Raw genomic sequence first — 131,591 nt, forward strand, 5'->3', positions numbered from 1 at the left:
TAATGCTACTCTCATTTCATACAAACAGTATTTAATTATATGTTGCATAACAAAGCTTTTTTTAAAACAAAAATATCTTGATAAAGATCTTAAAAATCAGATATAACGTCCCATAATAATCGTCTTTAATATCCAAGTTATCACTTTTTCTTGCTCTGGTTTCTATAGTTATAGTTATCTCATATTTTATAAATAAAATGTTTATTGCGTCGATATTATGAATATAGCTGTGAAGATTTGATTGTCACCCTACAAAAACCGCACCAAACCAATTTCAAGTATTAAATTGTTAGTTTCTCCATTTATTTTCTTCTATTGAATAAAAATTGACAATATAAAAAAGTTTGTGTAATGTCTTTGATATCTTTTATTAATTGGCAGAAAGTAGATACATGTTTATGGCTTAAAAGTAGGATTTAATATTTAGCCTCGGTTACCATGGCAACAGTAACCCACAGCATCCAATTTTAGTATCTTTTTGCGTTATAAGCCGAGTTGTATCCATTTTTGAAATATGAAAAAAAAACTAGTGACTATGCGTGGCTAGATCCTTATTCAAATCCTTGTTTCTGATTTTGCAATTGCATCCAGAAATATCCTGGCCTGTTAAACATTTGTCCTAAGCGAACAAAGACTGTTTTTTACTTTCTGAATTTCATTATCTTTACAGCATTGATTCAAAACAATTATATTACTTTCATTTTACTTTAATACATTCCAAACAGCAATACATAGGAAATCTGATTTGTTTTGTTTCATACATGTATCGAGTTCTGTTTTTTGTGTGAAAATATCACAGGGTAATTTGAAGAATGGATTTAAGACTACCTTGATGGACATAGCTATCTTTTATAATACCTGCATTAGGTGTTTTATTAAGTTCGTCTGGTTTCTTCAACGTCTCCTTCATCTTTACTAATTCCTTTGCCTGAATAAAACAAGATTTTCTTAAATTGCAATGTGTTATTAAAAAAAATAATTGGCAACACCCTTCGTTGTTGATTTTTTTATTGCCTTTCATTATAACTGAAAAGTGAGCCCCAAATCAAAAAGAGAAAAATCTTCTTTCCATCTATGTGTGTAAAAAATTAATAAAGAGGTGTATCGTCTTTTCCCGACAATAATTGTATATAGAACCCTTTTGAAACAATTGATATTCTGAACCGTGATAACTTTCAACAATGTGCAATTATTGCAATAGAGTAAAGTGAAGAGATCTGTTTATATTGGATGTGCTTAGACTTATGTGCTTAAAGAGGCTAGGTAGTTAACAAATTAACAATCAGATCTGCCTTAAAATTTTACACATGATAAATTCGGCCATAAACTGTTAATCAGTAAAGAAAAATCCAAATAAATGAATTTTATAAAAAAAGATTGAATATTTCTCTTCATCTTTGTAGAGGTCTTCATCTAAAGAAGATTAATATAGCCTAAAATTGGCCTTCTTAAACAAGATGCTTTTAAAAAAAAATATTTTGCGGTCGTTAGACCGTTTCCAGCAAGTCGATTTTTTTCTCCTCACTTAAAGCATGACAATAATATTAATTACATTAAAAAAATGTGAGCCGCAATTTTCATTTTGAAATTGTTTTGTAGAAAAGGTGTTTTTCTTCTAAAATGTAATAATAAAATCATGGTTTTAAATTTCTGTAAGCTGTGTTTTTGGGAGGAAAGCCATTAAAAAGTCTTTATTGGAGCAAAATTATCTAACGATTTTACGTTATGTAATGTTGAATTATACGTACGGCACATGACGACTTTGTATTGTCGCTTAGCAACCAGCGAAGATTGTCACGTGACCCACAGAGGGTATATAAACGAGCGCATCGCAGTCGCAGCGTTCTCTTCCCTAGCAGAGTTCCAACGGAGAGGAACTGCGGGAATAAAGTTCGATTTGGAAGGTGGGTTGCCTTGAGAAAGAGGCTTACCACATTGATAATTTTAGGACCAATCGTGCTTGGAGGAAATTGCTCTAACTGAAGTAATTGTAAATCTGCCGAAATTACCAAAATCCTCTCCAAATTTTGCAAAGCTAAAGAATGAGGACATTTCTTCAGATACAAGAAACAGTTGTAAGTTGCACTCATTTGGATGAATGCTTACATTTATTTCATTCACTATAATTACAGTAATTTTCTTGAACGTACACGTAGAATCGCCTTTTTTAAGGGTATGAGTGGGCGGATGACAGCTTCATTTAATTAAAAAATCTTTAGAAGCAAAAAGAAAAAAAATCATAAAAATTTTAATCCTTCATCTCTTTAGCAGTTCAATGGTTTCTTTTTTTTTTTCACTTCCATTTATTACATGCTACAAATCCCAAGGGGATATTGGGGGGGGGGGGGGGGGGGGAGGGACTCCATGTTCTTTTAATATGATAAGCAAATATTTTTTAAGCGTAAATAAAAAAATTATTTTTTTTTAAAAGTGGAGGTAGCAAAATCTATGATAAGTCAATTTCTATGTGTAAATTGAAAAAAAATTAAATATTATGTTGTTTTTTTTTTACATGGGGGGGGGGGAGCTCTATGATGAGTCAATTTTTATATGTAAGTTTAAGAAATGTCCACTGGAAAAAAAGGGAATGAACTGACGTTACAATCACTCTAAAAAAGGAAATACAGTGCAATGAACAGTTATGTCAAAATCTTTATTATTGAACAACATTGTATCTGAAATCAAACTATTGTTCTACTTATAAATAAATGAAAATAATTATAACAAATGTAATAAACTATGAATAATGAAAATTTACTGAAAAATAGGTATGTTTTATTTTATTTTACAATCAAATTCATTTACGTTGTTAATTTTATTTTTATTGATTTATCATAATTCATTGTTTGATCACATGTTGTGCTCGCCCCAACGGTCGCACCATAAAACATATTAGTGTTTACCTCGTGGTATCAATAACATTTCAATCCCGGCCGATCATATTCATTTGTAATTTTACTCTGAGTAAGGGAAGGCCATTCTGTAAATATTTGTAGGCCAATTGTAATCACAAATCAATTTTTGTCGTCCTGTACAAAAATTAATTTGCTATATGTTCCTTTTCAGAGAAATCTTTCTTCTGACAAAATGATAATGGATTTTTAAAACTTTATTTACCATTAAAGTTTAAGTCACATGCAAACTTATCATAGCATGTTTCTGCAGCAAAATAAAATTCTAGTAAATATAGCTCCTATTGGCTGGGTGTTCGTTAAATAAAATAATTGTATATTTCTCAAAACTAAAACAACGTTAAACTACACTAATACCATGTAAACCTACCCTACAATACCCGTAGAATATGCTTTCCTATATATCCCTTACAAAACCCCAGGATTTTGAAGACTATCCTTTGATATTCTTCGTTAAAATTGGCTATACAACACAAATTATAAGGACCGGTAAAAGGGGCCTGGACACTATTTAAGAGCAAAGTGGTACGTACAGAATGGTTTACGTGTTAATACCGATAATGTGTTATTTAATGTTAGAAGACCATACAAGCGCGATAAAGAGATAAGAATCAATTGTATTGTAAACAAAGCTTGTGTCTTCTATCTGTTTACAAACAATTTAAAATAAAAAAATTACCATTCATTTGACAAAATGACTCATGGGGCACAAGGTAAACTAAGTCAATATTTTCATAAATAATATTTTCAACAATAAAAAGCAACATCTAATTGAATTTTTTTTTACAATGCAATACATGTAAACAATAAAGACTCGAGCTTTGTTTACAAAACAAAGGATTTCAAATTTTCTATCTCGCTTTTAGCTCGGTAATTGATTTTCAAATTTTTATAAAGCATTAAAAATACCCATATTAACCTTTCTAGACATTCAAAACAGAATAACAAAAACTGGAAAATGTTTAGTTCAAATCAAATTGAGGAAACATTTCCCACAAGATATCTAAGCATCTACACATGCATCCAAAAAGAGAGAAATATTTTAGTCTTTGAAATTAAAAACGTCATGAATTGCTTAAATAGCAAGTACTTTCTATTAAATCACAAAAAATTAATCTACAAGAGTTATTTTAAAATCAATGCCACACAATATGCATCATGTATCTTATAAGAGCTGTACAAGTGAAAAATGAGGTGTCCTTTTTTGCATTATCATAATTTTGATTAAACTTAAACATGTTATCAAAATTATAACGATATAATGTTTAAAACGCAATTTATATATATATATATATATATATATATATATATATATATATATATATATATATATATATATATATATATATATATATATATATATGACATCGTCGCGTCATTAATCAACATTAAGTTTGGCCCCTTAAAAGAGAAATCGACAATTGCGAATTTGAAAAATAAAGTTTCAATTTATACAATATTTTAAAGAGAGATAAACAGATTATTGCTTTAAAAAAAAACCATAAAAATAAAAAAAGCTTGACATGCGAAAATCATGTAATGCATTTTGTTTTGATCGACAGAAACACCAAAGAGGGAATTAAAATTTACTGTATACATTAAATTGTGTGAAAATGAACGGGTGGTTTAGATGCTGAAAACTAGGTGCGTTCAGAGTTGTACCGTTGGTGAAATTGAGATCTACCGCTTGCAGCATTAGGGTGCCATCAGTGAACTTTTTTAGTCAATAGTCACCAAATACTGCCATTTGTAGCAATTTTTATAGATAGAACCGTGAACGATTTTTTGTCAAATTGAAACAAATGGTAGCTTTTGGTTACTTTGGTTACTAGTTATAACCATCTGAACATATAATACAGTGGAAAACTAAACAAAAAACTTCTCCTCTATGACTGTAGACTGATTCCCTCTGAAACATTTACAAAAATAAATTCTTTTATGTTTTATTTTACTCAAAAAAGTAATTACAATGCAAAACTTTGATGTTGACAATGTATTACCAATTATATCAGGAAATCATTAATACTATATACGCCTATCAATCTATCATATATGCAAAGACCGTTAAAAGCTTGTAAAACTTATAAAGTATAAATTGACCATATTATTAAGAGGTTGGACTTCGGTATTTGTGCTAAACAACAATGTGACGTAGACATGCGTGTCTATGTTATTGCTGGCTCTTTGAAATCAACAAGATTTTTTTGGCTTTTATACTAAGACACACGACTTAGGTATATTTTACTCAAAACCAGCGTCATTTTAACTTGTTTGGATACATGAAATAGCAAGTTACGTTCTACGGAGAGTCTACGGTCTTGTTAAAATACTAATAGTCCTCCATTCTTATGTTTCTGGGTTCAGATGAGGGCTTTAGAAACCCTCAGATTGTCTACAAAATACTCATCATTAGTATCTATGGGTGTCTGTTAGCCCGTCATGTTGAATTAGCATAATGACGTCATCTACTAAACTTGCCTTGGCTCTAGGCTGCTGGCATCTTTGCTAGCCAAGTGTTTCTGATACACATCGCTCCTCATAATGGAATATTGTGCTCTCAAAAGTCTGGATTCGTTTTCGTCACGTGATTTCCCAGCCCATTTATAAATCAGCCAAATGATAAAAGATGACATACTTTTATCGTTACTTGTGCAGTAATGACATCCTCTATAGATATTGATATTTACAAGTTGAAAGAACGTTTTATTCCTCAGTGTATTCAATAAATAAGATTGTTTAATGTTGCATATAGATCGAATTCATTCGAAGGGTGTAAGATTGGGAGCGGTACATCGTTCATCTATGAGTGCATGCCTCTTTGATACACAATCAGGAAGTACGTGTTATCGCACCATTGCATGCTACATGTATCATGAAGGCTCAGAAAAAAGACTTAAAGAGTTATGATGATTTAAAGAAGCAAGTCTAGATATTGCCTTAAACTTCCAAAATTGTACGATTTATCACGCATAGCTGTCACAGTGTTACCCTTTTACCTTAGCATTTAAATTGTTTATACTTCTAGCATAGTTGTGAATTACATGTATACTAGAGAATATTACATAAACAATATTAGGCATTTGACGAATTTTACCATCCTTAAACATTTATTAGTTGACGAGATAATGGCGCTTCTGATCGTTTTTTGCAGTTAAACTTTTATATGCTTGAGATCAACGATCAACATTTACGGCGAGGCTGGCTGTTCCAATTCCAGGAATAATTATAACGAACATATAGGCCTATACACTTTCACGGTTATACTGGTGTTCCAATTTGCTAACAACAAGTTTAAAATCAACACGCGTACATGATCGGACATCTGAATCAAGCGTCGTAAAGCAAAGCTATGGGTAGTGCATCAACTCCTGTTCCAAGCGGCAGACATAAGTACCCCACTGGCTATCTAGTTACCACAACATTTGCAAAAGTCGCACATACATACTATTCTTAATCGACATTTCAACAATTTTCTTCCGCCATCGCGTCTCTTTGCATCATGGCTATGTCCAGTTGCATATTCCAGCGATCCAGCTCACTTTAAAACCATTTTTAATGAATTTTGCTGCACAGTAGATAATATCAATTGTCATCGCATGTATTTTACTCTCGTTTTCAATTCAGCCGGTTCAGATTTCAAATTCCAATTCATGTTTAATCTAGACTATTAAATTCAGTTCAATAGCTCTGCAACAATTGAAGGCACATCAGTTTTAAATATTGTTACTTTTATTGTTGTGTATTCGAAGGTGCCACTTCAGTTACTTTATTTACATTTACATGATGAATGACACTTCATATTTTACGATTTGAAAATGTTTTATTAAATGATTAAAAATGAATTTATTAAATTTATTTCATAAATCTGCGCACAACTCACGACTCGCTCGAATTTGTTAACAATGCAGTGACAGATTCGTGTAAAATAATTTCGTATCATATTGCATTTCCCTTAGGATTTAAACTTTGATACAGTCGCATACTTATTCAATCATGTAAACAGTCCTATACTGGTAATTATTGCTGATATTTCATGCCGATCATGTTTTAAGGGAAATTCTTTGTTTACCGACAACTTTATAATCTCACTGGCTTTTAAATGCTTTTGGCATGGAATTCCGATCTTGATACATAACAAGAGGCCCATGGGCCACATCGCTCACCTGAGGAACAATAGGTATGATAAAATCAGCTCAATGGAGTCATAATACAAACTATCTGGACAATGTACAATAATTCATGTAAATCCTGTATAAATAAAATCCATTTTCCCCTGGATATTCTTATGTTTTTATCATTAGTCCCTTTTCTAACAGGATGATTTTATAGTCATATCATATGTTGAGTATTGCAGTTCTAAAAAAGATCCCTAAGAATAGTTTATATATGGGATAAAAACGTACATCAAACTCTAAACCTTCTCGTGAGGCCAAAGAATTGTCCTGGGGCCAAAGTCTTAACAATTATAAAGAATCATTTGGCTGATTAGTTTCTGAGAAGATTTTTAAAGATTTACCCTATATATTCCTTTGTTAAACTTTGACCCCCCCCCCCCCATTGTGGCCCCACCCTACCCCTGGGGATCATTATTTTCACAACTTTGAATCTACACTACCTGAGGATGCTTCCACACAAGTTTTAGCTTTCCTGGCTAATTAGTTTCTGAGAAGAAGATTTTTAAAGATTAACTGTATATAATCATATGTTAAACTTCAATCCCCCATTGTGGCCCCAACCTACCCCCAGGGGTCATGATTTTTACAACTTTGAATCTTCACTACCTGAGGATGCTTCCACACAAGTTCCAGCTTTGCCGGCGAATTGGTTACTGAGAAGAAGATTTTTAAAGATTTACTGTATATATTCCTATGTTAAACTTCGATCCCCCATTGTGGCCCAACCCTACCCCCGGGGGTCATAATTTTCACAAATTTGAATTTACACTACCTGAGGATGCATCCACACAAGTGTCAGCTTTCCTGGCTGATTAGTTTCTGAGAAGAAGATTTTTAAAGATTAACTGTGTATATTCCTATGTAAAACGTCGATCTCCCATTGTGGCCCCACCCTACCCCCGAGGGTCATGATTTTCACAAATTTGAATCTTCACTACATAAGGATGCATCCACACAAGTGTCAGCTTTTCTGGCCAATTAGTTTCTGAGAAGAAGATTTTTAAAGATTTACTTTTTATATTCATATGTTAAACTTCGACCCTCCATTGTGGCCCCACCCTACCCCCAGTGGTCATGATTTTCACATCTTTGAATCTACACTACCTGAGGATGCTTCCACACAAGTTTCAGCTTTCCTGGCCGATTAGTCTCTGAGAAGAGGATTTCTAAAGATTTACTCTATATATTCATTTGTTAAACTTCGACCCCCCCCCCCATTGTGGCCCCATCCTCAGGTGAGCTAAAAAGGTTAAGTTTACAATTCAATAAGTTGGTTTCTGGAAGAACAGATTTTGAAAATTTTCGTAATAAATATTGACAATTTTTTTTTACTTTTTAAAGCGCTAAGCATAGCTCAGCGCTTTATTGTCGTTAGACTTCAACTTCGAATAACCGCCCCCTATAAGCAAAAGTATACATCATTTAAACTGGTTAGGGAACCAGTTTCAGGGGTTTATGCACATAACTGCACGGGCTATTGTGAATCTAATTTACGGGCTATTGTGAAATTAATGTACGGGGCTTACATACATCATTGCAGGGACTGTCATGCAGTGATGAGGAAATATAGTGCGTATACAGAAGCTGAAATGCTAATATACATATATTTGTTATATACATACAGAAGCTGGGTTAGCGCTTTTCAATACTATCAGTACTTTGATTTAATCTTTAGCTTTTAAGATCTGTGTACAAACATAGAATTGTGAGCAAATCTCTGTATCTTGCTTATAATTCGAAGCTTAACACTCAAATATGGTTAGTAAATAGAAATTGTAAACAATTAAACACAAGAAACATGCACTACATGTATAACAAATAAAGAACACAATTTATTTTTTCGAAATGAATCATATATATACATGTAGATACCTACATATTTCCGTAAGCGATATCAAACTCTTTTTAAACTGAATAAACTAGAGAAAATGTCGAGCATCTCAACAAAAACCTATTGCATTAATCTACCATTACGCAAAAGATAATGCCGAATTACCGATAGAATGAATTGTATTTCAGTACTCCTACATCAGATTTTGCTTAATTTGCGCAGGTAAACAGTTAACGTAGCTGTTTGATTTACCGAAGTCTCTGTTTGATTTGATACGTAAAAATCACGAAATACAGACGACAGTTTCCAGGTTACAAAGCATAAATAATGAAAACGAAACGAAAATCAGAACAAGCTAACATCAACGTCATGTGTGAAAACTGTCAACGCATTGAAATATTTAGCCTCAATTTACTTCACAAAATAGGCACCAATATATTTTTCATGTTTCAAAAAATTCCCTTCATACGCGAACTGTTGCACAACAAGCAAATTCATCATAGTCAGATCGACCCTTTTTCGTATAATGTCATGGCTGCTTTAAACAAAGAACCTCGTTTTAGAAGTATGGAATACGAGTCTTGGTAAAATGGGTACGCAAACCCGGGCCGTGGCAAAATAAAAGCCGGGGCAGATCGGCAATCGTCAATTCCAAATACGCATTATTTTGCAGCAATATTTACAGCAAATACAAATATACTGGTCCATCAAATATCCTGAAATTTTAATGAGATTGGCAGATTAATAACTGCCAATCTTTTGTTTTGCCCAGGCCAAGTCTTGTCTACCCATTTTACCGGATGCCGAATCCGAAGCTATTAAACTGATTGAAACACGCCTTTCCTTTATTATTATTTTCGTAATAACTCAGATTTGAAACAGAATTAGACCTTAATTTTTGCAATTTATATTTTCCTTCCCATAAGGATAATTTATGCTAAACTACGTTGAATTGGAATCAGTAGTTCTTGAGAAGAAGATTTTTTAAAATGCACCCCCCTTTTTCTACAGTTTCAAGGTTTTCTCCGCTTTGAATACAGATCGGACTTTTATTTCTGCAATTTATATTCGCCCTCCCATAAGGATGCTTTGTGCCAAATTTGGTTGAAATTGGATAAGCGGTTTTAGAGAAGAAGTTCAAAATGTAAAAAGTTTACAGACGGACAGACAGACGGACAGACGGACGGACAGACGGACGGACGGACGGACGACGGACAAAAAGTGATCAGAATAGCTCACTTGAGCTTTCAGCTCAGGTGAGCTAAAAATTGTTATCTAGTTCTCTGGCCTACCCATGATCCTGCACAGAAACTAGGCTAGCTCATGCGCAAGCTGAGCTTTCCTGATCGCATCCAGTTTCACCTCGATTATATATTTTTTCCATTAACGTCATGGTTTACACAATAATTCATAGTACAAACTTTCGCTTTATGCCGAGTTTTCATGACATCTTTTTCGGATAAACCCTCATATTCGTACAAAATTCCACCGTATTTCGATTTTGTGTTTGTTTTCTACATTTATGCCATAGATAATTCAGGAAGAATTTAAATGTCATTAAAAATCAGAAGCAATGAATTAAAGACTTTCCTGTACTGATAATTTATTTATTCTAAAAAGAAGCTAATAAACAATTTTCTGATAGGATGTTTTACTTCCTCATTTTTGGTATGAATATTTTTACAAGATATGAATACTTATGTAAATTTTTATCATTTTGAGTCATATCAAAAAATTAAAAAAAATCTATAATTTTAATTCACGTATCCAAGTACATGAATGAATGTCATCGTAAAAATTTTATGAAAATAACATCTTAACGGTTCTTGTAAGCAATAAAATATTCGCGAAAGTAACGCGTATAATAATTGATATTTTTATTAATTTTTTTACCTTCGAATATGAGCCTTGCGTAATTTTTATGATTATTATTTCTACTTTACTACTTTATCATTCTTTAAATTGAATTTAAAAATCGTTATGTACTTTAAAATGGTCTTCCACATCTCTTTTTCTCAAATCATCAATCATATTATTTTGTTACAAAACAGTCTTGTACATTTGTTACATGTACTAAAAACGTAATTTAATTAAACTTGCCATTGGATTTGCCATACTTCTCACACCGTGATTTCCTTCTTTATGTATCTGAAATATTAGAAAAAACATGATATATATATATATATATATATATATATATATATATATATATATATATATATATATATATATATATATATATATATATATATATATATATATATATATATATAAAGCACTAAAAATGGCTAACGACACGAACAATATATAAATAGTGCCTGTTTGGGAGGGTAACAGTTGAAATTGACACCCCGAGAAAACCATTGTCAACCGACGCGAAGCGGAGGTTGACAATGGTTTTCGAGGGGTGTCAATTTCAACTGTTATCCTCCCAAACAGGCACTATTTATTTTGTTATACTGAATGTCTTTTTTAAAATTTTTAAGAAAATTTTACTGCTTTTATATAGGAATAACGTGAATTCTACAGCGAACCGTACGCGCATAATTTTCGCGCATGTAACATTTTTTAATGTTACCCGTTGCCAAGTGCGTTGCTAACGCTGAGGGTAATAGTAAATATTATTAACTGCGTCTTAACCAATCAGATTTCAGTATTTAACATGAAAGTATAACAATAGAAATTGTCAAATTTTCGGGACAACCCGTCCCTTCTTCAGGACCAAGAAATAAATTACATGAGTAAAAAACAAAGAAAACAAAATCTAAAGCTACTACTTAACTACTTAAGAAACTATGAAAAAGAACAGCTACATTATACACATCATTTGATCACATTCTTAAAGGTGTTGATACTGTCGCCGATCGCTAAATTTGACAATTTCTATTGTTCGTGTCGTTAGCCATTTTTAGTGCTCTATATATTCAGTTTACTGGCTTAGTATCTATATATTAGATCCGACACCTTAAAGATGCCTAGTGTTGTTGATTCTATTCAGTGCTTTATATATATATATATATATATATATATATATATATATATATATTTATATATATATATATATATATATATATATATATATATATATATATATATATATATATATAGAACATGCTGGTCATTATATTAAAAAAAAGCTAGTCATTATATTAAAAAACAATATTCTTGCTTTTGTATAGTTATAATCTATAAAAGATGAAAGAAAAAATTATCAAAAATATGTACTTTCTCTCGTTTTGTGTTAAAATAAAAAGTTACTAAGTTACTTTGTTAGTAACTGCCGTTACATTGAGTATTCAAATGTGTAAAAAATTATATCAGAAGCATGAGATATAAACAATACATGTATATAAGAGAAAGTCGGCAAAGAAATTTTAATTTGAGTTTAATGGAATATGTCAGTGTGGTAGAATAATACGATAACTTTTTGTGGTAGTATGTTCAAGATATGGTAGTTGTCACTTAATTGAGCAGTAGATCTTTATGTGTCTTCTATGGTGATGGTAAGATAATGACCTACAAATGACATTGATTCGAAAGTAAGGTGGTCAAATTAAATTTATATTTTGTCATCGCTTGCGATTGGTAATATTGTAATGTTAGTTTTATAAATATTTCTTTACAATAATGATGACAAGACTCATTCCGTAAATGTTAATTCAAATCATCACAACAGTTTATATCATAAACCTTGATGATGTAAAAAATAATCGTTGCTGGGTCATTTTGTGTGCTAGTTTTTATCCATATCATTAGTATTTACCAAAGATTACTTTGAATATACATTGATGTTTTGATAACATGATGTTACAGAATAATACTGAACAAAAACAGGCAGAGTTGACGTTCCGTCAAGCCAAGTAATAATTTTAGCCAGTGGCCGGTTGTAAACAGTCGTTGAATAGTCCGTCGAGCAACCATTGGTCATCGTCCGACCATTTGCAGACAAACTTTTTGTATGTCGTCGGTCTGTCGACATTGACATATTCCTGGCATTTGTCACTTAAGAAATGAATGTGAGGCTGATTGATTATCAGGTGTAAAATACACTATTTTAATTACATAACATATGTTTGTGTATTATTCTTTGTTTTTATTTCGATAAATGATACAATTACAAGAAACATTCTTTAGCGCTCACCAAATTCCGTTCAGCAAATTTGACTATTATCTCATCATCACCGAATTAGATTTAGTTTAATAAATATTCAGCAATTGCAATATTGTGTACGTAATAAGCCAGTCGTAAAAATCAAACTATGACTCAACATTCGATGATCTAGCGACGATTTTGTCGACTTATTCAGGGTCCACGCAGAAAATATATAAGCAAGGTTAAACCGGATGCTATGGGGAAAATTCAGCCTGCGCATGAGCTAGACTGGTTCTTGTGCGTAAAGGGTAGCTCAGGAAACCAGGCAATCACACGTTTATCTGAATCGGGATCGGGATTACATGCCATATGCACACATGTATAAGTTCAAAGGCGCTGTAATTGTAAAATAAAGTTGTTGGTAAACAGCACAGAAACAAAGTATTCCTTTCAAAGAAATGATCGGCTTGTGATTTGAACTGTCAGTATTATAAAATAAGATAATGTTATGCCGAAACTACAACATGCAATGCAGCATCAAATAGCATATTTGCAATGTTTTATTGTTTTCAGAATACACATGTAACTTAACTTTACTTTTATAGTAGGCGAGGCTAGAGTACTTCCCGATTAAATTTTCTAAGCATTTAAGTATAATTGCATAATTATGTCATTGTATAAAAGTTTAAATCTAAAAAAAAAATGCATCAAAATATGAAATTACCTTACACAAAGTTGTCACTCCATAGTTAAAAAAGTAGTAAAAATCGTAATGTGTGTGCAAATACTGTAAACCTACTATTATTTGCGACGACTTTATTTCGCTATATACTTCTGATAAATTGGTTTGCTACGACTAATGTTAACGACCAAGCCTTCTCTATACCAGTGTTACTATAACAACCATACGACAACGAATGCTTCGCTGCGAGAAATATTTGCGACAACGAGGCCCTCGCGAAAATTTTTCGCAAGCGAATAAAAGTTGGTTTACAGTAGTAGAATTCGCCGAATGCCTCATTCTATACATGCAAACTTCATTAATAGATATATCATAATTATCTTAGAAGTATGAACCCTTTATATTCTGAGATAAAATGTCAGGGCTCTACATAATACGTAATACAACGTACAAATTGAGTGGTTAAAAGCAGGGGGCTATAGTGGGTGGAATCTCTAATAATCTTAAGGCTTTCACGTTTTCGTTGGAAACACATGCAAATGGTCCACGTATTGTAGTCATTTTTTAAAGGACAGCAACTTGTTAATATTCAAACCAAACTTTTGAAGATAGCAGTGTTCCTAGAAAATTATGTAACTGCTCTGCGTCTTTTGATACCAGCGTCGGACAATCATAATTTGTCGGCCGAAAATTTAGCAGAAACTGTTACAGGTATTAATTAACGTCTGTCATTCACCAATCAACAAATCATAACCAGAAAATTAAGTTGTGTGAATGTAATAATCTTTTATTTAATATCCTTAATATATTTAAATACAACAGTAACTGTAAAAGCTGATATGAATTTATAAATACGATTATTTTGCCTATATCTCCAACTTCCGCCATATAAGTTGTCGATTTCTACTGTTCTGCTCATCACTACACACCCCTAAATAAAGCCAATAGCACTATTCATGCTTCACCGCGTTCAAGTATTTCACCCAAACACGTTACAGTGGACGAAAAGACTTTTAGGAACTCAAAAATATCAATAATTGTAGAATTTTACCCTGTGTATGTTATAACATTGCACATGCGCAAACCACTCACTATGTCAGATCAAACAATTTAATGACGCATGAGTTTTAGAAAGGTTTTTTTTTTGTAGAAACCGATTGAAACAATGATGTGTTTTTACTCTATTCGATTTAGTATCATTTATATACTGTGTTGGAGGTAGTGTTATCAATTTGTACAGATTGCCACAGATACCGTACAAGATCTAGCAAATAATTCTAAGGAATAAATAATCATGTAACACCATGTGCTAACTTTTTGCCATCAGACTACAAAGAAATACAACAAACGTGTGCTATTTAGCTACAATTTTACATCTTATGACAACTTTTATAAAAAACCAAAATTGAGTACTTAAAATATTGTAACATTTAATACCAAAAACAATTACAGAACACAAACTAGTCAGATATATATTAAACAAATCCCCTCCATTCTGCTACAAATGTGTCTTTAGCTACAGTGATGGTACTAAACTCAAAAATTCTTATGCCCTGATTATGCCTCGTTATGCCTTTTCTTCGACATTGTTACCGTTTTCCTTGGAAGAGGGTATAAAGAGTTAAAAATAATTTACAGTCTCCGGGCTGTGCATTGCCTCTCCTTTGTGATTGGTAGAAAATACATGATGTGAAAATTTACATTTATTTCATTGGTTGATATACTGTTCGGCAGAAGGGAGATAATTTTCTGATGATCGATTTTACGTACGACTTAACAATTTTCGTAGATTTCAAATCTTAACAAGTGAGAAAACGAATGAACAATAAAAATGGCTCTTAGTGAAATTCAGGCTTTTATTTTTCTGTTAACTACAGCAAAACTCGGTTATAACGAAGTCACTGGGACCTAAGAAATTACTTCGTTATATACGTAATTCGTTATAACCGTATAAGAAATTCATTAAATTTACATAGCTGGGGATCCAAGATGACTTTGCTATATCCGTGAATTCGCAATATCCGTGTTCGTACGAGTTTTACTGTAGTTGAAAGCAATATTCTGTAACATGTCTTGAAAAAAATTGTTCTTTCCTTTTTGTTTTGATTATATAAATACCAATGAAATTCGATACGGTATGGCTAATATCAGTAAACAAGTTTGTATACTGTGGTTTCATCAATATTCGTTGAATACCAATTTTCGTGGATTTCGTTGTTAAGTTGATCCACGAAATTAGATATTCATTGAAGTTCAATTTCAACTAACATTTTGTATTGATAGGATAATTGGCCACGAAATTACGTATCCTCGAAACTGTGGTTTTTAGAAAATCCACGAAAATTGATACCCACGAAAATTAATGAAACCACAGTATTAGATACGGTGAAACTAATATAAGTAAAAATGAATGATACTGAAAACAGTCATATTAACTTTGATTTTACTACAGTGATATAACCCTTCCTAAGATCTCTTTTTACCTACTACAGTCGATTTCAAATAAATAACACGCTTTAAATAATTTTTAATTTTAAGCACGCACGCTGAAAAGGCACATATTTTAAAAAAAGGTTCGGCACGCTATTGCATGGAGAAGAAGGCGACATTTATATAAAAAAAATAATTAAATTGTCTTTGATATCTTATTGCTGTTAAGAGTTTGCTCTAAAGACGGTAAGCTTTTTTAAGAAAGCTAAACTTGTTTATATTAGTTTCTGCACCGGATATCGTCTGCGTATGAGAACCAAATACGGCTCCTTAAATAAATCATACCCCATAAAATTTACACCCTGGATACTATACCCCGAATATGGCTAGTTACGCTTTTTCTTCGACATTGTTTACATAAATTTCTGCACCGGATATCGTCTGCGTATTGGAACCAGACACGGTTCCTTAAATAAATCATACCTCATATAATTTACATCCCGGATATATACATAAACCAAACCACTGCACTTAATCATAGTTTAGTAATTAGTTTATTTTTTTAGCAGGAATATTTTAATATAGTTCTTTAGTTAACCGACCGTAACTTTCTTGACCGGTATATATACCCCAGTGGCAGCTGAGGAGCGATAAAAAATAACATGGCGACCAAACAAATGTTTTAATTTATGAGTTTAATTCAGCTTTAAAGCTTTGTGCGTTTTATTTCTATACCAAATACCTTTGATCGTGAAAATAAAATAGTTATAAATTATATTGTATATAATCATGTCGATTGATTACTTAATTAAGTCCTGTGTTCGGGCGAATAAATGGGAAAACCCACAACTTGTTTTTCTTCCTTAAAACACCGGATAAATTTGCACTGAAGGAAGTTATTTATCTCCGAAGTTGGATGTTTGCACGGTTTTTAAAAAGTGATATCTTTGTGTTTTTCATTAAAATTTTTCGTTTTGAAAGGTAAATTGCATTACAATTTTACTTTTTTCGTATTCTTTTACAATTTATAATCACCAAACATACAAATTGATCAGTGCAAAAACGTAAATAGTTTCGATTGCTAAAAAATCGATGATTAAAAAAGTCTTATTGGATTGATTGTTGAAAGTCCTCGAAAATTGAACAAATAGTCACTTTAAATACAATTACTCGTTAAATTAATCAGATAATTATTATCAAAACAATTAATCGCTTGCGGCGTTACCAGGATAAAGAAATCATGTTAAATACATAATTTTTCAAATGTTTGAATAGACTAATACTGTTTAGGCTGAAAAATATTAAAATTAGATTATACTTAAACATATCGATGATAAGTAAACATACTCAAGAGTTTAAATAATTCTAATTCTAAACAGGTATATAGATGTACACGATCAAACTTATGGGTGATTTTTTTATTTTAAAAATCAATCTTAAGTTACCTAGTGTTATATTTGTCAATATATATCTACACTTAAGCTTACCAAAAGGTCGGCGGCAGATGGCCCAGGTCTTCAGTCCCAAGAAACACGTCTGTACGGCCCCAGGACAAGGGTATGAAGGCGCTGATGAGTGTTCACTGTAATTGAGCTGTATTGATAAGTAGCACCAAGCTCGACGTAAATATCACATTCCCCCAATCATGTAGGAAAAATTAATATGTATAATACGAATAAATTATGGTATGAGGTATCAAAAATGAACTCTTCACAAAAGGATAAGATTTTAAAAAAAAACCCAATTGTCGTCTGTACACGTGGATTGCATCGATCGTCAACTTTCGACCAAAAGTAAGTAAGAAAAACATTATATACAATTAAGCTTTATAAATAAATTATATGTATGTACACTGTAATGCACAGTGCCAAAAAGATGTGTAAGCATCTCGAACAGACACGGCCATTTTTTTATATGACAATGACATCTATAGACAAATAAAACCATAGATGTAAATACATAAAAATTCAAAAATCGTATGAACGGCATAAAAATGATACTAAGATGTGTAAACATCATAGTATTTAGGAGGCATAAAATCAAGAGGCATAAAACATACAGGTAAATAAATATTCTGTACTTTATACAATGTAAACTTCCCTAGCATTTTTGTAGCATATTTTTGATAAGAATGGTTGGCGGAATGTTCAAAATCTTCGATACTTGTGTAGCCAAAGATGAAATAACCAAAGGCCCATGGGCAGATAAATTTGGACTATCTGATTCCAAAAGAAGTTTGTTTAAGGGAATATTCTTCAAAGTATTAGCAGTTAAATGTTTAGAAGTAATGCCAAACTTGACATTTGGCAATTTATCAATCCATAGAGTCAGTTCTTCAATGGTTCCTGAAAAACAGTGGCGATGAATTTCTAGTTGAAGAGCATCAGAATCTTCAAAAACATTCAAAGCAATATTGGCCGCCTCCCCATTCCCTGAATCACGACAGTGTATTACTAAAGGTTTTTGAACATTTTTTGAAAGTAGAACACACTCCTGAAAAAACTGTATGACTACACAAGAATTAAAGAATACAAGATGAATCAGTTCGTTCCAGAAGCGACCCCAACTTCTGTCGACAAGATGAGGATTAATCCCAAACGTAACAAAAATTCTAGGATTCAAGTTAACTTGTTGTCGCCACAACTTCCAAGAAAAGGGAAATACATAGTTTGCTAAAACAAAATCTAAAACATGAATGCTTTTGTGAAAATAATCAGCCAAAACAGTCCACTATTACATCTGTAATAGATACGCTGGAGGGAATTTCTCTGAACTCTTTCCCAGATATTTCGGTCATTGAGTTTACTAATAAAAGTTTTGATTGCTGATCTTTGCTGAACAATTTTAGATTATTGCTTATGAACTTCCAGTGTAATAAGGAAATAATGTGGTTCGGAGGGTTAACAGTAAAAGCAGTTGGGACATCTTGATAACCTACTGTTTTGCAAAATTCTTGGAAGAGACAAATTTCAACATTGGTGAAAGATGCAGTTCTTTCTTTCGCTGTACCAAGGAGAGTAATCTGCCAAATGGAACCTCAAGGAATTTAGAAATTGTGTCAGAAACCCCAGTATAAGGAAACACCATTTCAGTGTCGGCGTGTTGTTCTGATGGGGCAAAAGAAATTTGTCTATGATAATATGCCTTGCTACTACCATACACTGCCTGCTGATTTGCAATAGAGGCTTTAATCAGGTCTAAAGCTTCATGAATATTTTTTGTATTTTTTTCCATTACTGACCTAGCTGCTTCTTTATCTCTACAATCCCTCAAAAAACTTTCTGCAGAAGTCTGATCTATTGCTTTTTTACCCGATTCACTATATCCATCTATTGTGATAAAATGAACCCTCTGGGCAAACTCTTGTAACATTTCACCCTCATGTTTTCTGATAAACTGAAGTTTCCTTCTGGCAGAAATCGGATTGTCTTTGGTGTTGAATCTTCTGCTCATTTCTTTCTTGATGTCTCTATACTTGTCTATCTTACGTTTACACACATATTCTAATGCCAAACCCTCTAAACAACTCAATAATTTGTCCGATTTTTTCCATTTCTGCTTTCATGCCTCTCAGCCAATCTTTCAAATTGTGTGATAAAAGTGTCCCACTAAATGTACTCATTTTTGATGTTGGGCTGCGACTCTTGTGTTTGCGTCTTCTGTGTTCATGTGAGTCTCTGTCTTGATGAAGACCTTGAAGATTATTGATCTGAATCTGAAGAACTATAATATCTTGTGTGTCTATGTATTTTTCTTCTTCTTGTATATGCATGATCAATTTGTTGTTTTGATGTAAGTTTGTCTTTGAATGTGCCTAATCTTGGGGTTTAAATTCCATCTGATGGAATTGCATCGAACAGTTTCTTCTTCTAACTCGTGCTCTGCTTTCAATCTCTCTCTCTTCTCTCTCTCTCTCTCTCTCTCTCTCTCTCTCTCTCTCTCTCTCTCTCTCTCTCTCTCTAGCTGAAGTTCTGCCCCTTGTCTCTCTAATTTCACATTCAGTGCTTTCTCACACCTTTCAATCTGACTATCTGACTATCTGAAACTAATAAGTTCCCTGGCCCAAAAGAAACTAATCCATTTCTCTTCCACTCTCACCATTTCCTTTTTGGGATGTTTGTGTATATACCTAGTACATTAGGTTCAACAGTTGGAAATTTTTTCTAACCTAATGATGTCGACAACATCATGGTGAGTTATCGGTAATTTAGATACTTTTAATTCTGAAACAGTTTGAAGATTTATTGTGCCCATTGTTAAAGAACACAGAATTTTGAAAACATGAAAGAGGGAAAAACAAATGAAGGGACGAAAAAGAAAAATGAAATGATTAGTTTAACTTGTTGTGTAAACAACCGTCAAACTATATTTAATCAACAACAAAAAAATTCTAATAAAGAACGAAAAAAAAGTTCTTTGTGTTGTATTTTTGAATTTAGCGCCAAAATGAAAAAGTACGGAAAAAACATAACTTAAGTTAATATTGTAAATTTCAGTGATCTAATTTTAACCCTCGTCGCCAATGTTATATTTGTCAATATATATCTACACTTAAGCTTACCAAAAAGTCAGCGGTAGAAGGCCCAGATCCTCAGTCCCAAGGCGCTGATCGGTGTTCACTTTAATTGAGCTGTATTGATAAGTGGCACCGAGCCCAGAGTAAATACAACACCTAGTACAAGTAAACAGTTAAGAACATATACCATAAATATAACACATAAACCTTCAGAAATGTTTTTTAAACTTTATACTTAATTTTTGGCGTATTTTTGACTGATTTAAGAGAGTTTTATAGAACTAATGGACATAACTTACTCTTTGTTTACATTAAAACCCCCAAATTTAACCGCAATGCATGATGGAGCCAAAAACTCCGTTTTCGGTTATTATGATCGGCTTCGGCCGATGACAGCTGTGTTCATATGAGGCAATTGGCAAATTTAGCTATTTGTGCACGCATTGCGCCTTGCACTGCATTGACAGCTTCATGTAAATCTTCATAATTGCATGGAATTAATGAACAGTATTCTAATGTGTTTGCCTTGATAGTAAAACATGTACACACATAATTATCAAAATAATGTTTTTAGCTCATGTGAGCTGAAAGCTCAAGTGAAAATTTCTAATCACATTTTGTCGTCCGTCTGTCCATCCGTCTGTCTGTAAACTTTTCACATTTTCGACATCTTCTCCAGAACCAGTGGACCAATTTCAACCACACTTGACACAAAGCATCCTGAGGCAAAGGGAATTCAAAGTTGTAAAATTTAAGGATCACGCCTTTCTTCAAGGGGAGATAATAAGGAATTTTTTACTAGCAAATTTTTGAAAATTTCTCAAATTTTTTCTCAAGAACCATTAGGCCAGGAAAGCTGAAACTTTTTTTTGGGGGGGGGGGGGGGGGGTCGTCGAAATTTAACATAGGAATATATAGAGTTAACCTTTAAAAATCTTCCTCCAAGACACTAACCAGCTGGGGAAACTGAAACTTGAGTTAAAACATCCCCAGGTAGTGTAAATTCAAAACTGTGAAAACCACGACCCCCGGGTTTAAGTTGGGGCCACAATGGAGGTCGAATTTTTACATTGGAACATATAGAGTAAAATTTTAAAAATCTTATTCTAAGAAACTTATCACCCAGGAAATCTAAAACTTGTGTGGAAGCATACTTACATAATTTGGATATAAATTTATGACAATCACGACCCCCACATTAGGGTGGGCCACAATGGGGGGGGGGGGTATGCAAATTTTTAAAATACATGTAGGAATACATAGTGTAAATATTTAAAAATCTATATATCAGTGACTAATCAGCCAGGAAAGCTGAAACTTGTGAGGAAGCATCACCATGTATTGTAGATTCAATGTTGTGAAAATAATGCCCCCCCCCCCCCAGGTCAGGGTGGGGACAAAATGGGAGGGGGAGGTGTCGAACATTTACAAAGAATTATATAGTGGAAATCTTTTTTTTAAAATGTTCTTCAAGATACTAATTAGCCAGGGAAGCTGAAACTTGTGTGAAAGCATCCTCAGGTAGGATAGATTCAAGTTTGTTCAAATCATGATCCCCAGTGGGGTAGGGTGGGCCACAATGGGGGGGGGTCGAAGTTTTATAAAGGAATATATGAAGAAGTACTTAAAAATCTTCTCAGAACTAATCAGTCAGCAAAGCTGAAACGTGTGTGAAGCATCCTCAGGAAGACTTTGTTTAAACCATGACCCCTGGGGGTAGGATGAGGATCAAAGTGTTGGGGGGGGGGGGGCAAAAATTTACATATGTACTTAAGAATTCATATAGAGAAAAATCTTATAAAACCTTTTTTAAAAACCATTTGCTTAGAAAAGCTGTATTTTTACTGAAAGCAACCTCAGATAATGTAGATTCAAATTCTTTCTTTGAAATCAAACTTTTGGGGAGTAGAGTATTGCGGATCTTATTTTACAAAGAAAAAATGTTTCATTATTTCAAAAATCTGAAATGTTATAATAGTATAAGTTACATGATTTGTAGCTATATAACGTTATATTTTTTTTTAACCTATTATGCTTTATACATGGTCAGTTATTTCAAGAGTTATGAAATTAACTGACCATATATAAACCAAATTTCGTCCTGACTAACTTACTATGTCTGGAATATATGTAATCTACACATGATGTTAACCAATGGTCTCCTTACAATTTAGCAGGAGGTAAGATATTTATATATTGAGGAATAGGGTAGGCCACTTTAGGGATCCAATTTTACATTAAAAAAAACCATTTTAATTCACAAAAACTCAAATGTTATAAAATGTGGTTTTATTTATTTGTAAGCATTTTAGCATATTACTGATTCTTTAAAATTGTTTAGACTTACGCCCCTGAACTATTCTTGGGACTCACACTTTGGTGAAATAATGCCCTTCGACCTGACTCACACGGTAACCTGACCTGATTTCTGCCTTTGGACTCGGTCGGGTCAGGTCAGGTCATCTCATGACCAGGTCTCGAGTCATTTTGTTATAATTGTTACCTCAAAAATACAATTAACTGTAAATTAGGCTTGGTGTTATTAAACTGTCAACAGATATATTTCAAGCTGTGAAAGTTCATTGAAAACGAGGCGAGCAAAGCCTTAATTCCGGAGACAATCAATATTGTCCAATGGCGTTACGATAATAAAACAAGAAATAAAGAAGAAACCAGCTCTATTAGTATAAGCATCAATTTTCTTTCATGAAAAACATGTAAAACAAGAGCCCAATGGGCCACATCGCTCACCTGAAATACAGTTCCTTGTATCATATTTTATTAGTTTTTAAAACATTTCTAAACATTTTACCAATATACTTCTACGCTAAAGGGGCATGGTCACGATTTTGGTCAACAATTATTTTTTTGAATTTGATGTTTACAATGCTTCAGTAGGGCATTTTTAATAGGCAACCGAAATTTGATTGTCATTTGTTGAGTTATAACCGAGTTAGAGAGCTTACAATTCTTCGCGTTGTATACAAAGCCTTTGTTTACATTTTGAATGTTGAAGTGAAAATTCCAGTTTGAGACCTCAAATGAATGTGTTATTCGTTAGTAACAGTTTATTTATGCTAAAAAGGAATAAGAAGAAAGAAAAATCAGCTTGAAAAAGATTTTTACTAGCATATTGAACCTATGTAAACAAAAACAGGGCACGAGCCTTGTTAACAAGACGAAGAATTGTGAGCCCTGTATCTTGCTTAAAACTCGTCGACTGGCACCCAAATTTCATTTGATTATTAGAAATGCATTCCTAAAGCATGTACATAATAAAAACAGAAAAATAAAAATTGACCAAAATCGTGACCATGCCCCTTTAAACTTTAAACATCTCATGGAGCCCCGGCATTAGTCCAGGGCCACAATTTTAACAATTTAGAATCTACATCATCTTATGATGCTTGCATTGTAATTTTTATTTTTACAAATTAAAGCATTGTAGTTCTTGAGAAAAAGATTTTTTAAACATTTTACCCATGTTCAAACTTGCACACCTCTTTGGGCCCTAGTATTGGTCCGGTCGACACGATTTTTTCCAATTTATAATCTACATTATCTGAGGATGCTTGCATAGTAAAATCACAAATTAGAGCATGGTAGTCCTTTAGAAGAAGATTATTAAACATCTTTCCTATATCTTTCTATGTTAAACTTGAACCCCTCTAGGGCCTCAATATTAATCCGGAGGTAACAATTTTAACTATTAAGAATCTCATTATTTGAGGATACCTGCATTATAAGTAATGTCACAGATTGTAGCAGTGTAGTTCTAGAAATTGAAAAAAATGGATAGTTTTTCTATTTTTCTATGTTAAAAATTAAACCCCTCTAGGGGCCCCAGTATTGGTCTAGCCATCACGATTATCGCAATTGATAATCTACATTGTATGAGGATGCTTGCATAGTTATATCACAAGTTGAAGCATTGTAGTTCTTTAGAAGACGATTATTAAACATCTCTACATATTTCTATGTCAAACTCTAATATCCTCTAGGGTCCCAGTATTGGCCATGGGGTATTAATTTTAACAATTTAGAATCGTCACTATATATACAAGCTTTAGTGTAAATATTGGCATTTTTGGTACAGTGGTTCTTAAGAAAAAGAATTTTTTTATGAATTTATTTATTTCCTACAAGAACAACATGTATAATGACAAAACATGAAAGTGTTAGATAAATGACATAAATTGAAAAACTTATCTGGAGAGAGAGAGAGAGAGAGAGCGAGAGAGAGAGAGAGAGAGGGGGGTATGTAAACAAATCTTTCCCATGTGTTATTAAATTCATTCATTTTGTTTTTCACACCTGCAGTGTATTTTGTTGCCTTAATATATGATTCTATCTCATGTAGTACTCCAAGGACTGATAAGTTATTTTTTAAACATCTGCTTCTGTATATGCATCGCTTAATTAATATAAATATAACATTGCTTTGTATTATATTTTCTCTAGTTTTGTATTCTCCAAACGTGAAAGTCAAACATAAAAGTATCTCGATTCAGTTTAATTTCTATATTTTTTGTTTTTATAAAGTAAATAGAAAGCTGCTATACAGTTGGGTTCAGCTCACCATAACACGCAATATGCATATCCTAATATGAAAACAAGCATTACAACAAAATAAAACCTGAGAGCAATAAAGACTTTTAAATGAGAAAAATATATATTAAATGTATGGTGTGGCAACACCTTTAATTTCTAGTAGAAACGTATTTATGCATAAACAAAATTATTTACATGTATAAATTTATAAAAATATATTCATAAAATATCAATTAATATCTACTATTGATGTGATTTTCCGTTTGCATTAATTTTATATTACTTTAAAAAATATTTCTCTCCCAATGTACATACCTTCTCCTTGTATTACCAGTACAAGAATGACACGGAGATTTATTTCGCACACCATCCATGCATAAAAATAAAAATGGAATTTACTGTTTATAAATAGTTCCCTTTAAATAAATCCTTGTAATAGCGAAACCTTATGATTATTGCTCATAAATGTTTTTATTCTATTTTTGGTAATGTAAAGGCGGATGTAAATAAATGGTATTGAGTATACATAGCTTATAAAATTTAATTCTCCTCTCCAATTAAACAAATTCCTGGTTCTTTCTCTAAATACCAGAAAGGTTTAACTAATAATGATAAGAATATAGCGTATAAAATGGTGTTCCAGACATTGCTATACATTATTGTATTCATGTATGTTTAATGGTGATCAATTTTTGGACTGAGTTGAAATCAACAGAATGTATAGTTATGTGCTAATATATTGTCGATATCGACACAAAATGTAAATGTGTGCAATGTTTCTAAATCAATATTGATAGGATATTGTCTATATACACGTAAATGAAGACACATTAAATGTAGAATGTCCTAAAAACAATATTTTTTTTTCCAAAAATTAAAAGTTGACATTCGCAAATCGATATCGATACGATGTCATTGATATTAAAACCAATGTAGGACAACCCTGTATCTTAATTATTGGTGTTTAAGGATTGTGAAGTGATATTCATACGATAGCGTAAATATCATTGATATCAATACAACATCGTGTCTTGGACATAATACAATATATTATAGCAATGAATTTTCAAGATATTTACTACTAATAATACTTGCGTAGCACTTTCATAATATCATCGTTAACCACGTTGAATAGAGTGGATTGAGTCTACGAACAAACGGAAAATATATTGTACTAGACATTAAGGAACAGAAGGAAAAAGGATGTAAGGTAGTTGCGTTATTTTATGTTTTTGTTCTTTGTTTTGGATGTAAAATTCAGCCGAAGATATACGAAGAAATGAAATGTTAACTATATCAATATCTTTCACTGTTTTCCAGTTTTAATTTCAACATATTCCAGTTTTGATGATAAATCCTGCTGTCATTTTGAGAATCAATTTAACACTACGTTAGATTACCAAAACTGCTGCTTCGGATATATATTATTTTTACATTCATTTTGTTTTAAAGCTGTTAAAAATATTTTATTGTGCACTTAATACTACAAGGCATGACACTGCAAGAACTTGGTTCTTTCCTTCTGAGTTGTATATTTACATTCTTGTTTTCTCATGTTGTACAGTTACCTTTTTCATTTAAATTCTCTTGTTTATACATATTGTAAAAACACTTGTTCATACATATTGTAATAAGCAAATTAACACTTCTTCATTTTTATATCATAAGAATCGGTTAAAACGAATTGTTTATTGCATATTTTGCTTAATGTACAAAGATTTATATTCCTTGAAATATAGAAAAGAAAGCATTTACTGTAATCCAAGTATGATACTGACTCTTTTATACATTATTCATAATTGATGCACTTCCATTTTTTCCCTTTCATCTACATACTCACATGTACAAATAACTTATAACTATTCATTGAATATCAAAAATCTTAGTCAGAAGCGTTATAGATAAAGAACCCAATATTTTTCATTTTAGCTAATAAAAACAATAATTACACAAAAAGAGAACAAAAACACTCATAGTATTATGGCATACAATATTGATTACAAATATCAACTATAATGTTAGCAATTTATTGAAAAGTAACAGTTTCCAAAATTGCGCTTATATCGCAAGAATGTTATTTCAAGTTCGCTTGAATGATTTTCTCTATTTTTTTCCGACACACCGGACATTCAATGTGGTTAGGTGCACACTCTGAGCAGCAGACGAAGTGTCCACAAGGAGTAAATACTGAGGTTACATAGTGTATTATACAGGTTTTGCACATCAAATGATCGTAGCGCTTTTCTAACTCCTCCCTTCGGTGAGTGGTACCTAAAAGGCAAAAACATTATTCATTTGTAATTTAATATATGATATTCTAGCATAAAGCCATTGAATAGTTATGCTACGCGACCCTCTGCATCTAAAAAATAAAATACTATTTATGAACCCTTCCTAAAACCTCAAATTATATGATTACCAGATTTGAAATTATTTTATTAAATTATACGAGTTCTGGTCAAAATATAGCGTAACACAAAATATAAGAACCTTGTTTATCTTCAGGAACGAATAAAAACATTACACTGGTCATAATTGGTGTAAAGAATATGCATTTAAATTAAATGATGTACTTACCAGTATATACGATGGTATTAAACCCCATGTTCATGATAATTATTGTCCGAGACTCAGAATTGAAATAACCTTAGGTTTCTTTATGATCTAAATATAAATGAAAGAACCCATATCTAAAAATAAACACGGGGTTTTCCATTATTTAATAGAGTAAATTTATAATGTACTTTGTGAAAAAAAATGTTTTTTTTATGCAATATGTACATTTATTTGGAGCTACAGATAAAAAATAAATCTTAAACACGCTTGGTTGACACATCGACCACTTAAATTAAAACCAAGGCAGTCCTTATATATACTACCATTTTTATTATTATCACGGTAATTCTTTTACCATAAATCAATAATTGAAAGAGAACACGTGCATGGTTGGGTAATTATTATTGAACTGGCTTGAAAATTACAAGTGAATGTTGATCAAACTAAAATTATAATTTTTGGTTAAAGTAGACAAACTTCAAATGTATCATTTCAATACAATGGTAACGAAATAGAAATCGTCAAGGAAGTTAAATATTTAGGAGTTAAATTTTCAAGAACAGGCTCTTCCTACAGTACTAGGAAATATGTAGTGACGAGAGCTACCAGAGCTATGTATGCAATAATTAAAAAGTCAAGAGAATTAAATCTATCGATTGATTGTTAACTTGGTATGTTCGATAAAATGATTGTTCCAATTTTACTGTATGGTTCTGAATTGTGGGGTTTTGAATATTTATGTATCATTGAAAAATTGCATCTTAAATTTTGTAAATTTGTTCTTAGTCTTAAGACGTCCACACCAAATTTTATGATCTACGGTGAACTTGCTAGATACGCATCGTATGTGAAAGTAAAAATTAGAATGTTGAGTTCTTGGATAAGAGTCTTGAAAGGTAAAAAATCAAAATTGTCATATGTATTGTATAATTTTTTACATAGCCTAACACAACACAACAATTATAATTTCAAATGGGTTGAATGTATACAGAATATTTTACATGAATGTGGTCAAAGCTATGTCTGGTTGATGCAAAATGTAGAAAATGAAAACTGGATTTTAAATGTTGTTAAGCAAACTTTAATTGACCAATTTCAACAAAAATGGGTCTCAGATTGTAACGCATCTATACTCTGTCCCGAGTTTTTGCTTCCACCACTTTTTGCTTGACATTTCAATAATAGTAAATACCTTTGTGCTCAAACTACGTTCATCCACTAATATGAAAAATTTCCAGATTGTCTGTTTTGAAACGCCCCCTCTACCGCTTCAGGTTTCAATACACATCCAAAAATTGAAAGTCTACGGAGATTTTGCATTGCATCAGCCATTATTAAGCCCGGATGATAATGTTAAAAAATTGCGCGATGTTTTCCGAGTGTATTCCGAATGGAGAAAAGATGTAAATATTTCCCATTACAAATCTCCGTAAGAAACTTATTTTCGTTCCTGTGAAATTTTATGAGTGAAAAGGGATAATTGTTCAATGAAGATATCTTGGATATATGCCCTTTCATCGATTTCAATTGTATTTCTTTCACAGGTATGTGTATTTTTATTGAAAATCATCAACAATTGATGGAAGCAATAACTTGGGACAGACTATGGTAAAGGATTGATCTATAATTTGTTTACCAATATTATTTTTGTACTTAGAAATTTCAAAAACTCTGGTGCTTATATGAATAACTTTACTACCTTACTTAGATTAAGAACAAACAATTATAAACTACCAATTGAGACAGGCAGATGTACCTAGAAATCAACAATTTTGTAATCTAGCTATGTAAAAATGGCAACGAATATCACTATATTATGAGATGTCCAGATTTAATAAATCTTCAGGTTGTACTATTTAAAGGGAGGGTGCAGAGCGTCCCCAAATAGCAAGCTTTCGTTGCCCAACGTTGGCTTATGGTTGTAAGGTTGGCTACATATCGCTGTTGGTAGAACAACGTTGGACCAACATTGTATTTATCACTGTTGGTGCATTGGCATCGTTCCAATATTGGACCAACGTTGGTACATGGGCATTGTATCAATGTTGGGCCAATATCAAATTGATATCGGTTGGCGCGAATACACAGTACAGATATCGGGCCGATGGACTAAAATGGGTGTTATGAATAAGTAATTAAGTGGTTATTTTAGAGATGAACAAAGAATATAAAAATATGATTTTAAAATTGGCGTGTCTTTAAAAAAATATGAATTAATTAGAAGTCTTTATGGTTTACAAATCCATCAGAGTAACTCTAGATCTATCTGATGTTATCGTCATGGCTGCCTGCAGGAATAATGTAAGTATGCAGATGTTCCTTTACAGATTTTTATTATATACTAGTATGGGTGATAATTATAAAATAATATCTTAAAACTTTTATATGAAAATTTGAAAGCAAATTAAAGGCAGTTTTCTTGTACAGACACTCCCCTGCTGATGTTCAAACTCGAGCACGTCTGACAGTCTCCTAGGCCTATATTATTTTCATTAGTTCTTTTTTGTCAAATAGTAAATAAAATTAAAATATTTGAGATGTTTTGGATAGCTATCATTTGTGGACAACAACTTTTGGGACACTTGATTCAACCCCCCCCCCCCCATCTATTAATTTTGTTTTATATCCGACATCAATCCTTTGATATCCTGTCATACAGCAATTCAAGTTGTTGAATTTGTATGCATTTCAAGATAATTCAACAATCATGCTCATCTTATCGTATTATTGTAGGTTAGCTCAAGCATGTAGCCATATTGGTGGGTTGCTTTTTGCAATATGCAATGGTGTCTTTACACCATCCCAAGGAAATGATCAGAGCTGTACATCAACATTATGTGCATGGAAGATGCCAAGGTCAGTCAATCAAAAACCAACACAACTTAGCAACCTAAACCTATCAAAGCCTCATTTAGAAAAAATATTGAAGGATAATGTTACAGCAACTTCCCCTCTTCCACATGGATCTTCAATGGCCAATTTCGATCCTCGTCATTCAGAAGATAGGAAAATGACATTGACTGGTCCTTGCAAGAGCTTGCAGAATTGAATGCCATTTCCCCTCAAACAGGTATTGAGACACAACTTTTCTTGTATTTAAATAAGCATACTTATAATGTTCTTAGCCTTTTCATTTAAATATTGCAAGTTTATGTTTATTAAAATCAATATGAATTGCAATCATATTACTGATCAAATTCAATAATTTCATAATTTATGTAGACATATGGCCATATTGGGATGAACATATATAACATGAGACATAAAACTTTAAAGTGATCTTAACAGGTTAAAAAATGATTAAATTTTGACCTTGGTGAAAAATGCAAAAACAACAATTATCATGAAAAGTGTTTTAAATAATTAGGTATGGCACATCTATGGAATGTTCCTGACTTAGGAGCACCAACTACTGTGGACAATGAAATGGAGGTAGAATCTTCTGTCAATCCACTTCACCTGAATATGGAAAAAATGGTATTCTCTAAAAGCAATGGTACATGTAAGATATAAACACTACAATATAATTTGTGTGTATTTTAAAAAAACCGCATTTAATGCATGAATTCAAGTAGCCTGATAAGGACATTTTTGTGTAATTTGTCAGTGCTGCCACCATATGATAGATCAGTTATTGAGCTATATAGAGAAACACACAAGAGCACCGAGACTTAGTGACCTCTGGAAAAGGCTTCATCTCGGACGGATTACTAGTTCCATATTTGGTGATGTTCTTCGATCGGGAGACAAACCCACATCCCTTATCCAACAGATTTTATACGGATCGAATCTAGAAAAATAATTAAATTTTCCTCTCTGTCCAAGTAGCACAATGCATCCCAATACTGACATTATCTATTTCAAAAATAGAACAAAAACACTTAGTGAATGTTGATATTAGAAACTAATTTGTATAATTTTAATTAGGTACTCTAAGCTAACTCTGGCATTCCAATGGGGAGTTGACCAGAGATGGATGCTAAGGAAGACTATCTACAGATCAGGAGATTCAAATGAAAACTGATGTACAAGAGTATGGTCTTACTTAATGTTCAACACATTCTTTTCTATATAGGGGCTTTCAGTGATGGGAGAGTGGTTGATAATGAAAGCACTGGACTGCTAAAAATTAAATGTTCCTTCTCCATCTCGGGACAAAATGTAACATTGTTGGGATTATCAGATATTATGTCAATGAACTCAAAACAGTTTTGTCTCGTTGTTGGTGAATTGGGCCCTACATTGAAAAAATCGCATAAGTACTATGTACAGGTTCAAGGTGAGATGGCCATCATCGGACTCCCCTCAATTTACTTCTCTGAACAATATGTAACAAATATGCTACCAAAATATTAGCTGAATTTGACATGAGGCATATTTATCCACTATTGTGAAAATTATAGAAAGTATATACAGATGTTGGATTGAAAACTAAATTTAATAAACACAAAAATGTATTGCATTTTTAAAAATCGTAATATATTGAGGATTTTTTCTGTATTATTATTTTTATAATATAAAATAAATGCAATTCTATATTCATTTTTTTTTTCATTTATGATTATTTTTTAATTTACAGCAGCTGTTTGCAAAAACGGTCTTTGAAGTTATCAACGAGGTCAGAACTAAACTGAAACAGAAGATGGTGACCAATCGCATTTATAGTGATTCGTTATTCATCTGATTGGGAAAGTGGATGGACATTTGAAAATTTGATATAATCAATTAAAAGTGCGTTTTAAGAAAAAGTCATAAAGAGATGGAGGGGGTCTGAAAATTCTACAAATTAAAATTACCAAAAAGAAAGGCCTCATGCCCCCTACTCGGAAAACAAAACTATTCCTCAGAACCCCCTTGTAAAAAATTTCAGCATATAAATGTATTTTTATAAAGACTGATTGGCGTTTGCCGCGTTCGTAAAAAATGCGCGTAAAATGATATGTCTTTTGGCCTTCATACAGGACTTAGCCGCAGAAAATGCAGAAAATTAAACTATTGATTACTTTTCAAGTATATAGTATAGTACTTTTAATAAACATGTTTTCTTTCTTTTCGTCAATCGGCTTTGCAAAGATGAACAAAAATTAGTACAATGCTGTGATAGGAAAATTGCCGGGGGGGGGGGGGGGGGGAGGGGTCCAGAACTTAGACAACAGATGTATTATAGGAAAAAGAAATAACAACACTAATCAAGTGATGCTTCTTTGGAAATGCTACCAATATGTTTACACATTCAATACGATGAACATGTTTAATTAATATAGGAAATCAACATGCCCGTATATCCGCCGAATCACACCAGGTCAATATAAAAATTTACAAATCTCGTTTACAGGTCCTACAGCTAGAAATTATTGCATTCGACATACTTTAATAAACTAACACTTAAAGAAATATATTATAATAACTTTGTCTAAAGCATGCATAAGACATGCAATTGTTCATTAAACATGTAAACCCATAAATGAAACTAAACTTCTTCTATATCATTTTTTTTTCCATTTTATTAAATTCAAAATGAAATATTACAACAAATTTAAGATTCTACCCAACGGGGCGAGAGAGGACGCAGTTATATAAGTGCATTATTATACAGTTCATGTGGTACCAGAGAATCCAGCGGTTACCGTTTCCGGAGTAATGAGGAAATGCATAGTCTCAACATCTTTGATATTTTTTCACAATTATCATCTGACCCACGAGTTTAGATTGCAAAGGTCTCTGAATTTTTATTTATAATCCGTTAAATGTATGGGAAGAGAGAGATATAAACCCTATCTATTACACTGTGCCGGATAATTATGCCAGTGCCAACGTGACTTTTTTGCACCCGCTTAAGATGTAGTTTCGAAAAATCCATATATATACCAAATGATAAACCATTGTCTAGAGAGTATAAAACCACTTTTGTTTTAAGTGCATTTCACCTGACAGGTGAGGAATTTGCCTTTAACAATTGATATCCCATCGGAAAATGATAATTCCCATAAGAGAATTGAATCTCCTACAGGAAATATTGACAATCCTATAGGAAATATATTTCCTATAGGAGAATGGTATTTCCTGTAGGAATTTGATTCAGACATGTATTTTTCCTATATAGGATATTAAGTTTTCTTATCGGATTTTATCAAATCCTATCGGAATTGAAATTCCTGTAGGAATTTATTTTTGAAAGATATATATCTCACCTGACAGGTGAGATACAATGATAACAAAGGTAGTTGTTAACTCTTTAAGCAATGGTCTATCATATGGCATATTTGAATTTTTCGATATACACAGCTTAAACGGGTGCAAAAATGCCACCTTCGCATGATTATCTGGCACAGTGTTCTATATCTTAAATTATATATATGAATGACTGTGTATTAATATATAGATAGGGTATATATCTCTCTTCCAATACATATACATGTAACGGCTTATATCGATAGAAATTCAAAGGTTTTAAATGGTTAAAAGTGACTGTATCCATAAAAACAAGTGTTGATGTACCAATATAACACACTTAAATTTGAAACAAGAGGCCCATGGGCAACATTGCTCATCTGAGCAGATGGACATCATAAAATCAGCTTTCCGGAGAAATATAACAAAAAATATGGATAATGTAGTCTAACAGATCCAGACCTGTATTTAAAAAAATCAATTTTTTCTCTGGATATTCTGTTTATTATTGATCGTTTTTTGTTACAGTATACTCATTTCACATTTTGAGCATTACAGTTCTCAAGAAGATCTAAATCAAACGGGATATAAACCTACGTCAAACTTGTGAAGCCCAAGAATTGTCCTGAGGCCAAAGTCTAAACAATTTTAAAGAATCAAAAATATGTCAAAATGCTTGCATATAAGTAAAACCATATCTTATAACATTTGAAAATTATGACCTTTGTAAAATTGGAACCCACCCTCCCCATGTGGCTTCATCATACTCCTGAAAAATATGATTTTGACGAATTTGAATCTACACTATCTAAGGTTGCCTTCACTAATGATCACTTTTTCTTATGAAATGTTTTTTAAGAATTTTTTTTTCTCAATATATTTCTTTGTAAATATTTAACCGGTCCCCATTGTGCCCTACCCTACCCCCGGGGATCATAATTTGACCAAACTTGAATCTACTCTACTTGATGATACTTCACACAAGTTACAGCTTTTCTGGCCAGTCGTGTTCTGAGTTGAAGATTTGAAATAAAATTTCTCTCTATATAATATAAAAATTCGACCCCCCATTGTGGCCCCACCTTACCCCCAGGGAACATGATTTGAGCAAACTTAAATCTGCACTATTTGAGGATGCTTCCACGCAAGTTTCAGCTTTTCTGGCCTAACGGTTTTTGAGTATAGAAGATTAACTCAATATATTTCTATGTAAAAATTCGACCCCCCCCCCATTGTGGCCCCACCTTACCCCCAGGGACCATGATTTGAACAAACTTAAATCTACACTATCTGAAGATGCTTCCACATAAGTTTCAGCTTTTCTGGCCAAATGATTTTTGAAAAGTTAATTTTAAAAGTTTAACTCTATATACTCCGATGTAAAATTTAGACCCCCCCCCCATTGGCAGATTTCTATAGATTAACTATATATACCTCTATGTAAAACTTCGACCCCCATTGTGGACCAACCTTACCCCCGCAGACCATGAATGAACAAACTTGAATTTACACTACCTGAGGATGCTTCCACACAAGTTTCAGCTTTTCTGGCCAAATGGTTTTTGAGAGAAAGATTTTTGAAAATACCAACAATTAAATTTTCAATATTTTTTAATTATCTCCTCTTGAAAGAGGGCGTGGCCCTTTATTCTAACAAACTTGAATCTACTTTACATAAGGTTTAATTTTGCCAACTTTGGTTGAAAACGCCCCAGTGGTTCTGGAGAAGAAGTCGAAAATGTAAAAAGTTTAGGGACAGACAGACAGACGCCGGACAGAAAGTGATCAGAAAAGCTGACGAGCGTTAAGCTCAGGTTGGTTAATTAAAAAGCATTTCTATGAGTAAACATTGATGTTCTTGATTCAATCATGAGAATATCACAGATATGTTCAACCTTTATTATAGTATAAAGTATATAGTATATCATAAAACTTTGTTTTTGGTTTGAGTTCTTTTAATCATGCATTTGTATTGTTTATTAAATGTAGTCAGGTCTCCTGTAAAAAAAATACCCCTACCTAAATATATAACGACCTGTTTTCATACACCTGTGTTTTTTCTACAATGTCGCTTCCTTCATACCATAAACAACCAAAGAAAGCAATCTAATGCTCAAATAATGAGATATAAATTGATGTATTAAATTTGTTATAATTTAATTCTGGTTGAAACGCGGCATTTGATTGCAATGGATAAAAAAAATTTAATAATTTGTATAACCTGGTTTGCACGTCAAGTAATCTACACAATACACTACAAAGCGCAGTTATATACTATACATGTATTTTTTTATTTTTATTACATAAATTAATCTGATTGACATTATTTTACATGACTATTGACTGAACACAGGTAGAAGAACAAATATGAAGTATGATGGGGAGGATTCAACACAGCAGAAAAACAGGACACAGGTAACAGTAAGTCATAAACAGAACACAGGTAACAGTAAGTTATCAACAGAACACAGGTAACAGTAAGTTATCAACAGGACACAACTACAGGATCTATCAATCTAATAACAACATTAGCGAATTTCTTTTAAAAATATTCATAAATTTTACAGGGAGCATTTTATTAAAAATTTAAAGTAAGATAAGTACATCTTTACACTGGTCCTGGGGTTCAGTCGTTACAAAAAGATAGATGAAGTTTAAGAATGACAGAACAGTAATTCAGAAACCAAATACCAATGGTGGGTAAATTAACATATTAAAACAGACTCTCTCTCTCTCTCTCTCTCTCTCTCTCTCATAATAATAATAATATACGCATACTTGCATTTGAGAGTAGGACAATAAATCTAGGATCACAAATTTACAATAATCACTGTAAAAAATTACATCTACCAGTACCTAATTATCATCTATTCAACATTCAACATTGCAATGATGTGATTTACATGACTGTGCAGCAATATATGAACCTTGTATGCAACTACACACTGTAACCATGGAAAGTACTGAATGATTTCAGTAACCAATACTTGAATAAATCCAACCTGTAAAATACATTAGCATAATTTAAGAGTTTTTTTGTACATAGATAACTTATTTTGTAATATCTATAATGCAATGTCATTTTTATAGATAAAAATGGAATGGTATTAAATATAGATATATATATACATGTATATATATACAGCATATTCATCATATATACATAATTAGATATTTATACATAATAACTGATTCAGATTTTCCTTCAGTCACCACCAGAGGCATACTGAACCATCAAGTGTTTTGGTAAACAATCAAATCAATCAGACGAGACATAATTCTGACCTCACAGTTAAGAAGCCTGACAAAGGTGATGAGAGACAAAAGTTTTCATTGGACAATAGAATTAATTGTTTTAATTTGGCATTGCATGAGTAATTAATTTGGTCCATCAAAACATGACATGTTATATTTATCTGTGCACCAATGGAAATAAATGTAACATTTTTATAATTTCTATTATGTATGAAGTTGGCCAATAAGATGGTTGTAAGTAACAAATCATACAAATGTAATAACATGTAATAACATTGAATGCAACAAATGTATAACAAATAAAGGATTTCTTGTTTCTTATCCTACAAAGCCCATGTTTTCTTAAGCGAGTTGCACCTGTTTGCAGTTACTCCATTAGTTCATTTTCCAGCACTGTGACAATAAAAAATTCCTGCCCCTTTATTGCTTAACATATCTGCATGAGAGTCCTTTTTATGGCTTCGTTTTCATATACAGAAACTACTTTTAAAAAAGATTTTTTGATTTAAACAACAATTGAAATACATCCCAGAGCAAAAGGATGTTATTCCACAACTGGAAAATTGCAAAAAATTGAACTGCAGTGAAATTATGAGATAAATTTACATGAAGACAATAAATAAATTTTGGAAAATGTAATAAAATGCTTAATATTTCTTAATTATTATTTCCTATTCAAAGATAGGAAAATATTCAATATATAGTCTCACAGTCTTTTTACACAGCAAATATTCTTAATATTCTACAATCACAAAATGACATGATATAATGCAATTAGACTCCTTGTGTGCTGTTCAAACAAATAACGGTAAGTGTAGCTCTGAAATACCAATGCTAGAATAAAAAGCTCCAAAGTAATCATGCAGTACTTTGAGACAATCAATATACAATCTTACAACTCCCTCTTCCCCTACTCACCCCCCCCCCCAAGAAAAAATAAAAAAATAAATAAAAGACAATCAAACCCCCAAACAAAAACCCATAATGCTGATTCAAACACCATCTTACAATGTATCAAGATTTTAAGACAACCAGCCTCTGAAGCTTTAACTAATGCTCAATAGTCTCTCGTTTGCATTAATTAATTAATTAGTTGCATGTACTTACATAGGTCCAGAGATATACGAGGGTCAATCAAAAAATACGAAGACTTTTGTCATAGCTATGTTACTTAGCGTCATATCATTACTAAATTTGGTAGACATAATTAAGCGGTAGTTTCAAACAATTTGCAAGAAAAAAGTTAATAAATTCTTTTATTTCTAAGAATTATTTATAATCTTATCCTGCAAAAATGAGGTCACGGCGCACGGTCAAAATTTGTTTTATGTCAACAATAAACCATATAATGTTGAAAATAATATCTCTATAATTTGGGCTTAAAACCAAATAATATTGAAACCTCAAATTAGGTATAGTCATGGTATTCTATGTTCCAAATAATGACGGGATATATTGGTTTGTTGAACAGATATTAGTAACTAAAGACAGATAGTCCTCTTTAGAATTGACTAAAACATCGACGTCGCCGGACGTCACGGCGCAACGAGAAGTACAAACAAAATGGATTTTACTCAGGAAAAAGCCGATATAAGCTGTGAAAATGTTCAATGGTGCAAAAAATAAGTCAACAATTATTTGCAAGTTTGTATTTAACTGTAATAAATTTTGTGGGGTTGGTGATAATTGTATTTTGAATATAAAACAGTCCACAAGAGAGTCGAATATCTGTAAATATTTGGTCAAAAAATAAGTAACGTCAACCGACAATCAGGGTTATCCTAACTGTAAACTAAGAGACACACGGTTAGAAAATGAAAACTTTGAAAAACTAACTTATGATTCTCGAACAAATGTGTGCAAAGAATATGTTAAGTGGTTCAGTTCCATTTTAAATTGTAAGGTTAAAGACACAAGAGACTAATCGTGATATAAAGATGGGGTATATCTATAAACTGTACGCGTTTAATATTGACGTCATGTTTTGAACGTTACCGAACGCCGTGGTGACAAAACATGTTGTTTTTAAAAAGTGGTAACAAAAATACCGTTTCATAAAATGGACTAAAACTTTGCATATCAATAACATAAGTGTTGGTGCATAGATTAATTTGTTAAATATGACTTTCATAAAAAAGATATGATAGACAGCCACATTGTCTTCGTATTTTTTGATTGACCCTCGTACATGTAAATTGAATATATCAATTTTATACATGACAAAATTCATCAGATTTACTGTTCAAACACATGCATGCCAATATCTCATGTTCATTTACCCCAGCGATTCATTCACTGTTAGATTATAACATAATTTTTTCAAAATAAAACTGTTTTCACAATAAATAATTAAACATCTATGCATAATATTTCGTTCTGAATTCCTATAATCATCGCTTCATTGCATAATTGTAAATTATGTTTAAAAACCATGCTGGACCAAATAATAATTATTTGCCGTTAAAAGTTGTTTTCGACTAAATCGGACTAGACTATTAAGGGAAAGGGGGTAAGGAGATATTCGCCCATTAAGAACTTACCCATATTTTTCTTGTCCATGTCTGTACGTTTCTGTTGCTATATTCAGATTAAAATTATAGTTCTATAATTAGAATCGAGTCATTCTAAATATCAAATTCATGTTTTTCCAGATTTAAACAAGTAGGAAACTAACATGCCGTATATCCGCTGAATCACGTGTTCAACAGAGCGAGCGATCGCTCGCCAAAATTTGTGTTGCGGGTATTGGGAATTTTGGCGAGCGCTTGCTCTGTTGAACTCGCCTCATGTAAATTTTAATTTTACAAATGTCGTTATCTGGTCATAACTCTAGAAATTATTGCATTCGACTTTATTAAACTAAGATTTAAAGAAATGTAATATAACTCTGTCTGAATCATCAGGAAATTTCATCTTAAGCCTTTAACCCATTATTGAAACTAAACTCCCCCCCCCCAACCATGCATGCAATTATTTTTGGAAGGGGGTGTTTATCCTAATTTTTTTTCTAAGTTCCTAAGTTTCTTTTAACTGTTTTATAATAATTTATTTTTGTTTTAATTCAAAATAAAATTATTACAACAAATTTATATAGATTCTATTCAACGGGGGCGAGAGAGTATGCACTCTATATAAGTGCATTATTATACAGTTCATGGTTTACGAAAGGATACAGTTGTTACCGTTTGGGAATAAGGTAGGAAAAAACCATCGTCGGATACCCACGGGTAAAAGACGCGATCACCCGTGGGTATCCGACGATGGAAAAAAACTGAACTTTATTTATTTTACAACGATTGATAAGCAAGTTCTACAACTTATATCAATATCTTTCGTTGGCACGGTTGTTAGCGAGAGGGGATTGAAAAATAAGTGCGTTATAACCAGTTTAACAAAAGCTTGGACTTTGGGTAGTTGTGTCAAACAGCAATAAAAAGTAGGCCTGTCTATTTCAATGTTGACAATGTTGGCCACTCAGCCTGACTCTTTGAAATCAAAAAGTTATGTCTGGCTTTTGAGCAAAGACCTCGCAATATGTGTATATTTCAATTGAAACCAGCGTCATTTTAACTTGTTTTGAAGCAAGAAATAGATAGTTACGTCCTATCGAAATTAAGTCAAAGGTATTGTTATTTTTTTGAAAGTGTAACCATAATAACAAGTGTTGATGTACCTACATAACACACTTTAAAAAAAAGAGAGAAATTCAAAGTGCGCTAAATTTGGATTCAATTCAAACAGTTCCTATGTTTATTTATGTGCGTTCAATATTTCTCAAAATTTTACACCTACGGGCTTTATTGGATTTGATCACGCCCCGACCGAAATTATCACCTCATAATACTAAACGAATGATTCCTTATTCCTTAAAGAAATTGTAATTTAAATCTATTTCTAAATTGACAAGCAAAAAATCTTGAGATCTGTTCGCGTATATATACTAGAGTATGGTGAACTGATTTTTAAAACTTCTAAAACTGCTGTTTATAAATCTAATTAACCGTCAGCTTTAATTCATATAGCTTTCAAAATAAATTAACATCGTTCATTGATGTCTTCTTTGTACTTGTGCTGTTGACTGTTGTGTGGATTATCCTTGATCGGTCAAAACTAAAGCTAAACACCACGGACTTGCACCAACTGATCAAATATTCCCACGTACATGTGGTTACCTTTGTAACCATCGTATTTTCTTTAGGAGTGTCCAGTATATATTGAATACCGTAAACAAATCTAAAAAAAAAACCCACCTCTAAGAGAAACCATCGATGTTCAAATTCTATTCCTATTCCTACAATTTTTCAATAATGAGAATATCACAGATGTGTTCAACCTTTATTAGAGTATAAAATTTGTATTTTGTTTATGAGTTTGGTTCATTTAATCATTTTCATTGTTTATGTATGTACTAGGGTCTCCAGTAAAAAAAACCCTCTACCTAAATACATAACTACCACCCCTTCCACAAGCACCTGTGTTTTTTTTCTACAATGTCGCTACCTTCATTCCCGCATTAACAACCAAAGAAAACAATCTAGTGCGTGAATAATGATCTATCAATTTATGCCATTTGTTGAAATCAACACAATACACTCAAAAGTATACTATACATGTATTTTTTTATTTTATATAAATTAATCTGATTGACATTATTTTACATGACTTGACTGAACACAGGTAGAAGAACAAATATGAAGTATGATGGGGAGGAATCTACACAGCAAAAAACAGGACACGGGTAACAGTAAGTTATAAACAGGACACAGGTAACAGTAAGTTATAAACAGGACACAGGTAACAGTAAGATAGAACCAGGACACAGGTAACAGTAAGTTAAAAACAGGACACAGGTAACAGTAAGTTCAAATGACAAAACTACAGGATCTATCAATCTAGGATCAAATAACAACATCAGAAAATTTCTTTTGAAAATATTCATAAATTTTTAAGGGTGCATTTTATTACAAATTTAAAGAAAGATATGATAAATATAATACATCTTTACACTGGTCCTGGGGTTCAGTCGTTAAAAAAGATAGATGAAGTTTAAGAATGACAGAACAGTAATTCAGAAACCAAATACCAATGGTGGGTAAATTAACAGGTTAAAACAGACTCTCTCTCTCTCTCTCTCTCTCTCACTCTCTCTCTCTTTTAATAATAATAATATATGCATACTTGCATTTGAGAGTAGAACAATAAATCTAGATTGATCACAAATTCACAATAATCACTGTAAAAAAATTATTTACTAGTAAAAAAATTACATCTACCAGTACCTAATTATCATCTAATCAACATTCAACATTGCAATGATGTGACTTATATGTGAAGCAATATATGTACCTTGTATGTAATTACACACTGTAACCATGGAAAGTACTGAATGATTTCAGTAACCAATACTTGAATAAATTCAATCTGTAAAATACATTAGCATAATTTAAGAGTTTTTTTTTGTACATAGATAACTTATTTTGTAATATCTATAATGCAATGTCATTTTTATAGATAAAAATGGAATGGTATTAAATATAGATATATATATATATATACAGCATATTCATCATATATACATAATTAGATATTTATACATAACAATTGTTACAGATTTTCCTTCAGTCACCACAAGAGGTCAGTTAAATCTCTACACATGTACTGACATACTGAACCATCAAGTGTTTTGGTAAACAATCAATCAATCAGACGAGACATAATTCTGACCTCACAGTTAAGAAGCCTGACAAAGGTGATGAGAGACAAAAATTTTCATTGGACGATATAATTAATCGTTTTAATTTGGCATTGCATGAGTTATTAATTTGGTCCATCAAAACATGACATGTTACGTTTATCTGTGCACCAATGGAAATAAATGTAACATTTTTATAATTTTTATTATGGATGAAGTCGGCCAATAAAGATGGTTGTAAGTAACAGATCATACAAATGTAATAACATTGAATGCAACAAACGTATAACAAATAAAGGATTTCTTGTTTCTCATCCTACAAAGCCCATATAAATATATGAAAATGACAAATAAATTTTGGAAAATGTACGGTACTAAAATGCTTAATATTTCTTAATTATTATTTTCTATTAAAAAGAGGAAAATATTCAATTTATAGTCTCACAGTCTTTTTCACAGCAAAAAAACTGTCTTAGGATATTCTACAATCACAATATGACAAGATAAAATGAAATTAGACTCCTGATGTACTGTTCAAACAAATAACGGTAAGTGTAGCTCTGAAATACCAAGGCTAGAATAAAAAGCTCCAAAGTCATCATGCAGTACTTTGAGACAATCAACATACAATGTTACACCTCCCTGCCCCCTAACTCCTCTCTGTCACCCCCCCCCCCCCCCAAAAAAAACCCCACCAAAATAATAAAATAAAAAAAATAAACAGACAATCAAATCCCTAAAACAAAAACCAATAATGCTGATTCAAACACCGTCTTACAATGTATCAAGACTTTAAGACAATCAGCCTCTGCAGCTTTAACAAATGCTCAGTAGTCTTGTTTGCATTAATTAATTAATTAGTTGCATGTACTTACATAGGTCCAGAGATATACATGTAAATTGAATATATGAATTTTATATGTGACAAAACTCATCAGATTTACAGTTCAAACACATGCATGCCAATATCTCATGTTCATTTACCCCAGCAATTCATTCACTGTTAGATTATAACATAATTTTTTAAAAATAAAACTGTTTTCACAATAAATAATTAAACATCTATGCATAATATATCGTTCTGAATTCCTATAATCATTGCTTCATTGTAAATCCAATATGTTGTGCTGATATCTCCAAATACAATGTACAAGCCATTTATATCATCCAAGCAGACTCATGAACAGATAAGTCCTTGAATACCATACACAGACATGTCCACACACAGACATGTCCATACACACTTGTGTCCTTAAACATGCACATGTCCACTTATGCCTCAGACATCATACACAGACATGTCCAAATCCACACACAGACATGTCCAAAGCCATACACAAACATGTCCAAAGCCATACACAAACATGTCCAAACTCTAATCACAGACAGGCTTATTTCTCTTTTTTCTCGATGACTGTGTTGGCCCCTTGTATTGGTAAAGGATGGGCCTCAGTGTTAAAAACCCACTTATCTAGCGGAATAAGAGAGTCGTCGGAGAAAGTCAGGTACAGATACTTCAGGGCCTCGGCCAGGAAGAAGCTCTGCTGTACGTCGTCCTGGGAGGGACTGGATTGGTACACATCCCGAACACCAGTGTACCCCCCATCCACTCGACAGTGCTTCTCCAGAGCCTGCAATGTAAAAGTCACAAATGTTAGCTCTGGTGGAACCTCTGTCATCAAATCATTGGTTGTTTTGGAAAATCTTTGTCTTCAAGATCTAGAGCACTTTTTGTATTAAATCATTTTGACAAGATTTTGTTTTATTCAGTAAATACATAACTGACATAATATAGCACTATCATTATGTGTTGATGTACAGTAACTTAAGAGTCTGTAACATTAACTCCACAGTCTGTAACATTAACTCCACAGTCTGTAACATTATCTGTACACGGTTAAATTACATGTACAGTATGGTTGTTAATACTACCTTTACATTCTGTTTCATTATCCATGCATTCTTTGTATAGTCTGTGACATTATCTGTATAATCTATTATATTACCTATACTATATATGATATTACTAATATAGTGTGTAACATTACCTGAATAATATATTAAATTACCTGTGCACTATGTTACATTACTTTTACACTATATTACATCACATGTACAATATATTAATTACATATACACTACATTATATGTACACCATATTACATTACATGTACACACAACATTACATTACACATATAACATTACATGTACACCATATTACATTACATGTACACATATAACATTACATGTACACATATAACATTACATGTACACTACATATTACATTACCTGTACTGCCTCCCAGTTCCAGTCCCTGTACTTGTCTTCCTTGGTCAGTCTCCACATGTAGAAGTGGGTCTCCACCACCTCCGGACGCAGGATGTAGTACTTCTCATTCTGACGGATAGATTTGGCTTCTGTGTTGCCATCAAACCTAAATGCCTCCGGTCCTAACTTGGTTTCTGAAATTTGTTACAGTTATAAAAATGACACCTAATAGACTATTATTAACAAAGAAATTTACAAAATTTTCTCTTTCTAAAATCTTTAATATCAATAGGCATAGATGAGTGCAACCATTTAAATGCTTGTATGACTGATATTTCAGTTTTCATTGTGATATAATACAGAATGATAAAAATTATCACAGAAAAAAATGGTATGACCATATGAACTTTTTTACTTAAACCATTTAACCTTAAAAATTATTTTACCCTCAATCATCTTATATTTCAATAGTTTTGCAGAGAAATTAACAAAAAATATCTAGAAAACAGATTTTATTAGATACCTGATCTAACATATGACTCATGACATGTGTTGGAAATCCCAGCACCTAGATTTAGATATTTCTCTTCATTATCAGAATATTTGGCTCCTAATGCAAACATTCCACCTTTAATATAAATAAATGGTATCCAGAAATTAAAACAGAAGGAAAATTCATGAAATCACATTGGCACAATAAGAAGTATGAAATGGTTAATAAACCCGTTTTTGATGTTGATTAATTAACATACCAGCAAAACATCCTAGATGGTCCATCTTGTTTTCCAGACGGCCAGACTTGTACTCTGCGACGTACGTCAAGCCTCCCGGAGAAACTTTTACCAACTTATCCACTATGGCCTGGAAATTGACATATCAGTTGTTAAATATTGCAAACTTTATTTCTATCAAAGTGTCAGAGTTGACCATGACCCATTTTGTTGAATACTCTGTACTTTCCCTTATTTTATACATTATCCACAGGAGTTGACCACTGAGACATTTTGTTAATTTCCCCTAATTTATCTCAAAATGAGTTGACTATTTACACATTTTTTTCAACACCTCATACTTTATAACTATTAGAGAATGAAAAGATGATCTGTAAGATTGTGTTCAAGAATATTCATGTTCAATATCCTGAACTTTATCAAAATGAGTTTGAAATGACAAATCCTGTCTAATACCATGTACTTTACCATTTTGAAAATGAACTGAAATAATTGTACATTATAAGATTCATAGAACAGCTTGGTCTCATATAACCGTGGTTTTTAAATGTTTTGTCTTACCTGGACAGCCTCGTCGTACATTTTCTTGGCCAGGTCGTCTTTCTTGCCGGATTGCAGCCACGACTTGATCAAATATTCATAAAAACTGTCCCCCAAAGCTCCAATAGCCGTATGACCTATCAAAAGGAAATTTCAATATTCAATAATCTAATTCTGGTTGTAACACCCTTTCTGATTGGCTAATAAAATTCCGTAGTTTATATCGAAGATGTGATATATATATGAAGAATATTGCCTACGTCATAGTAAGACAAACATCAATCACGTTTCAATCTGCTTGACATTATGTTTGAAGTTTGGAAAATTTGATGTCATTCTAAAGGTCAAATGACGGTTTTTATCAACAATTGATCGCAAAAAAAAATTGAATTATAAGCAATAAATTTATTCATTAGTTTTATACAATATAAAATGATTGGAACAATTAAAGCTTTTTTTTTAAACTGCAAAGCAGTTTATAAAGCGTAACCCACCCCAAACCAGTTTATATCATATAAAACAAATAAAGATAGAATTCATTCCTTTAACAAAAACCACTAATAAATTATTCAGATAAGCTTTCTTCTACGTGGAATTCCTAACACAAAAGAATTGCGTTGGTACTGTACATGGTTTATTAAAATTTGTGGACGACAATTTTCATGGATGTAGTGAAAAACAGTTTCAATGATTCATAAATATTTGGCCCATGAAATGTTATTAGAAATTGTACTTTAAAATAAATAATCAACTCCACAAAAAAAATTAAAAAAAATTGGTATTTAATGAATCCTGATATAACCACAGTATCTTGATCCAATGTGATGAATGTCAACACGTAATGATGAAGGGCATTGAAAGCCTTAACCACTGTTTCTTCACTTGTTCTAATCTCTCCATCTTAAATTTTCATAAACCTTTAAAGTTTTTTTTTCTCAGTCTAATCATTTTTAAACTATTTGAGACAATGAAAATTGACTTCTACTTATAAAACTAGGGATATATAAATGGTTTTTATATTGTAGAGGGTACATAATTTGAACTACATTACCACACTAGTAACTAAGTATCTGTTTCCTAACCAGGTAATATAGGATTTAGATAATATTAATGAACAATTAGCATATATAAATCACAAGTTGCAGGTTCATGTGACTCATGACCTACTCTGTTCCAAGCAGCCATTGCGGGAATGAGGGGTCGGGGGTCGTTAGATAACTAGAACAGATGACTCATCACTTACTTTGTCCCCAGCGCCCGGTGCGGGGATTCAGGTAATTAGGATATAAACCATTAGGTTTCTCTATGCTGTTCAACACTTCTCGAATTTTCATCACCTGAAAAGTTAATGTTTCTAGTCATTTTTTTTTTAATTTATAGATAATCAATCATTAGATGTTTTGATATATTATCCCACAATGACCATTATGTTTAAATTAAACACACAATCATTAGACTTGATTCATCATGTTCATAGAAACATGATGAAAATTTCCTTATCTTAATAATAGGTCTGGTGAAACTTTCATGTAAAAAAAACAAGATAAATGTTGCTAATAAATTATTCCTCTATTAAATTTTACAAAATATTGAAAATTTACCAGCTATGAGCTAGTATTTATATCACCTTTATATTCAAATAACCCATGGATTTGTAACACTGAGCATGCTGAGTTTCACTATATTGCATGTAATATTAATGATTTATAACAAATAAAATCAGTTTGCAATTCACAAAGTTAACATATATCAAATAAACATCATTATACATGTTTAGCATTTTGTATACATTCAACAGATGTTAAACTTTACTGACTTCTACCATTATTAATTATTTTCCCATACACAGCATTAACTCTATCCTTAAACACACTATTTGTATACAAACAACAGATGTCAGATTGTATCGACTTTAAATATTGTTAATTATTTTTTAATTACCGTAGGATCACTAACCTTATCCTTATACACACTATTTCCACTGATCTCAGAGAGGTAAACAAACTCCAAATGGAACGATCCAAACTCAGCGAGAATGGAACATCCGCCCGAAGCCCAGCCCCAGTTCCTGGCACTGCCTCTGTGTCGCAAAATACAAAATAAAATCAATACAAATCACGTATACATATATCAAATAAAACAAATTTTTTTTTAAAAATGTGTTGTCATAAAAAAGAAATTTCTGCAGTACAGTTAAACTTTAATTTGGATATTAATCTTTTTAAAGTTACTATCTAAACTTCATAAAGGTTTTATTTGGTTTAAGTTTTAAAAAAATTAGAATTAGGGGCGAGTCAGCTAACAGAACACAGTATTAACTATAAATTGATCATAAACACAACTTATATTCAAACACTACCAACTGTTACAGTGCATTAAGAATTTAAAAATAGCAAATAATTAACTATTAAAATACAGCTGCTACATGTAGTAAAACTCTATGATTATTTTTTAATAAGGTATCTGAATATTGAGGTATTGCTAAAAACTACCAGGTAATTTTTAATATATCGTATACAGACAGAATAAAGATTTCGTTGAACTTGCGTTTTGTTTATAAACATGAACTTACATATTCTTGATGAACATTAACTTTCGCTTTGGTGTTGAATACAAACATACATTTTGGAAATGAACATGAACTTACATTTTGGTGATGGACAAAAACTTAAAGTATGTTTTGGTGATGAACATGAACTAATATTTTGGTGATGAACAAGAACTTATGTTTTGGGAATGAACATGAACTAATATTTTGGTGATGAACATGAACTTATATTTTGGTGATAAACATGAACTAAAAGTCTTACACTTTAGTAATGAACTTACGTTTTGGTGTTGACCATAGACTGGGGAATGCCTGAGGGAGTGTTAAAGGCAGGAAGTAACTTGTCAGCAACTGATATAGCTTTTCTTTTATACATCTACAAAGAAATACTTATATAATGCTAGAGGCAAGCAGCAATTTATCAGTAGCCACTACAACTGTTTTTTTCTTATCTAAAAAGAAATACATAACACATGTACAGTGCTGTAAAAATTTGCTGCTGATTTGTGATTTGAAATAGTTTTTATCACAATTTTATTTCATTTCTCAAATACCACAATAAACATATTTAGAATTTTTTTCCATTAATAAATCATGTTATTACTGGGCCACACCAATTTGATTTCTTGGTCGCCGCATCCGCACGGACATGCCTAAAGGCTTTCAAAAATACTGTCAAAAAATAAATCCCGCAACAGGAAATTTCCGTTCCGTTTCCCGCTCCATTATTGGATCTTTTGTTTTAGTTTATTCATCATGATTGCACTTTTTTTTTTTACATTGATAATACCCAAAATTTCCCAGTAGATTGTCAGCAAGGTTTACAATTAAATATTGCCTGTATGTGTGGAAAGAATTAGCAATCAGGAGGGGTCTGATAGAATGGCAAATATAGTCACTGAATTTTAAGTTTTACTAGATGTATTTCAAAGTAAAAAATGACATTTTAAAATAAAATGTAATTGCTTGCCTCTATTTTTTTATGCCGCCCAAAATTTTCATATTTCAGTTTTTAATTTTAAAATTAATAAATTGCCTGCCCCGATATTTTTTTTTAAAGTAGAATACGAATACAAATACCAAGAAATCAAATTGGCGTAGCCCTGCAATAAAATTATACTGAAGCATTATTGCTTTAAATTTACAATAGGTCAGTTGAACTGAAGCATTTTTGTAGTCTAAAAAATTCATCTTTCCCAGGGTTGTCTCTAAAAATTGAAGTAGAAGGAAGAAATTTAAAAGGAGAAGGAGGTCTGGAGGTTTAGCTTATTGCTATATTGTGTTTGAAATGCAAAAATAGCCGGGTAATTACGCAGAGGAAATCACCGCCCCCTGGTCTTAGAGACAACCCTGGTCAAACTTTCCTATATCTACTTACAGAATCTCCAGTGAGGGCATATAAAGACAGTAGACCCCCGACAAAGCGGATGTTGGTCTCAAACGCCGACAGCTCATTCGCCTGAAATAAAAACATTTCTCTTGATAACGTTTTTTTCTTATCTTTGATTGTAGCAGATATGATCACATTGATGAAATTCCATTTTACTTTCTTTCGATAAAAAAAATTTGGGATTTAAATGATTTTAATCAACATACATTGATCATCACTGCAGTGCTTAAATTTTTCTTCTGAAAAAGCAGTGAATTGGTGCCCTTGGATGCACAAAGGAATCTTAATCCCCCCCCCCCAAAAAAAAAAACCTCACATGATATCTCAAAATTTTGAGAAAATATGTACAAATTCATAGTTTAGAAAACAATGGAATTTCATTTCTTTTTATTCACATGCATTTTATTATCAAGATTTCAAAAATTTTCTCCCTAAATACAATGTCATGTAAATCAAATTAGCTTTTCAGTGCAAAAACAAAATCCCAATGGAAGATTATGAGTCATGTATTCTCTTACTTCAAAAAAATCATTTCTCAGAAACAAACCTAGAATAAACAATAGCATCCTTTACGATCAATTTTTCAAGCTATAGCATTCTCTGTATTTTCTGTTTAATTCATCACTTAACATATGCCAAGTGAAAACAAAATACTGGTTAAGTACAGGTGTATATGATCAAATATTGTATATTGCCCTGACTGCTTAAATACTGGCAAAAAAACCTGAAGATATGACTTAAAAAAAAATATTTCCACATATCAACTTTGTATTTGAAACCTTAATTTTCTAATCACTTAAATACAGTTAGTAACTGACAATTAAGGTATAAGGTGTATGCTAATGTGAATACACCTGTACCGTAATATATTCAGTGCACATTTCAACCAGCATTGTATTTTGAATATGCATGATCTAATCTGCCACAGCTTCAGTGAGTCAACAGTTAAGTTAGTCCCTGATAACTCCCATTTTTAATTACTGTATAACATGCATTGCAAAAGAAGTTATGATAAAAATATTAAATGCTTGCCTTATTTTTCATAATCAAACAAATGTTTACACTTAAACTACTATAAATTAAATTGTTATACTTCAAAATATTAGTACTAAATAATATCATCTCTGCTTAACAATGCAGAATATTCAGGAGCCAACTTCAGTCAGACACTAGAAATGACTGATAAATATACCCCCCCCCCCTTTAAACAGACTTGGACAATGATGCAACTTCTGTTTACCCTAAACAAATGCCGATGAATGAAATCAATCTTAACAGGTGTTTGCCCTTGTTTTACTGCCTTTTTAACACTATACCAGACAATCCTATATATCAGAAACATGATGTACTTCTGGCTTTCACAAGATGGATAGGTGTTACATCAAATGTCAAAAAGGAGAGAGGCCTCCAACCAACATCGAATACAGCAGTTACAGTGCAAGAACTGTGTAAACTTGTGACAGATTATATCCATTTGGTCCTGTGGGCTAGAGTCTAAGAAATTCAAAATATTTTTGCATGAAGTTTCTAACTAAGCTGGTAATATTACCACTAAGCAAGATGCCAAGATAAACAAATCTTCAAACAGGAAAACCCCTCTTCTTTACGTAACTATATGAAACATGGGACACTCCGAATTGTTCATGTAAAATAAACCCTTAGACTCTTTGTACTTTAATTTGAGGAATCAACTGTATCAAATGAATGACTCCAACTTAAGCACAATGATAAATGTGTGTAGAAAAATAAAATATTAATAATTAAGTATATGATAACTGAAATACCATTTTCCCTAGTCATTATCAATCAATATTTTACAGCAAAGCTAATTAAATCAAAGCAGAGATTGATATTTCAGCCAATCAATGATTGTACAAAGTATATAGCAATCACCAGAAGTAAGAGATATTGATTTAGTAGAAACAAACTTTGACGAATACACACAAATATTACTGCAAATGTTATGAATTAACTTATTATTAAGCAAGCATTGAAATCAACATGATCAAGCTAAAATCAGACTTCCCCATTCCCAACAAAATTCAAAATATGAACACATTGTGAACAAAGATGTTAAATAACAAAGGCAACTATGATGAATCTGACTTCAAAGAAGCTCCACCCAAGTAAAAATAACCATGATGATCAAAACAAATGTAATTTACCTCTACTAGAAAATAATTTGATATAATTTCTAGAATAGCTGAGTTGTAGATGTTAAGCATATTCTATATAAAGTCTCCTGTAAAACATCTTCCACTATGTGAACTTACTTCAAGGCCTATTTTTTCTTTAATGACTGAGAAAATGCTATAGGGCTGAAATTAATACAACAAGAGGAAAGTTCTTAACACACTGAGTACAGTTATTAAAGCATATGAGGCAAATTTATGACTTAATAAAGAGAATTACATTTAGTTCAGAGCAAATGACAAAGGTTATTATTCATAACACTATACTACAGTGAAAGTTTTAACAGTACATGTACATTTCTATTCATTGGATTAATTCCATATACGGTAGATTCCTTATTTTACGCGAGTACCGGTACTTAATTCCGCAATTCAACTGTTTTGCAACAAATCACGAGAATATAAAATCGCGAACCCCAAATTTTTATCATTACCTTAATTAGTTTACATTTGTCCGAAAATAAAAGTAAGATTTTAAAATCCGCAAGATGTGCTTCTCGCCGTATTACACAGATATTAATTCCTTGCATTTAACAAGAGAGAGAGAGAGAGAGAGAGAAAGAGAGACAGAGAGAGAGAGAGAGAGAGAGGGGTTTCAATGAAATAAAATCTGATGCAATTTGGTCGGCTTTTTTAAATCAAATCTCAGAGATATCGCTATTCAACACTTAGCAGGACATCATGTTACAAAGACTTGAACATGTTGAAGTTCAAGAAAAAAATGAAATGAGCAGGAAACCAATGAACTTAAAACTTTAGACTGAAGTGGTTGAGAGTATTTCCACTCATATTTCATCTTGAAGTTGTATTTTCTCTTCTTTTCTCATTTACAAAGTAAAAAGTCTTACATAATCATAAACACATTATGACAAAAAGGTATTTTTCTGATATATTCATGACAATAACATGACTAAAAAGTAAGGTTATCTCTGTACACCCCAATCCCACCCCTAATTTTTTTCTTCTGAATTTTGATTTTAATCAAGTGTAAATGTTTAAATTGATATGTCAGCAGTGCTCCAAGTCACAATTGCTATCAGGTCGCTAAATGGCGACCAACAATTTTTTAAGGTCGCCATTTCAGAATTTATGGTCGCCATCAAAAAATAATTCACTCACCATAATAACTGATAGTAATTTTATAAACAAGTTAAATATGAAACAAATAATAAAGACTCCTGTATATACAGTAACATATATCCTTTATTACACTTTAACAAATTGACAATTTAAAATATGCAGCCAGCAGGATTGGAGGCCTACTCTTGTAAGTTGGATGGCATTTGGCCATCCTGCATATTTAACAGTACGTTTCTGAGAAACCAAAATGACAGAAGCCCTGGCTTTTGTTTTTCCGCCATCGTGGCCACGTGATTGACAACGTTAATCTACATTCCAGCGACGCTTGATTCAAGCTAACATTTATTCAAACATTACATTGGCCGAGAGTTAATTTTTTTGTTAATTTCGATCCTGATTACGATGAATTTCGATCCCGATCACAACAAATTTTGATCCCGAGACGATCGCATGTCCAAATTTTCTCGGTCGCGAAAATGTCAGTTACTTTGAAATTTTGGTTGCAAAATTGAAATTTAAGTCGCAAATGCGACCGTTTTAGGCGCAACTTGGAGCACTGGTCAGTTGCATTTAGGTAGACAAAACTGTTCATATTTGCTCTGCATTGAGAATCTTTTAATTCACACCATTATACTGTGTTAATACTCATTATAAAACTTATGCAAAATTAAACATGTTAAATTGTGCCTAGTAATAAAAAAAATATGGCAAATAAAACAAACCAAAGGCACAGATAAAGCTGTCATAAGGAAGGATAGCAAAGTATAACCAAAAAAAAATTTCATAACATTAAATTACATGTAAATAAAAATAATACAAATTGCAAAGCTCCTGTTGACACCTACCCCATCAAAGGTAAAACTGGTAGCGATCCAGTCGCGGGCCTTCTGGTACTCATCCATTAGTTCCATAATGTATAGGGTATCCGCCGCATCAATTATGGTGGCTCCAAGACTCAAACTGCCGAAAATGCTGGCACTGTGTCCTCGCTTGCTGATTGGCCTGAGCTCGTTAGCACCCCAGGCATACTTCTCATAATTGTCCCATGCATGTTTCATCATCTACATTATCAATAGATAAAAAAAAAATATTCAGCAGCTGAAATGTTAGATTCCTAAAAGTATGTTATACATGTACATATAATATATATAAGAATGCTATGATAAAAGAAGCATGTAAGTGTTGATCATGTGTTGATATCTCTCAAAGAAAATTGTCAAATTAAACCAGAGGATTGTTCCGACTACAATTACAGGGAGTGATATTCTTTTGCAGGGTATATTGATCATGTTGATATAGTTTGGTGAAAGGTCATTAAATCATTTGCCAGCTTAAATATTTCCATTACATTATTTCGCCCACTATCCAACATTAATGGTCAAGAATGTGTATTTCGGTTAATTTAAAACGGTTTATTCCAGTACTTTCTTTCGATGTTCCTTACCTCACGCACTTTATCCCGCTTTTTCTTCACCTCTGGGTCGCTAGGGGCCCCTCCCTGCCCCCCTTCGCCTCCTTCATGCTCTGTCTCCACCTTCCTGTCCTTCTTTTTCTCCTCCTCTGCTTTTCTTCTCGCCTCTTCTTTGCGAAGGTTCGCCATTTCCTCCTTCTCAGAATCAATAGACTTCTTTATATTTGCAGCATCGTGTTCAGAGATGTTCAATTTCTTGCCAATTTTGGCTATATCCACGTCCCTGTTCACTTGTTCTTTAAACTTTAATTTCTCGTCATTTAGATGAACATGTTCGTCATCGTGTTTTATCACCTGTCCCTTGTCTATACCCCGGCGGGGTATCATCATTTCATCTACACCCCTTATGTTATTGAGTCTTACCCGATCTCGTAGGTCTGGTAAAAAGAAAAACGCACCAAAACACACGAGCCCGAACGTTACAAACACCAGTAAAATTATGTATTTCTCTTTGAGTCGAAGAGTTTTGCGGCCTTGCGGGACAGGAACGCCGTTTATGAATTTTTGAGAAACGGGTAACACGTAGGCCGCCATGTTTGCTACGTTCTCAACCACCGGTGCAAATTAAGTTGTTCTGTGATTTGGTCGTATTTAACAAGTGCTGCTATCATACACCTTTCTTTTCCACCAAACTTTATAAAACTTTTATGTGTCGCAATATAAATAAAATAAAATTAAAATTAACACTTTGGGAGTGAGTTGATGTTAATCGGACGAATGGTGACGTGTTCGACTTGATGATCACCGGTGCAAGAGAACTGTCGACATGGCCGAAGAAAATGAAAGTAGAAAAAGTCATGATTACACTCTAAGGATTGAAGCGCAGGAAGCCCTGAAAGAAATTTCTTTTGCAGTTTCCCATGTTGAAATTTCCCCAGAGTTGCCTCAAGGGGCGGAAAAAGTTTATCTAAATGTGAAAACGCAAGAGGGCGATGCTTACTGTGTGGAACTTTCTGTGCAGGGGTTCAGAGTAAGTTAAAAGGAGTTTATAAGTTAAATCAGAGACACATGTTATTTATGTCTCTGATTAAATTTAAACGGTTTATTGACGAACCAGATTGTTGTCTTTTCGTTCAATGTTTGAAAAAAGGTTATCTTTAACTATATATATGTAAAAAACCAGATTAAACTTTTAAAAATTATTAAATGTTCTAATGATAAAAGTGTAGTTTACAATTGGACTAATAACATGAATGAAATATGTGATGTTGTTTTATTAGATAGTTGGCAGAACATTTAATACAATAGATGACACACCACAGTCAAAATATTATGAAACCATCTATGCACTACTGGACCAAGTAAGCCCGAAATACAGGAACAGTTTCGGGGACACACTTTTGAGGAAACTTGAAAATTTACAGAAACAGTCGGAAGACAGTGCCCCTTCCTGACCCAGATTTGTCTTCAGTCCTCGTTGCTACCCTCCCAGTGGTAGTCAGCTGCTGTCTCTGTGCCTAACTGAGTCAAAATAACCTCAGTTTATTGATAGTTGCCAGTTTTTTAATCTGTAACCTGAGAAATTGGTGCCTAGCCGCCAGGATTTTTATTCAGATGTGCTTTATAGAACTTAAGAAAGAGCTTCCATTAACAACTAGATTTTGTTTATTTGTTGTGAATGCTAGTTTGATTTTAAGGTTTGCATTTGGTTATAGTTTTAGCTACGCCATTTAGACACACATTTTAGTTAGTGACACAAATAGGAAATGTGGTCTAGCATCTGTCGTTTTACATGAAGTTTCAATAGTACTTGAAGTTGCAAATAGATTTAATTTAGTAATGCATCAATTTGTTTATAAATTTCACTGATCCTATGCAAGTTTTGTATATTGCAGTGCAAGTACATTGTTTTTATTAACAACCTGAACCTTAAACTATTTCTGTCATTGGAGCGCATACTAGATTTTCTGCAGAGTTAAAAGCAAATAACTAAAATCCTACAATAGAGATTTATGCACGTTGATTTATGGTGTAAAAAAAGGACAAGCCTGTGATGTTGATTTCATTGAGTAGGAAACTTTGATATTTTAAAACCACACAAAAAAATTACTTCTATAATTGTTGTCAAATCTAATGCACCATTTACAAATAAAAAGATACAAAAGTTGTCATTAGATAAAATGGTCAATAATGAATCGTGAACATTTTAACAAGATTGATTTGATTTTGAGGTATATTTTTCAAATACCAGTATTGTACTGGTAGCATTTTTTCTGAAAAAAAAGCGATAAGTAAAAATTTTTTTTAAAATTAGATTAACCATGATGATGACATTTTGTATTTGGTGAACTTTAAGTTAAAATTATACATTTTAATATTTTACATAGTTATTTATTACCCCATCCTGGAATATGAAAGAGGAAAATTTTAGGGGGTAATTCTATTATACAGTATTAACAAAAATATAATGTGATTTTTGAAATCTGCATTGTAATATTCTTTTTTTTACCAAAGTGTAATTTTATTTTACATTGCTTTATTTGTCGTTATTGTTACCTTGTACAATGAAAAAAAAATCAGAGCTTCCAGAAAACTATCGGTATGTTTGTTCTTTATATGAGGCAAGAGTTCATTTGATTTTATCATGAAACCTCAGTCAGTCAGCAACATATACCACCTTAAATCTACAGGTGAACGAATTGGACACCACAACAAAATTATATAAACCACAGCGATCACACAACCACAAATTTAATAACTACATTGTTATATAGACCAATATCAATATAAAAGTAAAGGCATCTACAAGTAAATGTACATTGTACAAACTGAGCAGGTCACAAACCACCATTGATGATCTGTTTCTGGGGCCAGCACACAACTACATGTACATACAATGAACAAAATGAAGGGTCCATGCATATACTCTGACAATTCAAATATTCAGCAGTTCTAGGATGTGATATTAACCTGATATGACAGATTTTGTAGTAGTGTACTAAGATCTTATGTGGTCTTTCAGACATTATGGTGAACTGTGGTGCCGTATTTCACATGTATAATTAGGGCTGGTTTGATGGACTAAATGGTGGATAATAGTTGTCAAATTTTGTGGGTGCATATTACAAGAGAACTTGTTGCGACAAAGTTGTAAATGCTTACATTCCTAAGATGCTTCCCTCAGCATAAAATGCAATATACAAAACTGTTTAAGCACACCTCTTTTATGTCTTGTAATCATAGTTTACTTATATCAAGTTGAATCTATTCTTTTATGAAAATTGAGCAAAAATTATTACCAACGTGGTTGCAAGCTTTTAAGTTCTTTTGTAGAACAGACCCAAAGCGTTAACAAGACTGAACAAACTTTAGATCTACTATCTTCCTCGTATGATTTGTCAAACTACTGCAAATGTCCACAAATATTTTTGTATTCCTAATACATGTACCAGTATTGAAAATAAAAGAGTTAAGCTTGTTGTAATTTTTTTTATGTTTGGCCATCAACTTCTAGAGTTACCTTCCAGGTCAAATATGTACATGTAAGTGTAACAGATGGTGAAAAGTACCGTCTCACTAGGGACTTGAACCCAGGGCCTTTGATATACTCTGCCCAGCATTTTCAGCCACTTAGCTATTAAGACCCTTATTCTCAAACAACATTCATTTGGTAGTACAAATGCAGTTACGGTCAACATTGTAAAAAAAAAAAAAACAACTTCTGTATACAGGGAAATATTCGCCCCCGTTTTATTTTTTGCCCTCATTGTGAGCAGGCAAATTTAAAACTGGGCGAATTTCAATGTCTTAAATTATCTCTCTTAAAACACAACTGTGTCTGGGCTAATACAAGACGAGGCGCAACTGTTTGCAAGTGTAAAAGGGCGAAAATTACGAGGGGCGAAAATAACCCTGCATACAGTATAATTTCTTTAGGGTAATCAAAGCCTTTCAGCAAGTGTCACGATTCAGTTCATACAATGTTTGTTTTTGATACTGAAATTGTTGACAACAGGTGAAAGATAGTACAACTTTAGTAAATTTTTAGAATAATTTTATTTCCATCGCGGGGTATGTGTAATTGCCTAAAATTTTTTTCTCAGGAAAATGAAAAATACCAGAAATTATTATTTTTTTTTTCAACATATAATGCACTGTCTGATTTTGATTAAAGAGTGTAAAATGTATGCAAAACACAGACTTTGGCTTGGTATAAGTAGTTTAATGATCACAATTTTAAAAGTTTTAGGACAGACTGTTTATAGGCATTAAGAGTCTCTCTGCTGTCCCCCTCATCCTTCAAATTAGAGAAAGCAGATTTGTACGACTGAATATCATCTTCAGTATCCACCACTGAAACATTTGGATCACTTTTGCTCACTGAACTGGCCAGGTCTGTCTTTTCCCCACTATTGATCTGCAAATAATAAATTCATACAGCTTAGAAAAAGACAATTCTACAATTTTCCCTGTACCTGATTTTCCAACCATGAGTAACTCCCCTTTGATTTCTCAACAAATTCGATCACAAACTACAGTCGCCGTAGTTCAATTATAATGAGATCAAACTCTTTTATTTGGTTAAAACAGAACAGTGTTCAAACAGTGGAGAGACTCTAGTCACAGTAGGTGGCGGAGGCAAGCGTTTATATATCAGCATAACATGATTTTTGTTAAATTTGGGCTCCTGCACATAGAATTTAATTTGTAACATCGTATTGTCTCTCCTTTTTAATGCACAATAAAACTATGAGTATCGGTGAACATATTTCTTGTTATTTTAACCTGACATTGACCAATATGCGTTCGAGCACAGACATGCACACTGTAAGTTTTCATCTCTACAGATCAAACTTACCCACAATAGAGCAAACAAGGCAATAGTTTTATTTGAATTAAAGTGTGTGGGCATGAGATGTGATCTTCCTATTATTTTTCAGATTTTAAAACCCAATTTGTCCTAAACTAAAATCAAACCACAAAATACATGTATGACATTCGAAGCAAAATCTTAAAGTGGGATGAACATCGAATTGCATTCAATTCTTTATAAACTTTTGTATCAACTGCATGAAAATAAATCGCTCAATCCGTCCCTACCTGCAGAATTTTCTGCTTCAGCTTTAAGATCTTTTTCTTGGACTGTGTCTTGTCCCACTGATATTTCACCCAATCAGATTCCTCCATCTCATCCTCCCAATCTTCTTTTTCCTGAATTATCCAAGTATCGTAAAATATTGTAATATTTTATATAACATATACAAATATCCTATTAAATCCTTGTTCAAGTAAACAAAATGAAGGCACTTCATATTAATAGTGCAGCCTGAATCTATATTTATATTTGACTCACTGAATAAAATGAAGCTAAAATGATTATTCAATGTATATTTTAAGAGTACTTAGGCAATGCTCTCTGGGGAATCTCATACTCAAAGAAAACATAAGCTATATGTAACAAAACTAAAAAAATAAAAATAAACACCTCATGAACTTCCAATACATACATAATTCAGTGGTTGCAAAGCATTCCACTACCAGTACTATTTATACATCTTCATGGTATTTCCCCCCCCCCCCCCCAATATAATAAAGTGGAGTGGGGTAAGGATTTTTATTTCAAAACTTAAATGCAAATCGATATAAATTATTAGAGTCTTGCAGAAACTTAATAACGTTTAATTATATAAACACTACAGGTATCATGACTTACCTGTCTACTTATACAGGTATCATGACTTACCTGTCTACTTATACAGGTATCATGACTTACCTGTCTACTTATACATGTATCATGACTTACCTGTCTACTTATACATGTATCATGACTTACCTGTCTACTTATACATGTATCATGACTTACCTGTCTACTTATACATGTATCATGACTTACCTGTCTACTTATACATGTATCATGACTTACCTGTCTACTTATACATTTACTCAAGACTTACCTGTGACTCATAGTATAAAGCTGTCAATGTGTAAACATTAAAATCAAAGTTCTGTTTCCGGACTGGGCACCTGCAAAAAGCATAATTAAACAGACATCATTTAAACAGACAATGTGCATCAACAGACATGCTAATTTGTTCAAAAATCAATATCCACCTAGTATCAAACACAACAAATATAATTCTTGACCAGTAGTCACTCCATTATCTGGGATCAAAGACAATGTATGCCATTCATATATTGATTTTTTATTTTGACCAATCAAGCACTTGCCTGTCTGATTTGAGTTGCAGAGTCATTGCTTTTTCGTCCATCTTGTCCCCCGCTAATTTCTTGATCTTTGTGACCGAATGCTCATCAAACTTCAGCACCGAGAGATCTACCTGTAACATTTATAACTAAATTTCTATCATTTCATACATTCTAGAAAGTGACCAAATGTAGTCAAATTACTTTAACACTTTGATATTCTTTCCACAAAGAGATAAAGCACACTTTATATACGATTGCTCCAAAAATATAGCACTTTTGCAAACATCAGACATTTTTAATATTATACAATATATAGTAAAAATATATTCAAAGAAAGACTAATTAAACAATTACCAGCGTCTGTTAATCATCTTACATGACATCACTAAAATATTCAGGTTTTGTTTGGGGTATATAGGAAAATGGTTACTATGCAATAAAAAGTTGGATATTTGACTATTTGAACCACTTTAAACCAAAGAAATCCGATTCAAATTATATTCTACAGGTATTGTAGTACATATGTAAATTGAATTAATGCTGGTTTGATGTGGTCTGTGTACTAAAAATGAGACAAATATTTCAATTAGTGACTTTTGTATGTATATAGCCATATATACTGAAAAGACATCCTATGAAATTGTTATATGCATGGCCTAGTGGTAACGCACGTACATAAATTGCAATGACAAACACAATGTTTACTTATTTATATATGGTAGGCCTGATTGTAAATCATATTTTAACCGTGTTATTTACAAATTTGCACTAGTTTTTCTAATTATTAATGCAATATTTTTAATAAGAAAAAGATGGTGTACAATATGTGTTTACCAAACAAACTTCACTATAAAGAATTCTTGAATATTTCAGGAGTAACATAGAAATCCCTTGGATTTATTTAAGAAATAAAGTACGAGTTTTCGTGAATGTTGCAGAATAACCTCCGAGGTCGAGAAATGTTGTTTTGAAATATAAAAGCCGAGGCGTTAGCCGAACCTTTTATATTTCAAACAACATTTCGAGACCGAGGAGGTTATCCTGCAACATTCACGAAAACAAGAACTTTATTTCTATTCTACTAACAGCCCAGTATTTCTACAGATTGTTTCTCCTATAGAGAGAAGATCTAGGTCATTTTGACTGCTGTTCCGTGTAACCCCAACGGTTTTGTTAGTAATGTTTACATATGTATCAATTAAAGGAATCATATGCAGACGACAGACTTTTTCTTACGATTTTAATACTCTTCACTTATTTATAAAATATCTTTGAATCACATTCATAATATTTTAAGGGCAATTTAATACGATTATTACTACTACACGTTATATATTTTATGTAAAAACATGCTGTGAAAATGTGCTAGGGAGGTCCTAGGAACAGCCGCTTTGATCTCTTAAAAATAAAAATTTGAGGCATTACACATTGTTTTGACTGGGACTAACACATGAAATTGACACAGTTATAAAACTTTTTTACGGTTTGAAGTTGTACTTCCATGATCAGTGCGAGACAAATAGGTATTTCTGATCTGATAATTTACTGATAACGTTCGTGGTATATTGGAGAATAATGTCCGCTGCATCTCTTTGATCTCGGCAATAACTGTAGTAGAATCTTCACTAAAGAGCAGCTGAAGCTTACATTAACTGTGACCTCGCGTGACCTTGGATCTCTTAATGACGTCCCGCAGGTCACATAGTCTGAGGTTATAACCTCCAATGGGAAGTTCGCTTTTCTGATCTCTCGATTTTTTAATTCACTGGGGAACTCTGTACAGAATTCTGCAAATATAAATTTATAAATACAATGTAGTACCATAATAAATGAAAATGAAATAAACTACATGTAATATTAATTCAGTCGTTTTGTTTTTCATCATTTCACCTATTGGTTTAAGAAAGCATTTTTTATGAGAAAGCAATTTAAAGGGGGATAACTTCTCAATTATAATTGATAATTTTTTCATGAGTTTGAGAAATTGAGGGAAATGGCCCTATTGAGTGAAATCACATATACATTATGTACATGTAAAAATAAACTGATTAATTTAGTCAAATATCTTAATTGTTGCATTAATAAATATATTTATTTCTAAGACTTATGTATTATATAATATTAATAAATTTTTAGGGTAATTTTACATGCTTTAAATATTTATTAAAAGGGGACGATGTATATTTCGGTAGTCCTTTGGTGGTGTTCCTTAAACATATTATGAAGAATATAGTTACGTACTTTTAATTGCCTGACAGTGTGTCTTTATATGAGGAGGCGTGAGATGAAGGAAGTTTGGAATCTTCACCAATTCTGCGTTGCCATATTTCCCAGCACTTAGTTTGTATTCTTTCTGCAATGCCAACATGAATAAAACAGTATTCAAACTGCTCAGCTTTATAAATAAACTAATAGCAGAATTTAAATCGCTCAGCTATAATTATATACATATACCAATAACACTAATTCAACTGCTCAGCTATATCATGTACATATATCTGACTTATACCAGCGGCCAGCCCCTACTCATTCAGTCTTATTTACTTCATTGTAGTGAAAAAGAAGCAGCTAACTTTAGTCAGACATCAGACGTACCAAATACAGAAATTGAAGTGCTCAGCTGTATACAACTGTATACATACATATATATATATATATACCAATAACAGCTGTATACATTATATACCAATAACAGATTGAGTTAAAACCATGCCAAGCTTACTGCTAAATATCATTATAGATACAAAACCAAAATAATCATTCCTGCCAATTCCAAGTTTTCATGGTTATAAAAACATAACTATTAAAGTAGGGCACAGATTTCCTCAAAATATATTGTCACAAATGTTTGTAAGAAGTAAAGAAATTATGGAGTAAATGACATGTGCATCCAAATCAAATAGCTTATTGTAGTTAAAAAAAAAATTGCACAACATTTATTTAGCTGGCCTACTGGTAAGAGAGCATAAATGGTGTAATTCTACATAAGAATATTAATATGTACATGTAGTGATGTACAAACATATTACACTTGGCTGTGTATTCTGTCTAGTATTATTTGGTGGAGAGCCACTTCTACTAAATCAAATACATATCATGCATGTATGTTTATAAATAGCTATATTCAGATGTGTATGTTTGTTAAAAAATATTTTTTTTTGCAGTATATCCTACCCATTAAGTAAGTTACATTAGCTTATAATTGACTGTTTTCCCTTGGGTTCCATAACTTAATAACGTTTACATTTACATTTATTTAGCATTACACTATAAAATTTAAAAATCTCTGATTATAATCGATAATTAGTTAGTTGCGGGAAACCGATCATCGATTATGAAAATCTCACCGATTCCCATCACTAGTATTGCTTCTCAGGCACCAGTCAGATTAATTTCTGTCATATTGAACAGGGGGAATAACTCTAATTTTAAGTAAAATATGAAAATTTAGTTATTCCTCTTTGAAATGTGGCAACAAAAAAACACATATAATTACATTTTAAGAATTTTTCTTAAGATCTGTGATCATTAATCTTTCACTGACAAAGTCTTACTTTTCGGTACCCCTGCCTGATGGGGAGGGGCACTGACCCCCAGCGAAATGGCGCCTTGGTCGGCCAAACACTCGTCCAGTTCATATCTGTTTTCATGCAATCTGCTCTGGATAGAGTCCTAACATCAGGTGGTTTTTCCTAAAAATTTATTTTTGAAAAATATTTTGAATATTTTCCATTTTATCAATTTCAACTGTATTTGATTCACATGTATGTGTATTTTAATTAAAAATCATCAAAAGGTGATGGAAGCAATAACTTGGGACAGACAATAATATCATGTCCAATAAAGACATTTTTCATTCCTTAAACTTTGACTGCACTTGGTGCTGTAGACATTCTGCATTATGTATAATGTTTTAGAGGAAACGCTTGATTACTTGTTGATTAGAGATAGCTGCAGGTCTGTAGCTCCCAGTCTGAAAATATTCGAATCATATACCTGGGAGCTACAGTGCCTCCCATAGTAAAAAAAATGCAACTTACAGCACACAAAAAATTGTGTTACTTTAGGAATGATTAACCTTATTTCCAAACACATTCTATACAGATATTTAATTCCCCAAAATTGCTCAGACATTTCACTACAGATATCAATACTTCACACTTGCCTCTGAAATTCTTTTAAACACCATAACCATGATCACCAGCCCCATAAAGTGAAGTGGTGCAGTTTGTTTAATGTATGTAAAAATGGCGACTCTTGATCTGGATGTGAATTTAACATACCGGCACTTCAATATCCATTTTGTATTTAAGAGAAAGTTTGAGGCAAGTAAACTACAGATATCAATGGTAAATTGACGGAAGAATATTATGTTACTAATTTTTACTACTGAATTTGTGTGAAAATAAGGTTAATCAGTCAACAACTACTGCACTTTCTTTGCTCCGTAAATTGCATTTTTTTTTTTACTATGGGAGGAACTGTAACGTTAGCTCCCATGTCCATATTTTCTCAGTCCGAAAGCTTCAGATCTGCAGCTAGATTTAAGAATGCAATGCAAATAAATTACCCATTTGAATCTTTTTACATCTTTGTCTCGAAGAATGTTCAAAACCTTGAAGTTTTCATCTGAAATCAAAAAGTTTTTTTAAAAATGTATGAAAACAATATGAAGAAAGTATTGGCAAGTTTTTCAGATCAATAAAATGTTTTATCAAATTTTAATGTGATTAAATAACGTTCCGAGTTTCCTCGAAATTTCCATATCATCTGATAAAGTTTATTTGAATGTAAGATTTTAAATCGGTTGAAGGAATGCAAATAACCTTCCAAATCTTCTTTGATTCTACTGTGAACACAACATCGTTGCAAATGGTGAACTGTAGATCGCTTTATGTTCAAAACAATCCAATGTTCGTTTGAAAGTTGCACAAGCCTTCTGGAGGCCATTTTGGGCTGGACGTAAACTTTAGCGAGAAAACACGAGAGTTGTGTATTCAGTGGCGCAGCTGTCATGGCGGACGACTCGAAGCAGACAAGTGCCCTACTGAAAAGGCACGAACAATTAAAGCGATGGAATGAATCGGACACAAATAGGGCTGCAGATACACCAAGAGACAAACCAAGAAAAGTTAAATTTCAAGATGGATGTGTATTTTTAGCCGCATGTTCAAGTGGGGATACCGAGGAGGTAGCCAGGCTTCTAAGACGAGGCGCTGACATAAACACGGCGAATGTAGACGGTTTAACAGCCTTGCACCAGGTAGATACTGGCGTTCTATTGTAAACTAGTCTTATATGTATGTGTTCTTCTTAAATGATAAATATTAAAATGCTTAAACTTCCAGTGGTCGTGCATTTTTGTACAAGAGTTCTCTGCCCCTTGTTGACAAAATTGACATTTTGTGCAAACCTGATGTTCCTATACTTCATCACTTGGCCTTGTATTTCTACAGATGTCTGCAGTGTATGATTTGTAATATTCTTAGTGTAGAAGGAAATTTGCATATTTCGTGTATCTAACATTGTTGCTGCATTTTCACCAACCTGTTGTAGCACCTGGCCATGCTGTTTATATATGCTCATTGATTCAGTTGTGCTTTTCTTTTATTATTGTCCAGTCAATTACATTATACATTGTTAAAGTCTGTATTAAGCTGAATTCTGGTTTTGAGAGCTTAAATTATACAGCAACTTGATTAACTTTAAGTATATATTTCAAGTGCTGAATGAATAATTCTTGCAAGAGACATTTTGATGGATGTCATATTCACTGCTATTCTAGGTAAAGATACTCACATCTCTGTCAATGATAATTTAGTTCAACTGATTGTTGATCAAAAACTGGTTAATAAGATGCTGAAGAAGAAAAAGTTGAGAGAGAGAGAGAGAGGGAGAGAGAGAGAGAGAGAGAGAGAGAGAGAGAGAGAGACCACAACCCAAATCCAAATACACACAAATGCATTTGTTACATAAACATTAATAATGTGCCTTTTACATGTATTTCAGTAAGCATGCTAAGATATATCACTGCACTCTTACATCTGTTTGAGCTTTGTAGTGGTGTCAACCTGAACTAACCTGTGCACATGTATCTTAATACATGCATTAAAGTATACATTTGTCTGTGCACATGTGTATGAATGTGTACATGGGCATTTACCAGTCCGCATGTGTCATTTCACACATGTGAAATGAGGATGCATGGATTTATACAAGTCATATGAAATTTGTAAATGTGTATTGATCTTTGAACACACACCTGTGTACAATAAACACACACCTGTGTACAATAAACATGCACCTGTGCCTGTGTGCCATAACAGAACCCTGGGGGAAGGTTACCAACACTCTTCAATTTCTATTTAGTTTCTCAGGATTTTGATATCTTGCATTATAGCTCACATTGCAGAAATTTAAAATGGATAGAGATGATAGAACCCAGCAATCTTCAATTTTAATCAGCTGATCTTTGTTTGATGCATTATTTTTGTATATTCATAGTGATTAAGATCAAATCATGCAATTCTATGGTATTGATTTTTGTTATTACATTTATCTGTCCATTATACTTATATAAATATAGAAATCTACCTCATGTTCAATGTTTGATTTAAGGAACTTCATAAAGTGTTAAAGTCAACAATAGTTGGAGATGGACAATGTAAAAACTCTCATATTGTTTGTAAACTATACATAAAAATAGATTGCAAAATTTGATTAAACAATCTTATTAAAGTTAAAAGCATTTGGTTGAATGTCAGCCCTCAAGGATGTGACCTTTGAACCAGAAGGATACAAACAGTAAACTTTGTTTAGAATACACAAAGCTTAATTAAATAAGGAAAACTGGAAACTAGATGATACAACAACAGGTTTTATTTCTTTTGTACTTGAGTGTAGTGAGGAAATATACCTTAACTTACAGGTATTATAATATATTACAAGTTGCTGGCAAATCTTTTCTATCCAGTATTATGCCTATGTACATGTATGTAGCTTGCTGTATCCATTGTTTGATGTTAAGGAAATGTCTTTTTTTTTGGAGTGATTATTTAAGGTTGAAGATTACAGGGTTCCCACCTTTTCAAATCAATTAAGTCTAATGTCTTCATGAATTAAAGTCCACAAAAATCACTATTTTTGTACTGTACATGGTCCTTAATTGGGAACTGGGGAGGGGCTTAGTAATTTTTCTGTCCGTCCACATTTCCTCTGTTTAGTATAGCAATGCCGTGGACATGATTTGAGCTTGAGAGCCTTCTGTATAGTCTTTAGTCTTTTGCTAGTATTTTTGCAGATCAAAGCTACAATGTATGACCCTCTTTAAAAGAGCTATCGGCAGACTGGACACATTTTTTCATATTAAAATAAAGATGTGGTATCTCATGTACACTGTACATGTCTCAGAAAAAATAAATTCTATGCTGTTTAGTTTAGCCTCAGTTCATTGTAAACTATGATCTTTAATCCTGTCCATTAACGCTCTTATGCTATTTAGCTTTTTTTTTTCATTATAACCTCTGCCCTTTGACCCCATAGTTTTCTTTTACATTAGAGCTGCGTTAAAGATCGTTGCTGCTACCCTAGCTGCTAGGCTAAATATCTAGGTCTAATTGGACGTGCTGAATGTATTAATGCTTTTATTGCTAAACTAGCGTATCATTCAAGATTAATACAGCTACATAGAGTTACATAGCTGCTACGATCCAGAAAGCCACCCTGTGTATTATTACCTGTTAATAACCTTGCCCTTTAACTCTTTGTTATTCGTAACTTTTAAATCTTGCAATATAAACCCTTGTAACTAGTTCAACATCTGTTTCCAATTTTTTTGCTTTTCAATGCCTATGTTATTTATATCATCTCTGCATTTCAATTTCTGCACTATTTGACCTATGTTTATTTTTTTATTTTAAAGATATCTGGCTTTATTTTTAAGATATCTGGCTTTTTTGTATCCATATTTTGTTCTATAATATGCTGTACATTTCATCGCTCTAGTTCCAGTAACCTTTGCTTTTTCTGAACCTTTCTTCCTCAGATCTCTGAGATTTTAATATTTCAATTAAAACCTGTTACCTCCATATCTCATCTACACTGCCGAAACAATTAAAATGACTGCTTCTTAAATTGTTCTTTTTTCCCCTCTTAAATCTTCAAGATAATGTGAGTCTCTTGTATAAACTTAAGACCCTCTTCTTAATTCTCTTCTTAAAAGATTAAGCAAGCCCTGTGAGTGAGTAGTTGGGGATGCAGGCACTGCTTATTGTTTATACATTCCTGTGTGATAACAGGCCAGTGTGGAATAGAATGGAATGCATGTGTGTACAGATGGGAGCCGGGCGAGCTCTGATTGTGATATAATGCTCCCCGAGGTGTGATACAAGAGGCCTGTTGTTGTTATCTGTGCAGTGTGATTAGCCCTCAATTGTCTGTACTCTTAATATATAAATTATACATCAGTAAGACATGCTTCACTGGGTACAGTATAGGTCTCTTATTGGTGCAGTATGATAGGGTGGAGATCCAATGTTTAGTCTCTGATCGGGGGGGGATCTAAAGTTTAGTCTGATCGGGTGGGAATCTAATGTTTAATCTTTGATCAGGTGGGGATCTAATGTTTCATCTCTGATCGGGTGGGGATCCAATGTAGTGTCTCGGATGCAGAGGGGATATACTCTAATAAGAATTATGAATAAAACTTGCTTATATGAATTATTGATATAACTTGCTAGTAAGCAATATTCATTTTTGAGGCTTGTAAAGTGCATTGTTGCTCATGAGTCTACCTGTAAACTTTAATTTGAGGCCTGTATTGTGTATTGTATCACCTGAGTTTATTATAAGCCTGTAAACCTTTATAGGCCTAGCTGTATTGTGTATTGTATCACCTGAGTTTATTATAAGCCTGTAAGCCTCTCTAGGCCAGTATTGTATCACCTGAGTTTATTATAAGCCTGTAAACCTCTCTAGGCCTGTATTGTGCATTTATCTCCTGAGTTTAGTGTAAGCCCATAAACTTTCTTTCTTTTCTAGGCCTGTATAGATGACAATCAGTCCATGGTGGAGTTTTTGGTGGAGAATGGAGCTGATGTGGATGTGTGTGACAATGAGGGCTGGACTCCACTCCACGCCACAGCCTCATGTGGATTCACGGAAATCGCCAGGTGATTACGCATCAACAACTTCCATCTCATTGTGATTACACACCAACAACTTCCATCTCATTGTGAAACTTCAGTGGAAAAACCCCCCATAACCCAGCACTATTTAACAACTCTTTTTACCCTGATGCGAACATATGATGCATTTGTCAGAATTCAAGTATTCCTATAAATGAACTGTATATGAAACTCGGAAACCTCTTTTACACATAAAATCTTAAAACTGGACATACATATATCACACACATTATACATAAGGCAGTTTTATCAGAAGGTTCTGTGATACAGTGAAATAAGTCAGAAGAGGAATGTAGCTGTTATAGGAAGGGGTTGTGACAGGCAGCATTTGCTACTTTCAAACCTTTGGTAGAGTTTTGTGAAATCATACAGTAAAAGAAACGTTCATAATTAATCTAAGATAGGAGTCATTGCAGTGATACTTTTGTAAAATGATGCCCTGTTCTAATGGTTATAAAGCTGTGGGAGTATAAACTCAGTTCTCCAAATACACTATACTGTAATCTGTGGGTATCTGTTGATTTTCATCAATCTCAATCTTTAATATTTGTAGATATTTACTGGAACAGAAAGCTAATGTGGCAGCTGTGAACAATGATGGGGACCTGGCCATTGATATCTGCGAGGACAAAGAAATGAGGAAAATCCTACAAGAGGAGATGGACAATCAGGGTAGGCATCCAGGGGACAACGGGCAAAGCTTAGAAATGGGGAGCAAATAGGGTAACAAAGTAACCAGAAAGCTAATGTCAAGATTGAAGGAGAATGTAATGCTTCATAGTTAACAATGTACCACAATTCAACATAACAAAATGGTTTACTAAGTGGAGAGGTTGTGGCTTGGTGACTTGTGTTTTCATTGTCTCCATTTACCGGAAAAGTAAAACTCTGACTCTAGGTCTAGATCTAGACCTCGTATCAAGATGACCGACTTTTTTAGCTATCTGTGTTGACTTGTTGTGGTAAATCTCTCACTAGAGGGGGAATTTCCTGAGTTAGTACAAGGTAGTACATCCCGCGCTCTTCTTCATTCTTTTCCCGGGATCCCGCTCTTCCTATCAACCGATGCTACAAGTCATTAAAAAGGCCAGATTACATCACTGTTAATTATTCATCATTTAGCTACAATGGAGGGTGGATATTTAACCGTCCATCTCAGGCACAAAGTCCCAGGGTCCATATTACACTGGAAACAGTAGAACAGTATGGGGCATGGAAGATACGTAATCTGAAGTATACAATATATGCCATTAAATACCAATACCTTAGGAGATGAGGGCTATAATGGGGGTTGGATTATTGGTGTCACAAAAAAATGGGGAGAAAATTGGAATTCAAAATATTTTAGTTTTATGTGACTGTAATTCATTTTTTTTTTCGGGCATCATTAGATTTCAGTTTGAATAAGCTACAAAAATGTAGACATGATATTATTTGTAAGTGGCTGAAGTGGTATTAAACAACTGAAGGATGAAGAGGGGGTGATGTAGGGTCACAGAGAACAGATTAGTTGAGTTATACACATGCGTGTACATGGACGGACTGTACGTTTTAGATTGATTGTGTGTAATTCATCAAACTACAGAATATGATCACACAGTCACCTTTTCCAAAATCAGTTTGACTTTAACAAAACAGCATTATGTATTATATTACTGTGTTAGGAAAGTAGGAATTACATGTAAGTGGAGGTCCAGATTCCTTTGAATAAAGAAAATTATCCAAGAAATTAGAAATACTTGTGATGATACTCTAAGTATTGTATATATACCCATTGAAAGTTATATGTTAAACATTGCTTGAAGAATTGTTTTACATCTGTTGTAATTTTAGCTCACACTTTCATGCATGTATATGACTGGTTTTAGTTTTGACAATCATGAAGCAAATAAATTCAAGTTTATTCAAATAAAGAAATGACAGTGTAAAACATTCCTTGTCTTTCAGGAGTGGACGCGGATGCTGCTCGCTCAGAGGAGGAGAATCAGATGTTACAGGACGCCAACAAATGGCTGAACAACAAGTCCGTCAAGGAGAAGAAACACCCCAAAACAGGGGCCACCGCACTCCATGTGGCTGCCGCAAAGGGATACACGAAGGTCATGAGGTGGGTGTGATCTTGATTTGTAATAGCTGAAGATTGATAAAAGTGGTGAGGTGGCATGGGTTGTTATATTACCTACTATTAGGCTGTTGCTCAATTTTAACAGATTTCTTGAGCACCCCTCACCCCCCTAATTATATTTCCGATGAATTTTGAAATACAGTCTTTATTCTATATATGTACAAGTAAACACCACAAAAAATCTTTAAAGATTTTAATTCATGAAAATTGTCCTCTAAGAGGTTGAATGATTGAACAGAATGAGTTAAAGTGAGCAAATTAGTGAGAAATGAAATGAAATTATCAATATCTAGTATTTATTTTTTGATAAATTCTTGATGATTGTTTAAAATGAACAGATATCTAAAAATTTGCTCCTGTGTACATGTGACTTATTGTAATGAATACACATGTAAAATTATGTTTTCGAGTGTTCTGTTTGTCTTAAATGTAAACTGCTGCTCAGATGAAATCTTATCTAGATATATATATTTTAGCAGTCTTACATTTTACTGCTGATTTAGTGAAGACTTATAAAAATTATAAAGCTTGCTTTAGTTTTAAATGCGACTCGTTGTTTCAGTATACTGCTGAAAGCGGGGGCGGATGTGAACTCCCAGGACTATGATGGATGGACCCCCCTCCACGCAGCCGCCCACTGGGGGCAGGAGGAGACATGCAAACTACTGGTGGAGCACATGTGTGACATGCAGCTCAAAAATAATGCTGTACGTAAATATACACTCTTAGGAACTTGTGTACACTCCTTCTCTCACACTCACTTTCTCCAGAGCTCACATTGGTTCGGAAATCATTTGATTTGGAATTCAAAATGATTGTTAAGATTTATTTGTTTTAAATATATATGTAAAATTATTGAATCACTTAATATTGAGGATAATTTACTTTTAAGCATTTCTTATGAGAAGTACTATTGACAGACACAAATTACTCCAAATTATTCAGTTTTAATACTGATTTTGTACATAAATTTTGCATTTAATTTTACAATATTGATGTTTTATTTTTTTAAATCTATCAAATAAATTTTCTCCACTTTGGGATCCATGCTTTGCAAATATTGAAATATTTAGAGAATCTGGAAACTGCATTGACAAAAGTAGGAAGAAGTGGGATAATTAGTAAAATTTTATGTCTTGAATCCCCTTCACTCTGTCTTCTCTCAGGGTCAGACACCGTATGACGTGGCCGATTCAGAAGTCCTGAAGCTTTTAGAGGAATTGGAGAGGAAGCAAGCCTCGGTATGTAATTCTCAAAATAAATTACTTAATAAGCAAATATTTATGTTAAATAATACTTACAACATAATGCTTCTCAGTGTTTCCTGGTGTGCCACATTTATTGGATTCGCCTACATGCAGTCAATCAGTTACATAAAATTACGTGTAATTATATGAAATAGCTTACTTATAAGTTTTCATATTATCAAAAGAATTTTTTTTTCTTACAACAAACTTTTGGAGGAAGAGTGAACTTCAAGAGGAAGAATGGTGCAAATACAAGATAATTATTATTGGAAACTTGATAAACTTTTTGTTTAGGGCATTTAAGAAGTTCCCTAAATTCAAACTTGTGTTCTAGCCTTGCTCACCTATAACTTCTCTTGTCCATGTTGTCAGAGGCAGTAAGATTAACTGCCATTATTTTTATTTTTCAGCAAAAAGATTTGAAAGATTCGCAGAATGAAATCATCCCAACCCGCGGCCAGCATCAAAAGAGAAGGTATGTACTGCATGTGTTTACCTGTCTGATATATTCAAAGGTATATTCAGGTGTCTACAGGTGTATCTAGGTATTGGGTGGAAAATAGCTAGAACACCCTTGTATATTTCCCTCACTAGAATGAGTTAACAAAATTTCCTGTGTAAATGTTGTACATTGTATTCAAAGAATAGATATTAAAATCTGGTTGAATAAAAGAGTTTTCTCCCCTTTGTTTTGGTTAAGTTACAATTATGTTATTTTTTGTTTTCATGATTTGGTTTATTGATGGATATTAATTGATAAAGTCCTGTCATTTAGAATTTTTGCATGATTTTTCTCAAATTGCACGCCTTGATTAAGGAATTTTTCTACTAAAGCATTCACCACTAGGGAAGTCATTGTCAAACAAAGCACAGCATTTTGTAATATTTTCATATAAAATAAAACTAAATATAGATTCCAATAAATATTTTTCATTGTTTTTATTTATTTTGAATTACTTTTTTTTAAAAATTCAAATAGATATTAATTTTCATAACTTTTTTTCCCTGTAATTTCTTAGTATTGTAGTAGAAATAAATAATTATACTTCACAAATTCATTTACAATATGCTTGATTTTTATTTCTTTACAAGCCCTATAATATTTTACAGATATGTTTATTTATGGTACATAAATATATATCTAAGTATTTATTATAAATGCATTATATATTTGTTTCAATTATTACTAATTCATGGTATAAAAACTAAATTTTCTGATTATTTGAATTGCAGACAATTACATACCGTGTACGGATTCTATTATCAAAGATTTGATTTTACGAGTGTAAAAGTGTTGAGCACTAATATTTGTGACAGATTATGAGTTTTAATTGCAGCGACTTAACGATGTTGTTATTGATTGCGATCACTAAATCGCCGTGTATGTTATTTACAGCCGCAGTGACTCCACCAGGTGCAATTCTTTGTTTAGTGCTTTGTACAGTACAAGGGTGTTTTTATCGTAAGCCCAACTGAAAAAGTTACTTGATATTTATGTAAATTATTTTTAAAAATTTTACCTCCTGAAAAATAATATAATGTACCCAGTATTTGAGATCAAAACTCCCACCATTTTTATCACTTTTAAAGAAACCACAAAGAAATGACCCAATTTTTACAAACTTTAAGTAAAATCTATGTAATTAAAAAATTAGGTTAGTATCCATTCTTTGAAGGAGTATTTTTCAACCGTTATTTGAATGGGTGTAATTCAGTTAATGAAGGGCTTAGGATGAAAACACTGTACTATAAACAACCTGGCTTGGGAATTGGCTATTGTATTCATGATAACGCTACTGCTGTGCTATTTATGGTAACGCTTCATACTGTATGGCTCTCATATTATACAAACATATAATCCAGATATATATATACCTTTCAAGTCTGTCTTGATTTATTAATCATTTATCATTGGAAGTTTAGATGGAGAAAAAAAATATGTTAATGGATGATAAACGTGTATTTGCATTAATTTTGAGCTAGAAGGAAATCCCCCTATCCCCAATGATATTGTAACCTCTTTCTTTTCTATGGAAATTTATATAGATATGTTGCAAAGACATATATAATACATGTATATACTCATGTGTCAGAATTTAATTTATTATGAATTTGTAAAACAGTAGATAAGAATTGTTTTCATTGATATGGTACATGTAACAGGTAGCTTCTTTAGCTGACCTGAGTTAGCCGTACCTCTCTATATCCAGATTGATAATTAACCTATATAGCATGATATAGGTATGCTGCATGGTCCCACTTACCTGTCTTACCTGTTACATATAGGTAAACAAGTTAAGCAAAATGAGGTGAGAAAAAAATCTCATCAATTTCTGAATCTTCTTGCTGAGTTACAGTTTTAAAAAGTAATGTTACATGTAGATAGTAAAAATCACAGAGGTGAACTGTTGATGTCTAGATTTATTTGGAAAATATTAATTTTCAAGTATAGAATGATAAGTTTAGTGTTATGCTAAGTGTTATAGCTCCCTACACTTGTTACAAAGTCGTAGGTACGTTGCTGTCATGAAAATAAATATGATTCTTTCAATGCAAGGCAAATTAAGATAATAAACTTCTTTAAATGTTTAAAAGAGGGTGGGAAAAGCTTCTTCAGATCAATAATAGAGGTATGATGATTTGCAAAATTCCCCTCCTCAAGGATTAAATAACCTCAACCTAGAATTAAGGTCTTTTAAAAAAATAATTTCTCCTTTGCTCTCAGAGATAAAGACATCAGAAACGTGCAGTATTGTTGGAACAAATTATCCCTCGCATAATAAGTATTTGTGTAAATAATGTCTAAAGGTATTGTGGAGCAAGGCCAGCCGGGGGAGTAACGTAATAGTGTGCATTTTTAAGAACCTTAATTTGAGAGAAAATTTTTTTTTATCTGCACACTAAAGCTATTCACCTGGGGATCCCAGCCCGAATAAGCCAGGTCTGGGTGATATAATTTGGTCGAGGAATTTAAGGTTACAAATGGCTCCACTAATGGCATGTTGACCTTATGGGTTCAAATTGACAGTGGAGTCACTCATGCATGGATGTGATGTTTCTGTGTATTAGGAATTTTGAATATTACATGATAGGGACGGGAGGATTTTAATGAATGTACTACTATGGGATGCGTAAGGTAAGGGAAAACAACTTGGGGGAGAGGGAGGGGCTAGAATGGTGTGAATAGAATTCCCTAGGGGGAATAAGGGGGATATTGTCAAGAATTTTTCAGATATTGAGTTTTTTACAGTTTTTATTTTTTATTTTTCATGAATTGTATTGGGTTTTTTAAACTGAGTCATGCTTTTAAAACGTAAATACAGACAGAGAAGTCTTTTCTTAAAAAAATAAAACAGAAAACGATTTGAAAGTAGCATGTTTGGTTTGTTGTGCATGTGTGATTCACTTGAAAGGAATTTAAAACAATGTCCTCTCACATTCCTTATAAGGAGCATGACTTCACTCCGTCAGTGGTGTGGTAAAGTGTGGCCTATAGTGTTCACCCAGCAGCCAGCGCTGGGCTATAAGCTATGACTGGGACGGAACATGGGCAAGAAACCCCCCACCTCACTGCTGCTGCGTTAGACACAGAGCCTCTTTTTCACAATTCATTGGAATGGTTTTTGAGTTTCCAGAGAATCCCCTTATTGTTGCATGTATGGATTGGATGCACTATTGTAAAGTGACAATTAGGTCAGATGTAAACAAAAGAGAATTAGTTGTAGACTTCAGCTTATGGACGCAGTGTCAGCCTGGGAAATACAAGTTAATTCTATTATAATGAATAATTCCTCCATTGTGTCTTTCAAGATAAACTAATTTTTGTGAAATTGGTATTGATGTTAAGAGAGGATCTTTTTTTAGCCCGCCTATGATGTCATCTGATGATTATGCGCTGTTTTTCTTTGATATAGGGAACCCTTAGCAAACAATATTTCCGCTGATATAGAAAGGTACATATGAGATTACCCTCCATCATTGTCCCCTCCATGCTCTCATTAAAACTTGCATGGTGTGTCTATAACTGCCAAAAGGATAGGAGCACAGCAGAAAGGACTTGTCTATAATGCCACTTAAATAAAGAGAAATGTAGGGGGATTCGACCCAAACATTCTTAAATTTTTTATAATTAATTCAATTACACATAGTCAGAACATACCTTTTAATGACATTTATGTATACAGCATTAGGATTATAATCAGTATTATAGCTGCCTTGTTGTTTGTCTGTCTTTGTGTGTCAGTGGTTTCTATTTCACAGTGTGTTAACCATATGTCTATCCCATCTCTTACACACAAAAAACATGGCTGATACATGGTCCTATGGGAAATATTTACCTAAGATTGACAAAAAAACATTCTCATAATCGGGTGAATTTTCCATCTCACCCACAGATTAACATTACTACTGAGGGGTAAGAGTGGGTGTGTCTTTTGATGCTGGGGGCGTGGACTAATGCTCTGTGATAACTGTCAATCATCTTGCTGACTCCCACTTGCTGCTCTTTGCAGTATTTCAAAATCATTTAATGTGTAAAGTTTATTTTTTACATAGATATAAATTGAAAAATTTTAAGATTGTGCTATGACCTTTTTAAGAAAAAAAATATTTATGCAAGCTTTTCTCTCTTCTGTTTTTTTTTTTTAATAGTTTTTTATCGTTGTCGTTAGCAGTGTCTTGTGTTCTTGCATTGCTCTAAGAAAATAGAGAACAGAATTATATATATATTGATAGTAATTATTGTAACTGCTAAATGCTCTGAAAACACTGATTAAATATGTGTCTTAATATATTAAGGATACATATATTGGATGTAATCTTTGATTTGAAGTAAACACTGATTATTTTAGGTAAATTACAACACATTTTTAAGTATGTGTAATAAGATCCACCTGACCTATTTCAGGAGTTCAGTGACGCGGATGAGCGTGGATCAGAAACACAACGTCAATGTGAAGACGGTGGAACAGGAGCGTGCAGCGCTAGAAGCAGCTCTTCAATCCCCGACAGAGGAGGAAGAAAAAGTACTCAAAAGCAGCTCCAGCTCGGCCAGTGAGGAGGAAAGCTCGGAGGATTCGGAGTCCAAGTCACAGCCAGAGGAAAACGCGGAGACAAGTCCCAAATCCACACCCACAACAAACATAGAGTCGGGCACAAAGTCCACAGAGAAAACGGAAACAGGTCGGTGCCTTACATCAATCTATTGGTTCAGAAAAATTGCTTAGTAAAGGGTTTGTGTAACTAAGTATGTCTGATTACATGGTACATCCTAATTTCAACTTCATTTGCTGGAGATACTTTGAGATATTGGCAATGTGACCTGTATTTTCCTTTATGAAAACCTAAGGAGCAATATAGCTTTGTATAAAGTTATATAGATTAGTTACCTTGCAGTCATTTGATGAATTCAGATTGTCCATTGATTGGTGCTGAGTTTGACTGATTAGTCCATTGGAGTTATCTAACAAGACCAGGATTGATTGATTTCATGCAGAACTGTATTTTAATTTGGATGAATAAAAAAAGATACATTTTTATATCATATAAATGAAGAAAAGTGGCTATGTATTCTTCAGAGATAGGTCATGTACAAAGAGTAATTAACTGAAATATCAGAGGAAAAGAGCATGCGTAATAATTGGATCTTAGAATGCATGTATATATTAACAATGTAATCAATTTTCTTTTCTTTTTTTCAGAAAAACAAAATGAACTAAATAGACTTTCTTCTAATCAAGTGGTATGTATTTTCATTCTGTTCTTGACTTTATTAAAATAATCTGGTTTTTGATGCATTATAAATACTATATCAGACAGTGTAATAGTAAAACTTGTATGAAAACGGATATAGCGAAATCTCAAATATAACAAAGTTTTATAGACTCCCCAGCAAAATCTTTCAAATAAACAAATCCTAGCACAGTTTTATGACTATAAAAAAATAATATATAACGCATTTACAGATAAAATAAAGTAGGTCTATTTGTTCCTAGGACTTCTTGATAACCTAGTTTTGACTGTAGTAAGCAAATGGTAAGCAGGCGCTTTACATAGTAATTGGTGTGTGTTTTTCAGCCCAGAGAGAGGGATAAGCCGCCTATCGTAGAGACCAAAGATGTTCCGAAGGTCGACGAGAAAGGGGAGACAACTCACGTATCCATCAAGGATAAAATCAACGAGGACGCAGTCACTAAACCGAAGGAGGAAACGCCCACCATAGAGAAGATCGGCGACAGTTTGAGGGTATGTTGTTGTCATAAAAACCTGCATCACACACCTAGAATGGAAGTCGTCTCATATTTTAGTAAATGCTTTATTGGAGTGGGTCTATGAATTCAGGGAGTTACTTTTTTTTTCAATATTATGTGAAAAATAAAAGTTACACCCAGTATTCCACATATGATTAATGATTTAGTGAAAAATGATTCAGATTTATCAGTAGAGTAATATATTAGATCAAAAAAATCTCTGAAGAAAAGGCAATTATTATTACTATCAACATGTTACGTATGAATTTTGCAACAAGTTGGGAGGAGAAGAACTAGAAGGGAATGAATGGCGGTGAGTGTTGGCGTCCATTTTGTCAGACTGTTAGTTTCTGTGTCATGTTTTCAGGACACTCGCTCGAAGCTCAGACTGAGACTGAAGGTAACAACAAGGCATGCAATCAGTAAACGTCAGGGGCGGGCAACTCTGTCTGACACACAGAGGAACAGTTCAGTTTATGTCATGATGTTCCATTATACTTTGTACACACACAATACCACACTTACACTGCCTTTCTCTACTGCAAAAATAAAATATTATTTTGTATTTATGAAAATTGGCAGGGATTGATTTTTCAAATTGTTTGCACAGATTTTATTTAGCGCATCTCTGAATCTATTTTTTCATACATATGTATGTCATTTGGCTATGTAGTTGACCTAGCAGAAACTGAAAATGCAAAATAGAATATAGCTAATTTAAAATTTACAGTACTATATGAATTATTAATAAGAAGAAAAAAATTCAAAATCTCTCTGGTCTATTGAAGTGTTAAGAAAAAGAAGAGGGGCATTTATTGTTTTCAGGGGAAGATAAGTTGAAGAAAGAGAGATCAAATCTCTGTAAAATAGACATTTCCAGCTCTGTGGCCTGCTCTCCTTCTGAAGTCTCTTAGAACTATGATACAGTAAAAGGCGTTTATAACAAAATGCCAGGGAAGGGCAATTTTGCTTCATTTTAAGCGTAATTCGTCATATCCTTCAAGTTTACAACATTTGAGAATGAAAATCACTTTGCTGTAAAAGCATCAATTCATAATAAGCGTGTTCGCTATATCTGTGTTAAACTGTAATATGTTTCAACTATTGTAAGACTACAGGCAGTGGAGGTGTGTTATTGGGACCGTTACATCCTGTACATCATCATCCTACACATATTCTATATATTGATATGAAGTCAGTAAGTTAGACAAACTTTGTTAATCAAAACTTGCCATCAACAATTATTTATATATCTTTTATTAGGTGGTCAACAGATTTAAGATGAATTTTGTTCGCTCAAATTTTACAAATTTTATTTGAAAAACAAGAGACAGATTTGTTTAACAGAGTTTGACAGCATTGTTGCAAATGGCATGTATCTAGACGACGACAAAGTGCATGAATCACACGACTTGTATAGAAATAAGGACTTTATTTATACACAGGACGAGATCTGCATGGGTTAAGGGAAACAATCGAAGAAGCATCAAAATCATTTCTCATAGCTTTGGGAATCTTTATTTTGAAATGTTTAGCAAACATGGGGTATCTTTTGGATATTTTGGTAACAGTAAGATATTTTTTTCTGAGATTTGCTTGTTGTATGAGGTGGAATGACAAATGATGAAACTTGGTGGTTTTGTTCATAAGGAAATTGCAAAAGAAACGGAGGAGAAGGCGGTGTCAGACAGCAAGCCAGAAAAATCGGACTCGGCCGAGAAAGAGGAGAAGGCTCGAACAGGGGTGAGTGGACAGATGGGTCTGTCTCGCTCGCTCAGCATGCCTGCTCATTACCGCTCCGAGGTAACCGCACTCACCAGGGGGCTCGAACCGCCAGGGGGCAGCACTGGGCTCCTGTCAGTGTTACGTACTAATTTTTGTATTATTGCGAACATTTTGTCTCGCGTTTTTTAATAAGATGTGATCAATCCTTAGAAAACCTGTGTACAATTTCAATTTTGAATAAGGGAATAAATTATAATTTTTTTGGTATAAAGTAATTGAATTAAAAATTTTGTTGAAATGCATGTAAATTTTTTATATTTGTGGTACTGATTTCATTCTAAACACATTAATTTTTTAAATGAGTAATACACATTTATTCCATTGATGGTTGCATTATTATCATGAGGAAAATGTTATCCTTCAATACAGAATTCAGTATGCAGATGTGATATAATCTTTTATAAAGAAACTTCTTTACATAAACACTTACAAGAGCCTTACGAGCTGACTCCGCTGGTGGTTCCCTAGCCCCCTCCCTGTATGAAGTGGTGCGGGGTTTGCTTGGACGGTTGCCGCTGGGGCCCCATTCTAGCCCAGAGGGCTGATGGGTGATGCCCTTGTTTCTGCTTTGACTATTACATTAACAGTGCATTGTGGCTTGGGTTAGCTAACATCATTACTGACCGGTCGGTTCCGCATACTTCACTATTATGTACTGGACACTTCAATACATTGACTTACACTTGTTATGCTCAAAGCATCAGATTTCTCACTGTTGATAAAAAGATAGCCAATGGCATTATATTTACATTTAATTCTGATCATATAATAACAGAAGTATATTTTCTTTAGCTGTTGATTAGTTACTGAGATATATCAACCTTTTCAGGACAGCAAAACTAATTTCTCACTGTACTCTGCACAATTTCCCACATACATGTATTGTAAGGAAAAGTTAACATTGTCATAAATTATCTAATACAAAGTTCAAAATTAATTTATTATTTACTGAGTTTTATTAATATTCTTTCTAAATAAATGTTTTCTTAATGAACATCTGTAACTATAAATTTTTAATGAGAGAATTTATCATAGCCCAAGTGTCACGGTATAACAATCACAATACCATATGTCCAGGGATTTTTTTTTTAGGTCTTGTTTAATTAACTACCTGACTGTACTTTATTGATCATTTCAATTGAAAAAGTTATCTGTTTCACTTCATGGTGGAAAATTTTATTTGAAAATTGCAATAAATGGTTATTCAGATAAAAAAAAATATGAATAGAATTTTTTTTTTTTTGGAAAATTGCTGAATGTGAAAAATCCCAGGATATATGGTATTATGCTGTTGTGGTTGTTTTTGCATTACTTTACTCCTCACTGTGTGCCATTTTTGCTGTTGTGTGTGAACTCTGGGTCTGTAATCCCCGCATGTCGTTTGTAGGTACCCATTATCTCCCTCCAGAAACCAGGAGAAGACAACCCCTCCACAGCCCCGCTACGGGAAACGCCCTCCTGGAGGGCGGGGCTACGCAAAACAGGAAGTACCAGCATGGTCAATGACAGCCTGAATGAGAACGACAAGAATAACCTGCCGCGCTCTGCCTCTAGTCCCCGCCTAGCCCTCAACAATAACAATCGGTTGGAGAATGTGAGTTATAGAAGCTACAAGCCTTCAGTCTCATGGTGACAAATGGAATACTGTTCAGATATCATTTTCAAAATACAATCATACTACTAGATCAGAAAGCCAATAGTGATAAGTTATTTCTAAATTACCGGTAGTTCATACTAGATTCATAATTAATTTCGAAATACATAGTTTATACACTTTAATTTTTGTCTATCGCGCCAGTGCTCCAAAATTCAACAAATAAGGATTTTATAAGTAAACTATACAGTCAAATGTTTAAATTTTCCTCTAATAAGAGTAGAGATGATAGAAATAATTTTGTTTCTGAAATAATATCTGATTGATGGGGTGATGTTGAATTACTGAGACAGGCTTGTGAAGATTAACTGGTTCTTGCACTGAGTTTGCTTGGTTCCCAGCTTCAGATGTTCAAACTTCCTGTTACATTCTTTCTAATTTTTGTTCTAGTTTTTGAAAATTGTTGAATTTGCTGCATGGCATGCATGAAGATTTACTAAGTGTTAGAATTTTTTTTTTTAATTTTCCCTCTCCTGATTAATATACTATATATACATATTCATTGTACTTCATTTAATGTACATTAAATTTCTCTCTATTTTAGAGAATTTGAATGATTCAAACTGTTTTTCTTATTTACAGGACAAGTCGAACCGACCATTCCTAAGCACTAGCACAATATCAGAAAACCAAGAGAACAAGGTCCCCGATAGGTAAGAGACATAATTCACCCCCACCCCCTTCCCCCACCCCCAGCTCTCAGGGGTCTCTTTGATAAGCGATGAATTTTGTTGACTTTTTCAATCATCGATCCATTGTTTTGTTATTTCATTACCTAGTAAAAAGAAGGAGTAAAGCAATTAAAATGCACTGTAAAAATAGACTTGAAATCATAAAATTTTTCAATGAAATGAAAACACAAGATATTATAGACTTAATCTAGATTAGAATACCTTTAAACTATGTCTACCTCTGAGATGTTTTTGGTTAGCTTTTGATGGACCTGTTGTGTGATCTTTTCAGATTGTCTAGCTTAGGACTTCAGTTTCTCTTTCTCACTGTCCTTTCTTTCTTCTGGTTTTCACTTCTATCAGAAATTATATGATATAGTGAATTGTGATTGTCATTATCTGTGTACATACTTGTTCATGTATTGCCATAGGTTTTCCTTTAAGTTTTCCTTTGTATATTTTGTTATAGTGGTTGTGATTGTTTAATCTTTTCATACATGCACAGTATAAATACATTCACTTGATAAAGCTGTTAATTTGAAGCCTGCCTTATCAAGAGTTGCCAAATCTAATCCTGAACTAAGCTATACCCTGTAAGATACACATTTGTGAAACTGAAATTAGGTAATCCGCATTGGGTAAAAAAATTCCTCTTTCATGTGAATTTTTCTTGATTCCTGTTCTGCATGAGTTAGTCTGTCACTGAATGTTTGTTATATTACGTGTATGTGTAGTTTCCTCTGTTATACTGCTAACACTGAATAACAAATCTGTCTCAATTCTCCCCTCTCATGTGCCGGGCTTTCTGCTTCTAACCGTACTAAGTCTGCGTGCATGGTCAGTCACTAAGCTTGTCGGCGTTTTTTAGATTGGGCTCTTCCTCTGTCAGTACCACTTCCTCCACTTCCACGACCTTGACCTCCACAACGTCCTTGAGAGGGCCGAGTTCGTTCCGGGGCCTGTCTTCATACAAGCAGCGACTGGAGGAGTTCAAGGAGGACCACCGATCTTCCCTGCCTACCCGCCTCGCCTCCCAGCCAGCGACCACTGCCTCGTCAGCCTTGACTCCAAGTGCTACCGTCACGACGGTCGGCTTGACAACGGGAACCACGACTTCTATATCCTCGTCGATCATTTCCTCCCCTTATTCTAATTATCAATTCAAAAGGTTGGTGTTGCCCCTTTCATCACATTATTCACCCATTTTTTTCCTTTGTGTGAAACCTTGGACATCCGAATGCTGAATCATTTGAGTATGAATTTACAGACTAAAAATATTTTGTTCATAAGTTAATACTTTAGATAATTATCATTGGTATGTTGTTGACATTTGCACTGATGTTTGCCTTAAGGGATAGAGTACTGATTTTTAAAGTAACATTAATTTTAATGATAAAGGATAATAGCATGTTATTGTAATGTATGAGTTCATGTATATACTGATTGGAATAGAGAACACACCAAGCCAGTTTTGATTTTATATGTGTACTAGAATAATCCCCATGGTTATTATTAATAAGAAGTTATCATTTTCCTACAAAAAATAGCATATTAATGAGTACTATATAGGATCTTATTGCATGTTGTTGACATTGAGAGGATATTTTACCTATTTCAGGCCTTATGGAATACCCAAACGTGATGAGGAGGCAGAAACTCAGAGGAAAGCTCGGGCCAAGAGAGCTCGGGAAACCAGGCGGTCAACACAGGTCAGTGGTTCAAGTCCAGTTACAGTAACTAGGAACTCACTAGACATGGTCGGAGTAGACCTGTGGTTCTAAGCTGTGACCAATTTCAATTTATTTTACAATCCGATTAAGGGCCCTCAAGGGGCAACAAGATGGTTGTACAATTATATAAATAAACAATGTACCATTACACATACACAGGAGTGTGAGAGTAGCAGGATTAGTGATATAATGTAAGCCTTTGATTTACTTGCTGTCATGGAATTGACAGACAAGCTACAGTTACTGATTTTGATTCTAGAACAATTCCTTTTCCTTGCAGGGGGTTACCAGAGAAGATATTCAGAAAGCGGAAGAAGTCTTGAGTGGGACGGCTCGCACAGAGACGGACAAGAGATTAGCAGCGCCCGACAGCGGGGATAAACCATTGAACAAGGAGGCAGATACCAGCACCACCTCACTGAGTGAGAGAATTACCTCGGAGAACGACACCATCGCATTACGACGCAACAGGGAGGTAAGGACAGGGTCCTTGTGTGTTGCTCCAACATATTAATTGTATGCTTGAAAGTTTAATTGGAGATGAGGGTTTTAATAATTTCAATTAGAAGGAGAAGTTTGAATATAAACTTAAAATTTAAGACAAGATGGTTTGACCAATGGTTTAATGGAGAATTTAGTTTTCTGACAAAATATACTGGTTTTATGAGAAATTTTATCCTGACCAATGATTTTATGAATAATTTTTTTTAACTCTATGAAAGAGACTGGTTATTTGATTAATGGTACAAAGGAGTGTTTTGTTTACTTATTTGATCTGTTGCAGGATGAACCGCGGAGTAACAGCTTTCGGCGGTCTCGAGATTCCAAAGATAGTACAGACTCTTATACACGTAAGTCGTTTACTTTACATTTATATCAGCGATCTCCTGGAGTACTTGCTTTGCTCTGATGTGAGGCTCAGTAGGTTGATATATTATGACAAGAGACATGTTTTATTTTGTTTGGATTTTATTTTTGATTTTATGCTGGCAACAAATAACAAGCAGCTTAGGAATAATATTAGTCAACAAAACATATTAAGCACAATCTGTACAGAGTCATTAGTCAACAAGACATAAGCATTAACTATACAGTGTTTAGTACAGCACAAAAGTAAGTCACATTTGAAGTTATCACAAAAGGAACAAAAGCACTTGTTTTATTTTCATTGAACTTGCCTTGGAATTTAGTCTCCCATTTAAATCTCCCACTTTATCACTTCAACCAGTTTCTCGGGTAAGAATTCATAGGCATTATTTAAACAGCTCAGAGAGACAAGTCACTGAAACAGTTGTGGGCAATCTGGCGTTTCTTCTTGGCGATCTCCGTCAGCGTGCGTGTGTTGTTGGAGCGATTCCTCTTGTTCCCGAACCACTTCTTGACCTGCTCCCCTGTGATCCCTCCCTGTATCGCAATCAGCTCCACGGTGATCGAGTCCGGATACGGATGACTGACGTTCTTCTCATACCAGTCCTCCATGATCAATATGGCTTTCTTGGGGAAGCTGGCTCGCTGTTTGCGGATTGGTCTGATGGGTCGGATCGACTGATTCCTGGCGTCCTCCAACAGGCGGATGCTCTGCTCCACTCGGTCCATCACCTGGTTTAGTTGTTGGTCGTAGTGCTGGTTCAGGGCAAGGGCGTGTTCTGGTAGGCATGGAGGCTTGGTCGTGTTGAGGCGCTCGGTTTCAATAGTGGCCATCTGGTACATGTAGAACTCGCTAAGTTGCTGTACATCTTGAGGATGGTCCATGCGGAGAGTCTGGAATCTTCTGCGAATATCCTGCTCCCGTTGGAAGAGGAGGGTGTTGATGTGTGGAGGGTTGGAATCTGTGACCGGGGAACACTGTGGGGATGGCTCGATTATGGGGCAGAAGGCAGCTGACACTGGGCAGGCCTCGTTGACAAGGTCACTCAAGGACACACTGAAGCGGCATGTAGACAAATCCTCTTCATAGTCCATAATGTTGACGGCACATGGAGGAAATGATGAACCGTCACTGTCTGCCTGGGCGAAACAACAGTCACTGAAAACTCTTGGCTCCTCAGTCAAAGAATGGGACTCCTCAGTAGAAGGCTGTTGCTCCTCAAAGGATTGCTCCTCACTGTTTGCATCTAGGCAGGTGAGATCACTGAACTCCAGGGCACGAGATAACACATCTTTGGAATCAGGTGATGAAGAGATGTCACTAAAGTCCATGGCACAAGGCACGAGTTTCTGAGAGAAGTTGAAGACATCAGGGGAGCTGACTGTGGAGGATGTTTCCTGAGACTCGGGTGATGTGGTGAAGTTGCTGGAACACTGAGTTGTATCATCCAGAAGATCTGAGGGTCCATCACGCACAGGATTGAATACCTCGGTAAGGCTGTCCAGGTCATCCTCGATGTGTGGCAGGAGAATCTCCGAGAAGCTGTCGTCAAAACCAATGTCCAGGAAATCGCTCAATTTCAGGGAGTGGAGCTTGACGGAGGGAAGGTGGAGCACAGGTGGAGAAGTGGAACACTGGTGTCCATCCATGTGGATAAGCTGGGTGGTTGTCTCCATGTCTTTGTAATTGATGAGATTGTTAATCAGATTAAGTTGTGATGTCTCATTAACTGTAATCCTGGGTATTTATACTGAGAGTGGGGCTTGAGTGTCCTCTGATTGGATTAATCTTTGAACTATTGATCAGCAATTATTATATTTGGCCTGTGATTGGCTGATTAATCAAAATGTTCACCATCCTGTGTTTTGATTGGCTGGGAGTTCTCTGATGGATGATGGTTTCTGGATTGAACTGTGATTGTCACTGATTTCACAGCTTGGGATAGTGGTCACCGAGATCATCAAATCTGTCAGGTCATGAACTCTTGGCTTGGGTTACAGGTCACTTACTCTGGGCTTGGGGTAGTGGTCACACAGAACTAACAGTATGACAGAAATGTCCTAATTGTTTAATTGTAATTAGTTTATCCATGGTCAGTACATTAACTTAGAAAGTTTACAACGTTCAGGTTTAAAAATAAATATAAAAAAAATAAAAATATTATAATGCACATGTTTCCATCTGCTTTTTTTTATTTAATTTTTTTTTTGTTTTCTGCTACACTTATGTTAATTCTATGAATTAATTTTAATCAATGTTTTTTGGTTTAAGTGATAGATAATATTAATTTGCTTAATGAAATTAAAATTTATTGATTTTGTTTATTCATAATACTGATGCAAATTAATTCATATTTGTTAAATATTAAAAAACATTTTAGCATTAGCAATATACATGTACATACAAAGTTAATTAATTAGTCAACACAGCTTGGGTTAATTATGTTCATAGCTACTGACAGCACTGATTATTATTAATTGCATAATTATAATAATTAGTGAAATTATATGCAGTGTTTTTTTAACTTGTTTAAAATTATCTAAAATATGTTCAGTATAATTTCTATGAAATTGAATCCCAAATATTACATCTTATATATTTAGTATTGGGAAAAGTAAAAAAAAATCACCCAATATTTGATGATACAATATATATTAAAATGTGTACTATATTGGTATAATAAAGAATTGCTTGATGTCTAGTGTTAGAAACTGATTAATTTTACTGTGATATCACTATCATGATGAAAAATGAAGAATTAATAGGAATGCTGTATTTATTAACAACTCTAGTTTTTGTTTTACAGCATATCTACGGAGGGACAGAATTGATAGGAATGCTATATCATTAAACGACCCCTCATCGTCTCTCGGATCAAGCTCGGGGATAACTCGGTCTCAGTCATTGCGGACTAGAATACGGAATGGCGAGCTGGAAAGCAGGATAGAGGAGAAATCCAACGGTGCGTCACTAACTACTTTATTCAATTTCGTTTAGAGTTCTTTAATTTTGAGAGAGGGGTTGGGAGGGGGTGTATTTAAAGTTGTTAGGCTCTTCTGTTCTATCTACAAAAATTCTAAGAGAATAGTGTGTCACTCACACTACTTCACATATTTTTGTGTACCCGGTACAGTTCTTCAGCTCGTGAGTCCCTTCTAAGAGTACTCTATCATAAAGAAATCTTAAAAAGGACCTACTTGGATTATGTGATCCCAACTTATTTGAAAAGATCATTCTTGATTCTTGTATTAATGGGGATCCTTCTTTTGCGCATGAAGATTTTTGAAATTTTATCGAAGAATAAAAGAGAGGTATCAATTTTTATTTCCAGATTCTGATAGTAAAGGAGATAAAGATGGGAGGAGAGAGTCGTCTGCCCTTGCCAGGAGAAGGCGGAGAAACGAGCGACGGTCGACAGGAATCGTCTCCTACGACAACAAAGATGTAAGTCTGACTCAGACCACAGTTTTGAGATGTAGTTTTAGCTACAGAAAAATTTTGTAGATTGAATGAATTGACCAAGTTTGATGCTTTGTTTGATTTTTCAGGAAGAAGAAGAAAAAGATAAAGAAGAAGAACCTGCCGATGATAAGGTGAGTGATAGAAAGAGGTAGAGGATGAATAATGTGAAGATGAGTGATAGAAAGACATAGTGGATATAGATTGTAAACATGAGGGATAGAAAGACGTAGTGGATATAGATTGTAAATATGAGTGATAGAAAGACATAGTGGATATAGATTGAAATATGAGGGATAGAAAGACAGTGGATATAGATTGAAAAATGAGTGATAGAAAGACTGGATATTGATTGTAAACATGAGTGATAGAAGGAGGTAGAGGATGAATAATGTTAAGATGAGTGATAGAAAGACAGTGGATATACCGGTAGGTTGAAATATGAGGGATAGAAAGATATAGTGGATATACATTGTAAATATGAGGGTTAGAAAGACATAGTGGATATACATTGTAAATATTAGGGATAAAAAAAAGAAACAAGGGAACCAGAAAGATGAATCTTGGTTTTAGTTTCCAAATTTTCACTCCATCGATATTGCTTTTGTTGTGATGTAACAATTTTAAAAACAGAATTCAGTGATTTTGATTGTGTGCAATTCTAAATGATGGTATACAGGTGTAAACTACCACTCAGTCTGAGGTAATGACTTTATCAGTTTGCTGTACAATAAAGCAGAGAATATCCTGGTTCCACAAAGTTACCTTGCATCTCTTAGTGTATGTGAAAAGACAGGACCCTGATATATGTAAAACATCCGATTATACAGTATAATTGGACTGATTTGGGACATTTCTAAGTGAAAGGATAACACCACGACCAGCATCAAGGATACCGCCGAATGACTGGACTAAATAACTGTACTAACTTGTCCTATATTGTGTAGGCAACCGACTACAGACTGCTTAATACAGTTCATTCCCTTTACGCATGTGATGACTTTTTTTTTTTACATCAATTGTACAAATTTGAGTGAAATTCTTTTTCAGCTTACATTTAAATCTTTTACACTGTTAATTAAAAGCATTTATTTCAGCAGGTTGTTTTTCCTTTACGTATTAAAAAATAAGGCTGACAGAGAGTTCGGTTTTGTCCTGGATGAATTGTTGTAAATTTTTCAAGGTCACGACCAACTGTTTGTCATCATATTATTTGGTACATACTACTTACAGTCAATGTCAACCTATGATAAACTCTTATCTTAGCTGGAACTTTGTCTCCTTGTTTTCTTATAGAGAAAAAAGCCCCATTACTAAGATAAATCATATCTTATCATCATGATTGGACTAAATATTACAACTAGCTGTGCTCTTGTATGTACCTTAATCTTGAGCTAAATTTTTTACCATGAAGAAATTGAGACATTATCGCTTTCATATACGGACATATATACCTCCCTTTTTTTGGTAAAACAGAACAAGGCATGCGGTGAAGAACCCAGATATGTATAGGCTGGACTTTTTTTCTGCTGAAAGTGAAACTAGGTTTTTCAAAGTTATAAAGGTTTGAAAGAACTAAGACAGACAAGGGAGGGATTTGCATGGGATTTATGTGGGATATTTGTGTGTGTCATTGGGATTTATGTGGGATATTTATGTGTGCCGACTGAATGCTCTATCAGAGAGGTAGTCTGGGAATGGTAGGGTTTTCATATGTCAGTTGCAGAAATTAATCACTTGAATTATATATGTATACAGATATTGATTTTATTTCTCTCGAGGAGATTAGGGATACTACAAATTTATTGCTATACTGTCATCCCCCTCTTCACCACCTCCCCCCCCCCCCCCCCCCCCCCCACACCTCTCTCCTTGCTCTATCGTTCATCTTAATTTCTCGCAACAAATTAAGCAAAATTCGCGGACTTATCAAGTTCATTAATGGAGGGGGGGAGGGGGGGGCTATGATCTGAAAATTGAGACCGATTTTGTGATAGCAGACATAATAGTTGAATGACATAATGTTAAATCTCTCTCAGGATGTGTATGTAATCGGCCAGACGTGGTCAGATAAGTGATATTGTGTAACACGTGAAGTACTGCACATATTGTGTTTGTCCCAAAGGAGTGAATTGATACAAGTTGAAGTACTGCATACGCATGTATATGAATAAAACATGCAAGGTCGTTGTATTCATAGTAATTAATGAGGCTATGGTAATATAGAATTTTTTACCTCTTGATGAAAAAGAGTTTGGTGAATTCATGTATGATATGGAATTGAGTAAGTTATCTTATTAGCATTTACAAGTGATTTTTACTGTAGCAAAGGTTTTCATTATTACAGTAAAGTTAGCAAATAACAGAGAGAGAGAGAGAGAGAGAGAGAGAGAGAGAGAGAGAGAGAGAGAGAGAGTGAGAGAAAAAGGTGTTAACTAGACCCTTGTTGTTGATACAGCTATTGATCGTTGATTATGATAACCTGACTGACTTAAAGCTTAAGTCTTTGTGTGTTCATAACTTCCATTTTTAAATCCCGCCTCATTGTGACATGCGGTGAGGAATCAATTGATCGAGCTGTGTATTTGATGGTCTTCTTATTTGTGTGCAAAATTACCTGTCATTATTCTTTAGAGCCCCCTTGTTGACTTATCCCATTTTGTTTTTATAATGTTGTCTTCTTAATACCTGTACAAGTTTTAATGTTGTAAAATTGTTCACCTGTAGATAATGACTGTTTATTCTCCAAATAGAATGGTGGAGAGGTGCCACATTTATTTTTCTGATCTTGCTATATTTATCCCTGTGTGAACCACTGTTTAAAAAATATATTCTTTGGATGGTTAGGTTTTCTCAGTGTCATTTTAAAGGAGGACATAGTTATTGCATGTGAAAGGATATATATTTCTTCTCTCCTTATTCTGGGATGAAAGTGGATCATTTTCCTTTAAGTTTGTTTCATCCCTCAGCAGAATATCAACGAAGTGTGAAAGTATTCCAACATGTGAAACCTATCTGCATGTAACAGGAATAATCGTGCACTTTTTAGAACTCTCCAGATGTTTTTGAAAGTTAAACTGGTCAGATTCTAGACCCCCCCCCCCCCCTTGTTTCTGGCTAATTGAGTTGTGTGAAAGGAACAAAAATCTGGATCCATCTCTTATTTTCTGATTGAGAATACTTTGAGAATTGTCCACCTCTTGATTCCTGCTAATTGGGTTGATATTGGATCCACCTCTCAGTTCCTGCTAATTAAGTTAATAAATAGATCCACTCCTCATTCTCTGCTGGATCTCTACAGATGTTTTGAGTGGTGAACTGATTGGCTTGGATTGGAATGTGCTGCTTCAGAAGCTGCTGTGTATAGTATATACAGTACACACAGTGTACACCAGACAGCATTCTGCCTGTATGCAGCGAACTCTCATATCATTATGTTGATAGAATCTATATATATAAACAGGATACACTCAGGCATCAGTTTGTACATGGGAACTTGAGTGAATGGCAGTTGTGCTGAAGAAGATTGAAATACTGAGGATTTAGCAGGATTATTTCTGCAAAGTTGTTCAACTTGTGTAACTCATCCCTTGTGTAAGGAAGTTTTCAGGGAGCCTGGTTCACGCCCATTGAATATTGTGTAAAACGACTAATAGTTTTCATTCAGTGAGATATCGTGAATGGATTAGCTCAGAAGGAATCCTAATTTCTGCTATTGAAGACTGACAATGTCCCACAATCATCGGTATGGAGTGGGATCAAGTTATCCCAACCTGAGTGGGTCCTACTCTGGATCCCTCTATGGCAGCCCCTCCTATGGGAGTTCCCTCGGGTCCAGCGCCTACAGCTCGGGGCTGGGATCAGGCTATAGCTCACGGGCTGGATCCACCAGTAGTCTGTCCAGCATAGGGAGTTCCTACGTCCCCTCTGTCCCCTCTTACAGGGTGGGCTATTAGTTAAAACGGCTCGATGGTCAATGCCTTTTTTATAAGATTGTTTTTCAGAAAAAGAAGAGCTCTGTAAAAAAATAAATATTGGAAAAAATATTAGAATTTGTTTGAGTTAAATAACGAACAGGTAAAGAAAAAATCATGTTTAAAGTTTGGGGTATAGATCTGGTCAGTAAATTATTGACCCCCGTGCCTCTTTGATAATTACCAAGATTGAAGTCTATGTGATCAGAGTATCGTACTGATATGACAATTGCTATATTGCTGATAGCCAAGCAACACTCAATCAAAAATATGGAGTTTAATACAACTCTTCAAATAGTTCAAACCATTGCAATAATTCAGCATAGATAATGAAGGACCCTCTGCTCTGGAGTAGACATTAATTGTTCTTGTACTGAGTTTTCCTGTCACTTCACTGCACATCCAGCACATGTACTGGCTAGCTCGCTGGAGACTGATGGAGATTGAAGTGTGCACTCTTGGAGACTATAAAGATTTTTTATCCTGTTCAATGATTGGATTTAGCCACACAGACAGTATTAGCGAGATGTATTGGGTTCGAGGAGGGAGGGGGGGGGGGGGGGGGGGGGGTTGTTGAAGTAAAATAAATCAGTTTTCGTTTATAGTTACCAGGAAAAATATTGAACTGATTTATTTATTCCTCCTGCTGTTGTTAAGCTAACTATGGAAAAGGAAAATGAATTGAAAATCTGTGTGTTACATTGAAAACTGATATAACTCCTCATTGTCTCTCATTTCCTTTGTGGTATAGACAGATGCACCTGTGGTGTAGAACCACCTCCATCATGAAGAAAAGAGTTTAAAGAATTTTAAGAAAGCCTTTGTACTTGCGTTGATTGAAGGTCACACAAATTGTTTTGAAAGGTGATAATAGTCCTCTGCAGGGAATCCTTAGTCTCAATTTCATTTTCCACGGGATTTATTTCATGTTGCGTTTGTTATGTGTAAGTAGACAGGTAAGGGATTCGGGTGTTGTACAATGGTAGCCCATGTTATGCAGTTAATGCTCAGCACTCAGGTAATGCATTGTTTTCAGGTATTCTCTTTTTTCAATATAATTTCACCGTATGGAGGTACTCCATAGTAGAGTAGAAGTACAAGCTGGTTCAGTGGTGTGGAGTTTGTTGTATCGAGTTTTAGGAAGGAGTAATTGTTGGTCATTGTAAACATGTATGGATCTGTAGACAGTCTGTCAAAGAGGCATGGCAAATCAATGACATTGTGTGTGTGCTGTGATATTAAGGGTCTGATTTGAAAGTAAGAAAAATTACCTTCAATATGTATAATGCAGGTAAAAAGAGTCTAATATGATGTTTAAAGTGTTTTTGTCATACAGACTTGGGACTAGAGTATTCTTCATAAACTGTAGATAAGTTATCAAAAAATACTTCGACATGTTTAGAACAGTGGGATTGTGCTGGAACGGACTTCAATAGATACATGTACTATAAACATGTTAATTAGGTCCTCTTAGTATCTTGTGGACCCTAATTTTTCACCTTGAATTTTATTTTAATGAGACTTGTTGTTTTTGACAGACTTCTGGTCGGTATGGGAGATACCCCTCCACGTCGGACGTCTCCGATCGGTACCGCCCCAGCTCCTACACAGAGACCTCCAAGTCTACGTCAGCTATCGACACCTCTCTAGATTATAAAAAAGTAAGTATATCCGCCAGTAACTGTCTGCCTGTCTGTCTCTCTTATTCTGTACTCTCTCTCTCTCTCTCTCTCTCTCTCTCTCTCTCTCTCTCTCTCTCTCTCTCTCTCTCTCTCTCTCTCTCTCACACACACACACATACTTAAAGCTAATTTAGATTTGATAACTCTCTTAGCAAGCATGTTTTCAATTTTGTTGTCAAAGAGATATAAAATTATAATTCAATTCAGATTATTGGCATCACCATGTTGGCATACAGTCAAAATGAAATCAAATGACAGACTATTATGAAGAGGTGTCTGTAATTGGGGGGAGGGGGGCTTTTTTGTCCTTGAAGAAGGTACTCATTTGTAAATCTTGAGATAATTGATAGCTAGGGTTAAGTTCTCCCTGCCTGTAGTCTGTAATGATGATATCCAATTTCACCTCAAGGTGAATTTGAATGCATTGCCTGTACATGTATACAGTTAATTTGGATATTGAGTTAATCACTGTATACCCAACTCCTTAATGGGATTATGGTGGATAAAGTACATATCTACTTAGTATAATTATTGTTTTAATTTGAATTAATTATCTATATAAGATGCAAACATTGTTGATTAAACTGTATAGACATATTTTACAAAGAAATTAAGGTGGAATAACACATCATCACAAAATGGCTGATCGAAATGACATTTCGTTTTATTAAAAGGATTTTATCGACTGCAACATGTAACGTACTCCATAGCCGAGTGGATAAAGTGTCGGACTTGTGATCTGTACATCACGAGTTCGAATCCTGCAAAGGCTTTTGTTGTTACTTACAGAAATAATTATTTTAGATATTCATTTTTTATCCCCAAACTGCAAATTTTTCGCTTATTTGACACATGTACAGTTTATTTATCATTATATCTTTCATTATCAAATAATGTTCTGTAAATTCGAGTGACTTTTTCCATGTGTGTTATTCCACCTTAATATATACCTTGCAGTAAATACATAGATTTGTATTCCTATCAAGCTTTGGAAAGTATGTAAACATTTTAGGGGTTTTAAATGGTACAGCCCTGTATATCTAATATAAGATAAGAATTATATTTCAACAAATTACTACATCTTCATAGTATTTATCTGTCAGTGAATGATTAATGGCATGGAATTAAATTATTATTTTTTAGTTATATGAAGATGAAAAATCTAATAGTGAGCGGTTAAAGCGTGAGTTATCGGACACAAAGAAGGAACTCCTAGAGGCCAAGGGAGAACTGGACAGACTGCTGAAACGCAGCGAACATTCGCGTCTCTCCGACACCAACGAAAAGAGGGTTAGTGTTGTGTCTCAATCCCCAACTTGTCTCCACGTAACCCAACTTCCAACCCCTACCCCCTACCTGGCCCCACCCAACTTCCCATCTCTACCCCCAACCTGGCCCCACCCAACTTCCCATCTCTACCCCCAACCTGGCCCCACCCAACTTCCCATCTCTACCCCCAACCTGGCCCCACCCAACCCAACTTTCTATCCCTATCCCCAACCTTGTCCCACCCAACCCAACTTTCTATCCCTATCCCCAACCTGGTCCCACTCAACCCAACTTTCTATCCCTATCCCCAACCTGGTCCCACCCAACCCAACTTTCTATCCCTATCCCCAACCTTGTCCCACCCAACCCAACTTTCTATCTCTATCCCCAACCTGGTCCCACCCAACCCAACTTTCTATCCCTATCCCCAACCTTGTCCCACCCAACCCAACTTTCTATCCCCATCCCCAACCTGGCCCCACCCAACCCAACTTTCTATTCCTATCCCCAACCTGGTCCCACCCAACCCAACTTTCTATCCCTATCCCCAACCTGGCCCCACCCAACCCAACTTTCTATCCCTATCCCCAACCTGGCGCCACCCAACCCAACTTTCTATCCCTATCCCCAACCTGGCGCCACCCAACCCAACTTTCTATCCCTATCCCCAACCTGGTCCCACCCAACCCAACTTTCTATCCCTATCCCCAACCTGGCCCCACCCAACCCAACTTTCTATCCCTATCCCCAACCTGGCGCCACCCAACCCAACTTTCTATCCCTATCCCCAACCTGGTCCCACCCAACCCAACTTTCTATCCCTATCCCCAACCTGGCGCCACCCAACCCAACTTTCTATCCCTATCCCCAACCTGGCCCCACCCAACCCAACTTCCCATCCCTACCTCGAAACCCCTACTGTCGGTATCAGGTGCTACACCTCAGGCCCTGCACCCTGTTTCTGTAGCTAGTACCAGCTGTAGCGAGACATGGTTCCTTGATCCTTATGGGACATTTTGGAAAGTGTATAAAACACTAAGGATTCAGTATGTACAATTAGTAATTATGATAAAGAATCTTAAATCCAGAAAACCTGCTCGTTATCTGATAAAGCAGAGGCTTCACCTCAAACTTACCCATTCTGGGGTTGAAAGATTGCATTTGCAACCCTAATTCAGAGTATGCCAGTTTTAAATTAAAAGTTAGTAGACCTTCTGCAACCAAAAATATCTCCAAGCAGTCTGACAAAGAAAACATTTTTCTTAACAATCCAAGCATGATGAGAATGCTTTTATTTTGTAAAATCCAGTTGTTTTCTGATTTATTTTCTCCGTAATGTTCAGGCAACTTTGAAAGAAAAGAAATTGATTTCCCTACTTGCTAACCCAGAGTTTAAACATTGAGACGGGTAGACTTGTCAAACAAACAAATGTTTACAGGTGGCCTTAATAATCCTATGTACAATACTTAATGATATAACATATTAGAAAACAGATTCATCCATTATGGTATTTATTGCTTGTTCTTTTTTTTTCAGGAAAAGAGGGCTTTAGAAAGGAAATTATCTGAATATGAAGAAGAATTAAAGGTAAGGGCAATGTAGTAGAGGATGTGTGGTCTGTGTCCCTCCCTGTGTGTTAATTATCCTTTTGTCTTCAACATGACACCATTTCCAATTTCAATTTGTAAATTCATAGAAGTGTTTGGACTGTCTCCTCTATTTTCTAACGATTCGCCTGTAGGTGCAAATTTTTCTTTACCTAGTTTCATAGGAGTTCACTCCCTTTAACCACAGTCTTGAACAATTTGAATAAAATCATTAAATTTAATTGTCATATAAATGATTGCCTGCCATTTATTTAGCTAATGAATGAAAACTATATGATGTATTGTATAGGTCAAGCATTTACAATTACTGGTCTAGTAGATTGATATTGGCTAGTTACTATCCAAGCTTCTGCAATACTCCCAGATACACTCAGTATTAACAGCTACGGCACGCTCCAAAAGTCAGCTCAGCTAAATGTTGTCTTGAATCTATTCTAAACAAAAATCAAATATATCAACTTACAAAAAAATTAAGGAATCAGTGTTTATTTTATGATATCATTGTACAATTTGTAATATTTTTGAAAAAAATTCGGAAATATGTTTTCAGTAGTTATGATTTACCTTTAAATATAACAACAAAGTCTCAATCTTTCTTATGTATATCTATGACTTCTGGACCCAGACTGTAGAAATTTGCTTTGCTTGATCACAATATCACAATATATAAGCACACAGTGGTTGCCTTGGTTACTGGTGGCTTTGTACACTTTATTTCCAGCAAATGAACAAAATTAAGGCAGAAAACACAAAACTTAAGGAGGAGAACCGCGCCCTGACCAGGGTCATTTCCAAGCTCTCCCGATAGGTAAACGCTTCGTGTCTGCATTGTGGTCTCCATTCAGTTTAGTTTGTTTTCCTTTTTTTTTTTTTTTTCAAAGAAACATATAATCAGTTAGGTTAGGTGGGGTACATGGTCCCTAGCACCACCTCCCCCCTCCTCTCTACCCCCTTTCCTCTCTAGATACGTGTACTGGGATTCCTTTCGAGTTTTAGTTGTATATGTCCTTAGTTCAGAAATGATATTATATTTTTGCTGGGGGTGTTAAATTATCAAAAATATTATGATTTCAATATTAAACATAAGCTAGAGGCCCTCTCCCCTTCAATCCTGGTAACCCACTAACCAGTAAACGTGGTAAAGATCTGGAGACCAGACTCACAAATTCTCTATCTTTCTGGGAGAATATTTAAAATGATTTCAGAAATGATTTTATTTTATAATCTGTTAACTGCAAAAATTCATATCATTCCTATAGTTTGTTTTGAATGATATCTGAAATGATAATTTTATAATTATTATCTTTTAACTGCACATATTCATATGTTTCCTATGATATTATACACTTAGATTATATCATATGCCCTTACCTCCCTCTGCCACTTAAGTATATAGTAGTTTAGTGAGTCAGACATGAAAAAAAAACCCCACCTTAGGTGTTATTGTATTATTGGTTTATCATAGCAAAAGGAGCAAGGTAAAACTGACATAGGGAGACTACTGCTGTGGTATCTAGATATTCTGTGTAGGGTTAACACCAAGATGTTGTGTGTATACACAGCCTGTTCTAACATCACATTTGTCTAACTAATCTTAATTCAATTTTTGTGGTGGAAAATAGATTTCAATTGACTGTTGGAACAGAAAAGGGGTCCTATATATACATTCAGGAGATGTAAGATTCTTTAAAAAAGTTACTTTGAATCAATAATGAAAAATGATTTCTCCCAATATGAAGGTCTGATTTCTCTATGATGGGTGAGTGGTAAAGTCTCTGGTTTCTGTGCTTGAAGCCCAAAGTTTGAATCTCATATATAAAATAATATTTAAGCTTAAATATAATAGATTCCTCCCCACATTTTGCTTAACAAGAGAGATGAATGCTTCTGGGTTTTCAAATTTGAGTCTCAGCTAGATCTAAGAATCCAATATTGAGGCAGATCTAGGTGTATGATGTATAGCTCAAGGTTCCGTAGTCCACAATGTAGAACAAAGGTCAGTTGTTTGAACCCTTCACTTATGTCAATGACATCACAATGTGAGGTGAATTAGATCATAGTTCAATCAATTCAGTGCATAATAAGATTTTCGGATGGGACGATAAATGTAGGCACATGTAAACTAGACACATAAAAAAGTGCTTGATTTAGATATAAGCACATCTATTTTTATGGTTTCACGATATGCAACTACTGTACAGTATATAGTCATATGAAATGGGAACATTTCAACTAATTGAAGTTTTTTGGGACGAATGACCCTACTAGAAATTGCCATTGGTTTTTGCTCAAGTATTTTAATGTAGATTATTTTGGTATTTTGTTTCTCGTAGCTTATATGTATATGGCTGCATGAGATAAATATCTAATATATCAATATAATAATCCTATACCGCTACATATTATACACAGGATTATTGCATTTTACAGTTAACAAAATAGATCTTAGGACTTATCAACATAACAATATAATATTTTAAACTATACAGTATATTTTTTAAATGTGTTAACTTTGGAATTTATAATGGACAAAATGCAAATGTATTACTGTAACAGATAAATTATCAACAGAGATACTGTATACAGAGAAATATTTGCCCCTTTTTTAATTTTCGCCCCTTTTGCCCTTGTCAGCTGGCGAATTTAAGACTTGGCAAATTCCAATGTCTCATATTATCTGTCTTTAAACACAACTTTGTCTGGGTGAATTCAAGACGGGGCAAAACCAAATCCAGGACAAAAATAACATGGACAAAAATAACCCTTTATACAGTACGTAGTACGATAGATTTGAATTATACACTTTCCAAGGTGTGTAAACATGGATGCCCATAAAACTATAGCTTTCTATGGATAGTTTATGTTTTTGCAAACATGAAGCCATCATAGAAACTATTTCCTAATACCGGTAATACAAATTTTTAATTCAGTAATGAAATATGCAATACCGCTGAAATTACTACAACAATGAAATCAACCAGCATATAAAGCAATTGCATTTTAATTAAACAATAAATTATCATTGAGAACATATAGTAAAAAAAAATTTATTAAACATAAATTTACTACCTGTCATGATATAAGTGAACTTAAGTTCCAGTGAGTAGACTTCCAAAATTCACAGGAAATGCAGTGCATGCATAAGCTTACAATTGTGTAGGAAAACTCGAGCTGTTCATGGATGTCTGAACACTTGATGATTGATGTTCTGTTCTCTCACTGCCAATGTATCTGTTCATCATCAATGTGGCAGCAGTGTGCTATTGTGATCAAACAAATCACTGTTACAGAGATGTTTGAATCTAAAATTTTGACGGTCTCTTAACATGCATATTTGTAAATAATGGAAGAAATAAAGTCAATTTAATTAAGCATACAAATTTATCCAAAATTTCATTTAAGATTTATCTATCCACTCAGGCAGCTTTTTATTACAGAGTAATACCAGTTTTTCCTTAAATGCTGCATATTTTGACAGGTGTAATGCTATTAAGACAGACAATTAGATGCTTTGCTTTAGCTCAATGCTTTACAGTACAGTTCTGCATTAGTGTTATATCACAAATTATTGTAGCCATAGCAGCAGATCTCTTTTTTTTCTGATTTTTCTGGAACTTTTTCTTCTTCAGAAAATGGAAGCTTTGAAAGAGGACAACAAAAGACTAAAAGAAGAAAATGGCGCTCTGATCCGGGTCATTAGCAAGCTGTCCAAATAAGACCAGTTTAAAGGAACCAGTCCATAACGCCTAGGCAATTCTCAGTGCAATGTCGATGACTAATTTTTGTTTTGTTTTTATCATATGTATATTTGCTATAAGTCTTCCATAGGGGTAATTCAGGAATCCTGTGCTGTGTTGTAGGCTATGTCTGAGCAAAGCTATTCCTTCCTTCCTTAGTCAATAACTAAGACAAAATTTGGAGTGACTGTATTGTCAACAATGCTGTCGTTTATACCTTGATCCACCCGATTCAGAGTGGATATTATATCATAAAATCCCTTCTTTAAATTTTGTTCATTGGAAAACCAGATGAAATGCAATTGAAAGCACATTTTTCATCATGATTTGAACATTCTGTTAAACATTTAAAGGAGCTACCTTCAAGAACATGCAATATAAAAAACCATGGTCATTGCGTTGTGTAAAATGCTTTCTGCTTTTGTGGCCATTTGATCTCAAAAGTTTGGGTGATAAATCCACTGAGAGATGAATAATGATGAAAATAGAAACCAACCTCCAAGTCTTTCAGAGATGGGGAGAATGCCGCTGTTGCTACCAGCTAGATATTTCTGTACATAGCGAGGACTCTACCTGCTTCCGTGGTCCATAGAGTTAATATATTTATGAGTCTTTCTCATTATTTGTATTATGTCAGAGTTGGAGAGAGGAATTTATGTTTCTCTTTTTTATAATATAGTGCTTGATGCTGCCAGAATATTATGAGTAGGCTCTCTGGTTTCAATGGTTCAATGCAGTTTGTATCAAACTTAAAATGTCAAACGCCCCCTCCCTTTCCCCTAAAACACCTTCCTCCCCCTCCCAAACTTCCAGCATTTGACTATTACAGTGGAAACTGGAGAAGATCTTTCTGCATTTTACAAAAAAATTCTGAGTTATTAAGTGAGGACCATCTCATCCCACTTTAAAATATATATTATATATACCTACCGGTATATGTATCTTTTTTTAATGAAATAATGAATTTTGTTAGTTTCTCTGTAGTCTTTTCAACTGCATTTTCTGATTTCTATATTTATTTTGAGTTGGAACGAAAAGCCATAACAAGAATGTAATTTTTTAGCCTTTAGCATACCCTTGAGCAAATTATGTTTTTGATGTATCAAAATTTTCCTTTTTAAAATACTGATTTTCAAATATTTTTGGTCTGCATACATTAGTGTGGATGGATGGAAGATCTGGTTTTGAGACATCTATAGCCCTTGTATTTAAGGATAAACAAGTTTTTTTCATTGTGATAAATATATCCATATTATGTTGTCAAGATCTTTTTGATGCCTACAGTCTTTTTTTTTTTTAAACATAATTTTGTCTTATTCCATTCTATTTTTTTTTATATGCATGTTAATTTGTATACTTTAAACTTGGTCTTTTTTTCAAATTTTTCTTTTCTTACCATGAATTCGGTCATTCGTGCTATGGATTAAAACTTTTCCCCTTTAGGATCTGGAATGTGATGAAGAATTTCCTTTTACCGGTATAAAAAAAAGATGTGAGAATCAGTGAGATGAGTAAGACCTCGCTGTATTGTACACAGGCACACTGTGTACCCCACCCCCACCCCCCGCTGCCCCTGTAACTGGCATATGAACTAACATAGAGAGGTACCTAAACTCTGTATATTTATACAATGGCTGAAGTAGTACTAATTTATTCCGTGTATTAATCAGTGTTTATATCATGTGATGTACACTCCACAGACTTCAGGTCACCAAACGCGTCATTCTGGACTTCTTATCCTGGTATGAAGTAGATAGGATTCATTATATTTGGTGCTATATATACCACTGTTTCCATAGCAATGTGTCTTTTTTGTAAATAGTGTTTGTGTCTGCTTGTTATAAAGGTCCTGATGCAATTTGTCAAGTACTAGTTTTGTAGTATTTGAAATGGACCTAATTTTAGCAGTCTTGGAATTTTTGTGTTGATCTTTGTTTGTATCATTTTGGACTATCACCATTGAGTTATTCCATTCTTGTTATCTAAGACAGCTCCTGTGCTGCACAACAAACCTTTTGCATTTTTTTTTGTGTAATTAAAGTTTAACAGTAATATATTGTCTAGGAACAAAAATAGAAGGAAATTGATCAACTTTAATAAGAAATGTTAGCTCAGGAAAGGGAACTAGTCAACATACAGATAGCATTGTAGGAGACAGCCTCTAGAAAGAGGGTCAACCAATTAAAATAAGATTTATTCTGTGGCTTAATTTAGAATCATTACAAGAATGTTTATTTTGTGGCATTTGTGGTTGGGTTGTATTGTTGTTTGTCCCATCTACCACATATTGAAGACTCTCTAGTGGAACAAACTGTTGTGTAGAAGTATCTCCTTAAGGTACATAGTCAATGAGATTATCCTTATTTTCCTTTTACTTTAGTGTCATACATAAATATATGATATATGCAATAGTTATTGAAAAAAGTCAAACTGATTGATTGGATGATTATTCACTACCCTTACTTTTAGCCCATTTATTAAAGAGAGACCACTCAGAAAGACTATATTTAGTCATGGATTATCCCACAGACTGACAATATTTAGTCATGGATTATCCCACAGACAAACAATATTTAGTAATGGATTATCCCACAGACGGACAATATTTAGTCATGGATTATCCCACTGACGGGCTATATTTAGCCATGGATTATCCCACTGATTGGTTTTTCTTGTTAAGTGGGTGTTTGTCCGGGTGACATGTCGGACCCAGAACTAGTAGGGCAGTGACTACGAAAAGCTTCTCTTGAACAGCGGAGATAACTTCCAATAAATTTTTTGCATTCTGTTTTAAAGGCCTTATTTTCATCAAAATTTAACTTTTCCTAAAACTTTGTAAGGAATCTAGTCAATATTTAACAAAGAATAAAATTATTTTCAGCAATCCAAGCACAAAAGCAAAAGGAGGAAATGCTTCAATGTATTTACATGATTTTTGTTTCGTGCATTTTGGGTTTTCTTTCAAACTAGACTAATTTATAAAGAACTGATTTTTGGGGGTATTTTTTTTTCAGTCACACTTTAGAATTGTATTTAAACAAAACTAAAGATAGTCAAATCCAAATATTTAATCAAAACCAAGGTTTTTACTTAATATGCAAGTTAGTTGTTCAAAATGATTTTTTTCCCCGAAGAAACATACAAACTTGCCATTTCATTGTTATAATGGAAGAAAGCCAGATTAATAGTTGAATTTAAAAAAAAAAAATTGAAATGATATCTCATTTTTCTACATTTGAGTGTTTTGGTTTTGATCACAGGGAGATAACTCAGACATTATTACCTGTGATGAAATTACATCTCTGATTTAGGTGACATGTTGGACCTAAAATCTGTAGAAAAATGATTATAGTGTAAATACCATTATGAATTTGAACTTTGAGATTAGAAACTTTTATATAAACTTCCAAATAATTATTCTAGACATAGACTCTAGACATTCTATACAAAGTAGATCTGATCATGTTTCATGTAGTTTTTCAAAGATTCATTCGAACTATAGTCTATAAGAACAACTTGTAGATGTGAACCATAAAATTGTTGCCTAAAGGAGTGCAGCTTTTTGTAGCTTATTCTTGCCTTCATTCAAGTTTAGAAAAACTTGTGTAGTACAGATTAAATTAAAAGATCATTCGTAAACATATGACAAGGTAACTACCTATCTCAAAGGTTAAGGTCAGACATTCGGTCAAGTTTTGATATGAGAATGACCTCTGATCCTAATCTTACAGATTATATTACTTTTGTTGCCTGGGTGACATGTTGGACCCTAGCTATGTTTATGAATGACCTTGAATATCCTTGTACAGAGGTCAAATAAACATTGCCACGAGTAGGTGGTATGTTTATTTTTTGTTTGTTCCCCACACATAATATGTATAGTGTCATGTCTTTCAGAGGAATGTAGCTAGTTTTTTTGTTTGATAATGCTCATATGTCAAGAATTGCTATGGAAACTTATTGTGCTTTTGTGTTTTCAATACAAGGATAAGAAGTAAACAAAATGGCGGCGTTGATTCTGTCGCTGTGGCAACGATCACGTGACTTATGGTTGATATTGTGTATGTATCACAATGGGTTTCTGATGTACGTCAGCATGTTGTGAGGAGTCTCTGTATTGTATGAACCTGACCGAGCGATTAGATACCATAGCTGTAAAACTACTTAATAAAACGATCTAAACCGAATGGGTGTTCATTTCTTTTTTGCTCTGCCGGTACAAGGATGGAAAGCTAGGCATTGCATAATTCTGTACTAGATCATTCCAGTTTATAGTTTTTCGTAAAGTATATATATGCAGCACATTTGAACGATATTTAATAAAAGTACACATACCCGAGAAAGAAGTGCAATCGAAATAGATGAAAGGAAAAATATTAAAGGTAATTTCATCCACACATCATTTTTCACTCAGCAATATTCACAAGAATGAAAACAAAGGACTATATAAGATAAGGGCCTAAAATGGCCCCCTAAAATGAACATCATCATTGTACTATCATTATTTGTTTTCTTAGTACAGATATGTATGTGATGTGTTAACATAATATTCATTTTGGTTCAAGTGCCCACAATTTAGAAATATGACATTGTAAAGACAACCTTTTCCCGCCATTTTTGCATTTTTAGCGTAAAACGGCTTGTTTTCAAGCAGTTTTTCCTTTCAAAAACATAGAGCGCATTCTTCAACAAATAAAATATTTTAATCAGAGATGTATCTAGCCAAGACTAATAAGTGACTAAAAATTTTTCTTTGTTCAAGGATGCGCTGTATATTTCCCATTCGTAAATAGATAAGAAAAATGTCAATTTTTTTCTGATTTTGATTGAATCATAGAAATGGCGTCACTTCTGACGTCATATACTGCCAGTGAGTGCAAAAAAATAGATGGAAAATATATTTTATATCAACTCTTCTAAAAAATTAGTTAACATTTTGTTGTACCCGAAACACTTAAAAAATGTAAAAGATTTTTTACTGGTATAATGAATTTATGTAAACAAAAACAGGGCACGAGCCTTGTTAACATGGCAATGAATTGTGAGCCTTGTATCTTGCTTATAACTCTACGACTGGCTCTCAAATTTGATTCGATCATTAAAAATGCATTTCTAAAGCATTGTAAATAATAAAAACATAAAAATAGAATTTGACCAAAATCGTGACCATGCCCCTTAAAGGTGTTAAGATATTTTAAGGTATAATATGTAACTTGAAATTCATACAAATTTCTTGGTGAATATATGCATAATTTTTCTCTTTATCAAAATATGAAATAAAATGAATTATTGACCACCGAAATAATGGCAAAACTAAAATTTTGTTTTCATCAAGGGAAGACAACCCTTCGAAAATGTTTAAGGTGCACAATGACCAGCTTCTTGTGATATAAATCATGTGTGTTAAGATCATTTCAATTTTATTGACATCTATCATTACATTTTCTTACTAATTTAAAATGATTCACAATTGCTCAATATCCCTTCATTATACGTTAAATTCAACGAGTACCTTAACCCGATATCCCAGTGTTCCACTGAGCAGATTTTGTACATTTACATAGATATACTAGTGAATAGACTCAGTATTCTTAATGCCAACCTCTGGGTCGATCATTGTTTTCCAGTGCCTGTTAAAGTTTCCCATTTTTGCTATTGTAGGATTCTATCCACACAGCAATGAAAAATTATCTTTAAAACTTTGATTTTTAAAAAAGAAATTGAATTACCTATTGAATGAGGACTACTTTAAAAGTAACTGGTTTCGCTATATATACAAACGGGACTTGAAATAAAATGAAATAGTCGGTATCGCAACGAATTTGTAATAATTTCTATATGCAAAGTTAAGGAATGTTGCAAGATATGATTTTATATTTTATAATACATTGAATCTCTTTTGTATTCAATTAGGACATCAATAATCAGCTCATAGTGATTCAAAAGATAACACAATACAAGTATTCTACAACAATTAATATATTCACACAAAAACACAGACAGATTCAACTTTACATGGAAAATATAGAATAATATATAAATGGACAATCCTGTGACAGTACGAAATATTTTTTTCAAAGACCAATCCTCGACACTCTCAATTTGCTTTGCAATACAGGCCCTTGTATACTAGAATGCCTCTCCTATAATCGAGAACAAGACATTATATTACTGCATATACCGAATGGATAATACAACTATTCAATTAAAACAACGATATACAAATTCATTATGATAATAATTTGCAGTTTTGTATTCTTAGTCAATAAAGTGAATGATTTATTTCATGAATTTACTCCATACAAGACGATGCGGCTTACCTGTTAATTTGCGAAAAGCTTTTCGATAAATCTGTCAAGAAGTTCCCCCAATCAACTCTTGGAATACACTACGGTTTCTAATGGCGTGAGAAACTCGAGGAGCGGGCATCATTACCTTAAAAAGGAATACTTTAAATTTATTTTACTCTTTCATAAGGAATCTATGTTTGTAATTAGCTTTAGTATTTTGACCCGCAACATTTCATTTATTTCTGTTTGATGCTTAGTTAACTAACCATTTATGTTGTGGTGAACAATGACTTCACTATGGGTATGTGTCGATACATTAGCTGCTCTTACGTCAAAGACCGACCGTATGTGTCGATGCAAACCGACTGATGGGTACAATGGGTAGATCCTTATCGGCTCTCAACAGGGACTGCCATTAAGACAAAAAGACAATCAAATTGCATTAAATGAAACGTTTATATATTTAAATAATTTAGTCTTATTAGCACTGTCATGATTCACAGTTACTGTTACCACCTCTGTGTGAAACTGTAAAAAGGTAAAATTAAACACAAAAACTGTGAATGTATGGAAAAAAATTACTTTTCCCTTTTAATAGAACAACTGTGCCTGGTATTTACTCTCTAGTTTTACTAAAAATTCACAATACGTACATGATCCTACTGTGAAACAGCTGGAAATGGCCTTTGTGAATGTCCATTATAATCGATAAATGGACAGTACGAAATATTTTTTTCAAAGACCAATCCTCAACACTCTCAATTTGCTTTGCAATACAGGCCCTTGTATACTAGAATGCCTCTCCTATAATCGAGAACAAGATATTATATTACTGCATACATCGAATGGATGATACAACTATTTAATTAAAACAACGATATACAAATTCATTATGATAATAATTTGCAGTTTTGTATTCTTAGTCAATTAAGTGAATGATTTATTTCATGATTTTCCCCATACTAGATGATGCGGCTTACCTGTTAATTTGCGAAAAGCTTTAATCTGCCAAGACGTTCTCTCAATCAACTCATGGAATACACTACGGTTTCTAATGGCATGAGAAACTCGAGGAGCGGGCATCATTACCTTAAAAAGGAATACTTTAAATTTATTCTACGCTTTCATAAGATATCTTTGTTGGTAGTATGTAAGTTTGAAAAAAGGAAATGCTTGGCTCTTTCTGAATGTAAACTGTTTCGTTATATCAAATTCGTTGTTACTTACTTCTGTTATCCTTTTTCCAACTAGGGATGCTGTATACGAAAATTTCTCGATTCAGTTTCTTTGGTGGTTTCAATAGTGCAACAGTGCAACGGTTCACCATTGCAGATCCCATCTGTGTTCTTTAACGACCTTTGCTATTATCACCAAAAATCACTTTTTCTGACAGTTGTCGTTTTCAATACACGAGTATTGACAGGTACATGCAATTACTGTTTCAACAAGAAAGCAACACAATATTTCTATCTATTGATTATAACAAAATGGAATAAAATTAGGTCTACATTGACAATTTTCTACAACTTAATTTACAAAACAACTGAATCAACAAATTTCAAACATACAATTGGAAAAAATAAAATAAAACCTTGATAAAACCCAAACGCCAATCTTGCTATTCAAAAGAAAAAAAAAGTAAAAAGTTATAAAACAAGAATATATGGATTAGATAATAAAAACAAATATTTAAGAGGGCTCGATGGTCGGGGCAATTTTTTCAAATTGATTTCCTCTATAAGAACAGCTCCATATTAAAATAATTATATGAAAATATCCAAATTCGTTTTTCTTAATGAATAAAAGTTTACAGCTAAAGAATTCATATCTTAAAATTTAAGGCAGTTCTGATGGCTAATTTGCTGACCATCCAGCCTCCTTTAAAGAAGAAAAGAATGATTCTATAGTCATATCACATATTTCAGAGAAAAATAAAGACCTAAACATTGCGTTTTAACTTAAGTAGCTGTTAGTTAACGCCTAAGCTAAAAAATAAATAAAATAACTATGGAACTAAACTGTAATAAAAACCATACTAAAATGGTGAAGTGGAACCTAGTATACAACATACGACAATACTTAAATTTTTTTATGACATTAACTTGAATTAATTAACATTTTTGTACAAAATATTTTATTATTAAAACATTTACGATAAAAAAAATCATCAATATCATTTTAAGTGCTATATTCTAATATTTAAAAAAAATATATAAAAATTTACACTATTTTTTATTCTAGAGTCGTCTACCATTCATTAAACCTTACTCAAGCGATCTGTGTTTATGTACGCTCTTTCCAGTTTGATGAAATCTTGAAATTTGACCTTTCCAGGGTAGTACACTCAATTTAATATATATACATAAACATAAATCAGATTCATTTAGTTTTTAGTTTAAATTATTTTAGTTTTTAGTTGAAGAACAATTTATATTCTCCTATCGAAATTTTCTCCCCGTTCTAATTCTTCTAAAATTTGATATGTATCACTAAACCCAGAATTCAAATAAGACAGTCGATTAAACCAAAAAGGTTCTAATCGCCTGAAATCTCTTACCACATCGCTATCAGTTTCACCAACAAGAATGATAGATCTAGACACCCTAATAGGAGTAGCAGATCTAGACAACCGAATCGATTCATTGCAATGCAATTCTGATAATATCTTTTCATTTTCTAAAATAACTGTAAAGTTGTTTGATATAAAACTTTTATTTTCATTATCTTTAGTTTCTTCAAAACTATGATCATGAAAAGTATGATCAATTTCATGACCTTTTGTTGTAACAATTTTAGGTTCAAATTTTTCAGTCACAGTGTTTTGGGCCCTTTTTTGAGCAGGGTCTATTGTTTTAATTTCTTTAGGAATACGATTATTTTCATTTTCATTTGTTTTAACAATTTTAGGTTCAAAATTTACAGTCACAGTGTTTTGGGCCCTATTTTGAGCAGGATCTGTTGTTCTAATTTCTTTAGGAATACCATCATTTTCATTTGTTGTATCAATTTTAGGTTCGAAATTTAAAATATCTGTGCTTTGGTCTCTTTTTTGCCCAGGATTTATGGCTCCAGTTTTTTTAAAAAAAGGATTATTTTCATGACTTTTTGTTGGATCAATTTTAGGTTTAAAATTATTATTGACAGGGTTTTGCTTCCTCTTTTGACCGGAATCTCTCGTTCTAGTTTCTTTAGAAATACTATTATTTTCATTATCGTTAGTTTCTTCAAAAATATGATCATGAAAAATATGATCATTTTCATGACCTTTTGTTGTAACAATTTTAGGTTCAAATTTTTCAGTCACAGTGTTTTGGGCCCTATTTTGAGCAGGATCTATTGTTTTAATTTCTTTAGGAATACGATTATTTTCATTTTCATTTGTTTTAACAATTTTAGGTTCAAAATTTACAGTCACAGTGTTTTGGGCCCTATTTTGAGCAGGATCTGTTGTTCTAATTTCTTTAGGAATACCATCATTTTCATTTGTTGTATCAATTTTAGGTTCGAAATTTAAAATATCTGTGCTTTGGTCTCTTTTTTGCCCAGGATTTATGGCTCCAGTTTTTTTAAAAAAAGGATTATTTTCATGACTTTTTGTTGGATCAATTTTAGGTTTAAAATTATTATTGACAGGGTTTTGCTTCCTCTTTTGACCGGAATCTCTCGTTCTAGTTTCTTTAGAAATACTATTATTTTCATTATCGTTAGTTTCTTCAAAAATATGATCATGAAAAATATGATCATTTTCATGACCTTTTGTTGTAACAATTTTAGGTTCAAATTTTTCAGTCACAGTGTTTTGGGCCCTATTTTGAGCAGGATCTATTGTTTTAATTTCTTTAGGAATACGATTATTTTTATTTTCATTTGTTGTAACAATTTTAGGTTCAAAATTTACAGTCACGGTGTTTTGGGCCCTATTTTGAGCAGGATCTGTTGTTCTAATTTCTTTAGGAATACCATTATTTTCATTTGTTGTATCAATTTTAGGTTCGAAATTTAAAATATCTGTGCTTTGGTCTCTTTTTTGCCTAGGAACTATGGCTCCAGTTTTTTTTAAAAAAGGATTATTTTCATGACTTTTTGTTGGATCAATTTTAGGTTCAACATTTTTATTAACAGGGTTTTGCTTCCCGTTTTGACCGGAATCTCTCGCTCTAGTTTCTTTTAAAATACTATTATTTTCATTATCTTTAGTTTCTTCAAAAATATGATCATGAAAAATATGATCATTTTCATGACCTTTTGTTGTAACAATTTTAGGTTCAAATTTTTCAGTCACAGTGTTTTTGGTCCTATTTTGAGCAGGATCTATTGTTTTAATTGTTTTAGGAATACGATTATTTTTATTTTCATTTGTTGTAACAATTTTAGGTTCAAATTTTTCAGTCACAGTGTTTTGGGCCCTATTTTGAGCAGGGTCTGTTGTTCTAATTTCTTTAGGAATACCATTATTTTCATTTGTTGTATCAATTTTTGGTTTGAAATTTAATATATCTGTGCTTTGGTCTCTTTTTAGCCCAGGATTTATTGCTCCAGTTTTTATAAAAAAAGGATTATTTTCATGACTTTTTGTTGGATCAATTTTAGGTTCAAAATTTTTATTAACAGGGTTTTGCTTCCTGTTTTGACCGGAATCTCTCGCTCTAGTTTCTTTTAAAATACTATTATTTTCATTATCATTTGTTTTAAGTTTGAAATTTAAAATATCTGTGCTTTGGTCTCTATCTTCACCAGGATCTATTGCCATAGTTTTTTGAAAATTTGTATTATTTTCTTTTGTTGGAAAAAATTTAGTTTTTGAAATTTTAGATTCAGTGCTTTGGCCACGTTCACTTCCCACGGGAACATCGCCATGCCCGGATGAATCTGAAAATAAAAAAAAAGTTTCATACACATCAAGTTAGTTTCATGTACATTTTATAAAAGTTCACTGCAAAATGCAAATAAAAAAAAAATCTTCCCGTCCGAATGATTGAACCTATCAATGTTGTATTATAGATTAAAAAAACCCCAGAAATTATATTTTGCCGCTTGCATTATTTGACATTTTAACTGTTATTGTAGAACATTTCATTTTGTCAGAAACCTATCTGGAAGGGTTCAAATTCAACATCTTCTTAAGTAACGCTTAATGAAATGAATGATGTTCATGTCCAATTGCTGACAATAAATGAATAATACAAATTGATTTTTAGTAATCGCTGCAGTCTTACACTCTCTAAATCCTCCACACCAAAATAATAAAATATTACCATAGATTATGTTTATTAGCTTTATTCTTTTAAATGTTATGTATTTTCTAAGTGAACACGATATTTTTCGACTGAACTTTCTAAGCGACAGCTTTCGCCTAGAAGCAATGTAAAGCCAGAAATGGCATTGTAGGTATTGGGAAAAAAAATCATTAAAAACTCAGCGGTTGCCGATGAGGGTACTGGAAAAAGATCATTTGTCCCGAGGAAGCAATACGTGTAAAGATGGAAAAAAAAAATATTCCCATGGGTTTGAACTGAGAGAATTAAAAAAGAACACAAAGGTTCTGATTTAATTAGCTGACTGTAACAAACCAAATGTATTAAAAGATGATGTTTACTCAGAATAAAAATTAAAAAATTAACTCAAGAGAACAAAAATCCATGACTTGTATGTAAGTTTGATCGTAGTACTATTGTTTTTTTTTTAATAAAAAGCTACGTCAATGATCTTCTTTTTAACAATTGGTACTTTACAAACAAATAAACACTTCAAAAATGCATTACAGTTTAGGAAGGACAGTCTAGCTAAATAGAATGAAAGAGATTCGGGGCTGATTTAAAAAAATCAAAGTTAAAAGTAACAAATAATAAACTTACTTGGTTTATGCTTTAAATGATCTTATTTGCTGCCATAAAACTTATATGATTATATGAGATCAATAATCAAAGTAGAAATATGCTTTATATTGGTGCCTTTAAATATTTTTTTTTTGGCATTACATAATTGTGTAAGTGAAATAAAGTCAAAAGAAAATTTGCATTATGTTGACTAAAGATAAAAATTGATTCTTTAAAATTTTAAATGTTGCCCTATTTTTTTCAGCAAAGTCGTGAGTAAACAGCATATTTAACACAAACCAGTAAATAACTAGATAATAAAGAACTAAAATTCTCTATTCATCATCGTTTTTTTAAATTTCATTTTTCTAATATGCATTACTAGTATGTCTGTGTCAATATTTCGCAGAATATTTTAACCCACTCTACACTAGGAAAAGTCCAAATTAGAAAATTTGCAGCCATAATTTGTTGCACCCTTTTTAGTTGGAGGGGAAATTTGATGGCGTTTGCTATTTTGCAATCTTAGTATATCTAAGTCTCTCTTTAATGGAAATTGTAATAAAAATTCGATCGTTCATTACATTTAAATCGCCCACCATTTACAATTTTTTTAAATTATTCCGAAATGTTTAAAAAGGAAACTCTTAAAAGTAGAAAAAAGCTTACTGTGACCTACTTTACGTTAAAGATATAACGAAAATGTAAGATAACAAATAGAAAAATCTCGGATTAGAATTTGAACTCTAAAAAGAAAAACATAGAACTCCTTGACATGACAATATAAGGACTGTGTTTATCAGGTGACCGTCAACGTGTATATAAACTTCTTGAACAAAGACCCTATTTTTAACATTTTGTGATTATCTACCGTTTTAAAACATTTTCGCTAGCCAAGGGATTTTGGTTCACTCTGCTTTCATTGAAACCTTGTGATATTTCTAACAATAACTGGGTGATAAGTTCTGTTTTTGTTTGGCTGCAATGCGAGAAGCTGATCTAACTGCAGCGTTTAAAACACACGCTTTGTAAATATGTCAAATCTTTAGTCTGAGCACACGTGTGGTCTATGGTAAAACGTTTGTTGCTCTTAACAAGTACTCTAATTACACTCGCACATTTTCGTAACCGATAAAAAGACTCGGATACCGATAGAGCGTAGTGATTGTATTAAATCTATACAATTATATGCCGGAAGCGCGCATTTGCCTGGGGTGAAGCAACTTAAGTTGGATCCGTTAGAAGTCATCATTTAATTAATTATTTATTGCATCAAATCGCTTTTAGTTGAATGAAAAGTTATTTTTTGAATCCAATGTATATTTAAATTTTAAATCACTAAAATGTGTATGCGTTCGTGAAAATAGTTCAAATAGATTTGTGTACTATACAGAGGAATTTCTGCTTATCTACGTGCAGACAAATCCAACAGAGGACATGGCATCCAAAACCTACATTAATTTAACCTGAATCCATTCAATGGAGAGAGTCGACGTTTGATGTCCTCACACGATATGCACTGATATGGGGACACCATTTTGTTTACGCTTGACTACTTAAAGTAGTTCAAACATGGTGTCGATACACATACGAGGTTATTTGCGGTGACAGAAATGGCCGGGTAGTTACGATTGCCTAAGAAGTAGATACAAGTGCTCGATTACAGTGCCTCTCCAAATATGGTCTATGCATAAATCAGATCGTTTTATATGCACGGTTTTGCTTTGTGAAGAAAACAACTATATGTTTTCATTTTCTTGTTTCCGCAATATTCTCGTCGACGATACCTGGTTTTATGACATAAATTCCTTCATTAATCCACTACTTTTCATTTCCGGTTCCAAGCACATTACGATCTATAAATAGAAGAATGTGTTGCTTTCTCTAGGTTATATCTCAATATTATAGGTATTCTTCTCCGAATGTCGATAGTTAATACCGGGTTTTGACACATCTTGTGCAAAAAATCCTAGATATCGTAAAAAGCCATATCATATAATATTAACGATTTTTTTTATAAAGATTGTGTCAAATTCTTGTGAGCTGATTTATAAACGATAAAAGGAATTCAATGTGTTTTCAAGTTTCAAGATGTTTTTTCTTCATGGGCAAGGAAGAGACTCTTTAGAAGAACAAACATCAAACGTGCCGAACTTTCTTGTTTCTTGCCAATTTACTAGGGCGGTAATTCACATCATCCTTTCAAATTAATGACCCATTATTAATAAGTAACAAGTCATATAGAAAATGTTACAGCCATTATAAAGGTCTTTTTTCATTTCAGTAAACACTTAATTTAAATCTTCAAAAATTATTATTTTAGCATACTTATATTTATCAACATTAAAATAAAAAAACAACAACAAACAATTAGCATAGGATAATGGTATAACGCTGTTAAAAAAGAAATAAGACCTACTAGTCCAAACAGGTTATATTAAAACATTTGCCACCATGAGCTACCAGTTTAATCATTTCGGAGACACATTCTAGAGACAAGGCACTAATCTTTCAAAATTGGTATTTGAACCCTAATTTTTTCTCTTACATCCCATTAAAATAATAATAATTTGTGTCATTAGAGGGAAAACATCTTTCAATTTATAATTTAGAACCATAGATATGACCTGACATAATTTCACCGCTTCCTTCATACGATATAATTTCATTTATATATTTCAAAAATTCAAAAATACCAATAGCAATGACAAGATGACAATAGGTGCATAATCAGAACATAAATAACATTTTTTTTTTATAAACAAAGTTATCTCCTCCTACATTGTGAATTTTTTGACACTGACTCGTAAACTCAACCCAATCAAACTTTATCCTAACCCTAAACCTTAATCCTGTTTTGTGTTTGTGTTCCAGATAAAAAGATAGATTTTTTGAATTTTGCATGGGCGTCAAACATAAAAAAAAAACCTCTAGAATGACTTTATATTTTATGAAGATATTTTAAATGCTAAAAATCAAATTATCGTTCTTTGATTTTGTTTCCAGATTAAGGTAACAGTGATGCAAATTATATACATGCATGACATATGGAATGTAGTTGTTAAAATTTTTAAACAACAACACCCAAAAGATTACCAAACTAGCAACTCCATAATGTTAATGCACCTTTATAAGAAATTAAAGAGTGCTATTCTACACACACACACACACACACACACACACACACACAGGTTACAGGTTTACATTTTTAATATTTTTTGTGTTATTAATACATAGCATAATAAGAAATTAAAGAAAGGTAAAACTCGTTTCGTTACAATAGTTCCCGAAACTCATTCAAAATAAAAACGTACACAACACAGCCAACACATTTGTTACAACCAACAAAAGCCATTTAAATTTCAAATTTAAATTTAAAACACGGAAATTTTGAACAAAGTTACTGATCATGATATTTGTTGATTAATACAAGTGTCCTTCGTAATACGTATCCCTTCATTAAGTGTTATAACTGATAACATTATAAATAAATGCATCACGTCAGGTTTATAGTACGTAAATCATACTCCTAACATTTAACTTCTCCTTGTTCTATCTTAATGACCTATCTAATGTCAACATAAACATTTTTGTTGATCAAAAATCGATTTTCAATAGCTAAATACAATGTTTTTTAATTTAGTTCACACACGTAGATAAGTTTCACAGATACGTATAAAGTTCCTGTATTCAAATATCTATATTTAGAACAATTGAACTAAATAATAAATCATTTGATATGTATGATATCAAACTTTTTTTGGTACAGATTTCACTTTAGTTGTGAAGATTTTTAAACAACACAAGACATTTAAAAATTAGTCAGGAAACGAAATTAAAAGGACTTCCACTAAAAAGTTGACCTTATTATATAAAGGGGATTTCTCGTGGTTTTCTGAAAATGGTTAAAGATAAATCAATCGCTGATAAACATATTCACATATAGGATATTTATCTGCATAATTTTCAGAGGTCTTTTGCCTAGCTGTAGCTGATTGTTAGTATACAATGATTTACATGAGAGAACTTCATTTAAATCACCTGATGTTAACAGAAGTTACAGGTTTACATGTAGGACCGTGTTGATAATAAAAAAAGGACAATTTTGTTTGCATAACCTTGTTTGAAAACTGTGTATCATATCTGTGATGTTATGATGGGTTTGCATTTGGCACAAAGCCAAAACAAGCATTTATTCTAACGTTAGATGTATCAAGGGTATGGGGCGTCAATGTGACTGCTGAGTCCTGCTTTCACACACATCTAACACAAGAATGTGTATTTTCATGTCTTTATATAACCGTCTTTCAGTTACTACCTGCACTCACATCAATAAATAGTAATTTAAAGCTCTTAAAAGTTGTATGCGTATGCATGTGCTTAACTAACAACTGGATAAAAAGTGTAAGGGTGTCAAGAAATCATGATACTACAACAAACACATTTCTATATCTCAGTTGTTGTATATGAACAATCGGCCATATTTCAATTTCAATTATTGGTTTATCTGGTTTCTACATACACACTTTTCCAATAAGCAGGATCAGTTAATTGTTTATTTTGTACCTAAAAGTTTGAGTCATATACCCCACGGTTAACCAACCAATCGCAGAATGAATGACTCTCGGTTTAAGCTGATTCATTAAAACAATGGAAGAAGATGAACATCCATGCAGAAAATTTGTATTAATCGTTAAAACCTTGACCAAATAAAAAAAATTATATTTTACAGACTGACTAACTCTCTGTATATGGAATGAACAGATAAAGAGAAGCAAGTTTATGTGTTTGAAAGAATTTTTTTAAACTCAGAAATATTTTATAATAATTTCTCTCTCTCTCTCTCTCTCAAATTTTTACGGTCGTTGATAACTAAATAACACTAAGTTGACAATGATCCAAGGTACGTTTAATTCTATCTTCGCTCGAAAATATAATACAATACACAACGAATATGGATTGGTAATATCTTTGAATCTATGACGAAATATAACTACTTTCATTTTAATGAAAGCATTACATTTCAACAATATCTAAGGGATAAATCTGATGAAGTTCAATGAATAGTTTACTTTTTAAAACACTTGTTTTACACTTAAATATCCCGTTTCTTACTAAAACAAATGCCCATTCTGTGTAATATCTTATAAAATATTGATCGGAACTGATTGCATTTATATTTTTAAAAAAATCATACTTGTTTACTTGTTCGGACGATCGAATTTAGGTTAATTGATAAAATTCCTTTCACTCTTTTAACAAAGTAACTGATATTTGTTGGTTAATACCAATGTCCCTCGAAACACGCATTCCTGGCTTCATTAACTGTTATAAATCTTATTATTATAAATAAATGCATCACGTCAGCTTTAAAAAAAAGTAAATCATACTCCTACCTTTCCACTTCCCCATTTTCTTCTAAATGACGCCTTTGATGTCAACATAAACTTTTTCGTTTAATAATCGATTTTCATTGGCTTAATTCAAGATATCTAAATATAGTTTGTACACGTAGATAAATTCTATGAGTACTAAAATAGTGGCTGTGTTTTAATATCTATATTTTGAGCGACTTTAATAATGAATTACGATGCATAATCAATCGTGGAAAAAATCAATTGATTTGTATAATGTCAATTTTATTATTATATAGTTTGTACTTTAGTTGAGATTTTCAAACAACACAAGGCAATTAAAAACTAGGCACAAAACGAAACTAAAACTGATTTCCACTAAAGAGCCGACCCAATTTCAAAGGGATTTCTCGAGGTTTTCTGAAAATGGGAAATGAAAATAAAACGTTTAAAAACCAAATTCGCGCAATTTGCAGTGGTCTTTTAAATAGCTATTTGTAAATTGTTTTCTATTTTTCTTACTGAGACAATAAAAATGTAAATAAAGAAACTAGACTCTTGTTGCCATGGCAACAAAAAGGTCTTCCGTTTTTAATGTATTAATCTGTTACAAAAATTCATACCTCTTGTAAAAAGAAAATGAATGTTATATATTCTGTAAAGAAATTTTTCCGTAATTATTTTCAAGTAAAATGAAACAAAAATAATACAATCTATAGCTAAGATGTTTACTCCATGCTGATTTACCAAAATGTTTTTAAAGGCCAAAATTGGGTATACTTCCGTTGGAAAACAATAAAGATAAGAAGACATTTGATCAATAACTTAAATAAATGAAAGAGATTTTTTGAGATCCATCAGTAGGTATGTTCGGTGCATGAGATAATAAAGGACCGCTTTGTGACTCAGTGGCAGCCATTTTGTATTTAAACTGGATGAATGAGGTTTCGTTTGGAATTTTAAACAAGTTTCTTTCAAAGGAATGATCTGCATGAGATACCATTGGTCAACTCGGTTGATATAATATAATATATGCCACTTGCAGTAAAATAAATATAACACCGTTTTAATGATTTCCGAAATGGCAAGGCATGAAGGAACTTTACACTTAGTAGGCGAATCTGACGTCCGACTAATATTCTTACGCATATGTGAAAAAACCGTGATTTGAATCATTATGTATGTAACCCTACAAATGTATTATTTTCAGGGTAAAATGATAAGAGTAACGTTTATCGTAATCTACGTCTAATTAAAGATTTAAATAAGGTTGTCATTGCATAGTAAATAAAAGAGTGCAAGGCGCAATGCATGCGCAAATAGTTAAATTTGCCGGATGACTCATATGGACACAACTGTGATGGACCGAAGCCGATCACAAAAAGGCCCAAATTAGATGATAAAGTAAACGACTTTATAAACATTCTCTAGAAAATCCAAAAGCAATGCGCTATAGAACATATTGATAGTTTCATATTATACTTACATTGTTTATTTGTTGCTTGTTTATTGATAAATAGTTAAAAGAGGAGTACAACTCTTTACGTTACAAAAATATGGAGATATACCACGGACAACTATTGCAAAATTAATATTTACTATACACACGACGTACATTTCAATTGTAAGCATTAAAATTTGACGATGTATATCAAAGCAGACTTTTACTCCAATTCAATCAAGTAGAGAAAATGCATATATAGAAAATACAACTGTCCTCGTATTGCACAACCTTTTGTTATCTGCTAACTGTGCAGGAGTTTTAAATGACATATTTACAATACGTCATGGTATAAATATAGAAATTTCGAGTGCATTTCGTTTTCTAAAACAGGAATATTTTAAATCAATTTATTTTAGTTTTAAAAAGTTAACCGGAGCCCAAAAATTTCTAAAACAGTAATTAATCCTAAAGGTAGATATATGAAAACTAAAACAAATAAAACCAAAATCACCTAAACTATCAGTATGCTAAGAAATACAATATAAATATATTTAAATACAATAGACACAATAGCCGTGAACACAAACATGAAAAAAAAAACAACAGACAAAAAACCGAAACTGAAACTGAAAACCGATGGGACCCAATTGGTGAACGGGAAATTCCGCAGTTTTCTGAAAATGAGTATAAAAAGTACAAGGCTTAAAACTTGCTTGAAACAGTGTTGTTGTAATTTAAAAAACACTTTGGCCTACATCTATCACAAGAATGTGTAGTCCGCTTGTTTATATATAAAGAACGTTGTTGTCACTTATTTAAAAGTCTAAAAACATAACACGAAATTAAAGATTTTAAAAAGGGAAATTCGGGGTACATTGAATATTGAAGTGGTTTATTAGTTAACATAATTTTTTTTAAGTTGTTAGTAAAAAGTTAGATATCTATATGTAAAACAGGTATACATACATGTATATAGATTAGGACCTGATGTCTAGTTTAATTAACAGATTATTAATAAGATGCAATACAAGTAAGCAATCAAATTCAAAAATATAATAAAAACAGCACTGTAGCAACCTCTTATGTTCCGTAACATCTACTAATGATTTAATGTTGCATATGCAGTTATAATTAACTGTCCACTTAAGTGATGAATTTTAAGTATTATATCACTAATGGTCAAAAATTAAAATCTACTTGCTCAAAGAACTACATCATTGTCCATTACTGAGATAATTTAATTGCATAAGGCTGAGTTGGTGGTTTACATTGTTAACTATAATCATTAATGAAACAACTATGTCTAAAAATAGCATATTATTGATTTAAAAAGCAAAAAAAAAATAAAAATAGATAAAGACCAAACAATGTACTTGATGCTCGTTTAACCAAGTATTCACCATGTATTTTTATTTGATTTGCTTTTCATCCACTAAAACAATGAACATCTATCGCTAATGGTCAGTGCTGTACTTTTTTCTCATAAAGTAGATAAAAATAGACATAGGTGCATATTAATGGTTAAAAACATCCACTTTTGGAAGAAAAATATACCATTAATGGACAATGATTAACTTATATTTAGTTTATCCTTATTAAATGTGAATTTTGACCATCAACGACTTGGTAGTTTTTCTTATCATATATGGTCAGGATTCTGACCACTGAAGCAACTTCATGGGTACTGTAACAGTAGAAGTTGTTACATAGGTTATTAAGTCTCTTTATGTTTATCCGGGACTGGTTTACACACATTTTAGCGTAAGATAAATGGAGGACATAATAGAATATTATTGTTAAATATTATGTTATATACACTGTATCGTTACCATCTATTTTTATCACAGAATCTATTTTAAGAATCTGGTTTTCATTATTTATTTTTAGCCTGAGGGTTTTATATCTATTTTTACAATATTTGTGCTTTTATCTTGTCAACAATTAATAAAATTAAACACGTGAGAGTCACTTTTGTTATTACCCTGGAATGTGAAGAATATTTTTACGTAAACAGAAAGATTATTTATGTATAAATTAACCCTCCACCGTCCCCATTGCACCCACCTAAATGTTCACCTTAAATTTTACATTGTTTTGGTTTTCAAAATGCTTTGTATATGCCACCTAAATTTTACATTGATTTGGTTTTTCATATGACAGGGAGATCTCATTGCCATTGTTCTAGAATAGTTTGTATATATGTTACCCTGGGTTCGCCCATCTTCTGAATGTGTTATCATCAATGATGAATATGTCTTACTTAGTCTTTAGGGAGATGCCGCTACCTGTCTAGAATTAGGTGCTTAATAACCCTCTTCATGTTTATCTGGGATCACTATAGTAGTGAAGGTAGTGTATTTGTAGTTAGTTGTTTATCTTCGTCATTAATAAATGACAATATTTATTAAATCATGACTTGGGGTGTTTCAAAAAGGTAAAAAAATAACAAAGCTGCAAGACCAAGATTGAACTAGTTTCCTCACTATTTAGAATAAGATAAATGGAGGAAATCAATTTATTTTGAGAGAGGCAGAAGAGAGAGAGAGAGAGAGAGAGAGAGAGAGAGAGAGAGAGAGAGAGAGAAATAGAGAGATTTTGATATCTTTTAAAATTAAATTTGATCTCATTCAAATTAATAAGGTTTTTAAATGCCTTGTAGATATATTGCCAGATTTTTACAGTATGTGCATAGATTGTGGTCTACCATTGATAATTTGAACAAGCAACGACTGATTTCTCCAATGTTCTAGGCTAATTCATTAGTTTGTGTTTTTAGAATTTTTACTTTCAAACAATAGGACTTCATTCCATGAGCTTCAAAATCGGTCGATTGAGCTTGTACACAAACTTGTACAGTACTAATTTGCGGAGTCTCGAGGCTACCACCCAACAGTTTGTAACTATCGCATTTTGAAAACACCTTCATATCCAGCTTTAATATTTGATAAGTTTATTTGAAAAAAGAAAATTAAATTAGATTGGATAAACTTGGATCAAAAAATCTAACTACAAATAGTCTATTTAAGAAATAAGGTATCATTTTTGGATGTATATCGGGATATAAATACGGGTTGGTCATGTGATCAAATCCCTTAAGCCCGAAGGGAAGATTTTATTACGTACCAACCCGTAATTATATCCCGATATACATCCAAAAAGAGGCCCAATTGGCCACATCGCTCACCTGAGCAACACTAGCTTTATATGGGCGTTCAAAGGATATTAAAATTTCTGCCATTTTTGAACTTGAATTGGTGGCCTTCTTGTAGGTAAGATAAAATTTAAATACATGTATAATATTTTTTCTTATCATAAAACCCGAAACATTGTTATAAAATCAAGCATGTGACGCGTGCATTTACGTTACCCGTTACCGGTAATTTTTTTAGTCCCCTGCCGGTTTTCACCGGAGGGGACTATAGCTTTCCTCTGCGTCCGTCAGTCCCTCTGTCCGTCCGTCTGTCCGTCCGTCTGTCTGTCCCACTTCAGTTTTCCACACTTTTTTTCTTTATGCGTTTGAGGAATAATATGAAATTTGCTGAACAGCTTCTAAATGTCAAACTACAGATCAAGTTTAAACTTTTGTAGCGTCTGGCTGACATATTTTCCAGAAAATTAATTTTTTATATTCCAATTTTTTAATGTTCGGGTTATAATAGTTATAAGTTATGAAGTTTGAGAGTTATATTCTTTCTCTCGGGAGTTATATTCTTTCTCTCTCTATTTCTGTAGTCTATATAAACTACAACATATATAGAAAACACCAGTAGTACAGTTACACATTTTCATATACACGTGTATGATCTTACCAGGGCCGCGGACTGATAAAGAAATGGCAATGAAATTAAGTTTGTATGTTAAAGAGACAGCACGGCTTATAAAAAAATGATTAAAACAAATTTTCCGATCGGGTTAGGTATTTTTGTACTACTCATGAATGTAAAAACTTTCAAAAAATTACAAAGTTCTCCATATGAAATAAATCTAATTATTTCTTTAAAATTGATAATTACGTATAACCTATCATATATTTACATCGCAATGTGTTACGGGGTTCAGCCTTCTATACTATTATGCATGCGTATTTACTGTAAACAAAACACATGCAGGGCTCGCAAAGAATCTCCTGGACAGGTTTGTTGATAAAAATAAGTCTTCTCTACTTCTTCCAGGTAATAATTGTTCAAAGTTTTTAAAATAACAACAATTATTATTTTGTAAGCATGTATTTTTCGTGTGTATCATAGGAGTTGCTACAACCTAAATTCATTTTTGTAAATGAGGCCCTTTGAGCGGTTATTTGACATATTTATGTCTGTTCATTTTTAAAATGAACCGAAATTGGTAAAACATATATAAATTATCGAGTAAGTGAGGGTGTGTTGCGTTTAGAGGTCCCTTTAACCCCGTATAACATGATGACCCTTAAATTTCCAGAAGCTCATAATTACGTTAATTAAGTATGTTGAAGGGATTTTTATGTTTTTCAACTATTACATTTACTGTTATTTCTTATTTCCTAACGATACAATATGTAAATCTGAAGTTATTCACACATGTGTTTTCAGCTGTACTGTCTCTTTAACTTATTAGGAAAAAAATTCCCGGGTAAACTATTAATTTAGTACATTTAATTCAAAATCAATGCAAAATCTCTCTCTCTCTCTCTCTCTCTCTCTCTCTCTCTCTTTCTCCCTCTCTTTTTCTCTCTCCAACAAACTTTACAAATGTTGGTATAAAAGAAACACGACTTCTTCACCATGACACCATACACCTTGTAATAGTTGATCTTATTTTTTTTTACCGTGGTAGGTCTAACTGACGGTTAGCCTTGCGTTGTATCCCGCATTAACTTTTATATACAAATGATTTTCTTTTTTACATGTGATTAGCTGTGTATGACGAAACATATTGAATTAAATCTTTAAGATGTTTTATGTCTAAAAATAAAACGTGGCATTCCGAGTCATTCGCAAACATCCAACTCCAATTCCACCCCTTCCTATTTGTACAACACAATTTCATGTGTAATAAATAAAGGCCCATATTGATTTTTTTTTATTTTGACAATTTTCTTATCAGAATTTTTTTTAACATTAAAAAATTAAATATAACAGACCCCATATATACTTAAAAAATAATACCAGTCTTTAAAACCTACGGAAGCTTATTGAGGCCAGCTTAGCAGAAAGAATAATTTCTTTTGCGTTTAAACGCAATAATTATTGCGTTTAATCGCAATCTTTTGCGTTAAATCGCAATAAGGTTTGCGTTTAAACGCAAAAGATTGCGATTAAACGCAATAATTATTGCGTTTAAACGCAAAGCACATTGCGTTTTAACGCAAAGGTTTGCGTTTAAACGCAAAGTGTTGCGTTTAAACGCAAAAGTATTGCGTTTAAACGCAAAATATTATTGCGTTTAAACGCAAAGGTAATATTGCGAATAAACGCAAACGTTTTTTCGATTAAACGCAACAATTTTGTGATTAAACGCAATAATCGTTGCGTTTAATCGCAAAAGGTATTGGGTTTAAATGCAATAGTTATTGCGTTTTATTGCAAACCTGTTTTTTAATTTGAACATTTTCTATTCACACCAAACGAAAAGGTTTATGACATACATATGTTATGCTACAACCATCCGTCAATCTGTTTATTAAACGTAATGTTAGACATTTCTCGTTTTTCTCGTCGTGCTCTCGCCTCTATTTCTAATTTGTTTTTCATATTGTTTCTCCTATATCGAATCTTGATTATTCAATAAAATCAAATAGTCAACACATACACTGCAGAACTGCCATCCATAATGCTTTATTATATCATTGTCAAATGAAAGTGATGTTTATTCAATATGACGGACTGATTTGGCATTTATTGTAATTGTTATATCACTGATTTGAATTAGTGATATCACATATTCAAAAAGTTATAGCATTTATTAGAATAGGTATTATCATCCATCAATCACCTATTTATCTTGTGATTTGAACAAGGGATATCACATATTTGAAAAAAGGTACATGTATCACTCTTGAGTTTGAATAGATGGAATCACCTATTCAGATAGATGATTTTACTTTTTGAAAAGGTTTTATCACCTATTCAATTCGGTAATATCTTTGAGACAATAAATTTTCATAGTATAGCCATCAATGCAACTGTTTGTGCAAGTTCCATTGTTTTAATTTGTCACACGAATCGACATGCCTCTATTAAAAAGGCCGCTTGGCATAATGCTCTTTGCGAAGGAGTCTTTTTCGTTTTTTCAATTCAACTGTTTCTCACAGTCTAAATACCAGGTATCCGGCAAGCAAACATCACTGGTGCATCCATCATTTCGCATGTCATCTCTAAGGAAGAATTTGGAAACAAATACAAGCAAAGACTTATTCTCTCTCTTGTATTTATTTATAGCGCGATCCTTTTTTGAGGATACGTTTGCTTAGAAGTGCCTGATGCTTTAACCTACTATTTCATTATAAGTTATTCCAAGTGAAAACCAGAAACTGGGTCTTTGGGATGTGTCAAGTGTTGTCATTAAATTACGCACTTGGTACATATATTGAAGTGTATATATAAGCAAATGAAAAAACTGCGATTTAACGCAAAAATCATTGCGTTTAATCGCAAAATCATTGCAATTAATCGCAAAATTATTGCGTTTAGTCGCAAAAATTATTGCGTTTAATCGCAAAAACTTTTGCGTTTATTCGCAAAATATATTGCGTTTAAACGCAATGATAGCTTTGCGTTTAAACGCAATATTTGTTTTGCGTTTAAATGCAATACTTTTGCGATTAAACGCAATACATTGCGTTTAAACGCAAAACTTTGCGTTTAAACGCAAAACTTTGCGTTTAAACGCAATCCACTTTGCGTTTAATCGCAATGTATTTTGCGTTTTATCGCAATCTTTTGCGTTTAAACGCAAAATACATTGCGAATAAACGCAAAAGATTGCATTTAAACGCAATAACTATTGCGATTTAACGCAATATAAATTAATTTATTTACTGAACTGGCCTCAATAAGCTTCCGTAAAAACCTTTACACTGTATGTACATTTTGTAGGTAGCTTAATTAATTAATGGTAAAAATGACATAAAGAAAAAAGATCAGGTAAAATTCATTCAGTAAGAGTAAGAAGAAAGGTGTCAATACTTATCAGTGCTTGGCCTAATTTCTCCTTCACTTATAAAATAACATATAAATGAAAATACATTTTCATTCAAGTAAAATGTTATCAATAAGCTCACTTTTCGTTTAATTCTTTATAACAATTAAAAATACCTGATTTGATACAATTTCGCATTTTTTAAGCTTTAGCGGGAGTAAGAACAATTGGGTCAGTACTTATCAGTACTTGTCAGTACTTCTCTAAGTACTGTCTGTAAAAACGTTAGTACTTTTTAAAGTTTATCAGTTATGTCACTACGTTGTCAGTAAATGTCTAAGTTTATCAGTAAAAAAGGGAATGTCAGTACTTTTTTTAACTTAGTATTGGGAATTACTAAACCAGACAATCTAATAAAATTGGGGTTAAAACCCTCCAAGTTTCTCGCTGTATCTGTTTAAATTTCACTGTAAGGAATAACAGATCTATACAAACTAATAGAATTGGGGTAAAAACTCTCCAAATCTCTCGCCATATCTGTACAATTGTTATTGTCTAGAAAAACAGATCTAGGCAATCTAATAAATTGGGGTAAAAACTCTCCAAATCTCTCGCCGTATCTGTATAAATTTCACTGTCAAGAATAACAGATCTAGACAATCTAACAAAATTGGGGTAAAAACTCTTTAAATCTCTCGCCGTATCTGTATAAATTTCACTGTCAAGAATAACAGATCTAGACAATCTAACAAAATTGGGTATAAACTCTCCAAATCTCTCGTGGTATCTGCATAAATTTCACTGTCAGGAAAACCATATCTTGACAGTCTAATATAAATCGGGTAAAAACGCTCCAAATCACTCTCGGTATCTGTAAAAAAATCACTGTCAGGAATAACACATATAGACAATCTAATAGAATTGGGGTAAAAACGCTCCTAATCTCTCGCCGTATCTGTATAAATTTCACTGTCAAGAATTACAGATCTAGACAATCTAACAAAATTGGGATAAAAATTCTCCAAATCTCTTGCCGTATCTAAAAAAATTAATTGTCAGGAATAACAGATCTTAATATAATTAAATTGGGGCAAAAACTCTCCAGATCACTCGCGGTATATGTATAAATTTCACTGTCAAGAATAATAGATCTAGACAATCTAACAAAATTGGGGTAAAAATTCTCCAAATCTCTTGCCGTATCTGTATAAATTTCACAGTGAAGAATAACAGATCTAGAAAATCTAATAACAAAATTGGGGTAAAAACTCTCAAAATCTCTGGCTGTATCTGCATAAATTTCACTGTCAGGAATACCATCTCTTGACAGTCTAATAAAATTGGGGTAAAAACGCTCCAAACCTCTCACCAAATCTGTACAATTTTCATTGTCTAGAATAACAGATCTAGACAATCTAATAGAAATGGGGTAAAAACTCTCCAAATCTCTCGCCATATCTGTATAGATTTCCCTGTCAAGAATAACAGATCTAAACAATCTAACAAAATTGGGGTAAAAACTCTCCAAATCATTTGCCGTATCTGTATAAATTTCACTGTCAGGAATAAAAGATCTGGCCCAACTAATAGAATTGGCAGCAGTAGATTGAAATGGAAACAACCAAATTGATCCGTTGAAATGCAATTCTTGTAAACTCACATTTTTGAAGAGATTTGTTAAATTATCAAAACGTGAAGTTTCAGCGCCAGTGTTTTGGCCGTAAAAGTTACCAGCAGCTAATCATTTTTTAGTTTTTAAATCTAGATCATTTTCACAATCGTTGATTGATTAAAAGTTCCTTGTCCGTTATTGTGACAAGCAACTATTGTCAAATTAATTTTTACAAGGTCATTTTTATAACTGTTTCTTGTATAGAAAATTGATTTAAAAGTTTTTGTATCAGTTCCTTGGCCGTAAACGTGACTAGCAATTGTTTTTAAATCAAGTTTTACAAAGTCATTTTCATGACTGTTTCTTGTATAAAAAAATGATTTTAAAGTTTTTAACAGTTCCTCGGCCGTAATTGTGACCAGCACCTGTTTTTTAAATTATATTTAAAATGTCATTTTCATGTATGTTTCTTGTAAAAAGATTGAATTGTAAAGATTTTGTAGAAATTCTTTGGTCAACATTTGTTAATGAAGTGGTCAGGTCACAGTGAATTCCCAAGTGAACTTCTACATGCCCCGATGAATCTGAAAAAGCAAAAAGTTTCGTACACATCAATTTTATATCATATGAATAGTTTAAAGTAAAAAAGAAAACAAAATTGTATAGCAATATACAATTTAAAAAAATGCTCATTAATGTAAGTTCATAAAAATTCAAAACCTTTTCTATCGTAAATTTAAGAGCCAAGATCATAATTTTCTATATTTATGATATTACTAACAAGACGAAATTTGCGACCGCGTGACAGCTACTTTGCATTTCAACCGGATAATTGAGTTTACCCTCGGTTAAGTTTATAAATATCATATTTTTATTCCTTTGAAGACTACGTGTTTTTCTAACAGAATTTTTTCCCGACTTAACTGTACCAGCGACAACTGTCATCAAAAGGCACTTGAAAATGGCATTGCGGGTACTAAACCCATAAGAAATCCTGCATTTAACGACACTTAAGAAACCGTCGGTGCTCCCGAAGAAGCGATAGTGGGTCAAGATGGGACTTAAAAATGCCAAGAGGTTTGTAATGAGTAAAATTAAATAAAAAACCAAAACAATGAAAGCTTTGAATTAATTTGTGGACTGAAAAAATGCAATCCATTAAAGATGATTTTTGCTCAGAATTAAAAAAAATCTACTTATGATAACAAAAATTCATCATTCGAATGTCATAGGATTTTGATTGTACTGCTTATTTTAATATAAAAAACCCGTAACAAAGACGTTTTGTCAGTGGGGACATAACAAACAAACAGGCAGTTAAAATGGATTACAATTTAGGAAGGGCATGGCTTAATAGAACTGAAAAGAGATTAGGCAAAATATCAGCTGTTTTGTCAATTCATTTTTATAAATATATAATGTGTGTTTAATGATTTCTAATAAATGAAATAATACATATTTTTTGCTGTTTACATTTAGTAAATAA

General features: G+C 33.1%; 5 protein-coding genes and 1 long non-coding RNA gene across 8 annotated transcripts; 3 read left to right on the plus strand and 3 right to left on the minus strand.

The window, feature by feature from the left end:
* The first annotated feature begins 36,205 nt into the window (after positions 1-36,205).
* Positions 36,206-42,326, plus strand: LOC136271180 (uncharacterized). The gene is made up of 2 exons (XR_010709041.1): positions 36,206-36,332; positions 41,939-42,326. It is a non-coding gene; the product is annotated as an uncharacterized lncRNA (long non-coding RNA).
* On the minus strand, positions 41,773-55,660 carry LOC105330001 (mannosyl-oligosaccharide 1,2-alpha-mannosidase IA). Its single transcript, XM_011431534.4, has 11 exons — positions 55,058-55,660; positions 54,459-54,674; positions 50,330-50,410; positions 49,233-49,327; positions 48,360-48,483; positions 47,647-47,740; positions 46,425-46,540; positions 45,885-45,993; positions 45,656-45,760; positions 45,154-45,326; positions 41,773-44,495 (listed from the first exon to the last, which is right to left on the minus strand). Exons 1-11 carry the CDS (start codon positions 55,616-55,618, stop codon positions 44,256-44,258), a joined length of 1,914 nt encoding a protein of 637 aa, XP_011429836.3. The 5' UTR covers positions 55,619-55,660; the 3' UTR covers positions 41,773-44,255.
* A 143-nt stretch (positions 55,661-55,803) lies between these two features.
* LOC105330002 (GSK3-beta interaction protein) lies at positions 55,804-58,503 on the plus strand. Its single transcript, XM_011431535.4, has 2 exons — positions 55,804-56,054; positions 56,305-58,503. Exons 1-2 carry the CDS (start codon positions 55,851-55,853, stop codon positions 56,476-56,478), a joined length of 378 nt encoding a protein of 125 aa, XP_011429837.1. The 5' UTR covers positions 55,804-55,850; the 3' UTR covers positions 56,479-58,503.
* A 722-nt stretch (positions 58,504-59,225) lies between these two features.
* LOC105330006 (small ribosomal subunit protein mS35) lies at positions 59,226-66,192 on the minus strand. The gene is made up of 9 exons (XM_011431548.4): positions 66,058-66,192; positions 65,802-65,860; positions 64,786-64,923; positions 63,473-63,584; positions 62,879-63,018; positions 61,253-61,362; positions 60,979-61,048; positions 60,125-60,235; positions 59,226-59,441 (listed from the first exon to the last, which is right to left on the minus strand). Exons 1-9 carry the CDS (start codon positions 66,179-66,181, stop codon positions 59,253-59,255), a joined length of 1,053 nt encoding a protein of 350 aa, XP_011429850.3. The 5' UTR covers positions 66,182-66,192; the 3' UTR covers positions 59,226-59,252.
* A 53-nt stretch (positions 66,193-66,245) lies between these two features.
* LOC105330003 (protein phosphatase 1 regulatory subunit 12A) lies at positions 66,246-106,660 on the plus strand. The gene is made up of 28 exons (XM_066072502.1): positions 66,246-66,494; positions 70,271-70,401; positions 70,970-71,088; positions 72,364-72,523; positions 73,104-73,248; positions 73,708-73,782; positions 74,199-74,263; positions 75,185-75,202; positions 77,703-77,741; positions 78,695-78,969; positions 79,488-79,528; positions 79,864-80,031; positions 80,404-80,436; positions 81,687-81,839; positions 83,209-83,415; positions 84,058-84,128; positions 85,015-85,314; positions 85,765-85,855; positions 86,157-86,351; positions 86,661-86,727; positions 89,551-89,706; positions 90,076-90,188; positions 90,293-90,354; positions 93,925-94,147; positions 95,716-95,838; positions 97,003-97,149; positions 98,666-98,716; positions 102,366-106,660. Exons 1-28 carry the CDS (start codon positions 66,246-66,248, stop codon positions 102,450-102,452), a joined length of 3,564 nt encoding a protein of 1,187 aa, XP_065928574.1. The 3' UTR covers positions 102,453-106,660.
* Positions 106,661-108,434: 1,774 nt separating this feature from the next.
* On the minus strand, positions 108,435-120,073 carry LOC136271332 (uncharacterized protein MAL13P1.336-like). 3 transcript variants are annotated; one of them, XM_066071164.1, is made up of 7 exons: positions 119,976-120,073; positions 109,991-113,632; positions 109,744-109,852; positions 109,417-109,567; positions 109,030-109,172; positions 108,794-108,908; positions 108,435-108,616 (listed from the first exon to the last, which is right to left on the minus strand). In XM_066071164.1, exons 1-2 carry the CDS (start codon positions 119,989-119,991, stop codon positions 111,192-111,194), a joined length of 2,457 nt encoding a protein of 818 aa, XP_065927236.1. In that variant the 5' UTR covers positions 119,992-120,073; the 3' UTR covers positions 108,435-108,616; positions 108,794-108,908; positions 109,030-109,172; positions 109,417-109,567; positions 109,744-109,852; positions 109,991-111,191. The 3 variants fall into 3 exon arrangements, with proteins under 3 accessions (XP_065927236.1, XP_065927238.1, XP_065927237.1); XM_066071166.1 differs by lacking the exon at positions 119,976-120,073 and adding an exon at positions 116,046-116,906; XM_066071165.1 differs by lacking the exons at positions 108,794-108,908; positions 109,030-109,172; positions 109,417-109,567.
* Between the last annotated feature and the right edge of the window lie 11,518 nt (positions 120,074-131,591).

This window comes from Magallana gigas, chromosome 9, assembly GCF_963853765.1.
Source record: "Magallana gigas chromosome 9, xbMagGiga1.1, whole genome shotgun sequence".
Classification (NCBI taxonomy): Eukaryota; Metazoa; Mollusca; class Bivalvia; order Ostreida; family Ostreidae; genus Magallana; species Magallana gigas.

Bases quoted from the DNA above. Each gene is read 5' to 3' on its own strand.
- LOC105330006 (XM_011431548.4), bottom strand. From the start codon at position 66,181: ATGGCCTCCAGAAGGCTTGTGCAACTTTCAAACGAACATTGGATTGTT. The intron at 65,861-66,057 runs GTTATTTGCATT...TTTTGATTTCAG, and splicing joins AATCAAAGAAGATTTGGAAG to ATGAAAACTTCAAGGTTTTG. The intron at 60,236-60,978 runs GTAAGTCTTGAG...TGGATAATTCAG, and splicing joins CTTTATACTATGAGTCACAG to GAAAAAGAAGATTGGGAGGA.
- LOC105330002 (XM_011431535.4), top strand. From the start codon at position 55,851: ATGGCCGAAGAAAATGAAAGTAGAAAAAGTCATGATTACACTCTAAGG. The intron at 56,055-56,304 runs GTAAGTTAAAAG...TTGTTTTATTAG, and splicing joins TTTCTGTGCAGGGGTTCAGA to ATAGTTGGCAGAACATTTAA.
- LOC105330003 (XM_066072502.1), top strand. From the start codon at position 66,246: ATGGCGGACGACTCGAAGCAGACAAGTGCCCTACTGAAAAGGCACGAA. The intron at 90,189-90,292 runs GTAAGTCTGACT...TTGATTTTTCAG, and splicing joins TCTCCTACGACAACAAAGAT to GAAGAAGAAGAAAAAGATAA. The intron at 97,150-98,665 runs GTTAGTGTTGTG...TTTTTTTTTCAG, and splicing joins CCGACACCAACGAAAAGAGG to GAAAAGAGGGCTTTAGAAAG.
- LOC105330001 (XM_011431534.4), bottom strand. From the start codon at position 55,618: ATGGCGGCCTACGTGTTACCCGTTTCTCAAAAATTCATAAACGGCGTT. The intron at 49,328-50,329 runs GTAAGTAGATAT...ATTTCTTTGTAG, and splicing joins ATGCCCTCACTGGAGATTCT to ATGTATAAAAGAAAAGCTAT. The intron at 48,484-49,232 runs GTAAGTTCATTA...TTTGCGACACAG, and splicing joins TCTATGGTCAACACCAAAAC to AGGCAGTGCCAGGAACTGGG.